We start from the raw sequence: 137,696 nt of genomic DNA on the forward strand, positions 1-137,696 counted from the left end.
ACACGTTCCAGCTTTGGCACCAGACAGACCTGAGTTTTAATTCAGTTCTGCCACTTCTATCTGTGTGACCTCAGGCAAGTCTCTGAGCCTGTTTCCACATCTATAAAATGGGGATAGTCATACCTACCTTGACAGACTTTTGAGATGAAATGAACTCTTAACAAATAGCTGTTGGACCGTTAGCTCAATACATAATAGTAGTTGTGGCTACTGTCGGTCGTCATGGGAAGAGCCCTCTGAGGCTTTGTCCCCCGCCTTCCCCTCCTCTCTCCCCTCCCACCCCTGGCCAGCACTTGCACGGTGCCTCCTCAGAACAGGCAGAGAATCCCCTGCCCCCACTGCTCTCAGAAAGGAGCTCCCAGCGGCCTTCCGCTGGGTCTCTGCAGAACCCCAGGCCCTGGACACTGGGAATAATGAGGCGGAGGGAGGGAGGAGTTGGGAGGGGGTCGCCAAACCCTGCAGCAGGGAGACCATCCATCCCTGAATAAACAGGCTGTCACCCCTCTCCCTCCCACCCAGTCTCCTTTAAATAACCTAGATCTGTTGCCCAGTTGTCTCCAAGCAACACCACTCAGGCTCCCAAGGATGTCTCACTCTGACAGAGCCTTTTATGCAGATGCTGCAGGGGAGGTGGGGGCGGGGCAGGGGTCGAGGGAGCTGCAGAGGCCTTCATGTGGCAAGCTCCCTGGTCCCCGGGGACCGGTGGGCAGGGGGGCAGTGCTTTATGACCAGAAACATTCCAAGAGAGGTGGGGGGGGGGGGTGGGGGTGGAGCTAGGCTTACAGGGAAGGTCCCAGACTTCCTTGGAACACACAGGAGCCAGCCAAGTGACTTGGAAAGATTGCTGGCCCAGGCTCAGCCAGACTCACTGGCCCACTGGTCTTTCTATCCCACGTCATCCACCCTCTCTGAACTTCAAAGAACCTCGGTGCTAGCAGATGGCCTCAATGAGGAAAGGGACACTCAGACGCTCTGACAGTTTCCATCCAAATGACAAGCACACAGACTGTTGGCCTCAGCGATTCCATTTCTAAGAAATAAGCCTAGACACATACTTGCACACGCACAACGTGACAAATGCACAGGATGATTCCTGGTTTCCAGCGGTGAAAGATGGGATCGATAGTGTGATTTATCAGATCCACAGTTCCAGGCGCAGGGCTCCCAAACCCCTAGGAATTTCCAAGGTGCTGAGAGCAACAGTGGTGCCTTTTGCTATGTTAATGAGGTGACTTTTGTGTGGGGATCCTTGCTGAGAGGAGCCAAACCGGTGGTTAGAGGATTGGAATGTTCAGTCCCACCCCCTGATTTCCAGGGAGGGGAGCGGGGCTGGAGGTGGAATCAATAGCCAATGATTGACTTAGTTAATCCTGAGTAGGTAATGAAGCTTCCATAAACCCAAAAACAACAGCTGGTTTCAGAGCTTCTATGTTGGGAAAGCAGAAAGCTTCCACCAAGCCGGCCCCAAGCTCCTGCATGCTGGACCTCGCCCTGCGTGTCTCTCCATCTGGCTGTGGGTTCCTGTATAAATCGGTAATCTAGAGCAAATGGGTTTTCCTGGCTTCTGTGAGCAGTTCCAGCAAATTCATCGAACCTCTGATTTGTAGCTGGCCGGCCAGTCAGAAGCACAGGCAACAACCTGGGCTTGCGACTGGCATGTAAAGTGGAGGGTGGTCGTGAGGGACTGAGCCTGTGGAATCTGACTCTGTCTCTGGGAGGTGGTAGTGGTGTGTCTACATGGAGTTGAGTTTTCGGACACCCTCCTGGTATTGAGACTTGTTCATTGGTGTGAGGAAGTCTCCACACACAGGCTGGAATTGGGGCTGGGAACTCGTTTTCTTTTTCCTTTTTTTTCAACTACAGTTTACATTCAATATTATTTTGTATTGGTTTCAGGTGTACAGAATCGTGGTTAGACAATCGTACACTTTAAAAAGTGTTCCGGATATTTCCAGTACCCACCTGCTGCCACACATAATTACTACAATGTTATTGACTATACCCCCTATGCTGTACTGTACATCCCCATGACTATTGTGAAACTGCCAAGCTGTACTTCTTAATCCCTTCCCCCCTTTTACCCAACCCCCAATCTCCCTTCCCTCTGGCAACCACCAGTCGGATCTCTGTGTCTATGAGTCTGTTTCAATTTTGTTTGTTCATTTATTTTGTTCTTTAGATTCCACATATAAGTGAGATCACATGGTATTTGTCTTTCTCTGACTAACTTATTTCACAGAGCTTAATACCCTCTAGGTCCATCCATGCTGTCCCAAATAGTAAGATTTCATTCTTTTTATGGCCAAATGGACAGCTTTTTTTTTATCCATTTCTCTATTGATGGGCAGTTGGGTTGCTTCCATAGCTTGGCTATTGTAAATAATGCTGCAATGGACATAGGGGTGCATATATTCTTTTGAATTAGTGTTTTGGGTTTCTTTGGGTAAATACCCAGAAGTGGCATCGCTGGGTCATGAGGCAGTTCCATTTTTCGTTTTTTGAGGAACCTCCATACTGTTTTCCTTAGTGGCTGCACCAGTCTGCATTCCCACCAACAGTGCATGAGGGCAGGGACCGTTTTCAATTGGCAACAACTGAAAGATCTGTCAGTGGAGAGATGGTTGGCCAGGTAAGCTATGAAAACACCCAGAAACTAGAAATACCTTGCGGCTATTTTACAACACGAGGCAGAGGTAAGTGGGCTGATGGAAAATGAACTGGAGAGCTGGACAGGGACAACGACTGTCAGGGCAGCGCCATCCTCTGGTCTCTAGGGAAATGGATTAGCGATGGACTCTTGTCCAGGGACACCCAACAATCGAGGGGCGCACAGAGAAACAGGGAGGGAGCATGGAAACACAGTGTCCTGGGGTAAAAGTCATCAGTAGAGCTAGATTAGCCATACGATAGCACCGAGGTCCAGCAGCAACACTATACAAAAAAAAGTATCATCATTTTTTTAAATGAGGATATGTACAATATGTACAAGTGTTTCTCAAACACACTCCATGGTGTTTATAAGAAAAAAGAAATGAGATGAAGGCAAAATAAAACAAAGAGAAAAACACTAGAGAAAGGCCTCTCTTATATTGATGATGATGATGAGGAGGATGTGCTATGGATTAAGGAAAATTATTTACTCAGCTCTGCAGCTGAGGAAAGAAGGGAGGGAGGGAGAAGAGGAGCCGGGAGAGGAGATTGCAGGACAGAGTCTCTAAACTTCTCCCCCTTTAGGAGCTGTGAAAGGGGGTATCTATGTATTTTACACACACACCACAGTGACTGTCTCTGAAGGACAGGAAGAAACCAGGAACGTTAGTTGTCTCCAGGGAGCGGGGTGGCTGGAGCTCAGGCAGAGGGAAACTTTTCCCTGTGTCCCTTCTTGCGCGTTTGAATTTGTTCCCGGTGGATGTGTTATCTAATTTTTAGTAATGAACTTGTGTACACATGGCCAGTCTCTAGAAGGCCACGGAAGACACTGGGAAGAGGACCGGGGAGGGAAGCCGGCTTGCTTCCCACTCACGATCCTTCTGCACAGTGGGATTTGTTACCCTGGGCATCTGTGGCACATTCTATCCGCCCAGGGACAGGAGCTCACGCCCAAGGGAGACTTCCCTGAGGAACTGCTGGGTGTTAGGATGTCCTTACTCCTCCCAACGTGGACCTGACATCCACTTCCCGTCACTCTCCTCAGTCCCCAGCTGGCCCTGTTCCCCCAACCAGGGGGACCACCTGGGTACCTGTATGTATGTACCGCTCCCTTTCAAATATTTGAGAAGTGCCATCTCATACCCCACCCCCAGGCCTCTCCAGCTCAATATCCCCAGGGCTTTCAAAGGCCTGTGGGAACCTCCAGGACCAACAGAGGCCTTCACTATTATCCTGCCAGCAGACACCCCGGGGGTCCTCTTCCCAAGGGGGTCAAGAAGAGAATGAAGGCCTTTTTTCTCTCCTCACTCAGCACCCCGCCTACCCCCCAGGAAGCTGGTCCCTTGGCTCTGACTTCACACCTAGCTGACATTTGACAATTAGAAAGCTATAGACAAGTCTCCTAGGACCTGGCCCCCGCCCCCACTCACCTCCAAGCCTGTCACCCCCTCTACTTCAAATCTCTGAAGGGGGTTCAGCAAGCTGGTGCTGACAGGAGACAGTGAAGCGTTGAAAATGCCCACTGTTTTGTAGGGAGACAGGGAGAGGCCAGGGTGGGGGTGTCAGGAAGGAAGCATACCCCTGTGCAGGGGATCAGAAAGGCCCAAAGGGTCTTGGAGGTGAGCATGCTAATTCTCCTGCTCAGGGGCCCTGGTTTTGAGACAGGCCAGGACAAGTGGAATAGGGAAACTGAGGCAGGCAGCTGACCAAACTGGCAGAGCAATTTACAGCAGATGCAGAAGGCCACCTCCCTAGAGAACATCTAGGCGTCAGTTGTATTTCAGCTCCAGGCCCAGAAAGAACAGCAGCAAAACCAGGTGGGCGACACCAGGACCAGCTGCATGACTAAGGAAGCCTGGCCCTGGCACCAGCCAATCGGTGGAGACCACAGCCCTGGAGGAGCACACCTGGAAACGGGTGAATATTCTGCTGAAACCCTCCCCTGAGACCTCCCCTAAGATAGAGCCTCAAGACAAAGGGCCAGCGAGTGCTTTCTCTCTGGGGAGCAGCCCCTGCCATTCCCTTTCCTCTCTTCTTCCCCCATAGACAGGCCTGCGTCTCTTAAACCCTAAAGGACCTCACAAGACTTGCAACCAGGGGAGCAGTGGGCAGCGGCAGGTTGTTGCAGGCTAGTCCCCTGAACCTGTCCCCAGGGCCCCCCTTTCTCTGCCTTCCCAGAGAGCTAGGGCAGCCCAGCCTAGGCTCTCCTGTGGCTTCTACGCTAAGCCCCTTCTTGTTCCACTGTCCCCAGCTTTCATAAGCGTTCCCTCATAGTCACCTGGACCCGTCTTGTGGAAGTTTTCCTGCATGAAGTCAAGAACCCACACACAGCCCTGACTGGTTTGGCTCAGTGGATAGAGCGTCGGCCTGCGGACTGAAGGGTCCCAGGTTCGATTCCGGTCAAGGGCATGTACCTTGGTTGCAGGCACATCCCCAGTAGGGGGTGTGCAGGAGGCAGCTGATCGATGTTTCTCTCTCATGGATGTTTCTAACTCTCTATCCCTCTCCCTTCTTCTCTGTAAAAAAATCAATAAAATATATATGAAAAAAAAATAAAAAGAACCCACACACAGCCAGCCGCCCAGGGCCAGGTCCCCTCACCGGGAGCAGATTCTCCTTTTCTCACCGCTGTTCCACATTCTCCCACCTCCTCCCACAGGTCCCTCAGGGAAGCTATCTCCCATGCCCCTCCCCACACCACTATTCAAAAAGCCTCCACAGTTAGTGTTTTCTGAGTTTCATCTGGGAAAGAGGAAGAACTGGAGATGGGTGGTGGTGAGGGCTGCACAACAATGTGAATGTGTTCAATGCCACTGACTGTAAATTGAAAAGTGGTTAAAATGGTCAGTTTTATGTTATGTATAGTTTACATAACATTAAAAAAATAAGACAACCCACAGAATGGAGAAAATAATTGCCCCTTCACACACACACACACACACACACACACACACACACACACAACAAGCCACCCCAAGAAGCCCCAGGTGCGCCAAGGTCCAGTTCTGAGTACAAGACCAGTGTGTGGGAGTAATACCCACACAGCCCCTGGGTATTACTGGCAGCAGCCCTGGAGCAAGAGGTACCTGTCAGGCCAACGGAGGCCAGGAGACCCCTAGTTCCAACCCCAACTGAGAAGGTCAGAGCTAGAAGGTCCCAGAGGCACAGAGAGGCAGCGTCTGGCCCAAGGTTACAGAGCCAGTTAACCACGAAGCTGGGGCTTCAGGCGCAGGGAACTGACCAACCCTGAACTGCCCCCAGAGGAGAAACAGGCCAGTTGGGGGGCTGGCAGGGGTTCGAAACAACTGTTCCTCCCTGCTGCATCCCAGCCTGCCGGGGACCCCTCAAGTGTCTCATTCCCCACAGGTTCTGCCCTTTGCAGCCCTGGCACGTGGAGCCTTCACCCGTCCCCGGGGCAGCATGTCACGGTGGGGTTGGGCTTTAGAACCAGACAGGCCTGTCTGAGTCCTGACTCCGCCTCCATAAATGTGTTTCTTAGACGAGGCCCCTCATCTGTAAAAAGGCCATAATAATAACTAAGTTGTGGGATTCTTTTGAGGATTATAGCAAATGACATAGTACCCATGGAGGGCCTGAAATGCAATAGGTGCTCAAAAGTATTCTCTCTTCTTTTCCTTCTGCCTCGCACAGTGTCGCCCCTCAGTCCCTGATGGCCTGGGTAACCGGGGGGTAAGTCCATTCCCTTCTCTGGGCCTGTTTCCCCACTGGATAAATTAAAGGATAGAGCTAGCTGACCCTCCACCAGCATACATGACATAGAAGTGTATATGTACTTCGTGAGGCGGGATATAGGCCATGTTCTGCTTGATTGAGAACAGCCAACAACTTGGAGATAACTCAAATGTCCACCAAGAGAAGAGTGGACAAAGAAATTGTGGTGTGGTGCCACAATGGAACACATCCCGGCAACTAAAATACGTGAACTACTGATATAGGCAAGGCCATGGATAAATATCACAGACTGATCGGTGGGAAAAGCCAGACACAAATCAGAACATAGGATAAGAATCCATCATTTGGATGAAGTCCTAGGACAGGCCAAACTAGCCTGTGATGATCAAGGTCACAGGAGTGGTCACCCCTGGGTGAGGGAACCTGCTGGGGTGCTGGGGATGGTCTATATCTTAATCTGGGTAGAGTTACTTGGACATATACACTGAGTGGCCATATTATTATGATCTCTGAACACATAATAATATGGCCACTCAGTATATATATATATATAGTGGCCTGGTGCATGAATTCGTGCATGGGTGGGGTCTGGCCAGCCTGGCCAGGGGGAGGGGACATGGGTTGTTGGCCAGCCTGCCTGCTGGTCAAACTCCTGGTCGAGGGGACAATTTGCATATTAGCCTTTTATTATATAGGATATACACTGAGTGGCCAGATTATTATGCGTTCAGAGATCGTAATAATCTGGCCACTCAGTGTACGTATCTTTGAGAATTCATCAAGTTGTGACCTTAAAATTCGTGCACTTTACTGTATGTATCAGCATCCCCTTCACCCACTATGTTCCAGCCTAACTCCTTTCAGTTCTTCCAACTGGCCAACTGGGGTCCCTCCTCAGCATCCTTGCTCTTGCTGGTCCCTCTTCCTAGAACGTTCTTCCTCTACATCTTCCTTCCTTTGAGGTTTGTGCTCAAATGTCACCTCTTTGGAGAGGCCTTCCTGGCCATCCCCATATGACACAGCCACCCCTTCTCGCTATTGCATCACCCTGTGATAATTCTCAGCACAGCACTCATCAGTATCTGATGTTGTCCTTGCTCGGTTTGCTTGTCCGTTTATTGTCTTTCTCCCCTACTGGGATGTCAGCTCGTGAAAGCAGGAACGTGTCTATCTGGGTTGAAATCTTGGCTGCACCTAGAGCTATGACTGACATACAGTAGGTAGCAAATAATATATTTGTGGATGAATAAGCCATCTCTAGAGCAGATGAGATTATGTCTCAAACTTTACTCTCTTGAAGGTGGTGAGAGGGAACTCCCTTTTATTTATTCATTCACCCCATAAACAGGCAAGGCCTACTATGTGCTGAGCACAACCTTGAGAGGTTCACCGTGGGCAGAGGAGAAAGGCTCATGCCAGATTTTTCTAGTAGAGTGTGAGGAATAGGCAAAAGGGGCATGTGCCAAGGCTAGGGGAACACCCAGAAGTGAGTGGCTGGCTCAGCCTCCCAGTTCCTAGGGCAGGGAGATTGCATTTGGCTCTGGGTGTGGCCACAACCCCAAGCCAGCTGAATGTCTGGGCAGCAGAAGGCCCTGGGCCTTGGCAGGAAGCCACCCCCTTCTAAAAAGCCAGAGAGCTCAGCCAAGAGCAACCACTGTTCCTGCCTGCAGGCCTGGTCACCTGCTGCCATGGAAACCTGTCCTGCCAAGCCAGTGGCACCGAGTGCAGGAAACGCAGCGCCAGGAAGGGGACAGGGCCTGTGCCAGACTCCCCTGTCCTGGTGAGAGAGGCACCTTGCCTGCCTGAGCTGCAGCTGAGTGAGTGTGTGTTGTTCCTGCAGTTTTTCTCTGGGTGTGCATGTGCACACCACGCTCAAGCCAGGCAACAGTGGGTGTCTCTCCCACCTCTGGGGTTGAGGGTTCCAGAGGGTTAAGAATTGTTCAATAACAGAAGCTGTCACTCACTGACCACTTACTACACGCCAGGTACGATTCTAAATACTTTTCATGTATTTCCTCATTCCAGTCTCATAACAACCCTAGTAGGCAGGCACTGCTCTCACCTTTACAGAGGAGAACAATGAGGCACAGTTGGTTAAGTCACTTGCCCAAAGCCTCACAACTAGTAAGCAATAGCGCCAGGGGCTCCAAAGCCTCGACGCTAACCAGGAGAAGGGCAGCCTCTCCCCAGAACGGAGTCATTTCATTTTCCCACTAGTTAGTCAGTTCTGAACTCTGAACAGGCACCAAGGAAAAAGAAATGGATTAGATCCGGTCTCTGGTTTCAAGTGGCCACTAGCCCCTGCAGGCAATGCTGGTAAAAATAACCATGATGCGGAACCACACGTTTCAACCGAGAGAAGTACAGTCGGCCCAGTGGGACAGGGAGGCAAAGAGGCCAGCCTGGCCCCGCCCTGCCCTTTGGATCTCCAACTGGGGCTCTGGGATGGAGGTGGGAGCTGTCCTGGGCTCTGAGGATTGATGAAGTTCTGCCCTGGGGGGCCACCTGCTGGACAGATGTAGGAGGACAGCTCTTCCTACAGCAGGTATTTCCTGGGTGCCCCCTCGGCTCTAAGCAAGGGCAGGGATGCAGAGAGCAACACAGGAGGTAAATGCTAACCCCAGCAGCCCCGTTGCCCTTACAGTCTGGTGGAGGAGGCAGACATGAACCAATAGCTCACAAGTAAAGGTGTAACCATGGCTGAGGATCCGGGCTCTGAAGGAAAAATACTGGGTGCTCTGAGGGTGTGTGAAAGCAGGTCATCTTTAGACGGGGTGGTGCGGGGGACTCCTCTCCAAGGAGGTCAGACTTAAGTGAAGATTAAAGGCTGAACAGGCGTTTGCCAGGCAGAGTGGGAGAAAGGGCATGCCAGGCAGAGGGGATGGTGAGGACAAAGGCCGTGAGTGGAAACAAGCTCACCAAGTCTCAGGACCGGAAAGAAGGCTGCTGTACCTGGACGGCACTGAGGCCAGGCCAGGGCTTCCGGAGCCTGTACTCAACCCTAAAGGCCATGGAGGCTCTGAGGCCTTTATTGGGGGAAGTGCTGCCGGCCCATCTAGGGCAGCAGCTCCTGTGGGAGCGGACATGGGGAGGGGAGCAAGGTGGAGGCAGGAAGACCAGCAGGGAGACCACTGTAGTTGTCCAGGTGAGACAATGGTGGCTGGGAACCCAGGAGATGGAGAGGAGCAGATGCGTTCCAGAGAACAACTTTGGAAGCAGAATCAACAAGGCAAGTACTGGATTGGATGTTGGGGTGCTGGGGGGAAGAAGAAATCAGGACGTCAGGTTGGTGTAACTGGGCAGAGGGAGGAGCTTGCGTGAAGTGGGAGCACTGAGCGAGGAACACATAAAGAGCTCAGTCTGGGGGCGGGAGGAGCTCAAGATGTCCAAGAGGGAGCACAAGGAGATGCACGGGGGGCGGGGGGGGTGTAAGGGGGTGGGGGGGTGTCCTGCAGATGACCCTGAACTATAACTTCATCCCCAGGATCCGAGGAATGGTCTTGGGTAGAGAAAGGCAGGCACCCTTTTGAAGCCTCCGGTGGTGAGACCTTCCCGGAGAAGCACTCAGTGGGAGGGGGAAGGGAGGGAAAGATGACAGAGCAGGAGTGGGGCACAGGGGAGGGGGGAGGAGGCTGAGAGAACAGAGCACAGAGCAGGAGCTGCCAGGGAGGTTGGGGGGGTAGTTTGGTGGCTCAGAAGCCAAGAGGTAGGGGAGCGTTTAAACTGTGTCAAAAGCTGCTGTGAGGTCAATTAGGGCTAGAACCAACTTGGCAACTTGGAGTGTCCCACAACCCAAGCTGGGACAGGTCCACGGTGAGTTGGGGTGGGAGGGACTGTTGGCGGTGGAGTGACTGGGAGTCAGGGAGTGTGGGGAGGCATCGCCATGGGCAATTTGGCTGCGAGAAGATGCTGCAGCCTGAAGGGGGTGGGGGGGATTGCCATATAGACAGGTATCAGGGCACAGTGGTGTGCCTTGATGGGGACAGGGGACATGGGGAGGGATGGGAAACACGGGCAGGGCTATGGGACCTGTCAGCTTTCCAGAGCCTCTTTCTTCTGTTCCTTCCACTTTCACCCTGGTTTCTGCAGTCAACCCTGTAATAACATTCTCATGAGGGAAACTGAGCCCCAGAGAGGGGCGGAGGTCACACAAGAGCTCTGCCCAAGCTGTCTCCTTCCATGGCAGGCAAAGGGCGGGGGTGTGTGCCAGGCTGTTTGGAGTCTCCAGAAGCCAAGAATGCTGCTGAGGTCATGTGGGCCCCTTGACCTGGTCTGGATGCCCTTCTCTCCCTGCCAGGCCTACCCAGCCAGGCCCCCTGCGTTCCCCCACCTGCACCTACCCTAGGCTGTGGTGGGGCACAGCAGGCAGGCCAGGTCCTCAGGACCTGAGCCTCATTGGGGAGCAGGGCTTTTATTTTTTAAAAATACATTTTTATTGATTTCAGAAAGGAAGGAAGAGGGAGAGAGAGATAGAAACATCAATGACGAGAGAGAATCATTGATCGGCTGCCTCCTGCACGCCTCCCACTGGGGATTGAGCCTGCAACCCGGGCATGTGCCCTTGACGGGCATCGAACCTGGGACCCTTCACTCCACAGGCAGATGCTCTATCCACCGAGCCAAACCGGCCAGGGCGGGACAGGGCTTTGAAAGGAAAGAATACACAAATACAAATACTAGTAGGAATTCGGGCTGGGGCCTTGGAAGTGTCTGAACCGAACCCCATGCTTCATTAGCTGTGGTTGCCATGGCATCGCCCCTGGGTGCCCACCTGTAGAGCTGCGAGCAGGGTGTGAGATAACTGTGGGAAGTGTCTATGGCCCCTCTGTCTCTGGGTGCGCTCCGACACACTGGCAGGCCCTTGTAGACTGGGCTCCCTGGGGTGTGGAGAAAGGAACTCTGCTCTCCCTGAGCCCAGGGCCCTGGGTATACAAAGCACCTTTGAGGACAAACAGGCGGCAGTGGGTGTGTGACCCACCCCAGAGCCAGCCGGGCACCAACGCGGGGGGGAGGGGGGGAAAGGTGTCCTGCAGGTGGCCTTGAACTATAACTTCATCCTCCATCCCCCACAGTCCACACAGACCGCACTTGCCACCCCTCCCCACCAACAGCAGGAGAATTAGGTTATTGGACAGAGGCCCAGAGGAGACAGGATAGAAAGGAGGGGACACATCCAGCTGACCCCAGAGCCCTGACCACCCGACCCAGGCGGGGACTCACCCTTGTTGTGCCCGGGTTCGCGTCCGGGACCAGTGGCGGGACCGCTGGGCCAGGGAGCTGCCCGCGGGGCTGCGCCCAGGATGTGCGCGGCGGACACGTCGGACACCCCCACAGTGCGCTCAGGCGGGCGGGGGAGGAGGCGACCCGCCGCGCTGGATCTGGGGCCACGCCCCCGCGGCCTCCCGGGGACACTCACCGCCTCTCCCAGCCCGGTCCTCTCCGCCCCGGTCCTCCCCGCCCGGGGACACTCACCGCCTCTCCCAGCCCGGTCCTCTCCGCCCCGGTCCTCTCCGCCCGGGTCCTCCCCGCCCGGGGACACTCACCGCCTCTCCCAGCCCGGTCCTCTCCGCCCCGGTCCTCTCCGCCCGGGTCCTCCCCGCCCGGGGACACTCACCGCCTCTCCCAGCCCGGTCCTCTCCGCCCCGGTCCTCCCTGCCCGGGTCCTCTCCGCCGCAGTCTGTTCTGCCGGCTGGCGGAGTCGCCTGGTCGCGGTCCGCGCTTTCCCACGGGGGCGGGCGCCTGGGCCTGGCCAGGGCCCTGCGCAATAGCCAGGAGAGCTCACACCTCCCAGCAGACGGCCTCCCGCCACTCTGCAAGCCTCCCCATCGTGCGGCTGGGCCGGCGAAGTGCCGGGAGTGGCAGGCGGGACTGGGCACCGTCCCCCCCGCACCCTCCCCCCATCCAGTTAAGATCCTTCTCCACAGACGAGAAAGCCAAGCCAAGGGCAGGCTGAAGGGCACGACTTTGACTCCAAGTCCAGTGCTCCTTTCCTTTGCCTCGGCCACCTGCAAGGTGACAACCAACCTTCCTGAGGCAAGCAAGCTCTGGGATCAGAAAAGTACCCTTTCGCCTCATTGTTAACACCTGTTGTACCAGGGCCCTGAGCGCAGGGTCCAGAGGAGACTTCTGCCCCCTGAAGCTCATAGGAGGTGGGTCATGGGACAGGATGCAAGAGCCCTGAGAGGGGGGCCGATTGGGTTGATTGGGCTGGAGAAATCCAGGCTGGCTTCCTGCCCAACCCCCACCCCCAACCACAAGCCTAACTGGTACTGACTTAAACCAACACCCTCCCCCTCTCTGCCCTGGGGGAGTTTCCTCAGCGGGGCTCCCCGACAGAACTCCCCCTCTAAATCTGTCCTTCTCAGGGCAGCTCACGACCGGAGGCAGGTACAGCAGAAAAAGGGTCATGTGATCTTAGATCTTACTGTGGGACAGGAACGGGGTTCTGAGGGATGCAGTCCACAGGGAGGACAGAAAAGGGGAGCGGAGGGAGGGGGTGGGAGTGGGGAGGGCAAGGGTGCTGGCAGCCAGGTGTAGGCCGGGAAGGGGGTTGGGCTGGGGTCTCCCCTGAGAGGGAAGTTAATGTGGTCAAGACTGAAGCTGGGGGTGCATAGCCTCCTTCAGACCTCACAGCCCTTGTCCTCTGGCAGAGGGGGTTGTCAGAGGGGTGTCAGTTGTCAGGGGGAGGTGATTGGGGCAAGAGATGGGGGAAGGATGATTGATGTGTGCCCTGGCCGGTGTGGCTCAGTTGGTTGAGCGTAATCCTATGCATGGAGAGGTCTCGGGTTTATTTTTTTTTATTTTTTTTTATTTTTTTTTAAATTTCTTTATTGATTAAGGTGTCACATATTTGTCCTCATCCCCCCATTCCCATCCCACACCCCGCCCCACGGATGCCCCAACCCCCTGTTGAACTTAACCGTTGGATAGGCTCATATGGAGAGGTCTCGGGTTTAATTCCTGGTCAGGGCACATATCCCGGGTGGCTGCGGGCTTGACTTGCTGGCTTGATCCCCAGTTGGGGACTATGTGGACAGCCAATCCATATATCTCTCTCATCCATGTTTCTCTCTCTCTCTCTCTCTTCATCTGCCGTTCTCTCTTTCTAAAATCAATAAAAACAGCTCTAGCCGATTTTGCTCAGTGGACAGAGCATCAGCCTGCAGACCAAAGGGCCCTGGGTTCGATTCCAGTCAAGGGCATGTACCTTGGTTGCAGGCTCCTTTCCGGCCCAGGCCCTGGTCAGGGCTCATGCAGGAGGCAACCAATTGATGTATTTCTCTCACATCGATGTTTCTCTCTGTCTTTCCCTCTCTCTTCCACTCTCCCTAAAAATCAATGGAAAAATATCCTTGTGTGAGGATTAACGCTCCCCCCACCCCCCAATCAATAAAAACATATTTTCTAAAATAAAATAAAATACTTTCAAAAAGAGTGATTGGTATATGGGGGATGGATGTGAAAACCATAGGATATGGGGACGAGGGGGGGGGGCGACTTGTGATTTTATAACATCTCGAATCACGAGGACATTATCTCAGCATTGGGTTCCCCAGTCCCTGTTCCCAAAGATGTGAGCATGGTAAGTGGGAAAACAGGTACATGCTACTTCCTGAACCTGGAGGTTGCCCTCATACCAGAGTCTGAAGAGAAGACCAGATTCCCTGGGGTCTTCTTAACTGTTGTCCCTTCCTGAATGATGGGGTGGAGAAGGAGGGTTGGAGTCAAAAGAGACCTGGGCCCCAATTCTAGCTCAGCTGCTTAATACCAGCTTGACCCTGGGCATAGTATTTATGCAGTTCAAGCCTCAGTTTTCTCATCAGTAAAATGGGAACAATTATACCTATAGAATACAATGTGAAAGGAGCTCCTTGGAGTGATGCATGAGGCAAGTGTCCAAAGCACTCGGCATTATGCCTGGCGTAAAATTGGTATCAGCTGGCCTCCAACATGTTTTTCCATCTATGAAATGGACACACATTTGGCACAGCCCCCACCTCACCCCTAATTCCCATGTGTCCGTAGGTTTTCTTAGTAGCCATAGAATGAAAGGCTCTGAGGGTAGGTGTTGGGTGGGAATGTATTCAAGCAGCTCCCATTGAATTATCTGCTCCCTGAAGACTCTTCCTGCCCCATTGGGTCTCTGGTTAATCATATTAGCTCTGCAGGGCTTCCTGCATACCCACCAGGTATGTGCATCTCTCCCACCCCCCACCCAGCTGCCTTTGAAGTCTGGGGCCCTTTGATGTGAGTGGGGGGGTGAACCAGCCTGGGCTCCTGCCAACCCTACCAGTCAGTGGCTAACAGGGCACAGGGCTTGAGGAGTTTGGAGATATAAGCCCCACCCCCCCTGCCTGAGTCAGACTCCCAGGGCCTCAGCATTGCTGTTAACTGACCGTATGACCCTGAGCGAGTCACCAGCCTCTCGGTGACACCTCATCTAGAAGCCAACAGAAGCACCTACCTCATGGGTTTGTGGAAAGCCAGAGAGAGAAAAACAAAAAGAGAACAGACGCCCTGGAAGGGCAGGGACTTTGGGGTCCCCCTCCAGGCAACCCGAATCTATAGACCTCTAAGACTTGGGTGTCTCAGAGGTCTTAGTGCACTTTTAAGTAGAAGTATATTCTGTTAAGTTTGCTTCTGTCTCACAAGAATAAATGCTACGAGCTTACAAAGAACATCAAAGTTTAATTATCTAAATTTCTTGAATGCTTACTAGCTTTATGAATTTTGAATAATTTTTATATCTTGATAAGCTTATTCTATTTACATTCATTTTTACAACTTGACACCTAACAACTGTCCCAGGCTCAGCTGGGTCATCAAACTCCAGCTCAATTTCAGCGTCGGTGACTCTCAGTGGAGAAAGATGGGAGGCAAGAGGTGGGGGACAGGGGTGGCTGGCTGGGCTGTGGGAATCTCTGCGAACGAAGCTTCTGGGGTGGGAGGAGGGGGCATCCTCCTGGTGGTCTCTTTGTTTGTTTCCCAGGCCAGGCTGAGCTGTCACCTCCTGACCCTGTGGGAAGCACAAGTAGGGCCTGGGCTCCACCCGGCAGGAGCCGAGCAGGCCGTCTGACCGCAGGAGCTGGAGAGGGCATGAGACTCAGTCAGACCGGGCCCTACCAGCTGTCCCATCTAGGCCAGCCACTCTCTCCAAGGCGATGCCCGCCCTGCTCAGGTCACACAGCCCCGGCAAGGATCAGGAGAGAGAAGGGAGGTGACAGGGTGGCATAAGCAAAGTGCACAGAAGGCTCAATGACATGAATCGTGTTCATAAGTAGCCAGGAGCACTTGGAAAACATTCTCTGTTGATGTCACAACACCAGCATGCCAACACAGGTGTACTGAGCTCTTATTAAGCGCCTACTATGTACCCATGTGCCCAGAAGAGTGAAGTGGAGAACTTGAAAATGCGGGAAGCTGGTGGCTTGCAGGGTCTACATCCTTTTGGTGGCCACCGGATCAAGAAGTTTGTCTTTGCCCTCTTACCTCTGTGGCTCCCCACCTCTCCCCCCACCCAGACTCCCTAGTCCAGGGACAGGGTTAAATGTATTTATTCATTCAACAAATATGTGCTGCGTACATGTATCAAAAACTGTGCTAAGCACCGGGGTTCAGGGTAAACGGGCAGACAGAGAATCTGGCTTACAGCCCAGTGCTGGGGAAGGGGAACAGACAAAGAATAAACAAATATACTAAACAAAACAAGTTCACATCCGACTGTGGGAGTGCCGTGGTGATGGGACGGAGTGCAGGCATCAGTGTAGCTGGGGAAGTGGGGACAGGCGTCTCTGTGCAGGGAGGTGAGAAATGACTGTGTTGGGACATGGGAGTATCAGTCTGGGCTCCAAAGGCAGAATGACTTAGGGTCCATCACAGTTTTGCCACTTGCTAGGAGTTCCATCTTGGGCAAGCTGATTAACCCCTCGAGCCTCAGTTTCCTCGCCTGTAAAATGGGAGTAAATATACAATCTGCTTCGTAGGTTGGATAGGAGGGTTACATTAGATAAAGCAAGCACATTATGGTAAGCACTTACTAAGTAATAGATTATTTCTGTTTCATCCAGCCTGGGCCAGGTACCCACAATCCATGGGCCTAGTCCCCGTGGAGAAGGACAACAGGGTGGACCCAACCCAAACACTCCCCAGTCTGGGTTTCCAAACAGTCCAGAGTATCGTTCTCTCACAGGTAGCAGGGCCTCAAACGCATTTGTCTTTAGGGCCAGGCACAGGGGCACAATAAGTTACGGAGTGGTGGGGACACTTGAGAGAACAGACCCTGCCTAAAGGAACAGCTGCTACTCAGCGATAGGGACCGTTTGCCATGTAGAAATGAGGGCCTAGACCTCTCCATTTCTCAAATGATAAGGGGGGAACTATTTTATGCAAAATCTTAAGCATTTTCAGTATTGGCAACTTAACTATAAACTTTTCAAAGTACTGCTGGGGGCATGGTTTTGCAGCCTCCATTCACCAAGGCCAGCACTCGGAGCCCAGGGGCTCAAGGACCTCCACCGATCCACAAAGGATGGCGGGACCAGAGCCTGGATGGGGAGGGGAGAAGCGGGAGGGAGATCACGTGAGGAAGCTTCATGGGAGAGGAGACCCTTGAGCTGGATTGTGTGAATGAAGAGGGGGCAAAATCATTCTGGGCAGAGGAAGAACAACTTTGAACTTTGGGGAAGGGTAGGTGTCTCCATGGGGCTCGAGTGCATTTGGGGGACAAGGGGATTGGGGGCGGGGGGGTTGTAGATCACAGAGAGCGTGTGCCCAGCCTAGCCAGTACCTCTCAGCTCTGAGTGTCCGCCTCCCTGACTCACAGCAAGCGATGGTCAGTAATGAACCAGGGGCTTGGACGTTGGAGAGGAACAGGTCAGGAATACTCCCTGCCGCTGGGGAGCTGCAGTCTGATGGTGGCCACTGAAGACAGTTTGGGCAAATACTCTGCCAAGCTTTATTTAAAACGGGGCTCTACCAAATCGCTGAGTGATAGGTGTGCAGAAGAGACGACTTTTAAGCTGTGTCTGGATAGGCGAGTAGGGGTTTCCCCGAGGGATAAAGTGGACCCGGCAGGAGGCTGCATGCAGAAGAAGCGTGTGAAATGAGCAGGTGTGTTGGGAACCTGCTTCAGGAATATGCAGCTCATTCAATCACTTGGCAAACACTTGAGTTCCTGTGTGCCAGGGGCTGTGCTAGGCACTGGAGGGCACAATAAAGCAGATGCTCTCTACCCTCACAGTGTATGCTATTTCATTTCTCCGTACCTCAGTTTCCCCATCTCTGAAATGCTTTACAAAGTGCTTCAGATAGCTTTATTGAGGGGTGAATAGAATCACGTGGCTAACATATTTGTGAAGACAGCCCGTGTCACACTGGCATATAGGAAATGCTCATTAAATATTTGCAGGACTGCCCTAGCTGGTTTGGCTGGGTGGATAGAGGGTCAGCCTGCAGACTGAAGGGTCCCAGGTTCGATTCCGGTCAAGGGCACATGCCTGGGTTGCGGGCTTGATCTCCAGTAGGGGATGTGCAGGAGGCAACTGATCAATGATTCTCTCTCATCATTGGTGTTTCTGTCTCTCTCTCCCTCTCCCTTCTTCTCTGAAATCAATAAAAATATATTTTTAAATAAATAAATAAATCCCCTATGTGTTTAATAAATAAATAAATAAATATAAATAAATAAATAAATATTTGCGGGACTGAAATGCCTTCTTGCCTTGACTCCCTGATAATCTAGCTCTTGGAGTTAACCTGTCATAGATGCAATAGACAGGCAGGTTCATTCAGTGAATGAATACACACACTTATTACTTACAGCGTGCCTGTCAAGTAGATACTATTCTTTATCTCCGCTTCACAGTGGGGGAAGCAGAGGCTTCAAGATGCTAAGAGGCTGGTCTCATATGCCCAGGCAGCAATAGAGAAGGCTCCAGGTTCTGCTTCCTGGCGGCCTGACCTCAGAGGCCCAGCACTTAAGCATACCGCACATTGTTGCTCATGTCAAGAGAGGGTCTGGATGGCCTGATGGGACGCATTTGAGAACTCGGAGGGACTTTGCCCTCCGCCCTCCAGCCAGCTGGGATGGCCCTCAGGGTTATCTCCCAGGTCAGGGAACCTGTGGGTCAGTCTGTCTGGGGCAGGGGAAGTGAGAAGGCGTCATTCCCTTCCTGGGAGGAAGGCACTTCTGGTCCTTCTTGTAGGAAACGCATCCTGGATGAGTAAATGCGTCAAAAAATTAGAAGGATGACTGTTAGCCTCTGTCCTGAGGAGGTGACAGAGACCCGGGTTCTTCCAGGAGAGAGTTCAGAGATGGATGAGCTTCGACAGAGTTACTCTTGCTGGTCAAAGAGTAATTCCAGACCTCACTCAACATGGCTCTGGGCCAATACACATCAGAATGAGCTCTGTCTGCAGCTCCTGGACCCTGGGGAAGGCAAGGCTGTTACTTGAGAGTTGTTGTTTCTTTAAGTCCTAGTACAAAGCACATGTCTTCCTCCCATCTGCGGGGAAGGTATAGGGCTAAAAGCACAGGTTTGGTTAACAAGCGGTCCTTCCCTTCTCATACTGGCTGTTTCCTGTTGTAAATTTGTGACCTTGAACAAGTTACCCTGGTTCCCTCTGAACCTCTATTACTCATCTCTGAAGTGGGGACAATGATAAAATCCATGCAATGATTAGTAAAGTGTCTATTGCATTAGGGGCTCAATAAATATTAACTCTTGTTCTCTGATGGGTCAAAAAAAAATTGTTGATTGTCAGATTGTCCAGCTTTTTCTAGTGAGGATAAGAGTGATAATTTACAAGCTCTTTCAGAGTTGAAAATGGAAGTCCAATGTGTGTTTAGGGATTCTATATATATTCTAATATGTTTGCTTTATTTCTGTGTATATTAAAATATTTTCTCTCAATAAGGTAGTAACTATTGTGATTAGCATTTATTTTAGCTGAAACATTTATTGAGCATCTACTATATGCTACATAGTGCAAAGGACACAGGATGAATAAAGCTTTATCCTTAATTTCAAGAATCTTCTGGTCCAGTATGGGAAGTAGATATATCATCCTTTTCCTTCCTTCCCCAATCTTGGTGGTAAACTGCTCTGTGCTGATGTCCCTGTTTAAACAGGGACCACCTGGATTCTAGGACATGAGGGGATTTGTGAGATCTGGGTTTTGGGGAGGCTGACTCCTATACCTCTGTCTTGCTATGCGCCCCTCCTCTGTGTTGTCATTCTTGGTTCCCATATCCTTGTCAGGGGCTCCCACAGCACTAACCACAATCCATCATGGTTTCTTATTAATATATTCATAACCTGGGTTAGGTTGCCTTCTGCCTCTGAGGAGGGGTCTGATGCAGAGGGCTGGGGCTGACAGCACCCAGCCAGCAAGCCTCCAGGCTGGAGAAGTTGGGTGACAACCACACTAATATCCAAATGCACAAAGCTTTACAAATACACCAGGTTTTGGAGCTTGCAAAGCATTTTAGGATTTGTTTCATTTACTCTCCATGAAAGGCGGTATCCCCAGTCATGCTTTACACACGAGGAGAGGTGGTTTCCAAACCACAACTAGAACCCCAGCCCACCCAGGTTCTCAAAGTTGTCTGATAGGAATCACAGGGGTGCCCGGACAGTGTGGCTCAATGGTTGACGTTGACCTTTGAATCAGGAAGTTCGATTCCCCATGAGGGCACAGGCCTTGGGGGGTCGTGCAGGAGGCAGCCGATCCATGATTCTCTCTCATCATTGATGTTTCTATCTCTCTATCTCTCCCTCTTCCTCTCTAAAATCAATAAAAGTGTATTTTAAAAAATTATTACAGGAGTGCTTGTTAAAATGCAGAAAAAGCCCTCTCTTCAAATTGTAATTCAATTCTGAAGGTCTGGACTGGGCCTCAGGAATCAATCGTTGGACAAACACTCCTGGTGATACTTTTCTTCAGGCAAGTCCAGACACAGTGCCGCTCATTGACTTCTTCACTTAGCCAAGGTTTATTGGGTTCCAGCTGTGGTCCGCTCTGTGGGGAGAGCACCGTGAACAGGCCGGTCCCCAGGCTTAAGGAGCTAGCTGTCGGCTGGCTGAGCAGATTGTCCAGGCCCATGGTCTGCGCAGGTCTGCAACCCAGGTCTGCCCCAGGCCAGGTCCCTTCCTGCTGGGTGGGGCTGGCGTCCGCCCCACACAGGGCTGGAGCCTGCTGGGCCTCCTTCCACTGTCTAACACTCGCGCAGGGCTGAGCCTGTGGTTCTGGCAGCAACCTGTGAAAGAAACCAAGGTGTGTGTGGCACATGGTGTTTCAGTAAATGCTAACCAACTGCTAATGCGCTTGTTGGCTAGAAAAGGACATGGGGGCGGGGGGGGGGGGGGCCCTCCTGTGTGGAGGAAAGCAGTTCAAACCTGACTTGGGGCAGGGATTTACGTTTCTTGAAAGATAATTGCAGCGGGGATCTGATTTAGCACCTGGAAGGGAGGCCAGGCAAGGATCTCGCTTGAGCTGATCAGGAAAGCAGGGCCCCGAGAGCCAGAAGTGAGAGGTGCCGAGCGAAAACCCAGGTCTCCTGAGGGACCTGCCGGGGCAGACAGCGACTGCAGGCCTGGACACCACCTTTCTCCCGAGGTCCCCCCGCGCTGTGTGCCTGTGAAGGGGAGAGCCTGATGCCACCACAGACACTGAGGGGGCCGGGATCCTTTTTCCGATGGAGAAGCCCGGTCTTCATGCTGGCGGCTCCTGCCCTCCGTCTTTCCCAGGAGAGCACTTACATATTTGAAGCAGAACCCCGTGGGCCTTGGTCTGGAGCTCACTTTCTTTGTTCCAGCGACTCTGAGAACCCAGTAGTTCACCCCCGCCTGACCCTCCACATGGGCCCCGCCAGATAAGGCCGGGGTGCTCCCAGAGTCCATCTGGACAGCGTCCGGGAAGGCTGCTGGGCCAGGCTGGGCTGAACATCACAGCCCCTGTGGGTCCACCGCCATTCCCTACCTGCTCCTTGCTGAGCCAGACGTAACATCTGGAGGCTGGAGGGGCAGGAAAGGGCAGGGATCCCAGGTGAGTGGAGCACCGAAGCCACAACTCTGACCTGGGAGTTTGCAGGCCACAAGCCTGCTCTGTCTGGGGAATAACACCTAGAGCGCCAGGGTGCCCAGACCTGGCAAACTAGATGGTCCATGGACCTTTGGGGTCCTCCTGGGGCTTGGTGGGCCTCCTCCCTACCAGGCTCAGGCCCCGCCCTCCCGAGTAGGGGCTCTCTCTGGGGGACACCCCCCAGGGTGTGTGTGGGGGGCGTGTATAAGATCTTAAAGCTTCCGAAACCGGTTTGGCTCAATGGATAGAGCGTCGGTCTGCGGACTGAAAGGTCCCAGGTTCGATTCCGGTCAAGGGCATGTACATTGGCTGCGGGCACATCCCTGGTAGGGGGTGTGCAGGAGGCAGCTGGTCGATGATCGATGATTCTCTCTCATCGATGTTTCTAGCTCTCTATCCCTCTCCCTTCCTCTCTGTAAAAAAAAAAAAAAAAAAAAAAAAAAAAAAAAGATCTTAAAGCTTCCCCCAGGGAGGGTAGGGCGGGGCTGGGCGGCTAGGAAGACCCAGGATATAAGGGCCAGGCTCCGCTTCCCGGCCCGGCCAGCCCACCATGCACGCCCACCGGCTCCCCTTCGTCCTCCTGCACGTCTGGAGGGCCCTGCTCCTGGCCGGCGCCGCCTCGGTAGCCTCGGTGCCCCTCCACACGCGGGGGCAGCCCTCGTCGCCGTCCCCTCTGGCGTATATGCTGAGCCTGTACCGCGACCCGCCCCAGGCGGACATCATCCGCAGTCTGCAGGCGCAAGGTAGGCTGCCCCCCATCCGGGGAGGAGATTGGGGTGGGGCTGCGGCCGCGAGCCGAGGACGCCGCGGTTGGGGACGTCCCCGAGTCGTGGGTCTGGGCCTGGGGGTGTCTCGACGTCTGCACTGGCTGGGGCGCAGGGTTGGCGGGTGGCGCTCGGGGTGGGTCCCCCACAGAGACCTCTGGGTCCCGGGTCTTGGTTTATGTGGGTCCAGCGGGGCACCGTCAGGGGGAGCCTGCTTGCGCCACTTCGCATCTGTGGTGTTAATCCCTTTTGCACTCGGATGTCGAGTGTGACTCGACACGGTTAGCATTAGAATAAAGGAATCGAGAAAAAAGCAAGCGAGTGCAAAGGGTTTAAACATCACCTCTGGCGCCCCGGTTGGCGCACCTGTCGCCGAGGAATGGAGTGTTTCCCCGACAAGTGAGTGGTGAGGGCTGGACGACAAAGCACGCGGACACCGCTTAGCACAAAACCAGGAATAGCAATAAATGGTCCTTAGTTTTGCTGCAATTGTGTTGTCTCGTCGAACTTTTTTTCTTTTCGAGAGCGAGGCTGAATAGGGACCGGTCCGGCGCTGAGAGTCTCGGGACGGGGGCAGGCTTCCAAACGGGTCTCAAACACGTAGCCTCCGGCATTAGGACCCAGAGGTCTGGGGTTAGAGATGGGACACCCCAAGTCGAGAAGCGAGGCACGTTTGGGTACTCCAGGCCAGGCTGGGGAGGTGTCCGTATCCCGCGTAACTCGGGTTCAGAGCGTAGATTTGGAGGGGAGAGGGAGAGGGGGAGGGGGGCGTCGGTGACTGGCCATGGGGGCCTGGGAGTTTCTCCCTCCTGGACCGTTCAGCGTGGACTGGGACTGGGCGCGGCGGGGGGCGGAGGAGCAGGTGGGTGTGGAGCAGAGGGAGCCCTTCCCGCGGGGTCCCCTCACCCCGCGCAATCCACATCCTGGCGCCTGGAGTGTGCGGGGACTCTCGCCGCCCCGCGCCTCCCGCCGCCGGCCCTCCCGCCGCCGGCCGGGGCTAGACGGCCCTCCCGGGGCCGCCGCGAAATCCACATCCGACAATCTGATCTGACGGGCCACCCGCTGGCCCCTTGCGGCCCCTGGCCTGCCCCGTCTCGGGTCAGACAGCTGGTGACCCTCTCCGGAAGGGTCATCTGGGGACCAGCCAGACTAGGGACACCCGGGGAGCAGGACAATTTGAAAGTTACCGAGTGCTCGGCTCCTCCCCAGGACACTGCGGGGTTTGGGGGTGGGGCGGGTTGCACTTTTCCAGGTCCCCTTTTCCCGAAGTTTGGGCGTTTGTTCGTCTGGGGGTCTGGAGAACTGAGCTTTTGCCCCTCAAACCCCGCCTCCCGATTCCCAATGTGTCCCTGGCACCTGAGTTGATTTCCCCAGTTTCCTCTTTTGTAAAGCAGGGAGCTGGCTTTCTTTCCGCCTCATTTGTGTGTGTATGGTAAAATATACATAACAAAAATGGACCAGTTTACCCGCTTTTAAGTGTACAGTGGCATTAAGTGCATCCCCATTGTTGTGAATCGCTTCATTTTTAAAAGCTGTGTGAACTGCCTGTCTGGAGGGAGACTGAGGAGAAGGGATTGTCCGAAACCCGCCCTTTTCTTTCCTGGGTTTATTTGTTAGCTGCACCAGGATGGCTGACGTGGGTGTCCGTGGGAGTCTTACCAAATAGGCTTTGCATCTGTGTGTCACTGATTTAAAGGAGACAGTGTTTATAAAACACTTGGCATGAGGGCAGCCCAAATTGCATTTATTACATAAGTGGGAGATATAGTTTTGTTTTTTTTTCTGAGAAAAGCATTCTTAACTTTTTTCTTTACATTTTGTTTGTTTGTTTATTGTTAATTGTCACCCCAGGATATTTTCCTCCTGGTTTTTAGAGAGAGTGGAACATCAATGTGAGAGAGACACATCGATTGGTTACCTGCACGTGCGCCCCACCCAGGGCCGGGGATTGAGCCTGCAACCGAGGTACATGCCCTTGACCTCCATCAAACCCTTCAGTGCACAGGCCGCACTCTATCCACGGAGCCAAACCGGCCAGGGCGCATTCTTAGCTTTCATCAGGCATCCACGACCCCCAAAAGAGTAGACACCCCTATTCTAAGATGAACCAGAGCCAGACCTAAGGGAACCTTCCAGCGCTGTGTCCCAGGGAGCCCTTGGCTGGCGGTGGGGTTGTGGAGTCTCAGGCTCCTCCTGCGGGAAGGAGTCATTTCCTGCCCTCCCTCCGTACACACCGCCCCTCCCGGTGACAGACGACTTCGTTCCCGGTCCAGGTCCCTCTCTACCTTCATTTTAACTGTGGACCTGGGCAAAGGCGGTGGATGACAGCCAGTGTCTGTCTATATTGCACTTGGGTGGCTGTGCCAGATAAAGACTTGACATTAACTCAGTAATCACAACATCCCGGTGGGTACTGTCACCACTTCCCTTTTACAAAGAGGGGAAACTGAGGCCCAGAGAAGGCCTCAAATAGTAACCTTCCCAATGTTAAATAGCAAATGGCAGGATTTGAACCATCACTGGAGAAATCTGGGCCCCTGCTCTTAACCTCCGAGGTAGAAAGCCTTCCCGTAAAGGCCATTTGTAGATACTTGAGATAATAGTTAACTCCTGGTGCTTGTGGCCTGGAGTTGCTACATGCCCCACCTCGTCCCCAGGTGGCCAGGCGGTGCTCCAATGGGCAGCGGGTACTGTCAGCCTCCTCCCCACACCTCTGAGGAGAGTTGCTAGTCAAGGGCCGGTTATTGCCCCCTGCGGGTGCTAATGAGGAGGGAAGTGGGAATAAAGTGAAACGGAGCCACTAGGGGTGGTCTGGGAGAAGCTGCCTGAGGGTGAGCCATGGAATTGTCCCTTCTAATGCCTGCTGGATTTCCCAGAGAAATTCACTCACTGTCTGACCCAGCCTACTCTGTGAGACAATAAAATAAATAAACTGTTGCCCTAGCTGGTTTGGCTCAGTGGATAGAGTATCGGCCTGTGGACTAAAGGGTCACTGGTTCAGTTCTGGTCAAGGGCACATGCCTGGGTTTCGGGCCGATCCCCAGTTGGGGGCGTGCAGGAGGCAGCCGATCAATGATTCTCTCTCATCATTGATGTTTCTAGCTCTCTCTCCCTCTCTCTTCCTCTCTGAAATCAATAAAAATATATTAATAAATTAATTAATAAATAAATAAACTGTTATGTGGTCTGCCCAGAAGGACCTCAATCGGATCATCACTACCTCCCGGATCTATGCACAAAAGGGTTTTTACTTGTAATGAATAACCCTTGATTTTTATTTAGCAATAAACCCTCAAATGTCTTAATTTTCCTGGGTCTGATAATGCAGAGGTGGGTAAGGCATTCCTATTGCAAAGAAGAAACTGGGCTGGAAGAAGTTAAAGGTCACTTTTTGGGACCTGAAAATTTATAAACCCATTGCCATTCCGAGACATCAGACCAAATTAGTTCAGGACTAAAATAAATGGAATGTGCTTCCGTTCCTTTTCATCCGCTTTGGGCTTAGTTGTCGTGGGTGGGTGGGATAGGGCTGCGTGTGCTGGCCGTGCCTGCCCTGGGCCTGTGGGTGAACAGGAGGGGGCGGTTTGAGGGGGGCAGGAGAGAGTGAGTGCCCCCTGCAGGTAGAGAGGTGAAACCGCTGGGTGGAAAGTGCAAGGTCAGCGCAAAGTCAAGCTTAGAATGCCTTGAGAAGCCTATTTGTAAGGTTGCCAAAACTTCCCGAAGTTTCTGCCTCCATCTTGAGGAACTGGCCAGGAAGAGGGCAGCCAGTCTTTGGTTTCTGCTGCCTGTGCCTCCCTGAGAGCTCCGAGCCTTTCCATGGTATGCACACCAACCTCGTGGTGCCTGGGCGACAGGCCGCCCTTTCCAGCGAGAAAACGGGGCCTGGGGAGTGACTTGCTCCAGGGTCACTGGGTGAGTTGGAAGCCCAGGGTTTAGGTCAGAAAGCTCAGGGTTTAGATCTAAAGCTCAGCCTTAGGTTGTGTGTGTGTGTGTGTGTGTGTGTGTGTGTGTAGAGGCGAGTGGAAACTGACTCACCCAATTTTTACCATTTGTTCTCTGGCTTTGGAGTGTCTTGAGGGGGAGTGGCAGAGTAGTGACTTGGAGTTGGGGCTTTTCAGTTAGGCAAACCCAGGTTTATTCTTGGGTCTGCCACTTTCCTAGAATGACACCTTGGGCAGATAATGTAACTTCTCTGAGTCTCAGTTTTCCTCGTCTCTAAAATGGGTTCAATAACATGCCCATCGCACGGGGTCAAGGTGAGGATTGAGAGAAGTGATTCGCATGAGGTGAGAGCTTAGACGGGAGCTACGGCTGTTACGCTGACGGAGACTGCGGAGGCCCCCACTTACGCCACCTCCTTCCTGTTTTCCCCGCTCAGATGTGGAGGTGGATGGGCAGAACTGGACCTTTGCTTTTGACTTCTCCTTCCTGAGCCAAAAGGAGGACCTGGAGTGGGCTGAGCTCCGGCTGCAGCTGGCCAGCCCAGTGGACCTTGCCCCCGGCGTCCCACTCTCCATCGAGATTTTCCACCAGCCGAAGCTGGAGGCAGATCGGGACCCCGCCGGCTGCCCAGAACGTCTCCGGATGGAACTGTTTACCGTTTCTCTGTCCCAGGTTACCTTTTCCTCTGGCAGCATGGTCCTGGAGGTGACCGGGCCACTCTCCACGTGGCTGGAGCACCCTGGGAAGCTGGGGGAGCAGAAGTCCAGTTTGGCCGGAGAATGCCGGCCGCGGCCTCCCACGCCGGCCGCCGCCAATGTGCTCCTCCTGCTCTACTCCAACCTCCCTCCCGAGCAGAGGAGGCTGGGTGGCTCCACCTTGCTGTGGGAGGCGGAGAGCTCCTGGCGGGCCCAGGAGGGACAGCTCTTCCAGGAAAGGGGCAGGAGGCACCCGAGACATCACTTGCCGGACAGAAGCCAGTTGTGTCGGAAGGTCAAGTTCCAGGTGGACTTCAACCTGATTGGATGGGGCGCCTGGATCATCTACCCCAAGCAGTACAATGCCTATCGCTGTGAGGGCGAGTGTCCCAACCCTGTCGGGGAGGAGTTCCATCCCACCAACCACGCATACATCCAGGTGTGATGCCAGGGCATGGGGGGAGGAGGGCAGGCGGTCTGTGGGGAAGTGGCTGTGCTGCCAGATCCGGGGTACAAGGCTCCAATGCTGCTATTAAATGGCTGTGTTCATTCATCCCTGCACAGTTATTCAAGCACCTACCGTGTGCCAGGTCCTAAGGATATGGAGAGGATCAACCTCAACATCCTCAGAAAGCCTACGTGGATGGAGTCGTGCCCCCTTGCGTAGCCTTGTACACATTGCTTTCCTAGGACTTTTCCCTGGTCTTTCATAAAATTAGGGGTGGAGGGTACACACTAGAGGGTTTCAACTCCTCCCCAACCTTGACATTCTAGGAAAGGAAGTTCAGAATCTGGGGTTTGGGGATAGAGAAGCTTGGGTTTGATTCCTACTTATTAGCTGTGTAATATTGATCAAGTTGCTTCCTCTCTCTGAGTCTCAGTTTTCCCACCTGTAAAATGGGAATATTTTATAGGGGTGTTATAGTTAAATGAGATGATATGTATACTGCATGTATAGTAGTTGACAGATAATAGGCATGTTTGATGTTGTGTTATCATTACTAGAAGTCTGTGATTCACTGATGAAATGGGGGCCACATTTATGGGGCCATGGTTGAGATAATAATATCCCAGCCACTGTAGTTTTCTGCCTAAAATAGGAATTGGGTACCCATTTTGCAGAAGTTAGATAAGGCCATAGGCTACCTACCACCAGTGTCATTAATCAGCCCAAGTTCTAGAAGGTGGTGGAGGGAGAGGAGTGGCAGGAGAATGAGATGGAGAGACTAAGAACAGAGGCTATTCTTGGCTGGGTTGGAACGTGGTCCCATACACCAAAAGGTTGTGGGTTCAATTCCGGTCAAGGCACATACCCAGGTTTCGGGTTCTATCCTCCGTCAGGGCCACTTCACCTCTCTCTATAAATCAGGTGAGGATTTTAAAAAAAGAACAGAGGCTAATATAATGACCCTGACATTTAGGTAGCCCTGCCCTGCTCTCAAAGATCGTAGTGTGTTTCTATTTACTCCAAGAAGCCTAGCCTGAGAATCTCTTGCCCTAGGGCAGCGGTCGCCAACCTTTCGGACCTCACGGACCACCCACCAGTGGTCCGCAGACCACCGGTTGGCAACCACTGCCCTAGAGTGCATCCTCCATGCCAACCCTCAGGCAGGGTTCAGAGGCTCTGGGGAGCATGTGAGCTGAGCTCATGCAAGGGAGGCACTGGTGGGGGCCAGCCCCAGAGGACCTATCCCTGGCAGAGGCCCTCACGAGCCTCTCCCACCTGCAGCAAGACCAGAGGGAACCATAGAGACCCAGGTAGTCCCAGCTGCCAACTCTGACCTGAGAAGATGTTGCTGGACCACAGGGACAGGGCCCAGTTCCAGAATGCCAGGGGGTTGTTACCTTTTCTCCCTTTGACTGTGTTTGCCCTTCTCTGGGCAACACAGCAAATCCCACAAGAATTTCCACATGACTCTCTTCTGCCTCATATTTTTGGAACTAAACCAGGAGTTTCTTGGAATATTTTATAAACTGGTATTCACTCTAGACTATAATAATAGGAGAACATATAAGTTGGCTACTGTTCTACCCAGATACAGCTTTTGGAATCTTCTCTTTAAAAGATGCTTTAAAAAAAAAGCAGAAGTGATTTTAGAAGTTAGAGTCGATGAGGTATTGGCATGCTGATTCCTTTATGAAAACAATTTTCTTCTATTTTTGCACCCAGTCACTGATCTAGACTCTCGGTATCTTTTTCACACTTTACCCAGAAATGACCTATTCTGACCTGAGTGTCGAATTGACCCCTCTCCTCCCTTCCAGAGTCTGCTGAAACGGTACCAGCCCCACCGCGTCCCTTCCACCTGCTGTGCCCCAGTGAAGACCAGGCCATTGAGCATGCTGTATGTGGACAATGGCAGAGTCCTTCTAGACCATCATAAAGACATGATCGTGGAAGAGTGTGGGTGCCTTTGAGGTCCTGGAGGGGCGCTGGATGTGCCTGTTCCCCGGAAGGCTGGGAGGCTCCTGGAAGACATGACCATCCGATCCAATGGGAAGAAATAAAGGGAAGGCTGCACTGTCCGCCAGGCGTGAGGAGGGGGCTGTCCACGCTGCAAACGCAGGCCCTCGAGTCTGGCTAAACAGAGGCCGTCAGGAGAGGGAGGGGGAGCCTGTGAAGCAGCCTTGCTGGGCTTTCTCTTTACTGGACAGACAGTGGCGAGTGAAAGCACTAATGAAGAGACCTTACCTGCCCTTTTAAACCTGTGCACTCCCGGAAATCGTATGCAAAAGTTGGGGCATATATGCATTTTTGAGGTGGGACAAGGTTGTCTATAACTTTTATGTATTCTTGAAAGTGGTCTTTGCCACCCCCACCCCCAAGATTAAGCATCCCTGAGTTCAATTAAAAAGTCAATTGGCTCCGGTTGCCTCAGGCTGGGGGAGGGGCCCACATCTTTCCGGCTGGCCAGTAGCAATCTGTTGGCCTTGTCCGGGCTTCCTGAAGTGGATCTCTGCTAATGAGTTGTACAATCATAAAGCCACTGTATAGTCCTTCTAGGCCCGCTGGTGCCTTTGAAGGGAGAGGCAGGACTCGTCCCAGAGAACTGGCCACTTTGGACTACAGCAGCTGGGGCCCTCAGACACCCCCCGAGTCTATTAAAGCTGGTGACAGTTCACCTCCGTCTCTTAATGCGTGCTATTAATGAGGCCCTGAGCTTTCTATCCATAGGGTGAAGGCCCTGCCCAGGGTGGCAGATTTGGGTTATGGTCACAGCTCAGCCACTGAGAAGCTGTTGTGACCCTTGTCCCTCAAGTGAGTAATTCACTACTCAGCCTCATCCTGTGACACGAAAGCAGGTGGATCCTAATGCATTCCTGTGAAATGTCTGTTGGAAGGCTCAGAAGAGCCACAAGCTGTAAGTTAGGCTTTATCCTATCTCCCTACAAAGGCTGCTAAGCCAGGCCCTGCCATCCCGTTATCTATCCTTTATCAGCTTTTGCTGCCCAGGGTTCTAAGATTGCCTTAATTTCAGGTTTCTCATAGCAGCACAGCAAAAGGAACATAGCTTTCTCATAGGGAACTCTCCCACCAAACACAAGTCTTTTTGCCTTCTGGATGAAAAGACCCCAAAGGCAGCAATTCTGCATTTCTCTTTTTTTTTTAGGTTTTTTTTTTTAATTTCTTTATTGATTAAGGTATCACATATTTGTCCTCGTCCCCCCATTCCCATCCCACCCCCCTCCCCACACATGCCCCCACCCCTCTGTTGTCCTTAACCGCCGGTTAGGCTCATATGCCTGCACACAAGTCCTTTGGTTGATCTCCCCCTTTACCCCCACCCTTCCCTACCCTCCCTCTGCATTTCTCTTATCAGCACTGTCAAAACGGGGGAAATATCTGTATTTGTTAATCCTCAACCTGGGACATTTTCCCATTGATTTTTTAGAGAAGGAGAGGGAGAGACAGAGAGGGAAACATCCATGTGAGAGACACATCTATCGGTTCCCTCTGGCATGCACCTTGGGGCGGGATCCAGCCTGCAACTGAGGTACGTGCCCTTGAACGGGAACTGAACCCACGACCCTTCAGTCCAAGAGCAGATGTTGTATCCACTGAGCCAAACTGGCTAGGATAAGCTATATATTTTTTTGTTTGGCAGGGCAAGGGGCCATTTTGTTGGGAATGTGAGTGCACCGTCTGTCTGTCCCTGCCTCACCGAGAAGCCCAAGTCTTTGGGAAGTGATCCCAATCATGTGAGGACTCTTGCTGAGTTGACATGCAGCCTTGGTTGAGTCAAGGTAGTAATCCTGGCTCAGGCAGGGTTGGCTAGGCTAGAGCCAGGCCTGGGGCTGAGAAACCTCAATGCCCTGACTCAGCGGCAAAGCTGACCCAGCTGCTCATTTCCTGGAGTGGGAACAGACCTGCCCTACCCACAATTCAGGATCACAATGGGATTCTGCATCTGGTTCCTGGGAGGGCCTTGTGAGGTCAGCTTTTGTCCCATTCTCTTTCCTAAATGAGACCCCAGAGAGGCCTAGTGGCCTGACCACACAGTTAGGAGTGGCAGGACCCAGACCTGAGCTTTGGTCTCGAGCCCCAGGGGCACCGCCCTTAACAGCAGAGGTCTTTGCTCCCCTAGCTTTGGAACCAGAATTCTACTTCCACCACCAAACTGAATTTCTTGGGAGAGAAAACCCCATCCCAGGACTTTAGAGCATCTTTACTAAGTAGGTGCCCAATAGTTCTACGGCTGCGGCCAAGAAAGCAGGTCACGCTATTTGTGGCTACAGCTTGTGGGAGTGTCTCCTTAGCAGCTGTGACTCAGAGAACAAACCTCACTGAGGACAAGGCATTGCCTCATATCAAGCAGAAGACGCAGGCACAAACGAGTGAAGCTACCTTCTGCTGACCCCTGCTGAAAGCTCGGTTTGGTGTCAGCAGCAGGGACATCCTGCTGTCTGACCAGACGTATTTAGGGCCGAGCCTAGCAACACAGCTCCATGGTTGACCCTGTGTGCTGGTGAACGCTTTGTAAGTTGGAGGACATCCTACCTCTTGATAACCGAGTCCTGTCCTAACCTGGGGGGCAGGAAGGGGCTTTTATAGAACAGTCAGGGGTACCTCACCTTGCTCTGAAGGCAAAGGCCTACTTCTGTTTCTAGAGCAGTGCCAAGTCAGGAGGTGAGTGGGGAAAATCAGATGCACCATTCTCCTTGGCTGGGGAAGGGGGCAGGCCCGCCAGTAAGTAGGGGTGGAGAAAGGACCAAGAGAAGCAGGAACACAGGCGTGATTCACATAGCACCATAGTCAGGAGTTTATCTCCATCTTCTAAAGCCTCTTTTATTAGCAGCAAAACCCTTACCCCTATACCCAGAGTTGCCTTTGAGGTTAATATCCTACTTGCCTTTGGAGCAGAGTCAAGTATGTATGAAAGTGCCTTCACAATTATTTGGCCCCATCTTCCCTTAAAGCGTCTTTAGTCCTGGCCATTCCCAAACTTGCTTACTCGGGAGCCGACTGAGCTCTGGTGTCAGGCCAACTGAGCTGTGCTTGAGTGCTTTACTGAACTCGATGTTCAAGGCACTGGGCTAGTGCTTCCTTTCCCACCTTACCTGAGCCTCACAACCACCTACGAAAGATGACCGGATCCCTACTTTACAGAAGGAAACCAGGGCTGACACTCCTATCGGCAGGAATGCGGCTACTATGCGGCAGAGCTGGAATCTGGCCTCTGACTCCACAGCCTGAGCTAACCCTCTAGGCCAGCGGTCGCCAGCCTTTCGGACCTCACGGACCACTGGCTGGCGACCGCTGCTCCAGGCTGTTCGGAGGGGAACACATCTCAAGTCGTTTTGTTCAGCGGACTTCACTGCATCTGAAGCATGAGAGAATACTTGTTCTCAATCCTAATACTGAGCCTCACTGGATTAATAATAGCAAGGAATCCAGTGCTATGCAGCACAGCCTGGTCTATTTTAAGACATCAGATATGATGGATTCCTAACGAGTGCGGAGAGGCAGGCAGCCCTCTTCAGCGAGAGCTGTTTGGGCTTCCTCGAGGTTGGCACCTAGTTTTCTCGTACATCCGGCCCCAGCACGTACCCCTGCGCCTCCAAGCGCTGCAGGAGGGGACCCATCACCGCCTTGCACACACAGGGCCAGATGGACAGGCAGCGCTCCCTCAGTGGGAGAACGGACACATGGAGTGGCCAACTGCCGCTGCCCATCTCCCTCATCAGCCAGACTCCCAGAATGTGAAACCAACAGGATTTCACCTGAAGATTTAAAAAACAGAACACCAAGTTGATATCCAAGATCTTTATTGATTTAACTGTAACAGCAACCATTGGTGAGAATTTATTTTTTTCACTAATTTCCAAACACCTGCTGGTTTGAAAGGACAGACAAAAAAACAAAACCCCAAAAAACCCAAACCCAAAACAACTGATCACAGAATCACACAGGACTGCCTCAGGACTACACGGTGCCCTCCGCTATCCATCCATGACAGTGAAATGGATGAGGGGTCAGGGTCAGCCACATCAAGGGGGATGAAGGGAAGATCAAAGGAAGAACTGGCAGTCTCTGCTTTTCCATTCAGAATGGATGGAATTGGGCCACTCGTGTCGCTAAGACAGGGAAGGGCATTTTTTAATGTCTAAAATATTTTAAGGATGCTTAAAATGGACACCGAATACGGAGTGTCCACCGGGCTCTCTAAGCCACCTTCTCTAAGGTTTACCCTGGGTAGCACAGGGTCTCCTCACCCAGGTGGAGGGAGATGGGCTCCCTCTGCAGGTGAAGGAAAGGCACTGGCTCACAGTACTCAGTGATTTGGACACGCAGCAGGAGCAGGGTGGCTCACGCGGACAACTCGCCCCTTACCTCTACAGTGTTCCTCCCCCTCTCCTGGTTTCAAGTAAAAATTACCCTTGGCTGGGGCTTTGCCTTTTTCTTTTTTTCTTTTTAAAGATTAAGATGGAGAGAAAGGGATGGCAATGAGCAAGTATGGCTATTCTGTGCTAGATTCATGGAATTCTCCAAGTTTGAAGTGTCCAGGAATTCTGGTTTTAAGCACCGACAAGAGTTCCCTTTGCAAATTTCAGCATGGCTATATGATTATCAAGCATTGCAGCATCTCTCAGCCGGCCTCCCACTCGTAGAAAGGTGGCAGTTAAGAGTTTAAATACTCCCAAAAATGTCTTTTTATCTTCATAATAGTTTCCATCAGCATCTACAGTATGGTCTGCAGGCAGAGGTTAGGCAAAGAGAAACCACAGACCATGTGAACAAGACCTTGAAAGACCTCCTAAATCTAAGCTTTCCCAAAAGGAATAAACTTCCAGAACCAGCACTAAGAAATGTACGTTCCAGAAGCTAAGAAAGGTGACGTGAATGATTGTTTGAAAAAATAGGGATGTACCAATCATCCTTAGTCTTCAGTAAAAAAGTTTCTATGAGCTTGCCGCAAGGAAACTCCAATACTCAACTGGAAAATGATTACTAGAACAGGAAATGCCCCTGGGGTATAAGCATTCTATAGAATTGCCTCCAAATCTGTTTTCATCTTTTATCAAAAGCTGAAAGGTAAAGAACTTTGGGGCGGGGGGAGTATGTGTGATAACTGCACCCCCTTCTAGTCCAGACAGAAACTGCCCTCCCAGAGAAACGATGCCCTTTTAAAACAAACACTACTCCCCGCCCAGAGGTCACAGGTGAGTGATTGAGTTTCGCAGATTTATCAGTAGCTGCCGGTATGCATGTAGCCCAGAAACATGCCAAGAAGGGAAAGTTCTGACCCAAATAAAGGCATTGGGCCTCCTCTTTAAAGAGATATACAAAGGGCCGAGGGCCCTGGCTCAGCAGCTGAGATGCTTGATATCCCATTGAGGAGCCAAGACGGGCAAATAGAAAAAGGTTGTTTCTGGGATATTACTGCCAAGATGATGAGCCCCTTGCACCAGTGGCCGTGATTCAAAGCATATGCTCAATGCCTACTGGCGAATGATGGACTCTGGGGATGAAACCCACACGAACCTAGCGGGCTGCATTCTAACGGAAATGTTTGAACTGGGAAGGTAAGTTCTGAGAGTCCCAAAGAGCTGATAAATAAAACACCATCTAGGCTGACTCCACCTTAAAATCAGAAGGAATAGCATAATAAATTTGAAGGTGCTTTAAAGATGAGTTCCTTACTTTGGGAAGAAATAGCTGTTTCTTAGAGCTGCCTCAGTAGCAATGCTTTTCTTCAAGTCTACACTAAAGCAAGCAGGGCTACAGGTAAGAAAATGTTGGTAAGAGGCAGAGTGTATATCCATATGAGAATATGCATCTTCGAGATGCCTGAAACCTCTAAAACTTGGTCAGGCATGGGTGCCACAAACACACAGCAGACATTCACTAAGAATGCGTTGAACTGACAAACCTCACCCAAGTTTCTCACAAGAGTGAAGACAAGACTGATTCTCTTTAAAAAACCATTTCCATCAAGAGGCCCAGGACTAAGTGGGCACATGAGTTAACCTGTAATACTGAACTAAAGGACAATCAAGCACCGACATTTCTAATTCCCAGATGTTCCCTACTTTGACAAGTAGCTCCTTGGGTGACACCTGACCCAGGTGTTTCAGCTGGTGCAGCTAAAGACTCTGGTGGGCCTGGTTCAGATGCCATCATCTATTTCACCCTGAATGTGAACTCTAAAGCAAGCCGGGCTACAGATAAGAAAATGCTGGTAGGAGGCAGAGTGCAAATCCATACAAGATGAGTTCTTATATTACTTTTCTTCAGCTCAGTAATCCAACAATTACTTCACATTTGCTCTCTTTGCTAGAAACCCTAACTCCGATTGTCAGCTTTAGTGGATCAGCTACACAGGCCCAATTAATTCCCTTTGTCAATTCCTGGCTAGGGGGGGACAGCAAGTGAGTGGTATTGAATTTTAGGGACACCAAGCATAGGACTTGCAAAGTAGCATCTTTGGGCTGCTGTTAGCCAGGCAAGTGTATACGGATTATGCTCTCCTGGGAGCTGCCATTTCCTGCCACCCCTCTCCAAACTAGCAGGTAGCTTTCAGGAAATAGTCTGTCTTCTATCCCGGTTTGGTGATAGCACATCTTAGAAAAACGGTTTTCAGTAGCAACGTATCTCTCAATATATCATCTAGTTTAAACCTAACCCCATTCCCCTTGGCCTGGTTTCATCCTGTTAGGGGTGAGGTGGTTTAAAGATATACCCACAAATTCTTTGATACTGCTCTGTACAGTAGGTAGGGGTCTAATTCTCCCCTTGAGTGCAGGCTGGGCTTAGTGGCTTGTTTCTAAGGAACAGAATAAGAAGTGAAGGTGTGTGCTTTCAGACTGTCATAAAAGGCACTGCAAATTCCTCCCTGTCCCCTCTTCCCCCAGATCACTCACTCGGGGAAGCCAGCTGCCATGGTGTGTGGACACTCACAATATTCTACACAGAGACTCACATGTGGAGAAACTGAGGCATCCTGCCAACAACCAGAGAGAGAGCTCAGAAGTAGATTCTCCAGCCCCAGATGACTGCAGACCCTGCCAACATCTTGAACTGCAACTTTCTAAGACCCTGTGCCAGAACCATGATGCTAAGCTGTTTCCAAATTCCTCACCTATAGAAACGGACAGATGTTTGCCTTTTTAAGATTTTGAGTTTGGGGAGTTACACAGCAATAGATGAGAGAAATGGAAGGACAGAACGCTTGGCTTGGAAGCCTAATACCCAGAAGCGAGTTTCTCTACTCTGTGCTCCTGAGAATGCGGTAAGTATTTAAACAGAATGAGGAAGTGGCGAGCTAAGGAAACCACACTGTAAAAGAACGGAGAACCACGAGGATGCATGTCTCCTGCAGGAATCTGGAGGAAGAGGTCATCTGTCATTAAGATAGACTGTCTTCAGAAGTACAGAAGACGGTTTTCTCTTAAAAGAAAAATACAAACGATCACTAAGATTTTAACCGTTTCACTCAAATGGTACCCTAAGGGTGTTCCCTCCCCAAGGAAAAGTCAGGATAGATGGTTCATTCAGGGATTTATCTCTTCTGAGTTTCCTTTCAAACATCCAGAAGTAAACCACCTATTGGATTCTGGCTTGCCCTGAAAACGATTCTGAGGCTTGGCACAAAGGCGTCATCTGTTGGAATTTGATCTGTTGCCTTGTGAAATCATCTTTAAAATATCAATGAGTGAAGTCAGAGTACTTCTAGTGGCGGTGGACTGCAGGAAAGAAGTTCGCCAAGCAGTAAGGAAGTCCTTGCAGAGGAGGCTAAGGGACTGGGCCGCGGTTGTACTGGACAGCGGACACTCCCAGGAATACTAGAAGCACGGCTTCTGATTAGGGGGCCACGTGCAGAGCTCCCCCAAGTTGTCAGATAAAGGGGAAAATCGTATCTTGATACTACTCAAGCTGGCATGTTTTAATTCCATCCCCACTGCTCAGAGAGACAGCTGAGGTTTCCGTGCAACAATAAAGATCAGGAAGGGGATACTCCTCTGCTCACTGACAGGCCGGCCAGCTGTAGTTGGAGTCGGATTCCATAAGACGCCAAGGCCAGGCTATGAAGAATGACAGCTTCACTCCTAAAGAATCATGCTCCAGGGACAAAGAGGTCCTAAGCAAGCTTCTTAAGCAAATTACAGCGTAACTTGAGATTTTCCAAGAGAATGTAAAGCGAAATCTGGAGTTTAATTAAAATCAGAACAGGGATACAGTAAACAAACAAACAATACTTTTCTGATCACCAGTTTCTGAGACTGAAAGCATCTCCAAAATTTTGGAGGTCCAGCGTATTCCTGAGAGTCATCAACCATCACAAAAGGTTTCACTTTTTGAACTATTCACATTTTATAGCAGAAAACAGAACAGAGTTCCTCAGACATCCTCCCTCTTTTGTCTAAGATGTATTTGCACACAGGGTCTTTTCATAGTTCAAAAGAAAAACCAACAGCTTTCTTTCTTAGCCAACTGGCCTGTTCCTCTCACCCTGGGTTGTGATCTCAATGGATGATTCAGGGCACCAAATCCAACCAGAAATTCCCAGGACATCAGAGGCGACTGGTCTTTCTATGAGGGGACAGAGGCATTAGTCTTTCTAAGAGGGACTGAGTCACTCTCCTGGGATTACTGTGCCAGTCAATAGTCAGGGGGGTGGCTAGGAATTGGGGGGAATGACAGAGCAAAGGGTAAGGGAAAAGAAGGGAGGCTTTTATGAACAACCCACAAGGCAGAATGGTCCAGCTTTACCACCCACCCACTACAAACGCCAAGCATGCACACCCAAAACTAGGAGGAGAAGGAAAGAGCTCATAAGGGACTGCAGGAGACAAAGGATGGTGACATGGAACAGCGGACTCGCCTACAGACATTTCTCACCTTCCTAACACTGGAAGATGTGATTAAAAAGTTGCTGTTCAGAATTTACTGAAAACATATCTAAAAATAGGTCTGTAGTCATCTTAAAAAATAAAAGGTCACTCCTCAGATGAGTGACAGATATTATCAGATACCAACACTTGAGGTATCTTTGATGTATATTTGAAACATGGCCTGGCAGAGAAAAAGGAAGGAGAGAGAAAGAGAGAGGGGGGAGAGAAGGGGGGGGAGGGGCGGGGGGATTCAGAGTACAAGGGGAAAGCAAGAAAACGGGGAGGAACACATTTTGAAGCCCATGCTTATCTATCTCAGCAGCCAAATAAAGCAGGTCCACAAAGGAAAAACATTCAGTTTTTCTAAGGGCATTCCGGAAGTCATCTTTAAACTAAAAATATAAAAAACTGCAGTCTGCGATAATATTACAATGCTCATTGGATTAAAAAAAAACAATGACAACTGAGACTAGTTACTCCAATGGGCCTAGGCTCTTCCAAAATCATGCTTAAGTACTATGATCAGGCCTTATTCAAAGTGCTCTATCTCTGAAGTCATTTGGATGCTCAGAGTACAACAGGACTGCAGCAACATGATGCAAGCAGGGAGGAATAGAAGGGGAGGAAAGAACAGCTGGTTACTGACGCCCCCTCTCATGTAGAGAGTTTAAAAATGTTTGCACACATGTGCTAAGTAAAGGAATGGAAAGATAAACTATTATACCAAAGACAGAAGGCATTCCTCGCAGAGGATGGAGGGGAAGCAGACCTCAGAACAGTGTCACAGGTAGTGCTACCAGAGCTGTACAACCTGTGCTGGCCCCAGGGACAAACACCTTCAGGGACAAGAGCGAGCAGCTCTTTTCTTGTTTATTTCCCTCTGGTTTTGAAGACCCCAAACCAGACTCTTGTAGCACTGAACCATGGGTGGAAGACAGGGAGGAGACACAGGATAAGAACATGAACAATGCTGAACCCAGCAAACCTCTGTAACACTTCCCCAGACTTCCCTGGAAGCCGGCAATTGTTGGTAGGTTGATATCTGATTTGGGATTTTTTTTTTTTTAATTGGAGGGAGAGGGGGGTGTATCTCAATACAAAAATGACTAAGGAAGCAAGAATTCAACTGTTTTCCTTTGTGGGCTGCTTAGTTCTACAGAAATACGCCATGGGCCTTCAATCTAATCTGTCTAAGTGGGAAGGGGGACAGGAAACAGGAAGAGGAAATAGTCAGATGAAGCTCATCTTCGCATCATTTGGCACCCAGAGGAAGAGGAGGGGCGCTGCAATGGGGACTGCTGGTACTGCTTCGGGGTTTTCATTGTTGATCCTATTGGCCAAATCAGGTATACACACAGGTATCGGCGTTGCTGCCGTTCTTCTGATCCTTGCAGGACAGTTAGATGTCCATCTCAAACTGAGCATCATCCCCTAGTTAGAATGAAAAAGATAAAAAGTCTTATACAAAAAGGAAAAGCACAACAGCTTTCATTGCCATTCCCTCTGCACGAGGGTAAAGAATTAATTCAAACTGTCCCATTCTCTGCTGCCTTAACACAATTGTTCTGCTTTGCTTTGGCTGGTCTTTCCAATCGTGGGGGAGAAAGGAAGAATGGCCATCAAATCACCAACTGGAAGGAACATTTGCAAAAAGGATGGAAGTGAAAACCTTCCCAGTGTCCCTTTATCCACAGGTTGACCAAACAGGAATTCCTGGGGTGCTTCTTGCCATCTATCACAGCAGCACACTCTTCTGGAAGTTTTGAACTTTGGCCCCGCTTTGAATCGACACTTTGTCCATTAAAAACTCATTTGGAATTTGAGGGGGCAGAATGCTGGCTTATGTACAGGGGTCACGGAGTGCAACCTGAGGTGGACGTCAGGAGCTGGCTGTTTCCACCTCCCTCTTCTGCTTCCAGAGACAGCAAGGACTCATTATGTGTGTATGTAGGGGCTGTTTATTTAAATATTATAGGCAGTCCTAGAAAACAGGGAGGAAAAACATATTGCTTTCCCCCACAAGCGAGAAATGGAGGCTATTAACCAGTTAACTGCCACAATATTTTGAATTTAACTAAAAAAGGTCCGCCGCTTGCATCTAGAGACGCTTATGGTATACAAATGGCTAAACAGGTTTGTTTTTTTGTGTTTTCCCTAGTCGCATAAAGCCCAAGTTCCCTGATCTTTCTTTTCCCTCTGCATCCACTAGATGAAATTTGATGATTATTTGGAACTTAGGGTTTCCATAACATTTCAATTAACTTTGGTGAGGGTTGTGGGGAGGGAGAACTTAGAGACATATAATTAATTGACCATTAGTTATAATTGAAGCATCAACATTTTCCAACCCACAGCTGACATTCAGATTTCTAGAATCACCCTCTTGGACCCCAATACCAGCATTCTCTTACCAACTGCGTGCTTTCTGTCATGATTGTTCAGGTTGTTCAAATTGTTTACTTCTACTTTGGAGTCTTCGATTAAGGTGCCAGGGCTGGTGACTCCTGGGATATTGGGCAGATGGCAGGGTGGGGTCTGAGCCATGGGAGAATTTCGACGATCCAACAGAAACTTTCGATCATAAATGATTCGGGTTCCTGGAAAACATGGTTGGACAGAGTTTGAAACAAATTAAGGGGTTATCAACATATAATACTACCCAAGAATTTATTTTAAATCCCATCTAATTCTAACCCTTAAGGATTTTACAATTCAAGCAAAAAGGGTTAGCTCGAACTTCCCAGGTCTCTCTGTTATCTCTCCAACTGGGGAAATTCCCTATTTATCCTTCAAGCTTCAGTTCCAACATCACTTCCTTTACAAAGCTTACTTCAATTTTACTGGTCCATTTATTTATGCATTCATTTCATTGGTTGCTTCTTGTATGTGCCCTAACTACAGATTGAACCTGCAACTTTGGCGTATCAGGACGATGCTATAACCAACTGAGCTACGCAGCCAGGGCCTTTTTTTTTTTTTTTTTAGATATTCTTTCCCCCCCATCTTACTCAATACACATGACCTATTACAGGACTCTTGTTTAATCTATTTGTGCCTCTCAAGACTGTTAATTCCTTATGCCAGGGCCATGACTTATTTATATCTGACCTAATCATCATGTAGCTCTTCAAAAAGTTTTAAATAAAGTTATAAAGTATGTGAAAAAATAACCAATAGATGGCCACCTTTAAGTTAAAGGCACTGAGACAGACATTTTTTCCAGACAGAACTATAGTACAGAAGCTGAAACCGACAAACCAGTCTGCTTACCAGTAAGTGCTACCAGAATATTTTATAATAGTTCTGAAGAGTGCACTCTACCTGATAAACAGGTAAGAAAACCTGCTGCTGTCCATTGACAAGTGCCTAACGTTGACTTAATGTAGTGGATGCCTGAGCTCTGCTGCTGATTCTAAGACTACAGCAAGCTCAGGAGGAAAGATGTGGTGACCTTGAGTGAAGTCTGTTGAATGGGTAAGATGGAAAGGGGAGGGCAGCCCAGCACACTAGCCATCCCTGCCCAAGTAACAAAGGGTATAGTCATGTGGAGGTATCTTGCTCAATACTAGGCTTAAAGGTTTAGGCATCCAGTTAAAGGCAATTTTATATAATAAAAGCCTAATATGCAAATCAACCGAACAACGGAACGATTGGTGGAACGACCGGTCGCTATGACGCGCACTGACCACCAGGGGGCAGACACTCAACGCAGGAGCTGCCCCCAGCCTGCAGGCCAGCCAAGGTGGGTGCCAAAGGGGGCCCCAATTGCCCCACTGGTTGCCCCACAGATCAGCCCTGATTGCTGGCCAGTCCTAGGGACCCCACCCATGCACGAATTTTGTGCATCAGGCCTCTAGTCTATATATATATAAAAGCCTAAGCTACCGTTGCGACGGAACGACCAGTTGACCAGTCGCTATGATGTGCACTGACCACCAGGGGGAGCTCAATGCAGGAGCCGCCCCCCGGTGGTCAGTGCGCTCCCATAGCCAACCTCCCACAGCCAGCCAATCTCCCCCGGTCCCTCCCGCCAGCCGGCAAACCTCTTGCGGTCCCTCCCCTCATCCCTCCTGCCCCTTCTGGCAGGTCCCAGCTGGCAGCCAGCAGGAGACCCCAGCTGGCAGCCGGCAGGCCCCGGCCAGCCCGGTCCTGATAGGGACTGGGCGAGACAGCCCCGATAGGCCCTGATCACCGGCCGGGACTAGGGACCCCCACCCATGCATGAATTTCATGCACCAGGCCTCTAGTATTATATAAAAGTAAAACTATGCCAAGTCACTCAGTTTAAAGAGGTAGAATGTAAAAACTACAAAAAGCAGAATGTAAATGCTTTTAGATTCCCAAGTAAAAAGAAAGAATACTGTCATCCTATCCTACATAATAAAAGCCCAGCGACCAAACAGCAGAACGACCAGAACAACCGGTTGACCAGTCGCTATGACGCGCACTGACCACCAGGGGGAAGACGCCCAATGCAGGAGCTGCCCCCTGGTGGCCAGTGCACTCCCACAGTGGGAGCACCGCTTGGCTGACTGGGATGAGCGGTGTTCCCACAGCGGGCCAATCCCCGCAGGCCACACCCCCCACCAATGTACGAATCCCATGCACCGGGCCTCTAGTATTATAATAAGGAGAGTCTGATTCAGGCAGATTTCCTCAAATAACATGTGACAAGCTATATCCTGGGAAATGGAAGAACAAATATACAGCTAACCAATCTACTTGAAACATAAGGAAGCAAGTGGGGAAAAAAAGCAAGGTATTTACTGCAAGAGGAATAAAAACTCTGGAGTTTTCCCAGAAAAGAAAATAAATAAATATTTAATCTAAATAAGTAACACCAACTTTAAATAGTTGGGAAATGAATTACAAACTCATTAATTTCCTTGGGATTAATAGCTGCGATAGTACCATGACACTGTTATGCCAATGCTAGTAAATAATTTCCTTTTGACTAGATGGAAAAGAGTCAAACTATGTGAGGAAGTGAGTGGCCAATAGAGACTCTACCCTCCACCCCCACTATCCTTGCTGTAACAATCAAAATTAAGCACTAAACATACTATCTTCTCAATAATACTACAAATCAGTCACCTTTATGGCTTTCAAACGAACTCCAAAGGATATCAACTTTCTTTTTTATTGTCTAGTTCTGTTGCAACTATACTGCACACACAATCATATTTATAGTTTATAAAAAGGGGGGGGAAAAATCTGGCTCTCAGCCTCTCCATAATAAACTACTAAGAAAAATACTGTGCCATACTTGGAACCTACTAAGACAGCATTTTTGAAGATATCTGTATCAAAATCTTCTGGGATTCTTGTTTAAAAAACATTCCAACTGAATTCAAATCCTTGGGATTAGAACTTGGAAATCAATAATTTTTTTTCAAGTTCCCCAATCATTCACGAGTTCATTAAAGTTAAGAACCCAACATCATTCTCCTTCCAAAACCCTGGTGACAGTGCTTTAAGAACAGAGCTAACCAGAGGCACAATCTGAACTGACCCTATGGTCTCCTGACTCCCAGTCCAACTCTCTTTCCGGTCTACCTCACAGGCACTATGATCTTCAAGAGCGGGAGTGAGTTGCCTAAAGTGAAAGGGATGGAAGGGTATTCCTTAATATAAATAACAGGCAAACAGCACATGGTATGGCAAGAAGTTTATACCAATCATTTGCCCTAAAGCACTGCTTTTCATGACAGGATGAGGGGAAGTGGTGGAGGCAGTTTTTTGGTTTTTTTTCCTAGTTTGGCAAGGCCTGATTACTTATACATTTTATAAATTATTTAATCTTTGTACTTCTTCTAACATTAGAGAAATGTACCATTTTTAAAATTATATGAATAGGGCCCAGCCGATGTGGCTCAGTGGTTGAATGTTGACCTACAAACCTGGAGGTCATGGCTCGATTCCTGGTCAGGGCACATGCCCAGGTTTAGGGTTTGGTCCCAGATCATACCAGAGGCAGCCAATTGATGTTTTTCTCTAACTCTCCCTCTCCCTTCTTCTCTCTCTAAAAATCAATAAAGACATTAAAAATAAAAATTATACTAACAACTCAAAAAGGCATCTGGATATTATGAGTCATTTTGGATAGCAGAAAACAGTTCAACTTTCAAAAAGTGAATTAATTTTAGTTATTTTGGATGAAAATTTTTCTATATGGATTTAAAACATTTTACTATCTTAAACAGAAAATCCAACCCTTTCTTGATGAATCAGGGTCATTATTATGAAAACTAGAGGCCCAATGCACGAAATTCGTGCAAAAGTAGACCTTTCTTCCCCTGGCTGCCGGCACCAGCTTCCCTCTGGCACCCGGACCCGGGCTGGCTTCCCTCCGGCCACCCACAGGCACCTGCGACAGGCTTTACTGCAGCCCTGGCTTCATCCAGAAGGACGTCCAGAATGATGCCCAGTCTAATTAGCATATTACTCTTTTATTATTATAGATCATTTTTTATATTATGTTGTATCCTAGGAAGTCTCAGCATTTATTCAATTGAAGCTCTTTATTTTCCTTACACTACGACTGCCAAGGTTGTACTTAGGCCCCTCCCTCTATAGTTTGTCTCCTCCCCCACTCTTAGGCTAAGAACTTTGCCTTTCCCCCATGTCTTAGTCAGCGTGGGCTGCCATAACAAAATACCATAGAAGGCATAGCTTAAACAGAAACTTATTCTCTTACAGTTCTTGGGCAATCCAAGATTAAGGTGCCAGCATGACAGAGGTACTAATCCCACCATGAGGGCCCTCATGGCCTATTCTAATAACCTTTCAAAAGCCCCATTTCCAAATATTGTCACAATTTGGGTTAGGGCTTCAACATTTGAACATCTGAAAGGGTGTGTGTGGCAAGATTCTACCTATAATGCACCCTTCACCCATTCAAACTTGAAGCTTCTAATCTGTTGGGTTTGAAAATCGGTGATGTGCTTGAGAGAACGTTATACTATATAATAATCCTATATAATAAAGAGGTAATATGCAAATTGAATGTCACTCCAACACACAAGATGGCTGCCCCCATGTGGTCACAAGATGGCCACCACAAGATAGCCGGCAGGGGAGGGCAGTTGGGGGAGACCAGCCCTGCAGGGGAAGGCAGTTGGAGGGGACCAGGCTGGCAGGGGAGGGCAGTTAAGAGGCGACCAGGCTGGCAAGGGAGGGCAGTTGGGGGAACCAGGCCAGCAGGGGAGGGCAGTTGAAGGAGGGGGGGGGAGCAGGCCTCCAGGGGAGGAAAGTTAGGGGCAACCAGGCCGGCAGGGGAGGGCAGTTAGGGGCAATCGGGCTGGCAGGAGAGGGCAGTTAGGCATCGATCAGGCTGCAGGGGAGCAGTTGGGGGGTGATCAGGCTGGCAGGCAGAAGCGGTTAGGGGCAATCAGGCAGGCAAGCAGTCGAGCGGTTGTGAGCCAACAGTCCTGGATTGTAACAGGTACATCCCTCGAGGGGTCCCAGATTGGAGAGGGTGCAGGCTGGGCTGAGGAACACACACCCCCCCCCCCCCCCACCGCCGTGCACGAATTTCGTGCACTGGACCTCTAGTGTAAAATAAGAGCAAATAGGCGGAGAGGGGGCCTGATAGCTTTCCAATGAACAAAGGGAAGGAAATTTAGTGGATGGACTTGGCATATCTGTTGTGTCACCCCCACTTTTTTTGTCACTACTAAGTTTCAGAGAGGTTTCACTTTGAAATGTTCTTACCAACATTAAATTTGCAAGTCAGAACAAGATTACTCTCACTTCTGCAATACACCAAGCGCAGAAACTGGAGATGAGGTGTTAGAAAAAAGCACAGGATAAAAGTAAGCTTTCTATTTCTAAATTACCTATTAGCAATAACATATGCATTAAAAACTATAATTGAATCAACTAGGAAATAAGTAATAGAGATTCTACTTATATGTGTGAGGTATAAGAGAAACTTTGAAGAACTTCTATGACTGCATCGGTGATAAGATACATTTTTTACAACTTTGTCAATATATGTCACATATAATTCATTCAAAGTTTTAGTACATCTACAGAATTGTGCAACCATCACCACAATCAATTTTCAAACAGTGTCATCATCCTCAAAAGATAACCCACACATATTTAGCAGTCCCTTCCCATTTTCTTCCAACCTCCTCCAGTCCTAGGAACTGTTTTCTGTCTCTATAGATTTGCCTTTTCTGGACATTTCATATCAATGGAATCATATGTGGTCTTTTTATGACTGCCTCTTCCACTTGCATAATATTATCACAGTTCATCCATGCTTAGCATTTATCAGTATTTTATTTTTTATTGCCAAATAACATTCTATTTTAGGTATATATCATTTTATCATTTAATTAGTTGATGGATATCTGAGTTGCTTTCATTCTGAATAATGCTCCTACAAACATTCATGTACAAGTTTTGTGTGGACATAGAATGTGGTCAACTGAGAGGGGAGGAGAAATGAGGTAGAAAGTAATGAAAGTGTCCTAGATTCCTCATCTTTCATTGGGAATCAATGGTATTATCTAATGTTCAGAAATCAAGAAATTGTGGTATAAAGCAACAGTGGTAACCAATAAAAGCACTATAAACAGAAACTATTAAAAGCAGTTGTCTACTGACATTCTACTTTGCATTTTATGCACTTCTCTTCAGTTTGATTTTTCTTTTTTCTATTTTGTTTTTAAAATGTGCATGTATTGCCTGGCTGCCCGGCTGGCATGGCTCAGTGGTTGAACATTGACCTATAAACCAGGAGGTCATGGTTCCATTCCTGGTCACGGGCACATGCCTGGGTTGTAGGCTCGATCCCCAGTGTAGGGTGTGCAGTGGGCAGCCAATCAATGATTCTCTCTCATCACTGATGTTTCTATCTCTCTCTCTCCCTTCCTCTCTGAAATCAATAAAAATATCTCTATATATAAAAGCCTAAGCGATTGCTCAATTGGTAGCTATGACGCGCACTGACCACCAGGGGGCCGATGCTCAACGCATAGGCATAGAAACATGGAACAGACTGATGAATCTCAGAGGGAAAGGGAGAGGAGGGAGGGTGGGAAGAGATTAACCAAAGATCTTATATGCATACTAGAGGCCCGGGTCCCTCAGCCTGGCCTGCAAGGACCAGGCCGAAACCAGCAGTCCCACATCCCCCAAGGGGTCCCAGATTGCAAGAGGGTGCAGGCCAGGCCAAGGGACCCCACTGGTGCACGAATCCGTGCACTGGGCCTCTAGTATTTAAATAAAATAAAATAAAATGTGCATGTATTACTTTAGTTTTCAAGTCTGGATTTCAGAACAAACAGAAACTTTTAGATCTAGGGTTAGCACTAGATATTTATAAATTTTCTTTATCCCTTGGTGACCAGATATTAGGATAAATCTAGTATCTTGAGCCAGCATGTTCGTGATGCTGACATTACAAGCAAATACGACAGTAATACCAAGTCCCTTTGATGGAGAGTAGAAAAAAAGCTTCTCTACCTATTGATCTAAAAACTAGTGAATTTTCAAATGGCACAGAACAAAAAGGCCAATGAATGAGGCCCAAAATTATGCTTGCCAAGATGGTTAATACAGAAACAAGGTCATTCCAGTCTAAGGGCCTCTTCCAAGGCCAAGTGGCTTAGTTTAAGTGATAATCCAAGCATTAAGCTATGTACCTAAGAAATTGTGTAACTTGAAATAAAACCACCTAGAGAATGTCCACTGTAACATGGCTGACAAGGCAGCAGTTAACTCTACTTTCCGAGTGTTCCCATCATAAATTCTGTTTAACTAAGGCTGCTTCCAGAATCAGAATTAAGCACACACTCATGCAAATAGAGAGCTCAGAACAGAAATATAAGTTGCCCAAATTGCATAACTTAAATGAGATGGTGACAAAACCCTCCAAGAAGGCTGAGATGGACCTACACCCTCATACCAAGTGCCCCAAGCAAGAAGGGAGTGTGTGGAGTCAAAGAGGGCCTCCCTCAGGGGACAGTCTCCATTGAAGAAGAAAATCTTTCCCAGAAAACCCTGGCCAACTTCCCCCTACATCTCATTTGGCCAGAACTGGGTAAGATGCCCACTAAAATGAAAACTGGGGAAGCTATAGATTTATCATGGTGTACATCCTGGGGCCTACACACTGCCATTAAAAAAATGAGGACATCTGGGGTAGCATAGAAGATGGAATACTATTAGATTAGAAACCAATTGTGTTTAATATTTACTTAAATTAAATAACTACTAATTTAACCAAAATGGGTTAAAATTTCAATTAGGAGGTTGGGAGGTAGAAGTATATATATTGGGAGAAGGGTGTATCCTCCTCTTCCAAAGTAGGAAATTAACTGTTAAAAAAAAAAAACAAAACAAAAAAACCTGAGACATAGCATTAAGTCCTGTTATTCAGAAATCAAGAGTAAACACTAGAAGAAACAGCTAATAATTTAAAATGGTTTCTCTGGGGAGTGGAAATGGAGATTAGAGGAGATGGGGCATGATGCTGCTTTATGTTATTAGTCTAATAATACTATCCTTTTCAAGCCTTACTTTCATAGGTATAAAAAATAAACGTAAAATAAAAATAAAAGGGTAAAAGCATGAATTTTGAAGACATTATGCTAACTCAAACAAGTCAGTCACAAAAGGACAATTATTAAATGACTATTTATATAAGTTACAAAGAGTAGTCAAATTCATAGAAACAGGTAACAGAATCGTGGTTGCCAAGAGCTGAGAGTGAGTGGATAATGGGAAGTTATTATTTAATGGGTATGAAGTTTCCATTTGGGAAGATGAAAAAGTCCTGGAGTTGTATGGTGGAGATTACTGCAAAACAATGAGAATATACTCAATGCCATGAAATTGTACACTTAAAAATGGTTAAAATGGTAAATTTTGTTATGTATATTTCAACACTATAAAAAATAAACTTGATTTCAGACTTCTAGCTTCCAAATATGAAAATAAATTTCCGCTGTTTAAAGCCTACCCCTCTGCCCCACAAAAAAATTTAAGATCAAGAGACAGTGTAAACAACAAAAACCCTACAAGGAATTGAAGAAAACAAACAAACAAACAAAAAAGGTGACCCCAAAGTACTTGTAAATATACTACTAAACATACACACAACAGACTGGCACTGCTAAGGCAGCAAAGGCCACGAGGAAGGAAGGTATCCTTCAAAACTAGAAAATGAATTAAAAAGAAACAAAGCACTTGTCAATTAACCTTAGTATTCCATCAGGAATTCTCGACAATTCTCCATCTATGCCTCATGTAAGGGCCTGCCAAGAGATCAGAAATAAAGATGAGCAAGCAGCAAAGTGCTTCTAACGAAAGGAATTCAGCCTCCCCCAACCCCCAATAAGGGAAAATAAGAAGTGAAAATACAGAAAGGACTTATAAAGAAAGTTGTTTTCTCTGCTTTTTATTCCTTCAACTTGGGAGGGTGATAAAAGCCTGTGTTTGACTGATTAAAGCACATTCCTGAACGAACTTCAGTTTTAAACATCTGTTCTTCATGGAGGCTCTGGAGGAAAAAGACTCTTACTAGTAAAAGCTCTATGCCAGATAAAGCAGAGGAAACTAAAAGCTGCCTAATTCAGTATCCTCCAGGGAGGCTGATGGTGGCCAGCCCATGTTCAGTGTGTGCAACCATGAAATTCCTAACGTGCTAATAAAACCAAGAAAGGGACAATTTTCACATCAACAAAAGGAACAATGGGAGACTCAGGATCTAATAACTTAGTGTATGACCAAAATTACTGTGGCAAATGGAAAGCATCCATGGTTTCTGTAAAGCCAATCCTACCGTCTTTTGACTAACTCCAAGTCTCAATAATGTCCGGGAGCAAAGATTTCGAAGATATTAAGGTCAAAGGATGGCTCCCTGCCCAATCACTTAGGGCACTGCCATAACAGAACACACACCTAGGCTGAGAGGAAAGCTGACAATGACTGTGCTCCTATTCAGAAGGTCCAGTGTTGTTAAAAGAGGCCTTAGAGAGCATCTGCATGCAGGAAGCCTGTTATTTTACAGGTGAAGAAACTAATATCCAGAGAAGTTAAAAGTATTTGTGGAGATCACAGTGACACAGGAGTTTGGAAATCAACATAAATAAGTGAGGTCCTCTAAGCAAGTATGGTTCTCTTGAGTCTTGGCTGCAAAAAATGAATGGAAACAAATGATCTTTTAAGCTAGTACCAGGTCCAAAATGGTGTATGAACCACAAATTAATTTTAAATGTAATCTGATTTTAAGTTTATCTAGCTTTGACCATCAGAAAACCTGGGTCAAAATGAAGTATATCGAATATGTCCACTTCTGTTTAGGCTTGAACATTCATCTTGAAATAAATTTTCTCTACAAAAAATGCCAGGCCCTTAACTGCAGGAAATGCTGGTTGGGATCCAACTGCAATCTGGATCCATTCTTTGGACTAGATTTCACAGATGTTGTGGCTCAGCCTGTCTGTAATGCTAATAACTAATGAAGGATCACTGCTATTGGTATGGGGAAAGTACTCAGATTCAAATCTGGCTTTCACTCCAACAATTTGCTCTCCTCCCAAGTTCACTTGCCTTAGGCACTTCTTATTAAAAATAAAAAAAAACGGGCCCGGCCAGTGTGGCTCAGTGGTTGAACATCAACCTATGAACCAGGAGGTCACAGGTTCGATTTCTGTCAGGGCACATGCATGGGTTGCAGGCTCAATCCCCAGGTAGGGGTTGTGCTGGAGGCAGCCAAACATTGATTATCTCTCATCTTTGATGTTTCTCAATCTACCTCTTCCCCCTTTCTCTGTGAAATCAACAAAACCATATATTTTAAAAAATTGAAAATGGTGCCCTAGCCAGTTTGGCTCAGAGGATAAAGCGTTGGCCTGGGGACTGAAGGGTGCTGGGTTCGATTCCCGGTCAGGGCACATGCCTGGGTTGCAGGCTTGAACCCCAGTGGGGGGGGTGTGGGAGACAGTCGATCAATGATTCTCTTTCATTATTGTTGTTTCTCTCTCTCTCTCCCTCTCCATTCCTATCTGAACGCAATAAAAATATTTGAAAAAAATTTGAAAATGGTAACCTAGGCTTCACCTAGTCAATTAAGTTGAATGACTGAAAGTCTCGACTGACTTTTGTCCTACTACAAATGGAGCAACCAAAGTCTTTTAATTTGTTCTTCTGAAGTCTTGAAAAGGTTCTGCCATTTACCAAGAAACTATTCTCCTGCTCAGGCTCCCTTTCTCCCCAATCAGCAGAACTAGCTTTCCCCACGTTAACTTTACCCTGTCTGATATGCAAACCTTTAGCAGGAATTAAGCCTACAGTGTCTGTAAACCATGCAAGACCCCCTACTATAAAATTGTCCCTAAGACTCCAGTCCTCAAAGTCTTTGCTAAATAACCCCTGGGAGAGCTAGCTTACAGATTCGTCCCTTTTCATCCTTTCTATTAGACAATTCCACCTTGCACAGGTCTGTCCTGCACGCTGCAACACCAACTTGTAAGAGCCCTGTCTTCTCTTGCCAGAATACACCTGGCTTACAGCACTGCCGAGTACCTTCAGGATGAGGACTTGCTTACTGCCTTCTGCAGGCTCAGAATTCAGTTTCTCATCAGCAAAACTGCACCCAACATAAAAAAATAAAGTACATCTTCTTTAATATATCCTTTGGCTGCTGATGAATATGAGACTAAAGCTGACTCTCCCATGGAGTGGCAACACATGTTAAATTGTGTTACTCTGAGATCAGTAAATGCCATCTTCCTTGAATACAAGGCAAAATGATTGACACCTTTCATTATGTTTTCCATGCACTTCTCACATGTAATAATGAAAGCCCTTTTGTTAATTAACGAAAGCTAGAGAGCCAAAGAGTACATTTGTTTGTTCAGAAGTTTTTGGCCTAGAATAAACTCAGCCCAAGGTCACTGAATTAGAAATTTTACAACAGTCAGAAACTGCCCTTCCTTCCCCATATCTACACACTGAACTCTATTCATCTCTACTAAGAAACCAGATTAAAACTCAGGACTCCCACAAAGTACTCTTATTTTATTAACTATCTGAACAGATTCTTTCCCCTTCTTTCTGCCTTCTCCTTGGTTTACTGACCCTTCCAATGGCCTTCAGGTAATTCTGGCCCAGTGAACCAATAACAACTCTGGCAGAGAAAGAGTCAAGGCATGAACAAGATTTCAGGCCATCATAGTTAGTTCCCCTCTGGTGCTCTTGTTATGGCAACAGCACATTTTTCCACAGCTGATGAGGCTGTTATGCAGGGAAAAAAAGGCAGAAAAGCTAAAAGAGGTATCTATATTTCTGCTCATTCCCCAGAGCACAAGTCTCCCTGAAGGAGACAGTTCAGAATTTACAAAAGGAGTAAGGTAGCAGAAAAAATCGCATTAGCTAGCATTCCAGAGGTAGAAAAGTCTCTTTAAATGTCTGAAAACTTCCTTTTTCAGCAAAATAAGCATCTTATGATGGCAGGAGGAGAAAACTGGGATAGGGATAGGACACTAAATTTGAGGCTACTCACTGCCATTAATTCGCAGTATGGCACTCACTAACAAGTTACTTAATTTCTCAGGGCCTCAGTTTCTCTCAGCTAACCAGTGTTGTGAGAGTGAAGCCAAATAATAACTTTACCTTCCACTGAGGCTAGAAGTAGCTTCTCAAAAAACCAAAATAAAATAAAATCCAAGGGCATTTTTTCTTGCTTTTAATTTATTCAACAAAAATTTTTCTCTTCCCTAATAATGAAAAAGCAACATGAGAAATCTAAGAGATTACAGCAAGTGTGTTTTCACCCACCTCTCATTTCTCAAACCGAAGGAAGGCAATTCTGAGAAACCTTTTTAAGGGTAGGCTATATCCTCTGATCCGCAATGAATAAAGAACTCAAGAGGGGAGAGATGGAGATAGTTAAGTTCACTATGTTGTGAAAGTCCCTGCCCAGTCTGATCATGTAGGGCATTCAACACATCAACTGTTATCCTGGAATGCTCTGACATGTATATGTCTCCAAGTCTGAGACAGGAAATGCTAATCCCCTTCCTTCCCAGTAAACAGATTTCCAGGACAAGCCTACTGACTCCAATTTTTCTAAATGTTTTCAAGTCTGAAATATGTGTTAGCACTTAACGCTATACAAGTATTTAGTTCTAGAACTAAAAACCATTTCCATCCTCGATACCCACCAAGGTTTCTAAGACCATACAGCCCTGGCCAGTGTGGCTCAGTTGGTTGGAGCAGTGTCTTGGGCACGGAAGGGCCACGGGTTCCATTCAGGTCAGGGCACACCCAGGATGGCGTAAGGGAGGTAGCGGATCGATGTAAAACACTGCCTGTCTCTCTCACTCTTTCCCTTCCCCTCTCTAAAATCAACAAAAACATATCCTTGGATGAGGATTAAAAAAATATATTTTAAAACCATTCAGAGCAAGGATTGCATTTCCTACCTTTGTCTGTAGTCCTCCTTTGTGCAAAGCACTGCACTGGGCCTACAAAACTCACTTCCAAGATACCTATCCACATTAATTCAGGAATTCAGGTGCTGGAGGAGACCAAAAAACAACAAACTGTTTACCCTGGTTCTGGGAAATAAAATTAATTATATGGGGGGGGGGGGGGGTAAGGAGACAGAGGAATGTAACAAGACAAATGAACAAACCATGAGGGCAGAGAATTTCCAAAGGGGAAATTAAATCAATGAGTATTAAACATCTCAACTGCACTGCGTTAACTGCTATAAAATAGTGACTAAATCCAATCACAACAGTGCTATATCCTCTAAACACATTATGTAAGTCTTTGTGTTAAAAATCCAAAGATCATGATGTGTTCTACCATAAATACAGACTTAATATAATAGATGAGCTAACATGACAAGTATTTAAATCTGGAAAACAAACAACAACTGTGTGTGCAGAGACTATCTGGAGGCAGGTTCAGTGATATTTGAGAAAGTGTGTTGGGTCAATCCAATCAGTATTCTTGGCAGAATCTTCCCAAGCATTTTAGAAACTAATCCAAACTACCAGACTGGATTCTATCTTTAAAGCAAAGCCTAAAGACCAGGCCCTTATTTTAAAAGCATGGTAGCCTGGCTCTTTGAAATATGCCAAAAGGGTGACCCTCTGTGCCTCTTCCCTCAGGGGAATAATGATTACTATATTATCAGTGATTTTTCCACCGGTGTGCCACAAGAATTTTAAAAACATGCCATATCTGACTAGTCAGGGGCCCTGACCTCTTTTCCCTTAGACTGTCAAATAAAAAAATGACAACAGCCAACACAACTGCCATCCGGTGTGCAGGAATCAAAATTACATCTATTTTTTGTCAGATGCGCAAAAAATACTTTTTGGTATGCTGTAGATTTTAGTAATTAGGTTATGTGTGCCATGAGCTGAAAAGAGATGAAAAAAATCAATGCTATAAAGCTAAAAGTTTAATTCCTTCCCCCAAACAAATAACAGTTGAGTTGCAATTATTACATTATATCTTCTGAACGGCTGGAAGCAGAGGCATTTACTGACCACAAAGCATTCTCTAAGTTATAAATTCCTTTCCATCACCTCAGAAAACAATATCCATTCCTTAATAGCTGTCAGTTCAAGTTTAAGACGACACTATTTGGAACAGATTCTGCGCTGCAGAAAATCTTTCACAATTAAAAAGCAAGGTCTCAACATGTTCAGGGGCTGGCCTTAAAGAGATCAGGTGAGGAGGGAGGTTTCTCCAACGAAGTAAGCCACCTCACTAAGAAACTCCGTTTTGCAGTTAAAACATTCCTTAAACTCAGCTGTCCACGCATGAACTTCTCTGGCCAGGTCATTTTAAAGTCTTCCAAGCCAGCCACCCCTCCTCCTAGAGCCTGGCTAGATTCCTCTGTAGAACTCTCTCCCAGATTTTTATCCCTTGTTGGCAAGGATGTCTTCTTACTCTAAGGTCCCTTCTATTGTGCAACGCATTGAATTCAGGGATCGCCGAGGCCTAACCGAGCGGGTTTGGGTGTAGTTCAGCGGGTGAGCCCAGCCTGCGGGAACGACCCAGCAATCCTGGAGACTGCAGGGGCTGCCAGCACAGTCCCAACCCTCTGGTGACCGGGCGCCCCGTCACCAAAAGAAGGCAAAGTTCCGAAGTTAAAAATGAAGCACCATTCCCTTCAGTGAGGTCCCTCAAGATCTCTTTCCAGTCTCCTCCCTTTGGAGAACAGCCCAGTCTGGGGACACAACCTTTGAGCTCCCTTTTCCCCTGACCAATTCACCTCTACCCCAGTGTTCTTCCTTGTCAACAGTTCCTGGTCGTATTTTGAAAAGCAATGCCCAGGAACCTTCCTCTGCACTGCCCCTTCCTCGAAATCAAGCAATCCCACTGGCCAGGGCGCCCCCTCAATAATGGCCTCTTCCATCTACCTCCAAGCCCGCCGCTGCCCAAACCCTACCCCCTTACGGCTGCCAGCGCCCTACCACCCCCACCTCCTTTCCCTTGGCTATTACTTGAGCATTACTTGATCATCACTCTGTCCTCCAGCCTGGGCCTCCCCCCGCCCGTGGGGCCTCGTCCGCAAAGTAAACAATGCTGTCAAAGCAGGATAAGCTGGGCGAGGCTTCCAAACCCCGCATTCCAGCCTGCTCCTGGTGCTCTAAAAGCAGCAAAACAAGTCGTCGCGGGGTCCCAGGAGCGAATTCCTCTTCCCAACTTCCTTTCTTTAAAAGGCCTAGCAGACAGCTCCAAAATCAAGTATTAGTGTGCACAAATGCACAACACGCAAGAGGAAGAGGCAATGCGGAATGAGTGCAAGGCCAAGTGCAGACGAATTTGCCCGGGAGGAGTCGGAGAAGGGGGAGAAAACTAGGTCGAGTGCCACGAAGCGGGAACAAGGGCTTTTTTTTTTTTTTTTTGCAAAGAAGGGCCACGTTTCCAGAGTGGGCGCGCGCTCAATCGAGCTGCGAGCGCGAGAGAACGCGAAGTTAAGGTTCCCAAAAGCAGTCCCACGGGGCTTTGGGGGAGCTGGGCAGGTTGGGTCGGGCCAGTTGGCCCAAGCCAGCGGCCCAGCGTGGACACGCCCTGAGTTAAAGGGCCGTGGCGGGAGGCTGGGGAGACAGGGCGGAGGTAGCTGGCTGCAGGCTCGGGGAGCTGTGGGCCGGAGGGTGCCCGGGTCGGGGGGTCGCTCACCTCCCGGTGTGGTGGAGAAGAGCGTCCCCCCGGGCGTGGTGCAATAGTCATGAGGTAGCTGCGCGGCGTCGCTGATGGGCACGGTGCGGGTGGGGATGGCACGGCTCTGGCTGGGCTGGTGGCCGCTGCCGGCGGACGAGGACATGGCTCTGGGCGCGGGATCTCGGCTTTGTGCGGCGGGAGAGCAGGCGGGCGGCGGCGGCGGCAGCGGCGGCGGCGGCGGCGGCGGCTGGGGGCTCGGGCTCCTCCGGCAGCCCTGGCGCGCGGAAGGGCAGGCGGGGCTCGGCGCGCTCCGCTCGCTCCTCTCAGGCTTCCTCTCGTTCCCTCGTCCCGCTCCGCTCCCGCCGCCGCCCTCTCAGCCGCCGCCGCCGCCGCCGCCTGGTTCTCCGGCCTCCGCCAGCAGCCTCAGCAGCAGGAGCAGCGGCAGCAGCGGCGACGACGACCGGAAGCGGGTGAAGGCGGGAGCCAGAGGGAGTTCGGGGAAGCGATTCTTCCGGAAGTGAGGTTGACGTGGGCGGGACCTCGGCGACAAGGGGGCGGGGCCGGGCCGGGCCACTTTCCGCCGCCAAGGGCCGGAGGTGTGCGGGATGGGACGTGCGCGAAGTGTTTGTGAGCCCCGCGAAGGTAGGCACGGAAAACGTTACTGGTTCCTTTGTTTTAATTGTCAGTTAGCACTGCTTTCCTTGAGCTGACTTCTGATTCCTAACCATCTAAACAAAGTGTAGTTTCACTTTTAATTGCTCAACAATAAATGCAGGCAGGCAATGTGTGCATGATATATTAAAGAACAAATCAGAGCAGAAAGGTTTATGGTATCACGGTAGCCCAGTTTCCAAATTCCCCTTTCCAGGGGGAACCACTGGTACCAGTTTATTGTGTGTCCTTCTAGAGACAGTCTCTGTATACACACATAATGCAACAAATAAACATGAAAAAAGAGATGAATAACTACCCATGTTACAAGGATGACTATTGAGTTAGAGGTTAAGAAACTGAAGCACAGAGGCCCTGTTGGTTAGAGCATTTTCCCCATACCGCAAGGTTGTGGGTTTTATCCACCATCAGGGCCCATTCAAGAACCAGCCAATGAATGCATAAATAAGTGGAACAACAAATCGATGTTTCTCTCTCTCCCTTCCTCTCTCTATAAAATCGATTAAAAAAACAGGCCGGCTCAGTGGTTAAGCATCAACCTATGAACCAGGAGGTCACAGATTGGATTCCTTGTCAGGGCATATGCACAGGTTGTGGGCTCGATCCCTAGTGTGGGGCGTGCAGGAGATAGCCGATCTATGATTGTCTGTCATCATTGATGTTTCTATCTCTCTCTCCTTCTTACCTCCTCTCTGTGTATACACACACACACACACACACACACACACACACACACAACACTGAAGCACAAGGTGCCTGAAAAATCTAGATCTGGAACCCTATTCTTTCCTCCAAGGAAAAATACTGTTTGGTCTCAAAATTTGCATTCTTAAATATTATTAAGGATCCCAAAGAGCTTTTGTTTGAATAGATTATATCTATTGATAATTCCTATATTAAAATTAAAACTGAGAATTTAAAAGTGTTCTTTAGTTCATAAAATGTCATTACATGTTAAGGTATTTTTATTTTTAAATTTACATTTCCCCCCAAAATTAGTGAAAAAAAGTGGCATTGTTTTACATTTTTGCAAACATTTTAATGTCTGCGTAGTAGAAGACAGCTGGAGTCTCACATCTGTTTCTGCATTCAATTTGTTGTGATGTTTTGATTCAAGTATATGAAGAATACCCAGATTCATACAGATATGCAATTGACAAAAGGTACCCTCTCAGGTTCCTAGACTGGGTCTCAGTCCCCGACCCCCCTGAACACACTTTGAAAACCACTGCTCTAGGCAGCATTGCCTCTGCCCGCAATGTGCCCAAGATGGAATTAAAATGATAATCATGGGCACCGTCAACATAGTTATTTTCCCATTTTATGAATGAGGAAAGTGAGGCTGAGATATAAGTGTTTAGCCCAAGTAAAACTGCTACTGCTTCACTACTGAGAAAGCCAAGCCAACCATGTGATTGGACTGTTGGAACTTTCAGTCCCACACCCCTGATCACCGGAGGACAAGGGGCTGGCGATTGAGATCAGTCGCCAATGGCCAATGATTTAATCAATATTGCCTTTGTTACGAAGCCTGCACTAAAACCAAAAAGGACTGCGGCAGGAAGAGTTGGAGAGCTTCCTGGTTGAGGAACACCTGGGGATTTGGAGCGAGTGCCACACAGAGCAGTGAGAGCTCTGCACCCTTACCCATATCTTCCCCATGCATCTCTTCCATCTGGCGGTCCTGAGTTGTATCTTTTTATAATAAACTGGTAATCTAGTAAGTGGAATGTTTTCTAAGTTCTGTGAGTTGCTCTAGCAAATTAATCAAACCCAAGGAGGGAGTAGTTGGAATCTTCGATCTATAGCACAGGTGACAACTTGGACTTGCGATTGGCATCTGAAGTCGGGTTGGGGGGGTGGCTGTCTTGCAGGACTGAATCTATAACCTGTGGGACCTGACACTATCTCCAGGTAGTTAGTGTCAGAATTGACTTGAATTGTAGGACACCCAGCTGGTGTTGGAGACTTGCTTAGTGGTGAGGGGAAAAAACCCACACTTTGGGAGAAGATTCTTCTCTCTGAATGTCTTGGGGGACTGGGAAGCTGCCGATATAATTGTAACCTCACAGACACAGTACCCCTAGATCCATAACTGATGTGCTGCTAGGATTGAACATGTAAATTATACCACATTTGGGCAGCCCTTTCTTGGAACTTTTAATATTTATTAGTATAACTTGATTTTTTTTTAATGGAAGTGCCTGAGTGTCTTTAAACCAGGTGTGCTCTTCCTGTAGTCCAGTGATGGCGAACCTATGACACACGTGTCAGCACTGACACGCGTAGCCATTTCTGATGACACGCGGCCGCATGCCGAGGATGAAACATTTGCTGCTCCTGAGGATGAAACATTTGCGACTAGAGTCTTGGAGTTAGTTTTTTCCTCAAAGTGACACACTACCCGAGTTATGCTCAGTTTTTTGGCGAAGTTTGACACACCAAGCTCAAAAGGTTGCCCATCACTGCTATAGTCTGTTATTCCACTAGTTAGCCACCCTGGCTTCCCAAAACTCATTCCTTCTAACTCCACTGCAGTCACCTCGTGGTTCTGTCTTTCCCAGGGGCAGAAGAAGATTGCTCCCCACCCTCGATAATGAGGCCACCCACACTAGATCTCTATCATCATAAGGATAATAGCCCCTAGATCTCTATCGTCATAAACATAATAGCCCCTTACTTTTGGATAACACTTTCCCACTTTACAAAGCATTTTCAGACCATTATCTCACTTAAACTGAGCCACGGCCTATAATGGAGGCAAGCCGCTTATTATTCTTATCTACATTCTACAGATTAGGAAACTGAGTCTCAAAGAGGTTATGACTTCTCTGATCTGAGGTCATACAGCCAGGACCCATGGAGCTGGGACTAGTGCTCAAGCTTCTGGCTGGCCATCCTATGCACTTTCTCCTGTACCTGCTGGCCTCCTGCATTATAAAGAGGGGAAGATGCTCATGGGCACTAACTCTTTGTCATCACCTGTGCTGAACTCCCTGGGAGGTGAGCAGCATCCATTTCCTGAGCTTCTGGAACATAAGAGACAGAACAGGTTCAAAAGGTGATGATAATTGTAGATAACATCTAGGCATCCAGGCTGAGTCAGGTGCTGTACTAGGCCTTCGAGAGATCTTATCTCTAGTGCTCCTAACCGCCATAAAAGGGTAGGTGTTATTATGCCTATTTACAGATGAGGAAATAGCTTCAGAGGAGCTAGCTTGCCAAAGGTCACATGCTGTATCTCTAGAAATTCTCTAGCCTCTCACTGTGGTTGGAAGCAGTCTGCTGTGCCCAGGCTTTGACAGCAGACATGCCTTGGTTCATATGCCAGCTCCCACCTGCCTGCTGTATGACCATGTTCTCGCATCGGAAAAATAAAGAGGGGGGACCTCTCATTCACAGAGTGCTCTCCTGAGGACCAAATGCCAGGCCCAGCCGAGGTCTGGCTGATGGGAACGGGGGTTAGGCACCAATGAGATCCAAGAAGGGGCCAGGAGCTGAGAGGCGGGGAGAAGCGGGGCAGGTAGGAAAGCAGCATGAATGGCAGAGGGGACCATGCTTCAGTCTCAGTGTGTCCTCATTTGGAAGTCTTGTCAGGGGATGCCATCAAAAGCCCAGAGCTGTAGATTTCAGAAAATGAGGTATTATTTCTTCAAAGTTACTTAGGCATCATAAAGTCCTCCAGTAAAGCCAGTTTATTATTTGCCTGTTTACTACAATCCAACACTTAGTTCCTGTCTCTCTCTCTCTCTCTCTCTCTCTCTCTCTCTCTCTCTCTCTCTCTCTCTCTCTCTCTCTCCATCCCAACATTTAGTAGAAGATTCTTCATGGGTACAGCCCTCCCTCTATTACCTGTGGCCTGCAAGGTGAAAGTGGGCAGTAAGCTTAAGGCCGTACCAAGCCCGGTAGCATGTGCCTGTTTTTATAGTTTGAGCTCCAACCAGAAAGAGCACTGTCATCCAAACACTGAATGGTGCCAGCAACAGCCCAGAGGCAAGGTACAGGTATACAGAGCTTGGGAGCCAAGAGCCGGAACTCACCAAGTTGAGTTGCTCTGTCCCCCGGAGCTTCTGCTCTCTCTTGGGTGGAGTTTTCAGTGGAAATTCTGTCTGATGACTGGGTGGGCCCAAGAGGTTCAGAGTAGAAAACTCTGATTGCCTTTGATCTGATTCTCCATGTAGGCTCTGGACTTGCTACCTGGCTTTCATCTCTCCATCAACTAATTCATTCGGAAATACTTACTCAGCTCCTGCTATGACCCTGGCTCTAGATTAAGGCGTGAACAAGGGCAGACCTTGTGAAGCTCCCACCTGGCCATGGGACTCACCTGCCTTGGTGACAGCCCCTGGCACCCAGTTCTTTGGCTGGATTTGGATGGGGTTATTCGTTCATCCACACTGCATAGGCCCAGAAGCCCTGGGGCAGCAATGGCTGGCTGTGTGTATTGGATTGCATCACCACCCTCTCTTCCATGGCTTCCCATTACTCTTCGAATCTTGAATAAGTCCCTCCCTGGTCTGGCCTCATCTCCTACCTTTCTTCCTCTCACTTTTAGTGTTCCTATTTCTCCAATGGACCATGTGCCCTCCCATCCCAGGGCCTTTGCACTTGCTAGTCCCCTTGCTTGGTTCTCTGTGGTGACCAGACATTAAGGTGACCCCATGATCTTCACTTCCTGGTGTTCACATCCTTGAGTGGGGGTGGGGCCTGTGGCTTGCTTCTAATAGAATATGGCAGAGGTGACAGACTGTCTGTCACTCCTGTGATTACGTTAAGTTATGTAAGACTCCATCGTGCTAGCAGACTCACTCTAGTCTCCCCTCCATTGTTGGCTTTGAAAAAGCAAGCTGCCGTGAGTCCTACAGTTACAAGGAAATGAATTCTGTCAGCAACCCGGGGGAGCCTGGAGGTGGCCCCTCCCGCAGTCCCGCAGTCAGGCCTCCATGGGAAAATGCAGCCTTGATTACAGCCTGGACTCGGGACCCACAGAAACTGCAGATGATAAATGTATTGTTTTTAGGCACTAAGTTTGTCGTTAAAAAAACAAAGCTGTCAATTTGTTACTGTTTTCTGTATGCAGCATAGAAAACTACTGTGTTTCCTAATATCTACCTAATCGACTCTTACTCGTCCCCCGTCATTCCCATCCAACTCAGACGGACTTTCTCAGGGCAGCCTTCCCTACCCTCTCTGCCAAGGCTCCATCTCCTTGTTGGAGGCGCTCATACCATTGTGTACCGCACTTCCACACGACCTGAACCATTATAGTTATGATTATTTAATTAATATCGCCTCTCCACTAGACTGTAAGTGCCATGAGAGCAGCTATTGTGTCCTCTGCTTCTCTCCAGGGGCTGGCACAGTACCTGTTGAGTAAATAAATGATTTGGCAGGACATTCAGCGTCAGGAGGAGTGCGGGAAGACACGGGCTAGATTGCTCAGTGGTTAGAGGCTTCAGTGACTTGGGGGAGAGTGCGTATTATATTCCTAAAAACCCACTTTTATGGTGACATATCTGAACAACTGAAGCTAAAAGTGTATTTGGGGGTGTCCTTGATGGGAATTATATGTGTCCATACAGTTGTCACACTGGGACACCCTAGGACTTGGCATGAGTGTGTTTCTTTTGGAAACTCCAGGCTCCTTCCTCCTTCCAGAACTTTTTGTATTTTGACCACCAGGCAACTCTCTTAACAATATTCTTCCTATGAGTTTCCACCTTCCTAGTCAGAGGAGGGAAGTGCAGGGGTGGGTAGGGAAGGGTGTGGTTAGGTGGAGGGAGCTCCAGCTTGGCAGTTTCAATAAGGCCCACAAAATGCCAAATAACTGCCCCAGCGAAAGACAGAAAGGTGAGTACATGGGTGCTATGTACTGAATCATATCCACCCCCCCCCCCCATTCATATGTTGAAACCCTAACCCTCAATGCAATTGTATGTGAAGATAGGGCTTTTAAGTATGTAATTAAGGTTAAAAGAAGTTATAAGGGTGGGGCCCTAATCGAATAGGGCTGTTGCCTTTATAAGAAGAGGAAGAGATAGATACCAGAGCGCTCTCTTCAGCATGTGAGGACACAGTGAGAAGGTGGCCATCTGCAAGCCAGGAAGAGAGACCGCACCAGAAACCCAATCACCTAGCACCTTCATCTTGAACTTCCCAGCCTCCAGAACTGCAAGAAATAAATTTCGGTTGTTGCAGCCTCCAGTCTATGGTATTTTGTTACGGCCACCTGAGCAGATTAAGACATGGGGTGATCCAGAAGGCTCCATTGTATGTTATAACAAGGTTGAGGGGCTACAGAGTTTAGGCCTGTGTTCTCCTGTATCCAACTGTGTCCCCTAACATTTTGGCATCAGAGTTTAAACATACTCAAGTCTCTACATCAAGCATGTCAAACTCGTGGCTGGCGGGCCACATGACAAACAAGGCATGTGGCCCTCCGGCCGTGAGTTTGACATGCTTGCTCTACATCTTCAACCATCCCTCCCTAGGTCCTAAGGCCCTTCCGAGGTCTGGCCATGTTTACCTCCTTTGTTCCAGCGACACTTCCTGAAGGAGTTGTCTATACTTGCTGATCACTCATTACCATTCATTTACTCCTCGGTCACTTCAGTTTGGCCTCCATAGCACAGGAGCTGCTTTGATGTCCCATCCAGTGCACACGTTTTGGTCCTCATCTGACTGTTCTCTTTTTCTCTACCCTTTCTAATCCTTCGCATTGATCTCTTCTGTGTTTCTTCGTCCCTCCCTGCCCTCTCGCTTGCTTGCTCAGATAAAGCAAGCTGCCATGCTGAAGGAAGCTCTGTGGAAAGACCACATGGCAAAGACCTGAGGGAGGCCTCCTGCCGACGGCTTGTGAGGACTTGAGGTCTTTGTCCAGCAGCTCAGGAGAACTCCCTCCTGAACTAAGACGTGAACTAGGAAGAGGGTTCTACGCCTTGAGAGACTGTGAGAGAGTCAGAGCCAGAGGACCCCGCTAAGCCACACCCAGGTCCCTGACCCATATAAACCATCTATACTAATAAAAGGGTAATATGCTAATTAGACCGGATGTCTTCCGGACGACTTTCCGGACATCCTTCCTGACAAAGCTGGGCCCAGGCGCCTGTGCCGGGCCTGGGCTAAAGCTGCCTGTGGTCCCAGGCGCCTGTGCCTGCAGCCGGTCCAGGCAAAGCCAGCTCAGGTCCCAGGTGCCTGTGGCCGACCGGAGGAGGGAAGCCTGGGTCCCAGGTTGCAGGGGCCAAGGCCGAGGTGGTTAGGGGCGATCAGGCCTGCAGGGGAGCAGTTAGGAGCAATCAGGCAGGCAGGCAGAGGTGGTTAGGGGCAATCAGGCATGCAGGCAGGTGAGCAGTTAGGAGCCAGTAGTCCCGGATTGCGAGAGGGATGTCCAACTGCGGTTTACAGGGATCAGGCCTAAACCGGCAGTCGGACATCCCCCGAGGGGTCCTGGATTGGAGAGGGTGCAGGCCGGGCTGAGGGACACCCCCGCCCCATGCACAAATGTCGTGCACCGGGCCTCTAGTGGTACAATAAATGTTTTTTAGCCACTAAGTTTTGGGTAATTTCTTATGCAGCCATAGATAACTAGTATAGTCACTAAATTGATTTCTCAACCTGCTAACAGGTAATGACTTGTAAATTGAATAACACTGATCTAGTTTTAGATGCAAGTACTGTGCTGGGCATCAAAGGGAGATTCAAGGATGAATAAGACCTGCTCATTGTCTTCAAAGAGCTTTTAGTGTCTTTTGAGGATCTAAACATTTAATAGGCTGCATGTATTTCTAGGACAGGGTGTTCCACTTGTTCAAAGACAGTAGAAGGAAATGAGAGGTTCCCTCAGGCAGAGATACACAATGTGGTGAGCACTGAGATATGTTGATTGGGGAGTCCTTAAGGGGAAAACAGGCTTCACAGGAAGACCCAAAGGGATTTCCACATCCACAAAGGCTTGGAAGAGAGAGGATGAGCCCATGAAGAAGAACTCTGCTCAGGGGAAATATCAAAGAGGCCACAATTGTATCTTATTTCCACTGTGGTTAGAGCCTGAGAATTACTCAGTAGATCATGGGGGGGGGGGGGAGGGGGGGAGTGTGTGGGATGACAAGGGCTGTTGTGAGGATTAAATGAGTAAATATGTGTAAAATGCTCACAACAGTGTCTAATGCATACCAAGTTACTGTGTGTTCTTATTGTCCTCTGGTCCAGGCCCCAGCCATGTTCACGAACAACTTTCAGATCCCTAAACCCAATAGTCCCCTCCGTCCTTCCCCTCCTCACCGCCCACAACAGCCCTTGATATTGATCCTAGTAATTGTTAGATGGGAAGTGGTCCCATCAGGGCTCTCAGTCATCTAAGTTGAGCTGTTCTCTCTGCCCACAGGATAGTGTCCTTTCCACAAGTGCCCTGGGGATTTATTTTTCTCAGCAAGGGGTAGATCCTCCAGGAAACAGCCAAACAAGTTTGTCATTGCACAAGCGGTTTCCTGGTTTGCAAGGCTTTCGGGCCTCAGCGGGCTGTGTGCAAACCCTGGCAAACATCTGAGCCTCTTTCTGTTCATAGGTGAAGGGTATGTGGCTTCCAGCTCAGGTGACCAGGTTTGGACCAGGGCCTTAAAGGGCCCAGACCTCCAAAGATGCTCTGGATTTCTTCCTAGGATTTCTTCCTTGGGCCAGCTGAGAAGCCTTAGTGTGGCTTCCCCTTGCACAGTTCTATCTTTCTGAGCCCTTCCTTTGTTATTCTGAAACTGAAGGTGGCAATGGGTATTTTGCAAGAGATAAAATTTTGCCAATTGATTGTGTTCAATGACATCTGTGAACATCATGATTGAAAACCTTAGAACTGCCAATAAATATTTACTGAGCACCCACTAGGTATTGTGGGAATATTTATTGAGCAGTGAGACAGATTGCAAAACCAGCTGCAATTCTCTGTCCATCCTTATATCCATGTTTGTTGCAATGTGACTTTGCTGCTCTTGCCATCAGAACATGGAGTCTATTTCCCCACCCTTTTACCTGGGTTGAACTTGTGACTTGGGTTAGCCCAGTGGTTCTCAATGTGGGGCACATGCCCCACAGGGGGGCAATTTAATTTTTAAGGGGGGGCAATTCGAGAATGAGTTAACAGTGAATTTTTTGCATTTCTTACGGTTCTAGGAGCTTCCTATACAGTATATAAGTATATATTGTGACATATTTATGCATTTCAGTTCTCTATTATATGTTTTGAAACTATTTGCTGTTATTTCATATTATTATTTTAAAAATAATTTCTTAGTGATTTCTTCCTCAGTACTTCAACTGTCCTTTTGTTATTTTTCTCTTTCATGGATGCCACCTTTTTTGGAAGCTTGTTTAGACCAAGTGAATGGCCTTTTAGGCTTCCACCACGTGAATAGTTCACTTTTTGAATAATAAGAATTATATGTCACAGGGGAGGGGGACATCAGGATTTTAGAGATGCTTAGATGGGGCATGGCCAAAAAAGGTTGGGAACCACTGGTTTAGCCAATACAATTATGGCAGTGATGTAGTGCCAGTTTTTAGCCTAGACCTTGAGAGACCTGGCCTGATTCCGCTCTTGCTCTTAGAACCCCAAAGCTCCATATGACCAGTCTGGGCTAGCCTGCTGGTGGATGAGAGCCATGTGGCCCAGTTACCTCAGTCAACAGCTAGCCACTCCCAGAAGCACAGGCCTCTGGCTGCCTAGCCACTGACCCTAGGTGCATGTGGGAGTCCAGCTGAGGCCAGAACAATTGCCCAGCTGAACCCAAACTAACATGCTGGCCCATAAAATCATGAACTAAGTAGTTACTGTTTTAAGCCACTTGTAAGTTTTGGGGTGTTTTATTATGCAGGAAAAGAAAGTGCTGACTGGTACAAGCACTTACCATGTGCCAGACTCTTGTCTGTTTGAAATCAGGCAGAGCCAGTTCAGAGATGGCATAATAACTGGCAAGATGCAGGAAGTGCTCTGTAGAAGCAAACACACTAGCAATGGAAGAAGTGGCATTTGAACTGGAGAGGAGTCTTGTCCACGTGGAGTTGGAGGGGCCAGAGATACAGTGATGACGAGGCTGGGGAAAGGCTTCCATAGTCTTCCTGGGAAGGAGTCAGCAAACTTGGCTGCTCAGGCATCCTCGTGAGTGGTAACCCTTGAGGGCAGGGTCTGTGTCTGATTCATCTCGAGATGCCCCAAGACACAGGGCCTTGACTGCACTAGGCATTCAGTTTTGAAAGGCTTTCTTTGGAGAGTTTTCTAATTCCCTTCCCTGTATTCCTACTCACCCAATTGTATTCGTTTTCTAGGGTTGTTGTAATAAATTGCCACAAGCTGGCTGGCTTAACACAAGAGAAATGTATTCCCTCACAGTTCTGGAGGCTAGCAGGCAAAATCAAGGTGTTGGCAGAGTTAATTCCTTTTTAGATGCGCTGAGGTAGAATCTGTTCCTTGCCTCTTCCTAGTAGGTGGTCTTTGCCCACAATCCTTAGGGTTCCTTGGTTTGTAGAGAAGCATCACTCCAATCTCTGCCTCCATTGTCATATGATGTATCTATGTCTGTCTGTGTGTCTCTTTTCTTCTTTTAAGAGCACCAGTCACTGCCTACACCAGTATTATATCTGCAACTAGAGGACCGGTACACGACATTCATGTACTCTTGGGCCTAAGCTGGCAGGCAGACATCCCTCTTGCAGTCAGGGTCTCTTGCAGTCCGCAGTCTGGGACCCCTTGCTCCTTACTGCCCACCTGCAGTGGAGGCGGGAGAGGCTCCCACCATCGCCACTGCGCTTGCCAGCCGTGACCCCGGCTTCTGGCTGAGCAGCACTCCCCCTGTGGGAGCACACTGACCACCAGGGGGCAGCTCCTGCGTTGAGCATCTGCCCCCTGGTGGTCAGTGCATGTCATACCAACCAGTCGTTCTGCCTTTCCGTTGATTTGCATATTAGGGTTTTATTATATAGGATGACCCTATGTCCAAATAAGGTAACATGTACTGGGAGTTAAGATTTCAACCTATCTTTTTTGGGGAGACACAATTTAACCCATAACATTCATCAAGACCCAGGGGAACGTGTGTTCCTTATTTGACTGCCGCAGTCCCCAGAGACAGAATTAAATGTTCTTTCTTTATGATTCCCACATTTTTTTTTTTTTTGATTTTTTTTACAGAGAGGAAGGGAGAGATAGAGAGTTAGAAACATCGATGAGAGAGAAACATCGATCAGCTGCCTCCTGCACACCTCCTACTGGGGATGTGCCCACAACCCAGGTACATGCCCTTGACCGGAATCGAACCTGGGACCTTTCAGTCCGCAGGCCGATGCTCTATCCACTGAGCCAAACCGGTCAGGGCTGATTCCCACACATTTAATACATGTTTGTGTTTAGTAGAGCATTTGACTCGCTGATCCTCCTCACTAGCTGAATAAGGGTCCGCATTTCTTTCATCTTCCCCAGAGAGCCTGGGGGAGGGTGAGTCCTCCATAAATGAAGACCTGTGAAGCAGCTGCCCTGCCCTGAGCTGTCATGCTGAGCACCCCAACCTCAACAGTTCGTGTATTAATTCTCACAGTGACCCTGTGACGTATTTGCATATTTTAATTCCCATTTTATAGAGGAGAACGAGAGAGGTGAAGTACCTTGGCGTAGCGTAGCTAGAATTGTTGTCTCCAAAAACCTGAACGGGCGCCGGAAGGTCTCACATGAAAAGTTTCCTATTTCCCATCTTCACGTTTCTCCAAGTACCTGGATCTGGTTATTTCCGCTCCGTTCCCGGGAGAAACAAATCTGGAGCCCCAGTCCTACGTTCCTGTCTACCCCCCGCCCTCCCAAGCGCTTTCCCTCCAGCAGCCGCACACAAAGCGGACCCAGCCACGAGAGCGCGCGGGCTACCCTTCCGCGCGCGCCGCTCCTGGGCGCGGCGAGAGGACCGCGCGCTGCCGGGTTGCGCGCGGCCCGGGCCGCTGCCTGCTCCCGCCCCGCAGCCTGACCCGGCGCAGCGATTGGCCGGGCGGCCGAGCGCTCAGAGCCCGGGTCCCCACGCCCCGCCCTGCCGGCTCCCGCCGGCCGCTGTTGTGTGGGGCGCCGCCGGCGGCCGAGGGAGCGTGACTGCGCTGCGCAGGGCGCTAGGAGGCATTGTCGCCGTAAGTGCAGCAGAAAGCGGCCCGGACAGGGGCCCCACGCTTCGTGCCCCGCGAAGTAAACGTAGTCTGAGGCTAAGCTCTGGAGGGGCTGGGGGAGAGAGGGAGAGAAGTGTCCCCGTTTCTGCAGCGTGCCCTCCCCTCCCCCAGGTCACCCGGTGCAAAGAGCAGCGGTGCGCCAGCTGCGGCTTAGGCAGTGCCGGGGGCCCGGCGCCACGCCGGCCCATCATTGCAGACTGCGGCTGGACTGGGGCTGGCTTGGGAGAGACGGCGCAGCGGTGCCCGGGGACAGGGAGCTCGGGGAAGCGGGCCTCCTTTCCCCGCGGGAGGCGGCCCTGCTGGGAGAAGCTGTCGTGTACTTCGTCCCTGAAGTGACACTTGCGGGGTTTGCTTCCGCTCTGGGGAGCTGCAGACGGGTAGCGCAGAGAGTGCCTCTTGGCCTCCGGAAGGCGCGGGAGTCCCCAGCCCTCTGTGGTCGCCACGTTTTTTCCTCTGCCTGCTTTATTCTCCCTAGTCCCCGCCTGCCGGGAGAGCTGAGGGCTGGCAACGAGGAGCCATTGGCTGCGGGCGCCGGGGGGTGGGGTAGACGGGCGAGGCGGGCCCCTTTCGCCAGACACGGGGGACCCTGGCCTGGCCATCTCGCTCGGTCCTGGGAGGCACAGCCCGAGGATGCTTAGATGCCCATAGGGAAGTACGCGCGGACCCTGCGGACCCCGTGGCTCAAAAAACCAGGCGCCAGCCGGTCCTGCGCACGCCCCAGCAGGCTCCTTTCCCTTGGGTGGAAAACTGGGTCAGCTCTGCCCTGGCCTCGAGTGGGCCTTCTAGGCTCCTTGGGTCCGATCCAGCCCGCCGGCTCTCCCCTCCGCATCGGCTCCCCCGTTGGCGTGGTCCAGGAGACCCGCTGGAGCCAACGGTGGGGGAGCTTGCACACATGGTTCCGGAGGCTCGGGTTGCCCTTCCGAGCGGCGCCAGGCTCTAAAGTTCCCTGGTGACCACACCAGTAACTAAATATAGGAGCAGCTGGTGTGGACGGGGTGTCGCGGCAGCTCCTTTGCTCAGATCTTGGGGCTCCAGATAAGGTAGAGTTCTCACTGGTGAGGGCGGGAGCTGTGGCAGGGGGGCTACTGTCAGGGTTTGAGCAAAAATCCGCCCTCTCCCAGCCTCCTAGCCAGGTGAAATGAGGTTACAGGTACAGGAGGGCTGTGTTGCCAGTTCTCTTAAAGCGGGTCATCTATTTTTTTCTGGCATTCAGTTATTATATCCTAACGTACTGTACCTGTTTAATACCTATTGGTAATGCCTTGTGTGTGAGAAGTGCTTAGCAGTTTGCAAAAGCTTTTCTCAAAAGCTATTATGTCGTTTACTGCTCAAAACAACCCAGGGAGGGAGACGACATATCCGTTTTACAAACAGGACTGCTCACAACACAGAATTTTCCAGAACTTCGGTTGGTTTAGGCTGCTCTCCTCAAAAAAAACTCTCCACAGCTCCCTGCAGAGAAACAGGATCTACAGAAGGGCCTCCAACCCCCTCCACCGGTGTCTGGGGACAGACTGGCTGTCTGTCCCGCTCTTTCTCATCATGTTGGGCACCTCTTCTCAGCCCCTGATCTGTTCCCTCCTCCTATCCGTGCCATGTACCTTCATGGCCGAGGGCACTCACACTCCTTGGGCCTGGGGTCATTGTGCTACTCGCGTCTGGCTCATTCTGCTTCTTGTCACGGAGTCTCTGATACTGGTTGGGAAGCTCATTCTGGCCCATGCCCTGTTCTGTACCTTTACTCCCCAAGGGTAGCTGTAGTCCTTGGAGGAGATGCTCAGGAGCTGTCCGTTGGATTTAACTATTTCCTGGGACTGTGATGCACGCTCTGAGGAAAGGGGAGTTGGGGCTGTGTGGAGAGGGTTGTGTTGCTGGGACAGCAGCAATGTGAGTATGAGTTTGTCCCCAGTGTCTAAGGGTCTCCAGGATTTGGAGTGCTTTCCTTGAAATTTTCTAAGACTGCTCTTTACTGCCTGGCCAGCAGTCATCAGATTTGGGTACCCAAGTCCAGACCAGACCCATGTGGGTTAGTGGTCCCTGTTTCTCCCCTTTGGGACACTTTCTGCTACCAGCGCTTGTCAGGTTAACCAGATGCCTCAAGGAGTCCACAACTTGGGCCTGAAGAATTGGGTTCTGGGTCCAGAAGGACTGCCTTGCATACTAATTGTTCCCACTGGCCAGTGTGATTTTTTTTGTGTGTGTGTGTATGTGTGGGACTACATGAGATTGGGCAGCCAGAATAGTGCTGACATGCTGGTTTTGATTCACTCGAATAGTTTATATAGACAGGGTCCCCACATTCCTAGAGGTGGCCCTGCCTAGGGGGATTTGCACTCCATCACTTACATGTGACTCAAGACAGTTTTTCATTTTCCTCAAAAACAGTTTAAAACAAAAGAAGAGGAGCAGCTTTATTTGTTCCTGCCCAGTCCTCCTTTCTCTCTGGGCTCCTGTCACATGCTAAATAAATAATAATAATTATTATTATTATTTTTTTGTCAAAGAGGCCCTGTGTTAGGTTGGGGCTGAAACGAAGTTGGACAACCTTGCAGGAGCCCTTTAGGGGACACACTCTAGACTCCTGTCATCCTAAGTTAATTCTACCCTCATTTTGGAGCCCTCTTACTCCATCTTGGGTCCTATACTCAAGTGGCCCTGCCACCCTCCCATCTCACAGCCCTGCCTGTGCCAAAGAGGGGACAGACCTTTGTCATCTGACCTGGGAGAGAGATTGTCAGCTGAATTTTATGAAGGAATTCTCCCTTGGAGGGAGGGTAGTTTTAGGTGAAGGGAGGGTGGTTTCCTAGCCAGTTAGCCAGGTTGATGATTTTAGGCAACAGGAACCTCTTGGGGGGCGAGGGCACATCTGCTGTACCCAGAGCATCCTCCGGAATGTAAGGGGCCCCTCCTCCTGGTGACGTGCTCTGACTCACTGACTTTACAGGTTGCTCCTGATCCTGCGTGGAGGTCCGTTCTCTGACCCTTACTAAAGGGTGTCTGAGCCTGCCAGCAGGGGTGAGGTTTTTCATCGGACTAGTTTTCATCCAGGGGTTCTATGGCCTAAGGCACCACCGCCCTCTCCTACCTGGTGGCAGCTAGAAGAATTGCAGGCATAGTGTCAAAGTAATCAGCCTAGAGCAGGGTCGCCAACCAGAGGTCCGTGAGGTCCGAAAGGTTGGCGAACGCTGGCCTGGAGGATCCCAGTAGGGTTAGCACAGACTCTGCGCGGATTGGAGATTTCCCTTCTCTTTCTCCTCTGCTGAGAAGCCAGGATTGCCTCTGTGATGTTTCTTAGAAAACTCTACCTCATCAGAATCACAATTCAGAGCTATTTCCTCTTCATTTTACACCCACTACCTAGTAGATGCTCCATACATGTTTGTGATTATTGATGATCATAGAGATGGGGAGAGGAGGGAGCATGGTATTGGAGGAAGACTGGCTTAGGAGTTAGAAGAACCAGGTTTTTTGTTTTCATCTATCTGATTCACCAACCCTTTTGGGCCCTCTGGTGTGACTCCGGGTTAGGGGGATGGCCTTAAAGGTAGCCTGGTGACGGTGTCGGGTCTAGTTTGCAATAGTCATCACTATTCCCTCCTGTCCTACCAGGCTCAGCTGGTGCAAGGTCCTCATCTGGCACTGTTAGGCATTTGAATGTATGACCCTTCTCAATTAGACAGTGTCTTAGATTTATTATAAGAGTCCGTTGATTTGTATTTAAAATTCAAATGATAGTTGTTGATCATCATCATCATCACCATTGGGGGATACTAAATGGGCATCTGTTTTCAGTATGTGGTGTAAAGTGCAGGCGAAAGCACAGTATAGATTTGCTTCCTGCTCTAAGCTGCCTGGTAAACAACTCAGCTGGCTTGTGCTAGGGCATTAAGTGCTTCTGAAACTCAGAAGGAGAGAACACTGAGGGCTGGGGCAATCAGGGAACACTTCCTGGAGGTGGAGAGATGAAAATTCTACTCATTCCTTAAAGATGAGTTCCACTGAGTTGTTTGTTCAGAGTCACATGGGTATGCAACTGGGATTAGATGCTGACATCATGTCTGCATGTGTATTGTCTTACCCTCTCAATTAGCATTTATTGAGTAACTATGTGTCCTGGCTCTGGGCTAGAAAGGTATATATATATATATATAGTTGTTGTTCAATCTTTGTATGAACCCAGTGAGGTTATTACTAGATCTCTTCAGATGAAGAAACTAGACTCGGAGTAGTTTAAGACACTTCCCCAAGACTTCTCAACTAATAAATAACAGTTAGGCATTAGGCCTGTCTTCAACAAAACAGTCTTTTGCCACTGCACCGTATGTTTCATCCCTTCAGTGTCGGCCTCCTTGGTGAGATGCATGTACGTGCTGAACTCACCACTAACTCTCCCCTAAGCACATGGGTGGGCTTGGCCAACCCCCAGCTTGGCCTTGGCTGCCCTGCCTGTCCAGCTGAGCACATAGGGACTTTTTATTGGGCTGTTAGCAGGTCTGAGCTCAACCCTCACCCCCCTTTTCTCTGCCCTTTACATTCTCCTGCCTTTGACCCTCAGATTGAGTATATTAGAGCTCCTTGAGCTATGTGCAAAGCTGGGATTGGGATCTGGGGACAAGGGAGGGCATTGACCTTGGCCTCAGGTTCATTCTGGGTGGGGTGCTGCCACTGGTGATGTGGGTGACTTGTAAAGAAGGGAGCACAGAAGGTGGAGCTGGGCTGAGCTGATTATTGCCATTTAGTCACTTCGACCTTGGTCAGGACATTTAGTCCCTCTTTATGCCTCTGTTTCCTTCTCTGTAATAAACAGGGAGTTAGCAACGTTTTTAGTGTTCCTTAGGTCTTTAACACCTTGTAATTTTTATTATCATTTTTATCTTCACCCTTCTTTAAGCCTCTTCTCTCTAGTGATCCAATTTCCTTTCTCTCATTTCCCTACCCCACCCCCGTTTTCCCTTGGGGTCTTGCAGATAAATTCAACATCAGGCTGATAACCAGGTCTGCGGGCCAAATGGGTACTCCATACTGGTACTTGGAGAGGGAATTCTTAGAGACCCGCCCACCTGCCAGATTCTGAGTTCTGACTAAGCCAGGCTGTGTTTTATTTGCCTTCTTGTTCCCACTCCCCCAGCATACAGGAGGAGAGGAGCTGGAGGAGTTGCTCTGGAGGGTCTTGGACTGGGCACCAGCTCACAGGCTGTGAGGTGGAGGGACAAGTGTCTCTCTTCCTTGCAGTTGGCTGTGCCCCGCCTCCTCCTTACTGCCCCGCCTGTTAAAGTGAGTCACAGGCCAGCGCACACCTGAGTCCTCACTCCCGCCTGGCCACTGGTTCAGGCTCTGGCCCTGTGTCTGGTGTGGTCACACGTGTCGATCCTCCCAGGAAACTGGTAGGACCAGGCTGCCCCCACCCTCTGATGGGCAGATCAGCTGCTTTGAAGGCCAAGCTGGATGTGGCCTGGGCTCTGGGCCCCTCAGGAGGAGGTGAGTGGCCTGGAGCTCTCCCTGCAGTCTTCCAGCAGCCCAGGTCCCTGGCCAGCGGGCAGGGGACTCACGTCCCTGTGTCTTCCCCAGGTGCAGGCCCCCTTGTGAGCAGCAGACCGGCCTGGTGGCTGGCAGCGGGACACCCGAGTCTGCATGCTGAGGAAGATGGGTGAGGCGGTGGCCAGAGTTGCGAGGAAGGTCAACGAGACGGTGGAGAGTGACTCTGACACCCTGGGTGAGTGAGGGCATGGCTTTCCAACCACAGGGCGCCCTGGAAGTGGTTTGTGAAGTCAGTTTGGAAATGAAATAGAAAGAGAAGATGAAAGAGGCCATAGCAGTGTGCGCCCCTCGTCACGAGGAGCAGTTTCTTGGAACGTTACTAGCCGTTGTGTTTAGTTTGTGCGTATACTGGGTCCCTGCGTACGACTTGCTATGGGTCATAGAGAGATTTGAAAAACACTGAGTGAGGGGTCCACCCGCCAGGAGCCTGCCTGCCTGCTCTGGGACTGCGGGTGACTGAGTGTGTGTGTGCCCTTGGGCCAGGTGACAGTCGCTGGCCCTGCCGAGTCGCCCCATGTCCCAGGCCTGTGCTGGTGCTTGAGTGTTGCCTTACTGGCTTTTCACAACCTCCCTGTGACGGATGACCCCTGCCAGGCGTGACTGGCGGTGGTCTTTGGGTGAGGAGGAGACGAAGAGTCAAAGGCATAGGGGGCTTTCTTAGGTCACCCAGCTGGGAGGTCCCCCGTTCACTCCACTGTTTTACCTGAACTGTGTCATATATTTTTTGCTTTGAACTGGTCACAGCATAAATAAATATCTGCTGAATTGACTCTCTTGCCATGTGCAAGGATGGGCAGGGGAGATAGATATAGATGTGTATGTGTGTGTGTGTGTGTGTGTGTGTGTGTGTGTGTGTGTGTGTGTGTGTCTGTCTGTCTCATTCACTGGAATGTAAGTGCCACCTTGGAGCCATAGGTGTGCTGTGGGAACCCAGAGGAGAGGAGCACCGTCCTGCCTTGTGGGTGGCCATGCAGGTGGACAGGTTGGGATTTAAGTCGGGTCTTTGGTACACAGAGAGGAATTTCACAGGCAGGTAGGGATGTGTGTCTGTGCATGTGTGTGTCTGTCTCACAAAGGAGCACTTCCATGGAGGCGATAGCCTGAGCCAAGAAACAAAGACTGGAAAGGTAGAGCGTGTATTCAAGTAGCTGTTGGTCAGAGTGTATCTGGAATGTAAGCTTCTGGGCCAGGGGTGGTAGCCCAAGAAGCGGAGGGATACTCAGCCTTCAAGATGAGGTTGGTCGTCGCCTCTTCCAGGAAGCCCTCAATCCTACCCTGTCCACCCCTTGCTCCCTTCCTCCTCCTCTGTAACACCCATCCAGTGTCCCTAGAGGGTAGTGATCCTGTGGTCTCCCCTCCAAGAGCCAGCACAGTGTCAGGCACTTGGTGAGCACGTGGAGGTGTTTGCTGACTTGAACTAAGGTAAGAGGAGCATCTCCTCTGTCAGCAAACAAACTGGAAGACTGTCGCTGGTTTTGGGGGGGAGCCTTCAGCTGGTGAGTGAAGGAGTTCTGGAAGCCGGTGCTGGTCACTAATACGGTTGTACTCACCCCAGTGCTCAAGGCTCTTCATCACTGACGTGGTGGTCGAGAGCCAGGCTTTGGGTCACTCAGGCCTGGATTTGAATCCCCACTCTGCCACCTACCAGCCTGCTACCTCAGCAGTTACTTAACCTCTCTGGGCCTTGGCGTCTTCATCTGAAAAATGGGGGTGTAATTGTGTCTTCCTCATCATGGTGATTAGGAGTTATTGTAATGTCTGTAAGGTGCTTGGCATGTAGGTAGCTCGATAAATGGCAGCTATTATTTTTCATCCCCAAGGGCTGGAGATAGAGGCCTAAGTCACGCCAACCCCCCCCCCCCCCCCCCAACACACCTCCTCGAGGTGTCAGCCAGCCAGGTCTTGTCTGGGTGTCTGCATTGATTGCCTCTGAATGGGGAGCTCAGTGCAAATCAACAAATCTCTGCAGTGAATGACCTGCCCCTACTTTAAAATGTCATGGGGAGAGGGACACACCTGCGGCTCACTCTCCTCCAGATGTGTGAAGGGGGTAAGGTGGAGGAGGAGTAGAGGCGGGGGAGCGGAATTCTGACCTCCGGGGAGGTGCTGTTTGAGAGAGGATTTCCTTAGGCAGCAGTAAGGAGGCAGGTGCCCTAGGCAGAGGCAGGGCTGCACCATAGCTGGGGAGAGGCCACTGCAGAGCTGTCTCTGTGGCATGAGGGATGGCACCCCGCAGGTGGAGAGCCTGGAAGGCCATGTTGAGTCTAGGAGTCTGGATTTCAGTGTCTCTGGAGCAGAGATTGCAAACTCGGGTGCCTCTGCAGGCCACGTGGGGATTTCTGTGAACTGAAGGTTGGGCGTCTGCCTGGGGTGAAGTGTGCGGGGTGACCAGGGTAGGGAGGGCTGTGACCAGCTCTTCTGCACTGCCCAGGGCCATGCCCACTGAGGAACCCAAGCGAGGCGTCTGGCTGCCCTGCCAGACCACTGCAGTATCTGGGATTGGAACCCTGCCTGTCTGGCACCAGAGCCAGTGCCCTGTCCCTACCATGCTGTTCTGCGGTTGGGGCAGATGGTTGGGGATGACCAGGGTCATGAGCACAGTGAAGCTATAGGCAACTTGGGGAAGGAATTAAACCCTAAGCCATAGCCGTTGGCTGGAGGTTGTGGCCGGAGCTCGAGACTTTCATGTGTAGTGGAGGTGATGGGGTCTTTAAAGTTAGGGCTGGATGATAGGGGCCTTTTTACCTCTGTGGTGCCAAGAGAAGAAGCAAAATATCAGACGAGGCCACTGTGGGCACCTCTAGTCCTGACCCTGTGGCAAATGAAACTCATCAGCCCATACAATCGGAGGGCTCTGGGGCTTAAATAGTCAGCACCTACTGAGTACTTGCTGTGTGCAGGGTGCTGGGGCTCTGCAGGGATATTTGCAATAGAGCCCTGGGCCTCGGTGAGACGAGACTGCCTAGCTATGTTGGACAGACCACAGGTGGCCCTCGTTCGGGGTGGAAGATGCTGGGTGTTGAAGTCGTGCAGGATATAGTTCTCATGCAAAACAGCAAACAGTCTGAAACAGCCTAAACAAACAGCACCACAACATTGCTTAAATAAATTTGGTTACAGTTGTGCAATGCAATTTATGTTGCCATTAACAGTGGTGCGTAACATTTCATCATGTGCTTGAATGAAGACTGGAAAATTCTCATGTATAACGTGAACTGGAAAAAGAAAAAAAAACAAGGATCTCAAACTCTGTGTAGTAAGATGCCCACTCTGTTAAATGTGTGTATGTACACAGAAAAAAAGTGGAAGGGTATAAAACAAGCTGCAAATGTATGTTAGAAAAAGCTCTGCGTTTTGTGAGTGTTCTGTGATGAGCATATTACCCTTATCAGCAGAGAAGAATACGTTTTAAGGAAAGGACCGCCTGCCACTACAGAATGTGGAAGGAAGTACAACACTTCCTTCCTAACAGAGGAGAGTGACCCCAGGAGTGGAATGGGCCCCCCCTCCGCCCCTCCCCGTGCAGGCCTGGTGGGATGGAGCAGCCACAGGCGTCTCACTGTAGAGACTGGGCCGGGAAGGGCTCAGTTACAGGCCGGCTCTCACCTTACTCACCATGGTTCGCAGCACTAGTGGGTGTGCCTTCCCAGCCAGGCCTGCTCCTCCTGTAACCAGAGCTTTGGATCCCAGCCCTTGTCGCCGCCGCTTCAGGCCTCCTGATCCCCTGAGAAGTGGGCTTCTTTCCACCTGGCCCCGGGTCTGCCCCTCAGCTCGAATTGAACTGCTTCTGTCCAGCCCCTCCCCGCCTCCCCGCCAGCCTCATCTTGTAGACTCTTCCAACCAGCTGGCAAAGAGTCGAGGACTCTGCACCTTTCCTGAGCCTGGCCCTCCTCTCTGGCCACCCCCTGTCTCCCAGAGTCACAGAGAGACCTTTCTCTTAGTAAAGGTCTCATGCCTGTCTGGGCTTCCCTGGGTCCTCGTACCCCCGAGGGGTCTGACTGACCTTACCCTTCCCTCCCTGGCCAGTGGACTGGCAGGCCAGGCCGCTCTGCACCTGACTCATGTGCAGGGGAGAGGCTGCCAGGTCTGCTGTGTGCTTTGGGGGTGACTTAAAAAATGATCATTACTGCAGAGTGCGATTTGGAAAAGCCTGGGAGGTGCAGGCAGGGCGGGCACAGCTGGTTGGGATAGAGGCAGCTGCAGAGATGGGAGGGAGGAAGGACCGCTGTGGGCTGGGGGGGAAAGGAGCCGGCACTTCTCTGGGGCCTGCTGCTGCGTGTCAGGTGTTGTGACGAGCTCAGATGTTGGATGTGTCAGTCCATCTCTTCTACAGTCTTCTGCAGGCCCTGGCCGGGGAGCTCAGTTGGTTAGCATGTTGTCCCAATACACCAAGGTTGAGGGGGGGTCCCCCCCTTAGGGTACATACAGGAAGCAACCAATGAAGTGGAACAACAAATCAATCAATCTCTTCCTCTATCTCTAAAATCAATAAATTAAAAATAAATTATAATCTTTTGTACTTTCTGACTCTGAGGATTCATGTCTGTGTTTATTTCTAGCAAATGCTGAGCCATTAGCTCTTGGCATGTTGCTCTCCCATCCCTTGAGCCTCTTTTGCCTAGAATTCCTCTTGGGCTTTCCCATTCGGTGCCTCCATCACTGTGTGTTCTCTCTTCTCCTCTCTTCTCCTCTCTTCTTCTCTTCTCTCTTCTCTCTCCTCTCTCCTCTCTTCTCTCTTCTCTCTTCTCTCTTCTCTCTTCTCTCTCTCTCTCCCCAGATCATTGGAGGTACTTTATCAGTTTGGACTCACTCATTCTTCAGTCTTCACAATAACCCTGTGGCTCAGGTAATAACATCCCCATTTTACAGATAGAGAAGCTAAAAGCATGAAACGTTTTTTTCTCCACTGTTTCTACTAGTAAGTGTTTTTGTTTTGTAGCATGAGAGCATTTGACTTCTCTTTTATGAATGGTGCTTTTGGTGTAGTATGTAGAAATCTAAACCGAGGTCACAGAGATTTCCTTCTAGCCGAATCATCTGGGTGTCAGCTAATCGCGCAGCTAATCCACGGACCCCACTTTAAACGTGGAATCTCAGAGGGTGAGCCTGGTGATCTCCATGTTGACACAAAACCTAAAAGATTCTTCCCTGCCTTGAATTTTGAGAAGCACTGGCTTACTGCTAGTTATAAATTGGAACTTCCTTTCTTGGTGGGGGCACTGGTCAAGGAGGGGTATTGTCTGGGCAGGTATCTGTATGTGTGTGTGTGTGTGTGCGTGTGTGCACACGCACATGTCTAAAAAAAGAGAGAAATGAATATGAACATGGATATGATCTATCCCCAGGGAACTCAGCAGCAGGCTGGAGCTGTGAGAAAAATCAAGTGGGATACCAAGGCTAGTGAGAGAAGGGGCATGTTGCCTTCTTTCCTGCCCCCCACCCACCCTCACTTTAGCCAAGTACTTGTCTCCTTTTGTATGTGCCAGCAGAGGGCGCCCCGTCACCAGCCAACTGGGACTGGGACTTGACCAGGGGGCTGACAAGGGCTTCCAGAGGCTGCCCAGCTCACATCCTGTACTTACATTCCTGCCTGGCCCCCACAGGGACCTGATTTTGCAGCCCCTTTCCTAAACAAGGAGGCACTTAATATATACTCAGCAAAGTGAAACGATACCTTTCCTGGGGTCAGACACTGTTTTTCAACACACACATTGGGCACCTGCTGTGTGTGTCCCAGTGGAGGACGCCAGGGCCCAGGGGGGCCCATCCTGGAAGGGGACGCACATGCACAGGACACACACGCACGCACACACACACACAGACACACACACAGACACACACACACACACACACACACACACACACACACACACAGACACACACACACACAGACACACACACACACACACTCACTCATACTCCCCCCACACTCCACCCCCACACCCGCCCGAGGGAGGTGGGCAGCCAGGAGCCTGGTGCTGGTAGGCGCGAGGGACATACGTTTTGCCGTAGTGTCTCCCGGCCTGGGAGTTCTGAGGGTCAGCCAGGCACAGTCCAGCTCTGCAGGCACAGAGGACGAAATAGGCTCTCCCAGAGCAGCCCTTAGCCAGGCCAGGGCTGCCCGTCTGTTCACCTCTCACTGGGGAAGCAGGCTGGGGTTGGCCCGCAGGGGAGCGGAACGGCCGTGCCCACTGCAGAGCCCTGCTGCTCTCCCAGCTCTGCTTCCTGCACAGGTGATGTGAGGGGAGTGACTAGAAGCCACGGCCTAAAACTCCATCTCTCAATGTGGTCTCTCTGGACTGGGGGTGTCCTCTTCTCTAGCAATTCTAGAGTAACCCAGTCTACCCCCAGCAGAGCCCCATCACTATAGCTTTAGTGCCAGGCGGGAGGAAGCCTGGCCTCCCACTGTTTACCCTTTGGGCCTCATCTTTGTGCACGACTTACATTTAATACCTATTGTTTTTTTAAGTAAAAGTGCATGTTTTTAAAAGTATTCCTTCAAGTGCAAATGCGTGGGCTGGAACCATAAAACAAAATTTCTCTCTCTCTACCCCAAGAGCTGCCTTCAGTACTAAGCTATTCTTGTTCCCTCCATGGCCCCCTCTGTACCTGAGGCTTGGGGTCCAGACAGATGCCCACTGAGCCCCATGCTGACCTGGGCACAGAGGCAGTGCCAGACCACAGCATGGTGTGAGAGGTTTGCAGGAACCCCCACCCAGCCCTCTCCTCATCTGCCCGAACGGGGGGCTCAGTCCCACCACCTGCACACGGCCCTTTGTGTCCACCCCGCTGGGGCCAGTTCAGAAGCAGCTGGTCTCCACAGACGCCCTGGGTAGGGCTGGCACCAGTCACTCACCTCTGAATTGAGAAGGGCACCCCGGCCCTGCATTTCTGTGCCACGGGCTGCCAGTGCTGTGCCAGCCTGGCTCCAGTGAAGCCCCTGGCTCTGAAAGATTCTTTTCCACACTGGTTATTGGCCTCAGTATACCCTTACCCCTCACCCCTGACCAGGTCTCACCACCACCCCCGTCTTTGCTCTGGCACATCCTGCAGATGCAGGACCTCCTGATCCCCCCTCAGTATTACCAACCACCTCTGCCACCACGGCCAGTGCCCATAGCTACTCTCTCTAAACCCTAACGGCCTGAAAGCGTCCATGTCTAGAGCCACCTGGGCGAATGGGCTGCCCACTCGGTACCCTGGTTCGACAGATGAGAAGGCTGAGCCACAGAAATGCGAGGTGACTGCCAAGGTCACCCCGTAAATCCTCCACAGAGCTGAGACTCAAGCCCAGCCCTCCTGAGTCCAGGTCAGGGCTCCTCCCGCCACCCCATCGTCCTTCCTGACAGTGGGTCCAGGGGCGCCCTGGGCGCCTGCCACTTGCCAGCTTTCCTAGCCCCCAGTACCCCAAGCTGCGAGCACACGGGCAGCTTTTCCAGGAGCGTGCACACAGTGGGCGTGGCCTTAGAGAAGCAGGTGCACGCAGGTACCGGGGATGGACTGGGAGTGTCCATGGAGCGCTGCTGTGCAGCCCTGGATGTCCACAGGCAGTGATGCGGATTGACATTGTGGATGGATAGCTGGTGCCTTGAGGCTTTTTCAGGACTGTTTATAACTGTGGTGGGAGAAGACCTCCAAGCTCCAGGTCTCTCTGTTAGGGGTCCTGGAATCCCCTCCTAGAACTTTGGAAGCTCCAACAGCCATGAGCCTCACCTGCCCCCATTGCAGCACCACTGTGGACCTCAGACCTCGGACGGAGCAGGGGAGGATAAGAGTGGGGGCAACCGCAAGCACAGCCAAGCTGCTCCTTGGGCTCCTGCTCACGGCAGCGCTGCCCTACAAGCGCCGGCGCTCAGAATGCTGGATGAGTGGACAAATTCCCTCCGTCTGTGGGCCAGTCACTCAGCCTTCTCTCTTTCGTTCTCCCTGCTTGTCATTCTTCTGTCTGGAAATCTCCCCAGCTGTGAGAACTGCTCCAACCCTGCGGGGTCTCCAAGGAAGCCAGCAGGTGGTGGAGTTCCCTGTACAGTAGGGAGACTGAGCCCTAGATGACACAGTGACTCGTGGCGGTGACACAGCCCTGGGACAGGCCCCTTGGGAGGGAGCTGATGACATGGGATGCAAAGTACCTGCAGAACATAGAATGCACTAAATAAGGAGAGTTCCCCTTCTAATGTCCTCAGTGGTTTAGCTCAGTGCTAAGGGGGTCACATGGAACAGGTGGCCTTTCAGCTGAGCCTTAAGGGATAGAGCAGGTTTCGGGGTGCAGGTGTAGGACAGGAGTGAGGGGAAGGCATTTTAGGTGAGGGTGTCTGAGCAAAGGCTTGATGATACAAAAGTGCTTGTGACAGCCCTAAGAGGGCTGTGACACGGAAGAGTAAAGGCAGCCGAGGCGGGAGGGAGGCAGAGGCTGGCTTCAGATCTCAAAGAGCCTTGAGTGTTACCTTAAGTCGTTTTTACAGTGAAGCCCTATCTTGCACAGGGGCTAGGTCCTAAAGAGAGCCTAAGAAAGGAAATTCATCTGGAATCCAAATGACCCATGAATAACAATGAGCTCACGCCTCTTTAATGCCCACCTGTGCTAAGCTGTCCCAATTGCTTTACCCAGGTCTCGTCCAGACCTCATCCCAACCCTGTGATCTAATCACCGCTCAGACTATGAGGTGGCTGCTGCATTATCCTCACTGTCCAGAGGAGGAAACGGAGGCACAGAACGGCTGAGCGACTTCCCCAAGGGAGGGATTTGAACCCAGGCTCTCAGTGTCACTGACAGCATGGGACGACGCAGAGCCATGTGGGGAAGTGTGCACTCTCCAACACTGGCGTCACCCTCAGCGTCTGAAGCAGCATTTCAGGAAGTTAGATGGGGGCTGAGCGGCCTCTGCTGAACTTGATCTGGGCTGCAGTGGGGAGCCCCTGGCAGTTTCTGAGCGGGGAATGGCACGAGTCAGGTGGGCTTAGGAGGGTCCCCGCGGAACACAGCGTAGATGTGAGACCAGAGGGGAAACCAGGCAAGAGGTACCTTCCATGTGCCAGGCCTATGTTGATGTGGCTTTGTTCTGAGTGGGGCCAGTGGGAGGAGACATGCCAGGAAGGCGGGGCTGTGAGGGGGGTGGGCAGCTGATTTCTTGGGGGCATACTGTTTGAAACCTGGTCATGATGTAACAGAAATAAGGAAATCTGGGCCTTTTTGGGTGCATATGGGGATTCTGATGAGTCCCTGAGGGACCCCTGAGGAAGCACAGAATAAGGGGGCTGGAAGGATAGGCGCAGCCAAACTCTTAAGTGGAGATTTCTGCAGAAGTGCTGCTGGCCCCAGAGAGGCCCTGTCTGGCTCAGCCCCCACCCTAAATCTGGGGTCCCTGACAGCCCCAATGCACCCTTCACCCCTCCCTCCAGCACAGACTCCCAGCTGCCTGGCTGCCCTACGTGTCACTGGTACTTGAGGCAAGGACCGGGGCAACCCTCAGAAAAGGTGGTCAGGGAGGGCTTCTCAGGGAAACGGCATTTAACTGAGACAAGAATAAAGAGAAGGAGCAGGGCATGGAACCATCTGGGCAGAGGACAGCCCAGGCAAAAGTCCCAGCAAGTACAGGGCCTAATGGGACCCCTGCCAGAGCTCAGTGATTACTTCTCTCCTTCTGTCCCCTTCTCATCCTCGGTGGGAAGCACACAGGGCAAAACGACTTCTCGTGAGTGCATAAACCTAAAGCCCCTCCACAGGCGTGGACCAGCCAGCACTCAGTCGGTGGAGTTGCCGTCATTGCTGTCACCCTTGTCATCCACCAGGGCCAAGTCACCACAGTTGGTGGGAGGCCTAGTGCTTCTATGCCAGTGGTTCTCACCCAGGCTGGTGTTGTCAGCGCTGGAGGCCTTGTTCCCACACAGCCGCCTGGGCCCCACCCAGAGCTTCTGATTCCGGAGGTGGGGGTGGGGCCTGAGAGTGTGCATTTCTAATACATTCTGGAGGGACGCTGATGCTGTGGGTCTAGGGGCCCCACTTTGAGAACCACTGAGTTGGACCAGCCCTTGCTACTGAGAGTGGTCCTTGTGGCTGCCTGGGAGAGATACAGGATCTCAGGCCCCATCGCAGCCCTGCGGCATCACAGTGCTCACCTGGAAGGATCCCAAGGTGATTGTTTCTGGGAAATTTGGGAAATATGGGCTAAATGACCTCCAGGCTCCTTCTAACCCCGAGATTTCATGAAGAAAGGCATTTGTGAAAAAAGACATTCTGGGCGGGACGAGGTCACGTGGCCACAGATTCCGGCCACAGATTCCTCCCACAGCCCTGGGAGCCTTGCTTCTTGGCCCAAAGTGCCTGCCAGCCCGAGTCCCTGGCACTTTCTTTCTATGACTTGGTTGACAGGAGCTCCATGACCCTCTCCGCTTCCCCCTTCTGGGCCCCGTCACCAGGCCCACCTCTCGGCAGGGGCTGAGCAGGGGCCAGAGTTCTGCATTTCTAAGAAACAACCCCAGCTTGGCCCAGCCCTCCTGACTTCCGGCAGAATGCTCTGTTTATTTGCGGATTTTTCTTTACTTGCCCTGGTTCTACCCACCAGTTACTTTTCATCAGGCGTTCATTAGAATTAACACGATAACCTTTAATGAAGGGCCTATGTGTTGAATCAAAAGCTTCTTTATTAGTACAGTGTACTCTCTTAATTAGAGGTTTGGGGAGATGCAGTATGGCCATCTTGCAATCCTATCTAATAATAGAGTAACATGTAAATTACCATCACTCCGCTACGCCCACGATTGGGCAGCGGGAGGCTGGGGGGCGGGACTCGGGGTGGCCTATCCGGCCATTGAGAGGCACGGATCCGCTGCCACTGAGGGGGGCTACCCTGCTGTTGAGAGGCGCAGGGGGCGGGACTCCCGCCCCCTGTGCCTCTCAACGGCCAGATCCGCGGCCGCTGAGGGGGCCTGCCGCGGACACCCAGCTGCGCCTCTCAACGGCAGGGTAGCCAGGTGTCTGCGGCAGCCCCCCTCAGCGGCCGTTGGCAGGGTAGCCCCCCTCAGCGGCCACGGACCATCAAAAGTGGGGGAGCTGGGTGCCTGTCTGCTCCGGCACCAGGCCTTTCAGAAGCCTCCGCCGAGCCGGAGGCTTCTGAAAGGCCTGGTGCACCAGCGGACAGGCACCCAGCTCCACAGCAAAAAGCGAAAGCATGTAGGGGACCCTACACGTGCATGATTCAATCATGCACTGGGCCTCTAGTAATAATTATAATTATGAGGATGATTATGCCTTGTGTTTATTACAGAACCTTCCCCAAGCATCTCTGTTATCTACTGCAGCTCAGGTATCAACATCTGGGAGCACTGGGGGAAGAAGGTGTGCTTGAGTCCAGCTGCTGTCCAGATGTTGGCGTTGCCCCAGACCGCTCATGCTACCCCAAGTAGCATGAAATTATTCCAGCACCAGAGTCAACTTGTCTGAGGACTCTCTGAGCAAGGTGGAGGCTCCAGGAAATTGGTGGAGAAGGCAGGGCTCAAAGGTCAAGTCCAGGAGGGATGAAAGTCCTCTGGGCCTTGGCTCATGCCCTGCCCACACCTGGGTTGCCTTCCCTCTCTCCCCTCTGACCCTAGTCATCTCTCATTCATCAGCGTCCTGAGTGACGCTGGGTGACCAAGCGTCCTGAGTTTTCTGGGACTGAGGAGGTATCCCCCAGGATGCAGGACTTTCAGTGCTAAAATTGGGAACATCCTGGATAAACTGGGACAAATTGGTCACCCTCCTTGGAATCTTTGCATTCAGATCCTTAGTACTCCACCATCTTACCAAAATGACCTTGGACAATTGACCTATCAACACGGGCCTCATTCTCCTCCTGTGAAGGTAACTCATGGTTCTTATGGGAATTTAATGAGTTTATATATGAAAAGTGTCTAGTACTGTGCCTGGCACATAGTGAATACTCAGTGATGTTGGCTGTAGTTGTTTTATTGGGTTGAGTGAGACCTTTGAGATGACCTGGCCTCCATCCGCTCTGTGGTGACCCTGCTTGGTTACACCCCATGGTGCAGCACTCACGGCCTCACACAGGAGCCTTTGTGACTGGTGACCTAGTCCCTGTCCCGTCAGCTCTGAGGACCCATAGAGGAAGGGACCCTCTTCTTGAAGACATCTCACAGCTCCTTCAGGGTGACTCACCTGTCTCCAGCCTGGGTCTTCTCTTTCCTGGGCAGGGTGCCCCCTCAGTGGGACCTGGTCCCCAGCCTCATCCTGACTGTATCCTCTGGAAGCAGTGCTATCTGCCCCTGTAGGCCCCAGGGCTCAGCATTGAACTTGGCTCAGGGGGCTTTTCTGCCCTGTAAACAGGTATTGTGGATAGAGATGGTACCCATCCTCTGAATTAGACCTGGAGAGACATTTCCTGAGAACAAAAGGTGACTGGCTCATCAAGGAAGCTGAGGGGCCTCTTTCCCCAAAATCACAGGCTCTGGACTGGAAAGGCTTGTAGAAGTCTGAAGCCAAGGCCCTGGTACCCCATTGAAGGGCTCAGCATAAACCCCCCTTTCTCTGGCTCAGCCTAGAGACAGGCACCTGGGCGTGTTCTTCACTCAAGGGGCCGGATAGCAGGATGGCAGGACCCCTGGCTTCCTGACCAGCCTAATCTGCATTCAAGTCTTGCTCCCTTCCTTTTATCTGAATGACCTTGACCAAGTCACTGAGTTGCACTTTCCTCGAGTGTTCAGAGGGGGTAATTTTCACAGCCTAGCACATATGAAATAGTAACTGTTACTCTTTATGGTTATTACTGTTCCAACCCCCCCAGGGAATGGACATGAAGCAGTTTTCTTCTTGTGCACAGATGGGAAGATGACTGGGCAAGGCTGAGATTTGTTCCAGCATGTCTGGAGACTTGGCTGTCCATATTCTTGTCCCAGGGATCATGGAGAACCATTCCCAAGAGCCTCTCAGCAGTGATTGGAGTCCACGTGCTGAGTTAGCGCGGGATATGTTTGCAGGAATCCTTGGGGGCCTTTGCCATCAATGGAAGCCAGACTGTTCTGAGTAGGAACTTTGTGGTGCACCCCTCCCCCCACATCTACACCGGCCTTGGGTAGGCAGTTCTGAGGTTAAAGGATGGAGGGAATAGATGGAGTCCCCAGTAACAAAAGAAAATCATAGAGAAGTCACAGGACACAGTGTGGAACAGTGCCTGGCACACAGTAGGGTCTTGGTTCCTCTTTCACAATCTGCTGCTTGCCTTACTATTATTATTTTTAAAGCATCCAAGTATGATTGTTGTTTGTTTGTTTTTTGCATTCAGTTATCCTAACTGTATAAAATTATTTTATACAGTTAGGTTTGTTGATCTGTTCCTTTGTGATTCTTTTATAGCTCCTAGATATAGAAAGTCATCCTCACATAAGAGGTTGTATAAATGTTAAATTCTGTTTTGCTTTGTATTTTTTGCTTTGATTTAAAAAATATTTAGAGTGTAATTTGATATAGAGTATGTTTTGATTTTTAGGTTATTGAGAGTCGCTCTTTTTTTGTTTTCCCAAAATTGTTAATTGGTTGGCTATTCTAACATCAGTTATTAATCCTTTCCTGATTTTTTTGTGAGGCCTCCTTTAGCATTTATTAAATTATGACATATTATTTATGGACCAAATGGGCTATCCATTTTATTTCTATGATCTATTTTCCCTATGACCCTCTTTTGAAATAATTGTAGCCTTGCAATATTGGTTACCATCCATCTTTTTTTCTTATAGAGTCATGCTTGCTCATTCCCCCAGTTGAAATTTAAAACCATTTCATAAGTTAAAAAACCAAAAAACATTTTGGGATTTGAGTAGGAATTACATTAAACAATCTATAAATCAGTTTCTTTAAAAATCAACATTATTTCAATATTTTGACTTGTTATCAATGAACATGTTATAGCTTCACACACAAATCAATTTTTAAAAACATTTTTTGTGAGCTGTTCTTCTTAATATTACTCAGATCCATTTTTTCATTATTACCATCACTGTATATTTTATATTATTGTTGCTGTTCAGAATAGGATCCTTAAAAACTATATTTTTATTGCTGGCATATAGGATATCATTGAGTTTTGCATGTTTATTTGGATCAGCCACTTTGCTGAAGTCTGTTTCATGTGCGTTGTCAGATGACTTTGGGTGTCTGGGTTACACAGTCATTGCAAATACACATAATAATAATCTTGTCTGTTTCCAGTGTTTACTAGTATGTTTTCTATTTCTTTGGACAGAACTCCTAAGACCATGTTAAGGGAGGCTGGTGGTGGCAGGCATCCTTTCTGGCTCTTTGTTTTAAAGGGACAGCTTCTGATGTTTCCCTTGGTGTTGCTCCTAGCTTGGAGATCTGCCGCTTCCACCCAATGGACTGATAGGATTTACAGCCACCACAACCATCCCTTTGAGCCATTTGTGCTCTGGCACCAAGCACTCGGGACTCGTTGTTTGGGAGGGTTTGTTCTTTCTAGAATCCCCAGCCTACCTCACACTTGGAGCCCGCAGAGCTGGTCCAGGTCCAGCCCTGATCTCTACTGAAAGCCTGGCTTCCTGGGATTGGGTCCCCGCTGCAGACTTCGCAGCCTCTTCTGCCATCCTCCCCTGCTGATATAGGAGCTGGTGGTTATGGCAGCAGGGCTGCGCTCACTTAGCACAGCCTGGACCAGAGGAGGCAGGAAGACGCTTCTTCGCAGATGCCCTACAGAGGACCCCTGTGGACCCTCAGTCATCTGGACTTCTGTCTTTACCCCTCGTGCCCCCTTCCTTTTCTCACCAACTCAGGGAGGTCACCAATGCCCTGCCCTGCTCCAAGCCTGCTAGACCTCTGCTGGCACCGTGCTCTGTGGTCTTTCCAATCCAGTGGGAAAGCAGAGAGAAAAAGGGGTCAGTACAATACAGGCTGAAGAGGTTTCGTTCGCACACTACGAGACCAAGAGGCTGGAGCATCTCACTGCAGTGAGAGGGCTTCTTGAAGGAGGTGACACGAGCTGGTCTTGGAGCAGGAGTAGAAATTCTGTGAGGCAGATGAGGGAGAAGGGCTTCTATTCCGACTGTTCCTATAGGCTTCGCATTATGGTTGCTGTTCACAAGCGGATCTTTATAAACTTCCTTTTCTTGCTGGTATATAGGGATGTTACTGATTTCTGTGCATTTAATTTGGAACAATCTTCAAAGGCTCAGGGGCCTGGGGGAAGCCTGGCCTCTTTGGGAAAAAGACAAGAGTTTGCTGAGAGGGAGATGGGGCAGTGTTTTCTGAGTTGGTGAGTGAGTGTCCTGGGGTGCAGGGGTTAGGAGGGGGTCACCAGTAATGGGGGCACTTGGGGAAGGAGAAACAACATCTGTAGCATTACCTCTGCATTCCTGCCCGGCAGGTTGTGAGTACATTTAGTACTTTGTATCACATTTACTTTTCCTGACAGCCTTGCTAGGGGATAATGATACCCCCCATTGTACAGATGAAGAAACTGAGGCCCAGGGCACTTACATGACTTAGATGAACCTCATCTCTTAGCCTTCATACTTTCAGTGTCTCCCTGCTGCCATATATATAAAACAGTTTTATTGACATATAATTCATATACCCTACAATTTAGCCATTTAAAGTATACAGTTTAGTGGTTTTAGTATATTCATAGATTTGTGCAGCTATCACCACAGTCAAATTTTAGAACATTTGCTTACCTTCACCAAAGAAACCTTCACCACTTCATCTCCATCTCACAATCCTCCGATGCCCCCAGCCTTATGTAACCAGTAATCTACTTTCTGCCTCTATATATTTGGCTATTCTAGACATTTCATATAAATGGTCTCATATAGTATATGGTCCTTTGTGACTGGCTTATTTCACTTAGCATAATGTTTTCAAGGTCCTTTGGTATTGTAGCATATATTGGTACTTCATTTCTTTTTATTGCTAAACTTATTCCTTTTTATGGAGATACCACATTTTGCTTATCCATTCAGCAGTTGTTGGACTTCTGGGCTGTTTCTATGTTTTGGCTGTTATGGAAAACTAGAGGCCTGATGCCTGAAAATTCATGCACTGGAGGGGTCGGGGCGGGGGGGCGGTCCCTCAGCCCGGCCTATCCCTTCTCATAGTCTGGGAGCCCTCAGGGGTGGGAGGCAACCCAGAGATCAGGGGAAGGTGACGCCCCCATCACATCTCTGCTGCTGCCACTGCCAGCAGTGCAAGCCTCGGCCAGCCCTGGTTACCTGAGCCTCGGGCTGGCCCTGGGCGTCTGGGCAGCCACCATCTGAGGCTTGCCTGTGCCTCCGGCCGGCCCTGGGCGGCTGGGGGGCTAAGGGGACTAGGGGACTCCAGAGGCAGGCGCGAGGCACGGCCGGACCCGCCTGGGAGCGGGCCTGGCCATGCTGTGTGCCTGATGCCCTGGTGAGGCTGAGGGGACTGGGCACCGTCATCTTGTGGCTGTGGGCTCCGCCATCTTTGTGAGGACATGACGGTCAATTAGCATATTCCCTCTTTATCCTTAGATGGGATAGGATGCGGCTATGCGCATCCACATGTGGTGTGTTTTTGTGTGGACACCTGGTTCCATTTCTCTCGGATGTACACTACAAGTGGAATTGCTGGCCATAGGTAATTCTTGAACTGCCAACAACCCTGCACACAGCTTCCTTGCTGCCTCTTGTACAGGCTTTCTTACCGTCAGAGTGACAGGACTGGGAAGGTCACTGTCTGTGTGAATTGCCTGTTTTCAAAGAAGTAGACTGTTACCAAGTACTCACAAGACTGCAGCTTCACTGCGGAGTCTTTGATGATTCCTTAGGGACTTGTGGACTTGGCAGGGCCTCAAGGGCATTGCCACGAATGCTGGTCATCGCTGCGCTGGCAGAACCCTGCCTTCCACATCCTGGCTAGTAGGCTGTGGTAATGGAGAGAGTGTGAGGTAGGGACAAGTGGGATTAAGGGTGATGAAGGCTCCTAGAAGAGAGAGAGCAGGGTTTCAAGCCTGGCATAGGGGAGACAGGTGGGAGAGCAAGGAGGCTGGGAGGGTGGACCGGGTCGGGTCCACATGGTTTGGGGCAAGTCCTCGGGCAGCTGTGGCTGCTGACTCTGGTCTGTCTCTGTTCTTTGGCTGCAGATCTGGCCGAGTGCAAGCTGGTTTCTTTCCCCATCGGCATCTACAAGGTCTTGCGGAATGTCACCGACCAGATCCACCTCATCACGCTGGCCAACAACGAGCTCAAGTCCCTCACCAGCAAGTTCATGACCACGTTCTGTCAGCTTCAAGGTAGGCCCTGGTCAGCTCAGCTCAGGGGGGCATGGCCAGCCCTCGTCCTCAAGCTCTGACACTCTTGGGAGGGTGACAAGGGCCAGCCCCGTCAGCTGGACCTGGGAAGTCATTGCCAGGGGGAGGCTTTGCGGATGGACCTGTGTCCTTCCCGAAGCTTGGAAACCTCTGTCACGTCTGCCTAGCTGGCTGTGAATCAGATTGGTAATGGTCGAGGTGTGGGTCCTGGAGTGATTCTCTTATTCTGAGCAGACCAGCGGGGTATTTGGGGTCTTGAGGCCCAGACGTATTTCTTGGTAGACTTGAACAGGCCCCCTTCTGGTCCCCCAATCTGGCATTGTTCTCCTGTGCTGCTCTCTCAGTTCAGGAGTGACAGATTCCAGAATGTTGGTGTTTCCTCTGCTGGGCACACACAGAGCAAGTGGATGGGGGGCTTGGCAGGGAGATGGGCAGGAGGCCAGCAGGTGGGTGTTATTGATTCTTTTGAAGTGGCTCCTCCGGAGGGACAGCAGCGTGCAGGTGCCACTGCAGTGCTTGTCCCCCTCTCCACAGAGCAGTCCCTCCATCCTTCTGCAAGAGTCCCGGGCCACTCAGCCGGCCTGGGATGGAGCTGCGACCTGGGCACGTGGCATGTGCTTTCAAAGTGGTGGAGCGGGAGAGCTGGGGAGAGCACAAGAGGCATGACCCTCCTGCCTTCTAGAATTCTCTATGCTAGAAGCATGGGAAGGGTCTAAGAGCCTGTGGAGAGAAACAAGTTTGTAAAATGGAAACGGGGGAACAGAGGGACTCGAGCAAGCCTATCTCATACAGCTGATTTTAGACTTCCCAGGGAAACCACAGGAGGGAGCCACAGGCAGGACCTGGAAAGACCCACCGAGGTGCAGACTCAAGGGCAAGAAAGTGAGATTGGTCTGTGCAGTCGTTTCTGAGTGAAGCTCACAGGGCTCATATCCTAATATGTAAAGAGCCAGGGTCCATCATGACCTAAACGTCCGGACGGATGACCGAACACCAGGCTAGGATCCCAGCCAGCGTGGCGGAAGTCGGTCCTGGGTCCTGGCGATGTGGAGGAAGTCGGTCCTGGGTCCCAGTCGGCGTGGCAGAAGTCAGTCCTGGGTCCTGGCGGCCCACGGCGGGAGTCGGTCCTGGGTCCCGGCCGCCCATGGTGTGGCGGCGGGAGGGAGCTGTGGGCCCCAGCTGTGGGAACGGAGCCATGCTGCCATTGGACTGGCCTCTGGGTCCCTCCCTGCACCCGCAGGCTCCGGGGAACCAGAGCCATGCTGCCATTGGACTGGCCTCTGGGTCCCTCCCTGCACCCGCAGGCTCCGGGGAACCAGAGCCATGCTGCGATGGGACTGGACCCTACCCGATGGACCCGGATTGTGAGAGTATGCAGGCTGGGCTGAGAGACCTCCCCAAGTGCATGAATTTTCGTGCACTGGGCCTCTAGTTTTTACATAAAATAAAAGCGATCAAACACTAGATTTAGCCTGAGGGCCACTGGTTGGGAGAATCCCCCATAAATATTAGAGCTATTTCTGAACCCCTCATTTCAGGGATGAAGAAGGAAGGTCAGGGAGAGAAGGGACGTGCCTGGGGTCTCAGAGCAGTACACCCTGGTTGCCCACCTCGCAGGCCAGGTGCCTCTCCAGGACACCTGCATGAGCTCACGGGTCCTCCAGAGCTGTATCCAGCCCATTGGAATGGGATGTTTGCTTTCCAGAGGGAGATGGAATGATGGACCATGGATGGTGGGGGTGGGTGAGCCCCTGGAGGGGCAGTCAGGCAGGGGGGCTTCCTTTGGGTGAGAGGAGTTCATTTGTACTTTTTCCTTCATTCACCCTGCCCTGCACTCCTGCTGCATCCCAGACCTGCGGGAGGCTCAGAACAAAGGCCACGAGAGCAGGTCTCCCACTGAAGGAGCCCAGGGTCGCGGAACAGACTCACCAACAACACTGAGTGCTGTGACACTAGTGTGGACAAAACACGGGGGCTGCCGGGCCGAGGAACAAAATCTTCCCGAGAGCAGCAGGGCAGTGGGCTGGGTGTGGAAGCAAGGATTTGACATTCAGCAGCGCCTTGCGGGATGAGTACCAGGCCCTCTCAGGGAGACCACGACGGGTGTCAGAGAAAAGTGCTTAGAGCCCCATGCAGTCGTGCCTCGGCCCTGGAAATATAGTCATTACAGTACCCCTTGGGTCAGAAGTCTGTTGAAGGGTACAGTTTGAACTCCCTCCTGTGCTGGCTGCGGCTCCTGATGCCCCCACACGCCTTGGATTACCAAGGATGGCCGTGTGCCCAGCAGGAAGGGGCTGGAGCTGAGGACCAACCTGGCTCCCACAGAGAGCTCTGAGTCCCAGCCTTTGTCGTAGCTTCTCTTTCAAATACGAAAACCCTCACATCTTATGTGTGAAGAGGAGGCTTGAATAAGATTTTCTGGGCTCCTCACAGCCTGCCAGTGTCCTGACCAAGGAGGGGCTGCTTGGGTGTTGAGGAGAGAGCCATCTGTGAACTCCCTGCCTGCCGAGTTGTCTCCTGTGGGCACCCTGGGGATTGTCTGCTAGGCTCATGGCCCCTCAGAGCAAAGTCTTACTATTTATTCATTTGCTTGTTTGCAGTTATTAGCCTGCTTGTTTATTTGTTTATCTTTGTATCTGCTTGTTTATTTATCCTTGCCCGTTGATATATTTTTTTTTTTAGAGAGAGAGTGGAAGGGAGGGAGGGAGAGCGAGAGCGAGAGAGAGAGAGAGAGAAAGAGAGAGAGAGAGAGAGAGAGAAACATCAACGTGAAAGAGGCACATTGATTGGTTGCCTACCGCATGTGCCCTGACTGGGGTTTGGAGATCGAATCTGCTACCCAGGTATGTGCCCTTGACCAGGAATCAAACTGGTGACTCTTCGGTACACAGGCCAATGCTCTATCCACTGAGCAACACCAGCCAGGGCAGAGCAAGGTCATCCTTAAATGATTCCATCCCCTTTATGTCCTTCACCCATTTTATGACAAGAAAACGCAAGAAAGACCTGGGAAGGACAGTGGCAGAAATGGAAAAGTTGAGTTTTAGAGAGAGTGAAGGAGGGAGCGGGGAGAGAGGGAGAGACATCGATATGAGAGAGAAACATCCACTGGTTGCCTCCTGCACACGGCCCGACCGGGAATCAAACCCACAACCCGGGAATGTGCTCTGACCAGGAATCGAAGCTGCCACCTTTTGGTGGAGGGGTGGAAAGCTTTACAGAGGAAGAAGGGAAGGCTTCGGGTGTGCCCTGATTGGAGGCCATTGGCCTGGGGATTCTGGAGGCAGGCCTGCTAGCCGTGGGGCATCCTGTGTGATGGGTTAGGGCAGTGATGGCGAACCTATGACACGCATGTCAGCACTGACACGCGTAGCCATTTCTGATGACACGCAGCCGCATGCTGAGGATGAAACATTTGCGACTAGAGTCTTGGAGTTAGTTTTTTCCTCAAAGTGACACACTACCCGAGTTATGCTCAGTTTTTTGGCGAAGTTTGACACACCAAGCTCAAAAGGTTGCCCATCACTGGGTTAGGGTGTGTATTTGGCTTTCTCTGCTTGGTGCTAAGTTGGAAGTGGGGACAAAGGTTAGGGAAACTGTCAGCAATCAAGCCATTGGGTCCAGTTGTTAGAGAGGGCATTGTTTGGTTCCTAGGATTGTTGCTAGGGAGAGCAGTCTGACTTCCCAGGAGTCTGACTTACGCAGACAGCTTCCTGAGCCGTCACTGTTAGGATGGGTTGGTTTCCTGGGCAGGTTGTGGGTCAGAGTTCTGTTCCTATAGTTGGTCTGGCCATTGCCTGTGTGTATATTCCGTTTCTCACAGCCTGTCTTTCAGTGTACTTCAGCAGTTCCTCACGGGCGCCTGTTCTACGCCCGGCTGTGGGCGTGAACCGGTGAGGAATAGCAGGAGAGCCCACATGCACTGGGTGCATGCTGCGGGTTTTACATATGTTATCTCATCCAGCCCTCATAGCACCCGATATTTGAGAAGGCTAAGAAAACTGAGACCTAGGTTCGCTTGCTGGGACCCAGCCCTGGACCCAGCCCCAGACTGGGGCGCAGCTTCACCATGGAGGAGGCAGACCGAATCCTCATCCGTTCCCTGCGCCAGGCCGGCGCGGCAGTTCCTCCGGAAGTGCAGACCCTGCGAGCCTTCACCCCTGAGCTGGTTGTAGAGGCCGTTGTCTGCTGCCTGCGTGTGATCAGTCCTGCTGTGGGCTCCGGCCTCAGCCCCCTGCTGCCTCTCGCCATGTCTGCCCGTTTCCACCGGGCCATGAGCCTGGCTCAGGCCTGCACGGACTTGGGCTATCCTCTAGAGCTTGGCTATCAGAACTTCCTCTACCCCAGTGAGCCTGACCTCCGGGACCTGCTTCTCTTCTTGGCTGAGCGTCTACCTGCCGATGCCTCCAAGGACGCAGACCAGCCTGCAGGTGACTCAGCGATCCTTCTCCGGGCCATCGGGAGCCGAATCCGGGACCAGCTGGCCCTGCCCTGGGTTCCACCCCGTCTTCGCACTCCTAAGCTGCAGCACCTCCAGGGCTCGGCCCCCCAGAATCCTTTCCATGCCAGTAAGCTGGTCGTGCCTGAATTGAGTTCCACAGGAGAGTCCCGGGAGTTCCAGGCAAGTTCCCTGCTCCTACCAGCCCCCACGCAGGTGCCTCGGCCTGCTGGGAGGGTGGCCTCGCTCCTCGAATGCCATGCCATCCAGCTCTGCCAGCACACAGCCCGGGACCACCCTGGGGACAAGGACTGGGCCCACCGGGCATCCTGCCTCCCGACACAGGAGGATAGGCGGGCTCAGCTGCAGCGGCTGCAGAAGCACCTGGCTGAGCATCTGCGTCAGACCTGGGGCCATCTGGGGCCCCCCCCACAAACCCAAGACTTGGGAGAGCTGCTGCAGGCCTGGGGTGCTGGGACCACGACTGGTGCGCCCAAGGGCTCCCGCTTCACACATTCAGAGAAGTTCACCTTCCATCTGGAGCCCGAGGCCCAGGTGGCCCAGTCAGATGTGCCAGCCACCTCCTGGTGGCCTGAACCAGACACGTGGGCAGCTCAAGAGCAGGAGCTGGAGGCTCTTCGGGAGCTGCTGAATGGAGTGAACCATAACATTGAAGAGGTTGAAGCCAACATGAAGACTCTGGGAATCAGCCTTGTGCAGATGGAGACCTGGTGTCGGCAGATGGAGCTCAGCACAGCCGAGAGGGAGCAGGCCCTGCACCTGAAGCGCCAGGCGGTGCAGCTGCTGCCAGACGGGGCTGCCAACCTTGCCAAGCTACAGCTCGTGGTAGAGAGTAGTGCCCAGCGGGTCGTCCATTTGGCGGGCCAGTGGGAAAAGCACCGGGCCCCGCTCCTTGCTGAGTACCGCCACCTCCAAAAGCTCCAGGTTTGCAGAGAGCTGGAATCCTCTCGACGGCTGGCAGAGATCCAGGAGCTGCACCGGAGTGCTCGGGCCGCTGCTGAGGAGGCCCGCAGGAAGGAGGAGATCTATAAGCAGCTGGTGTCCGAGCTGGAGACCCTGCCCAGAGATGTGTCCCGGCTGGCCTATACCCAGCGCATCCTGGAGATTGTGGGTAACATCCAGAAGCAGAAGGAAGAGATCACTAAGACCTTGTCTGACACAAAGCAGCTTCAGAAGGAAATCCACTCCCTGTCTGGGAAGCTGGACCGGACATTTGTGGTGACTGATGAGCTTGTGTTCAAGGATGCCAAGAAGGATGATGCCGTGCGGAAGGCCTACAAGTACCTAGCTGCCTTGCATGAGAACTGCAGCCAGCTCCTCCAGACCATCGAGGACGTGGGTACCCTCCTGCGGGAGGTCCGAGACCTGGAGGAGCTGATTGAGACTGAGATGAGCAAGAAGACCCTCAGCAACCTGGAGAAGATCCAAGAGGACTACTGGGCCCTTTGCCAGGAGAATGCAGGCCTCCAGGGGCAGGTCCAGGAGACCTGAGGGGCCCCCGCAGAGGTCTCCCCCACCCCCGGCCTCAGCAGGGATTTGAAGTGTTGGAGGCGATGGCCAAGCACTTGCCCTAGCTGTTCCCTGTGCTTGCTGTCCAGTCCTCCCTGCTGGGGTGACTCCTGTCCATCTGACCCCAATCCTTATCTGGGGTGAACGGCCAGAGACTGGGAGCTTGGCTGAAGTTTACTGGGGGTTGGGGCCTTGGATCCCAAATAAATGAGGGACTCTGTCAAAAAGAAAGAAAACTGAGACCTCGACCTGGTCCTTGAGGAGCTCCTGGTCTCTCAGAGGCGTCGGGTGTGTAAGCAGACAGCCACCTTATTGTGTGAGGGGTGACACAGCAGACGGTTGCTCAGCCCCATGTTCTTCCCCCACTTCCTGCTTTGCTTCCGCCCACTGCGTTACTTTTCTCTAGCTGCTGGCACTTAGCAGATGGGAGGGGAGAGAAGGGGTACAGGCCTGGGAAGGCGAGGTAGACAGTGAAGCTTTGCCGCAGGCAGTTGGGCTCTGACGTCTTGATTTTAGTCTGGGATCAGGCAGATCTGCTCTGATGGGTTCCCTCAGCACAGCCCGCCACTGCAATAGCAGGTCTAGGAGAGTCCATCTCACTGAGTTATCCACAGGGCAGCTGCCAGTTGCCGAGGACCAAGAGTCCCTACCTGATGCTGAGGCAGTGATAAGGCTGTGACCTTCTGCATTGGTTTTTGCTGTCAGCCCACAAGGGCATCTGGGGCTACCTGGCTGAGCTCAGTGGGGAAAAGGCCAAGCTGTTCGTGACCCCTGCTTGTGTGCTTGCAGACAGGGGCTCAGCCCTCTCTCGCAGAGAATTAGAAGAACCCAAGTGCCATAGCCCTCAGCATACTTCGGATAGAATCCCAGAGATAGGACTACCAAGGCCAGCGGGCGAGAGTGTTTTAAGAGAGCACGGTGTACACCATGAAGTAGTCATCGAGCACGACCTGACCCTGAGCCCGGGGCCCGCCAGGTGAAGAGCAGCCTTGTCTGTGGTCAGGCTGAACCAGGACCCACCAGATGAGAGGCTGGTTGTTGGGTGTGGAAAGCACAGACACCAAGTTCGAGTCCAGTTCTGGAGTGTGACGTCTTCCACTTCCCTGTAGATCCGTGCTCCGTGCTGACCTTGGCTCTCGGACCCTCGGCTGCAGATAGGCGCAGCCTTTGGGGAGCCCCAGCAGGAGAGCAGAGGGAGAGTGGATAGAAAGGTCAGTGCATTTATTCTCCTGGCCACCTCCCTGTGAGGTCCTCCTCGGGCTAGCTGTGCCCCTTGTCCGGAGGTCACTTTTCTCAAGGCAGCTTCAACATGACTCTCTCTTTCCGGGTGGTGACAGCTCCCTGCTCATACCCCTGGGTTACTGCATGATCCCTTGAAATTCCACTACAGCCTCGCACAGCTTTGGAAATACTTTTTGTTGCAAATAAACTCTCCTTGAGTTAATTTGAGTGTGCCAGCTCTTTCCAGTGGGGGCCCTGACTGATGCTCTCTGCAACTTAGTAGCTGCATCCCCAGCGCTGTCCAGTGCCGTACCTGGCACAGAGTCGTGGGCGTTACCCACTGAGCAGGTGAATGAATGACTTCCTACCATGTGGTCAGCAGAATAATGACCCTCCCAAAGATATCCACATCCCAGTTCTTGGAACCTGTGACTATGTTACCTTTCATGGCAAGAGAGACTTTGCAGATGTGATTAAGTTAAGGCCTAGAGACCAGGTGATACCCTGGGTTGAGTGAGTGGGTCCAGTGTCATCACAGGGTCCTTAGAAGGAGGCAGGAGGGCCAGAGTCAGAGAAGTCGATGTCCCAGCTGCAACAGAGACTGGATGATGTGGTTCCAAACCTCCAGAGGCTGGAGATGTCAAGGAACAGATTCTTCGCTAGACCCTCCAAAAGGCACACAGCTCTGCTGACAATGTCTCCCTTTACAGATGAGGAAACTGAGGCAGAGAGCGTGTAAGTAACTTGCACGAGGTCACAGTGAAAAAGAAGGGGTTGGGACTGCGGGTCCAGATCCACAGAGCTCCTTTATAACTACTAATAGGATTAGAGAATATGCAACTTGCCTTTTTTGTTTGTTTGTTAATCCTTACCTGAGGATATTTTTCCATTGATTTTTAGAGAGAGTGGAAGGGAGGGGGAGAGAGAGAGAGAGAGAGAGAGAGAGAGAGAGAGAGAGAGAGAGAGAGAAACATCAATGTCAGTAAGACATATTGATTGGTTGCTTTCTGCATGCGCCCCAACCCGGACCGGGCATTGAGCCTGCAACCGAGGTACGTGCCCTTGAGCAGAATCAAACCCAGGACCCTTCAGTCCGAGGGCCAATGCTCTAGCCACTGAGCCAAACCAGCCAGGTCATTACCTGCCTTTCTTACTTAGCAGTACGTTTTAGAAATTGGTCCGTGTTGGACAGTGACAACTGCCTTACTCTTTTCACGGGGGCAGAATGGTCAGCACGGCATTTTAGTTTGTTGCAGACCCAGTTAGAACAGTTTTCTCACCACTTCCCTCTGTCCACCTGAGGAGAGGGTGTGGCTTTTGGAAACTCCCCTCCTGTCTCCTTGCCCCTGTGTCCCCCGGGGGCAGCAGCCGACTTTGTGTGGAGCATGAGCCGTTTGAAGGACGCTTTTTGCCACAGCTCACTGGCTGACCCTGCCCTGCACCCGGGCCCTTGCAGGCAGCAACACAATTGCTTATCGATGTGGGTGTGGCACCCAAGGCCCTGACTGATCCTCGGTGGATAGGTATTTTTGGAGTTGGCGCATCCCCTTGCTGCCTGGCTCCATAGTTACGGCCGGCCAGCCTCATCAGTTCCTTAAGGAATCAGTCGGCCTCCTTTCTCCTCTGGGGTCAGTCTGAGGCTTCCGAGTCAGCCTTGGCAGTTGTTCAAGATAAGGAGGATGCGGAAGTAATATCAAGAACTTGGGGAAGGGGAGGTCCATTTAACAGACACCCGAAACCACAGTTTAAAGAGATAGTAAATAAGGGACTATCGTGAGGGGCTGCTCTCAGGTTGGGGGCGGTGTTGGGAGAGGCTGGAGTAGGGTCTTCTCCCAGAGACGCTGTCGATCTGGAAGCCCAGGCTGTTTGGCTCTGAACCTTGGTGTAAGAGAGCAGGAAGAAACATCTGGAGGCCCCTCATGCCACCCCCTGGGACCAGAGCTCCTCAGCCCTCTCTCCAAGAGAGAAGGTAGCAAGACCCTGGGCATTGTTGTGACCCCAACAATGAAAAAGAATGTGTTGTGCCCCCAGGGGTGAGAAGCAAAGCTAGATGTGGCTGTAACCATGTTGAGTTGGCAGCTCAGCACATCAGCCCATCAGGTGGCTGGGCTATTGGCCACATTTTTGTTCTTTCTCTGAAATGGGAACAACAGAGAAAACCTCAGGTACCTAGGTTGAGGTGACATTAAGTCCCAGGAGTTAGTTAAGACTGGGACTTTGACAGCGATGGGGGCATCTCTCCCAGGGAACCTACCTTTTTTGCCTTTCCCTGGTGAGGGGGCCTGCAAGCAGTTCCATGGTCTGCTTTCCCCTCAAAACCTACCAGGTTTATCATGAACAAGTCTGCACTCATAAGTTTGGTTTTTTTTTTAAATATATTTTTATTGATTTTTTGCAGAGAGGAAGAGAGGGGGATAGAGAGTTAGAAACATCATCGATCAGCTGCCTCTTGCACACCCCCTACTGGGGAGTGCCCGCAACCAAGGCACATGCCCCTGACGGGAATCGAACCTGGGACCCTTGAGTCCCCAGGCCGACGCTCTATCCATGGAGCCAAACCGGTTTTGGCACTCATAAGTTTTTGACAACTTAGAAATGGACCAGTTCCTTAAAAACCACAAACTACCAAAACTCAAGCAAGATGAAATATCCAATCTGAATAGCCCTATAACCATCAAATAAATTGAATTCATAACTACAATGACCCTAAAAAGAGAAATCTCTAGGCGCAGATGATTTTACTGGAGAAGTCTAGCAAACTCTTAAACAAGAATTAACATCAGTTTTACATAGTCTCTTCCATAAAATAGAGGATACACTTTCCCACCCATGCTACACAGCCAGTATTGCTTTTATTTCAAATCCAGATATGAACAAGACAAAAATAAAATGAAAACTGCAGACCACTATCTCACATTAAGACACAAAAATTCTCAGCAAAATATTAACAATCAAACCCAGCAGCGTATGAAACAAATTATATGCCATGACCAAGTGGTAATTATCCATTTTTTCAGATGTGCAAGGCTGGCTCAACATTTGAAAATCAGCCAGTTACCTATCATATATATTGACAGAGAAAAAGCATTTGACAAACTCCAACACCCATTTATGATTAAAAAAACAAAAACAACTCTTGACAAACTAGGAACACAGGAGAAGTACCTCAATTTGGTAAAGAACATCTATAAAAATCCCACAGCTAACATCAGACTTGATGATGAAATGCTTTACCTGTAAAATTGGGGACAGGCAAAGATGTCTGTCCTCATTTTGAAAGTTCTAACCACTGCAATAAGATAAGAAAAACAATTAAGGCATATAGATGGGAAATGAAGAAATAAAACTCTATTTGTGATGTAATTGTCTACATAGAAAACCCCAAGGAATCTACAAAACAAACAAAACAACCCTCCTAACTCAGCAAGTTCCTAGGATATAAGATCAACATAAATTCTTAGACAAGGTCATGCACACATCCTCGAAATGGCTTTTCTCCCTGAGATAAATCCATGATCTTCCCAAGGTCGCTGAGGCCTTGCATAACTTGGTTCCAGCCTCATTTCTACCACTTTCCCCCTCTCTCCCCTCTGATTGAGTTAATGATGGACTCTGTGAAAGCAAACACTGCAGGGGAAGGGGACAGAAATGATGGGAGAAGATCCTACGTTAGATAGGATGACATTTAAGCAAAGACACGAAGTGATGTAGCAGAGCATTCTAGAAAGAGGGAACTACAGGGGCCAAGACCCCAAGGCAGCAGCATGCTCGGAGTGTTTGAGGAAACGCCGTCTGGCAAAGGCAAGTTTGGGAAGCACTGGACTTGGTGTTCTCCAGCATCCCTTCCAACACTGACCTTGGAACGGTGACCTGGACAGGGATGTCTTCTGGGTTAAGGCGTGGCTGTCTAAGGACCTGGCTGCTGGAGGGGTTCTGGGTTTGTGTGGCTCTGCTGATGAGCCTTGTGTTCAGGATGTCCTTGAAAGGGGCATGAGAGGCAGGCAGGTCCCCTGCATTGTCTGTTTTCCTCTTGGCATCACTTATCAAGTATTTGCTGAGTACAGGGAACAAAGATGAATCAGATACAGCCCCCATCAGATGAAATGCAGCATGGCGGAGCTGGGTGCCTGCCGTGGGGCTGACACTCAGGTGGATGGTCCGGAGGGCCCTCAGGCAGGGCTCTGTTCGAACTGGGGAACCCTGGAACTGGCTGTTGGGACCTCAGAGCCCTTTATCTCCCACAACCCCGGCTGCATCGTGGAGGATGCAGAGGGACAAGTGGGCTGACTACATAACTGGTTGGCCCAGAGCAAAATGAAAATGTAGGACCCTGTTCACAGCAGGAGAAAGTACTGTTAAAGGAACATGAAAAGCCTTTTATTTATTTTCCCTCTGTGGCCGCTCTCTTAGTGTGTCATGGTGATTTTCATGTGCTATTTAATGCCCTTCCAAGTCAGGAAAATATTGAAACTTTAAATCATTAGTATGAATTTTACCGTTCTTTATATTGTACAATGCCAGTTTTAAATGCAAATGTCAGAGCATTTGACTCGTATGGGATCATAAAATTATGCCGTTCGGATTTCGTGGCTTGTTTCCAGAGGGTCCTCAAGTGGCCAGAAGGAAACTCCAGCCGGACTCAGGAAGGATGGGAGGAGGAAGACAGGAAGTGCGGATGCTCACAAGTGCCTGCGGTACCCCCAGCTCCCCACAATGAAGGCACACGTGCATGTACCCTCGGGCCTGGCAGTTCACACCACATACAAAACCACCCCACTTCACCCTGGCCAGGGGTAGGACCGCCTCAGGATATGCTCAGTACCTGAGGCCAGGGTGAGCGAGAGGTTTCCTCCTGCCAAGACTCGGCCTCCAGCTGCCGCACAGCGGACACTTTGGTGCTGCCCGCCCCGGGGCAAGGAGTACCAGGGGGACAGCTGCCAACGTGCTCTACCCCAACACACCATGGGCACGTGTGCCGACTGACCCTCCCTGTGCCCAGGCCCCTTCCAGGGATAGAGGGCTGCAACAGTTGCAGGATAGGGGTGAAGAGGGGGAGCCCAGCATGTCCTTGGGGCCTGGGGGCAAGAGAGCTGGCTGCCAAGAACCCATCCTGGGGAGCTGGTGGGAGTCAGGACCTGGTGTATGAGCTGATACTCCATGACCTCGCTCTACTTATAAAACACAGATTCTGCCGAAACCGGTTTGGCTCAGTGGATAGAGCGTCGGCCTTCGGACTGAAGGGTCCCAGGTTCGATTCCGGTCAAGGGCATGTACATTGGTTGCAGGCACATTCCCGGTGGGGGGTGTGCAGGAGGCAGCTGGTCGATGTTTCTCTCTCATCGATGTTTCTAGCTCTCTATCCCTCTCCCTTCCTCTCTGTAAAAAATGAATAAAAATATATTAAAAAAACAAAAAAAAAACCCCCACAGATTCAAGGATAAAATTATTAAGACTTTGTTAGTCCACGCAGACCCAGGGAAAAGCCCCGAGACTGGAGATCTACCTTCGTAAGCAGAAGGCCAGGAAAGACCAAAGAAGGAGGCTGGCCACTCCAGTCTGGTAATTAACAGAGTTTATTAAGGAAAACTTACCTACGAGGCATGTCTTAGGCGGCTGCAAGACTGAATGGATCCCAAAGAATTCTGGGGAGTAAAGCAGGGGAACAGTCACAGGTACTATTCATGAATGCTGCCAGGTACGGGGAATTGCTGCACAGGCTGGACCAGGTCACCAGCACATAACAGGAGGCAAGGGACAGATGCTGATTTACGTCAGAGTGAACATCAGTTACGATGAGACATTCCCCGGCGGCGGGGGGAGGGTTGCAGAAAGCAACTGCTGTTCTGGCCCGGGTCCGGCCTGCACAGAGTGGTCACGCCTTGGAACAGCCTCTCGCCACAGACTTCCACGGCGGCAGCACAGAACTTTCCGCCAAAGTGCCAGGCCCTTGTGAGCCTGGGGCCCTGTGTGACTGTGCTGGTCACGGGCCCATGACGCCAGCCTCGGGGAGAAGAGCTGAGGTCGTTCTTCAGGTCACTTGGCATTTCTGAGCCTCATTTCCTTTTTGCCTGACAAGGTGGGAAGGCTCACCTGTCAGTTAGCAAAGGAGCGACTCTATAAGGTCACTTGGGGACGGAGCCTGGGAAGCCAGCAGAACCCCAGGCCCTTGTGGGTGCTCTCATGGCGGTTCTGCTGCTCTGTCTCCCCCATTCTCCTGCTGTCCACTGGCTTCCTCTGCTTCCTTAGGTTCCTCCCTGATGTTTACTGAGCACCTACTGTGTGCCAGACATTGTGCCAAGCACTTTGCAGACACGCAGTCTTCACAGCAGCCCTATGCTGTGTTGATAACAATAGCACGTATGAATGCGTACCCTGTACTGGGCACCGAGCCAAGTGCTTTTCCCGTGTTAACAGATGTAACCCTCCAGCAGCCCGATGAGACAGGTACTGCTAGTCCCTTTCTACAGGGGAGGAAGCAGACCTAATGCGGTTAGATAACGGAGTGAACAAGTTGTAGGTGGCACGGTTGGGTGTGAACTCGGGCAGTGGGGGCCCAGGTGCAGCACATTTAGGCCCTGCGTTATGCCACCTCCCTTACCTCATGCCGTGGCTCTGGGTTTCTCACCCCTGCTCCTTGCCCCGGTCCCTGTGGACACTCAGCTTCTCTGTAGAACACGGCGCTTCAGCTTCAGCCTCCACCACCCCAGCCAGCCTTGGGCAGGTCCCAGCAGGGGGCTCCCACCAGCCCCGCTCACCTCCTCACCCTGGTCCCTGCGGGTTGCTGGTCAGCTTTTGGAGTAGCTGCTCTAGGAGCGTGAGCCCATCCATCCTCGTCTGGTCAGCTGCGGGAGTGAGGAGCCCCGGGCTGCCCATCCTGTCCTATCCCATCCAGGCCTGGAGTGGAGGCCTCGGTCTGAGGGAAGAGCCAGCGTGTCCTGACCACCCTCTAGGCTTTGGAATGTCGGGAGAGCCTTCCATTCCAAAGCCAAAAGCAGGGAGCCCAGCTGGAAATGACCCCGCCCGGCGGTGGGAGTTACCCCTCCTCTTGCAGAAACAAACATGAAATGGACACCCTTAGTACCCTTTGGGCCTGGGGCGTCCTTGCTGCCTTCCTGGCCTGGGCAGCTGGCAGCGGCTCTAGGCTGCTTTCCATCTCACCCTCCGTTCTCTTCCTCCCCGACATGGCAGAGCTCCGCCTGGAAGGGAACTTCCTGCACCGCCTCCCCAACGAGGTCAGTGCCCTGCAGCACCTCAAGGCCATCGACCTGTCTCGGAACCAGTTCCACGACTTCCCTGAGCAGCTCACCACCCTGCCAGCGCTGGAGACCATCAATCTGGAGGAGAACGAGATTGTGGGTGAGTGGACACCGCCTCTGCCCCCTACCCCCGTCAGCACCGCCTTCCTCCAACTCCCTTTCCTGAGTGAAGCTCACAGGCTCAAGGGGCACCAGGCGTGGGGCTGTGGAGTCACGTTTTCAGAGACCGGAGCGCAGCGCTGGGCTTTCTGGCCTGAGATGGCTGAGCACAGGGCACTGAACCCGCGAAGGGAACCATCATGAGGCCTTGCCGCCTGCCAGGGGCCGGGTGGGGCACTTGCTGTCACCTGACAGGTAGAAGGCCTCAGCATTCCCCACGGAGAGGCCTGCACTAGCTGGGCCACCTTTGGGCCACAAGCTGTCCCCCTGGCAGCTCTCTGCCATCCGAGGCTGCCCCTAAGACCCGTCAGCTCGGGACTTCTATACATTTACTCCTCCGAGTCCAGGCCTGGCTCGCCCTCCCTGGTCCCCACAGTGCACTCTTCACCATTAGTACACAGGGGCCACTAGGAAACGTTTGGAACACCCTCTCTGCCGTCCCCCAGTCCAATGCTGCCTGTCCCTGTCCCTGTCTCTGTCCAGAGTGCTGGAGAGCAGCCCCCATGCTCGGAATCTCAGAGCTCAGCCTTGCAAGGACCTTTTCAGGGTATAAGGCACTTAGGAACACAGACTCGGGTCTGGACATGGATTTAGGCTTTGGGGAAATGTTCCTTCATTCACCAGCTGCCATTTTTTTATTGCGCAGCTTGCTCTGTGCCAGGCACTGTGCTGGAGACAGAGATGGACAAAGTGTCCTCCCGTTCTCATGGGGCTTGTGTCAAGGTCAGTCACATCCGCTGATACTCAGTGAGCATTGAACTGTGCTCTTGTTTAAACCTCCCCGTAACTTTATGAGGCAGATACTGTTACTCTCCCCAGGTGAGGAAACTGAGGCACGGGGAAGTTCGGTAACTTGGCCAAGGTCATGGCACCTGGGCATGGCACAAGGTCATGCCAACTCAAGCAGTCTTGCTTCAGAACCCCAGCTACTCAGGACAGTGCTTTGCATAAGGAGAGAATCTGTTTGCACATAGCTATAGAGAGCTAGAAAGCCACAAGCCACATAACTGGTTGGAAGGAAACTTTCTCGGGGTGGAGGGGACAGCGCATGCTAGTGAGGCAGGACCTCCTAGGCCAGGTAGGCATTCAGCCCTGCTCCTGACAGCTCACCTCCTGCACCAGAGCAGGGGGGCAGCACCCCGGATGCAAGTACTGGAAGATCGGAGGTGCTCGAACTGGATGTACATTCACATCGTTCGGGGAGATTTACAAAAACCCTGTGCCAAGACCACAGCCCCTGCCAATTCAATCAGAATCTCTGACGGTGGGTTTGGGGCTTGATGGTTTTTGAAACTCCCTAGAATCTAGGGAGATGATCATATAGGGCAGGGGTCCTCAAACTACGGCCCGCGGACCACATGCGGCCCGCCGAGGACATTTATCTGGCCCGCCGGGTGTTTTTGCCGCCGCTGCCTGTCCTGCTTAGCAGCCGACTCGTCCTGGGCCCACAGTGCGCATGTGTGGAATGTGCGCCGCACTCTCCGACTCCCCTCCAGCGGTCTGAGGGACAGTGAACTGGCCCCCTGTTTAAAAAGTTTGAGGACCCCTGGTCTAGGGCCTAGATGATTCTAGTGTGCAGATGAGATGGAACCACCAAGTTGGGTCAGAACCTCCCACCAACAATCCCATTCTATCCCTGAAGAAGCTGTAACCTCCCTTTTCCTCCTCCTCCCAATGACTGTCTGGTGTGTGTGTGTGTGTGTGTGTGTGTGTGTGTGTGTGTGTGTCTACATCAGGAGAGCTCACAGTTGGCCCGGAGCGGGCCTACTTCGTGTAGGAAAGATGTCACAACGTGAATCCAGGTGGGTTTGAGAGTATGTTTATGAAAGCTGGGGACACACAGTGAGACGGAGGAAGGACTTAGGATAGAAGAACAACAGAGGAGCCCTAGCCAGTCTGGCTCAGTGGATAGAGCTTCAGCTCTCAGACTGAAGGGTCGCCAGTTCGATTCTGGTCAAGGGCATGTACCTCGGTTGCAGGTTCAATCCCCAGCCCCTGTTGGGGTGCGTGCAGGAGGCAACCAATTGATGTGTCTCTCTCACATCAATGTGTCTCTCTGTCTTCCCCCTCCCTCCCACTCTCTCTAAAAATCAATGGAAAAAATCAATGGAAAAAATATCCTCAGGTGAGAATTAACAAAGAGAGAGAGAGAGAGAAAGAGAGAGAGAGAGAGAGAGAGAGAGAGAAACAATAGGGGAGAGCCTATCAGTGATGGCGAACCTGACACGCGTGTCAGCACTGACACACGTAGCCATTTCTGATGACACGCGGCCGCATGCCGAGGATGAAACATTTGTGCTCCTGAGGATGAAACATTTGCGACTAGAGTCTTGGAGTTAGTTTTTTCCTCAAAGTGACACACTACCCGAATTATGCTCAGTTTTTTGGCGAAGTTTGACACACCAAGCTCAAAAGGTTGCCCATCACTGGCCTAAGTGGTGCTCTGCTCTGGCTCTCTGGAGGCATATTAGACAGAAGTGAGCCACGGCGGGGCTGCTGTTAGCTCACTGGGAAGTCAGAGAAAAGGAGGGCCTTGGAGACAGGATCAGGGCGTGAGCCTGGGTTGAGCTGCCACTGCCCACTGCTCCCTGGGTTGCAACTCTCTTGGGGACCCTTAGAGTTTAGGAAGAAATAAAATGTTCATGTCCAGGAAGGAGCATGGGCGTGCCCTAGAGTGAGCCTGCACCGAGTCTTTGTCTTCAGGGATTTTCATCTTTTATTTTTCTGCTGGCGAGAATCTTAGGGGAGGGTTACAGCAGAATATTCATCAGCTTTCCAGGTGCGTTTTTAATATGCTGATGCATCAAAATGAGCGCATAGGGGAGTTTGGATTATGCTTTGGTCTGTTTTACTGTTATCGTAGGTCTGTCTGGCTTTAACGTGGTTTTTGCTATTTGTTCCCCAACTTCATCTGTCCTTGGGTTTAGCTGGCACACATGGCGTTAACTGGGTCTTTGTTCTCCGTTTTCCCAGGCCAGGCTGATTTAAGCTATGCGTTCCCTGGTCAGGGAGGAGGGCATGAACCATTTGCTCTCCAGTGTCCTTGGTTGGGAAGATAAGGTCTCGGGATTCACAAGCCGGCTGCAAGCTGCCCAAACGGTTTGGCCTTGTTTCATTTTCTTGTCTCAGTTTCCCCATTCGCTTGCCCGGGAATTTTCCTAGCGTCTTACTGTCCTGCCACATGTGGATTTACCTCCCTCCCCCAGGGTTCCTCTTTCCACTGACCCCTGGGCCCAGGGCCCACAAATCCCCTCGCCTGGCTGTCCTGCAGCACAGCCTGCTCACCTCCATCTTCAGAAGGAGCTTTATCAGTAAGTCACAGGCAGTGGGAGCAGAGCCACAGTACGTGGGCTGGTTCCCAAAGGAGCCATTTATGCCCAAGAACCCTGTGTGCGTGGAGAGGAGCTGGCCTGCGCTCCAGCACCGTGTCCTCGGGAGCCTGCAGTCCTGCCGGGTGGGCGGCAGCGTGGCTCACCAGTGGGGAGCTGCAGGCACTCGCTCAGGTTCAGTGACCTCGCCTTCAACTCATTTTGTTTCCCCAAATCCGGTTTCTCTGGCAGGGCCCTCCCTAACTCATTCCCACCTGGTGGTTATTTGGGAGCTATTCTTTTTTTTTTTTTTTTAGAGAGAGAATTTTTTTAAAATATATTTTTATTGATTTCAGAGAAGAAGGGAGAGAGAAATAGAAACATCAATAATGAGAGAGAATTATTGATCGGCTGCCTCCCGCACACCCCGTCCTGGGGATCGAGCCCACAACCTGGGCATGTGCCCTTGAACGGAATCAAGCCCAGGACCCTTCAGTCCGCAGGCCGACGCTCTATCCACTGAGCCAAACCAGCCAGGGCTAGGAGCTTTTCTTCTTACTTTCCCACTTGTAAGGGAGGTCATCTTTCTCAGACAGTGATCTTAAATGAGCAGAAAGAGTGGTAAAGTTGGGATCGGCTCCTACTGGCTACCAGTAAATCTAGGACAAATTGAGCACCAAGATAATTAAATACAATAATGAATTGTAAGAAACAGGTGTCCATCTTGGTAATAAATGGGTAGATGGGAGAGAAGGGAAGGCCCTTGCCTAGAGTCATGCTGAGGGGCTGCTGGAGTTGGAAAATCACAGTTTTGTAACCAACATGCAGAGCAGAGCAGGCAGGAATCCGCCGTGGATGTTGACCCTAGGGGCAGCGGGTGCTGAATGCGGGTGAGGAGCAGGATATCCGCGTGCTCCTAAAGGGTGTCTCCACATTTTGTTTCTCCATTCATCTGCTGGGGGCACTTGGCTACTGTGAATAGTGCTGCTGTGTACATTTGTGACTGCGTATTTGAGGACCTGTTTGCAGTTCTCTCAGTTCTACCCAGGAGTGGAATTGCTGGGATAAATGGAAGTCCGATGTTCAACTTTGTTTTTAGGATGCTTTTCTGCATGTGGTTGTGGTGCCCTGGGGGGCCCTGATGGCCCCTCATGCAGGGCTGGGCGCCAGGAGCTGAGCCCGTGTGCGGTGGGTGATGGAGAGCTGCTCCCACCGCGTGTCAGCGTCTTCCTGTTCCATCATCTTTCTTGGCCCCGGCCCCCTAATCTGTCCCTCTCTCCCCAACAGATGTGCCCGTGGAGAAGCTAGCCGCCATGCCTGCCTTGCGCAGCATCAACCTCCGCTTCAACCCGCTGAACGCCGAGGTGCGCGTCATCGCCCCGCCACTCATCAAGTTTGACATGCTCATGTCTCCAGAGGGCACGCGGGCCCCCCCGCCTTAGGCCTCCCTCCTCATGCCCACCCAGAAGGGACAGAAGCCACTTGGCCTGGCACCCTGAGGGGAGGGAGCCCCAAGGGCCCGTGGGAGGCCAAGCTTGGAGGGCTGGGGATGGGTGGGCCCAACAGCGCGTGGGAGGGGGTGCAGCGGTCCAGGATAGATAGCTTAGAGCTGTAGAGGGTCCTGGAATGCCCAGAGGAGGAGGCGAGGTGGGGGCTAGAGCCAGGACTCTAGGCATTCATAGCCTCTGTGCAAACTTGGGCAGGCCCCCACCCTCTCTCAGACTTATAATTTCGGGAAAGGGCTAGTGGCAGTGGGTCTCTGCCTCCTTGGGCTCCTTGGAGGCCTTTTGGGGAACACACGCCTCCAAGTCTTCGAATCCTCGGTATCTTCTGAGCTCGCAGCTGAGCATCCCTGAGCATTTCCTGGGCCCCTGTGGGTTGAGGCCTTGCTTCTAGTGCTGAGAGCCAGTCGCTGCCCTGAGACGAACAGAAGACAACCTGCATTTATTTATTGCTTCCTGAGAACCAACCCTTCTCCGTGCCCCATCCTGAGTCCTGTGGATCCCTGGATCAGCAGGAGCCTGAACCGGAAGTTGTGGGAAAGCTGCAGAGAGTGTGCGGACGCTGCTGACAATGTTTACATAGGAGCCCCAGGGCCATCAGGCAGGGGAACTGGGGAGCAGATCAAGTTGTCTCCATCCTTCCACATGATTAAGAAATTGCTGGAGTGACCAGCTGTGCCTGGCACCACCCCTTGAGCTACGGAGAGTGTCCCAGAGAGAAAGAAAGCCATTGGCTGCCTTGTCATTGGTTCACCTGGAGGCAGGCGGCACTATGGACCATTGGATTGTAGCCAGCCAGCCCCTGGTCACCACTCAAAGCCCTGATAACCTCGTCATTTCTAGGCTCTGGACCTGGAGCCTGGCCAGGCATTAGGGTGACCTGCCATCCATGTTTGCTCGGGGCTTTCAGTGCTCACACGGGGACAGGACCGGCACACAGGGACAACCCGTGGCTCCACCAGGTGAGGCCTGGGACAATACCTGTGGTGTGGAGAACCCCTGACCTCTTGATCCTGCAGGTATCTACCTCCCACCTTCTCATCTGTGGAGCAAGCAGATCAGAGCCCACCTGGTCTGGACTTTTGTCGGAGTCTGTGGGAGATGCCTGAGTCCCCAGGACTTGGGGCAAACCAGGCCACCCAAATCCTACTTCCGTGGGCCAGTGGCCACCCTGCCACACTCAGAGCACTGACCCTTTCTCAGAATGATCCCATTCCCTTTCTCATCCCCTTCCCTTCCCCAGCCCGGAGGCTGCCCTGCCCAGGCCTCCTGTCTCTTGGCAAGAAGCTGACAGGTAGGGAGATTGTAGGCCTGTCACCAAGCACTCGAGGACTCAGCGTCCCAGGAGATGCCTGTTCACTCTGCTCATCTCCCAGGCCTGGTGGGTCAAGCTCTGGGAAAAGGGTTTTCAGGGCAAGGAGGCCAGATAAGATCTCCAGGGCTACGAGTTCAGCCGGGGACAAGTGAGGGCTGCAGTCTAGCCCAGCCTGGCTGGGCCCCACTCACCGTGTCCTGGAGTGGGGTTTCTCCTTGTTGAAGAAGGGGTGCATTTGCCTGATATGCAAAAAGGCAGTGTATGGCCAGAGCCTGCACCTCAGTGTGGTCTGCATCAGCACCTGCATCAGCACCTAGAGACAAGGATCCCAGGCCCAATCCCAGACCCCTGGGATCACAGCCTGCACTGCAGATGCCCAGGGATTCCTACAAGCACTTTACTGTTTAAGAAGCATGGCCTGGGGATGGCCTGGGAGTGAAAGGTGGAATTTCTCAACTTTCCCCCAACACCAAGTCTGTGCCCATCCCCCTCCCTAAAGCAGCCCTTCACTCCCACCCGGGGCCTCTTAGATCTTTTCAGTCTGTGTGGCCCTCCCATGAAGGGAGTGACCTGGAGTTCCCAGGAGATGAGGGTTGGATCTGCCCGGCCCTCTGGCCTCCCTTTCTGGTTCACCCCGAATGCCAAGCTGCTCCTTCCCCAGGTCCTCATCTCAGGCCTTTCAGAGGGGCTGTTTCTGGAAGCTGCATCCTACTCTGCTTGGAGCGCGTGCCCTGGCCTCTCTGGGAAAGCTGGGCAGCGGAGAAGCCCCAGATCAGAGCACAGTGTGAGCCCTTAGCTTCAGTCTGCAATAAAGAATGCATTGGTTTCACCTGCCTGGTTGGTGTTTGATTCATTCTCACCGCACAGGCCCCGAAGCCTGGGTGTCAAACCTGCCCACCCGAGAAGAGGAGGGGCTGCCCTTCTGGGTGAAAGCCAGACCGAGGTGATGCCTAGTAGAGTCACAGCGGGACGCATGCCCCAAAGCTGTGCTGCTGCAGAGCAGCTAATCAGCCCTGGGGAGACCCGTATACCTGGGGAGACCCATATACCTGGGGAGACCCATATACCTGGGGACGGATAAAGGAACCCGTTGTCCCCCAATTTTTCCCTTACCGATGCCAGAAATTACACCCTTAGCAATTCATTCCTCAGGGTCCATGTTCTCAGCGGGGTCTGGACCAGCAGCACTGACACCAGCGAGCTGGTAAGACATGCGAAGTCCCAGCCCAGATCCCCAGAGCAGACAGGCGGGCCCAGCGCTCCAGGGGCAAGTTAGAAAGCGCTCCTGGGTTCAAGGTTCAATCAGGTTTTTTCTAAATCTGAAAGGCCAACCTTTCAGAGTTTGCCTGCAGTTTTAGGCCAGACACTCCATTATTTTCATTTAACAGACACGTAACGCAGGGGTACCTGGAGTGTCTGAGTGCGTTAGAATCACTCATTTAATCCCTTTAACAATCCTTCCAGCTCTGTGAGTGGACACACCCCTCCCCCTCTCTGGCCCCGTTTCCTGCCTGAGGAGTGAAGGGGATGCACAGGGACAGCCTGGCCAAGGTCGGCCATTAGCCGGCTGCCCCCAGAGAGCTGCCCACTTTCCTCCAGAGGCTTCAACACCTTCCCAAAGACGTGTTCTTCCTAACACTGTGGAGGCGGACCCGAACTCCACCCTGAGCTAGGAGCCCTCACCATCGCACGCCCCCGCCCCACCCCTGGCCAGAGCTGCAGCTCCTCAGCGTGCCCCAGCCCCCGAGAAAGAAACGCCTCGGGTTCTCTAACGCAGGGGTGGGGAACCTTCTTTCTGCCAAGGGCCATGTGGATATTTATGGCATCGTTCTCGGGCCATACAACATGATCAACTTAAAACTTGGCCTGCTATACTTGGTCAAACAGTTAATTAACTCAGCCCTAATGCTTTGGCAGGGCCAGACCAAATGATTTGGAGGGCCAGATGTTCCCACCCCTGCTCTAGAGGAAAAGGTGAACTGTCAGAGTGAGAACGTTCTGGCCCAAACCTCTCCCATTGTACAGAGGGTTGGAGTGACCTGAAGACATGCAGGGAGCTCCTGGCAGAGCCCACACAAATGCCCAGGCTTCCTGGCTCCTGCTCCAAGGCCCTCGGTGAGTCTCCGTGATTGGAGCTTATCTGCTTAGGCTCCTGGCCTCTCCTTGACCTGCTGCCCTACTTGTTCCCTGGGTGTGTCGGCCATTAGAACCCTCCCCTGCCGTTTAGAAGTGCAGATAACAGCACTGATCGCCTTCCTTGGGGAGAGCTCTGATGACCATTTCAAGGCACCTTGCAGGCAGTGTTCTGCAGAGGCTGGCTGAGGAAGGGAGGGGCACCGCCTCGCTCCCAGGCAGGGGCTCTACCCTGGTCTAGACCTCAGCCTCCCTGCAGCCCCCTGGCCTCGCTCTTCAAGGGGACAGCCCCGCCTCTCCTTCCCCTCCATCAACAAAGAAATGCTGAGAACTCTGCTGGGCATCTGCTTTGCAGAGACCATAGTGCCACCAGGCTGAGGGGCCCTTACATTTCCCTGTGGCTTCTGAGCCTTTTCTAAATGGTGGCTATGCCGGTGGCCTTCCTCACCTTGCATGCGTTTCCAGCCAGGGAGAGAGAGGCTGGGTCTCCCCTCCAAGAGGCTTGGCTTCCCCACCACCAGCTCCATGCCAGTCCTTCTCTCGGGCACCTGCCACTCTCCCGGGCATCTCAGAACACAGTCCCAACTCTGCTTAGAGAGGCGTTCAAGTAAAAGGCCTCGTGCATCCCTAGGCCACAGCTTTGGGGCGGGGGGCGGGGGATGGAGAGCAGTTCCCCTAAAGGTAAGGGGCCAGGCCAAGGGCTTGCGGGAATGGGCAGAGTAGGAAGCCCCGGAGGACACGGAAAGGGTGGGGCTCCTCGGCAAGGACAGGGATTGCTCTGTGCCCTGGGTGACAGCACCCATTGTGTCTCAGATGCCCCCAGAAGGCCAAGAACCTCGAGGACAGAGTCAGGTGGAGGCAGGCAGGGCCTTTCCACAAGGAGTCCAGAGGAGTGTCCCCTCTTCCCCGCTGTCCAGCTGTGCAATGTTGGGTGAGGCTTACCCTCAGCGGCTTCACTACCGAACTGGAGCAGTGGTTTCCTATTTGTCTGAAAGGCTCCGGATCTGAGATTCAGGACGGGGAAGGGCCCGGCCTCCAGTTCCTCCAGTTCAGGTGAACTTGGAAGAAGGTTTGACCTGAAACAGCATTACGGAGCCTCGGGTCTCCTGGGAACCCTGTTGGGGGAAGGAGGGGAGTGAGAGGAGGCACGTTAAAATACCTGCATGGGAAGATCTTTACCCAAGCTATATGTTTGGCCTTTATCCATAACTTTGGGGTAAGAAAGGGCATTGTATTATTGGAACTTAACTTTTAATCCTCACTGCAGCCTTGAGGGGATGACTGTAAATCCCACTGTACAGATGGGGAAACACGGTTAGAAGGCTTAAGTGACTCACCCTGCATCACACAGATAATAAATGGTGGAGGAAGGATTCATACCCAGGTCTCTCTCTCCATGGCACTGCCCTGCCTGCCCCTCAAAGCTTGGACCCACTGAGTTTGTTTTGTATGGTGCCCCATGTAGCTGGTTCCGATGGTAGAAGAAATTTGTCTGTAGTAGAGGAGGCAGAAGAAAGAAAGAGTGGCTCTGTGATCCAGAACTCTTCAAATTAAAAATGTGGGAAGTGGGGGAATTTGGGCCACAAGCTTAAGTTAATGCCCAAGAATAATGTGGCTGCTAAAGAAAAAAGAGAGGGGGAAGGAAAGAGGAAGTGAGACTATCTTATTCAAAGCCTAGTACCCAAATAAATATAGCTCATATCTGTTGTGCACCTACTATGTGCCAGGTACTTTTGTAAGTGTGTTACTTCATGGTAGGTGCTGTTATTATCCCTATGTTGTAGAAGAGAGGAAACTGAGGCGCAAAGAGGTTATTTATATAACTTGCTCATCATCACACACGCAGTAAATGGCAGTGCTGGGCTGTACAGACTTTACAGCAGTGCCCTGAACTCTGCAGTGGTTCAGGGGGCTTGATATGACCTGTCACCGTTCTGGGTCCTGACTGTCAGAAGGACTTTAGAAGAACCGTGAGTACTTCCACAAGAAGGTGGGCTCAATACAATAATAATATGAGTAACTAACCTTTACTGAGCATTTACTGTGTGCCAGACACTATTCCAAGTGCTGGACATAGAGTAACTCTTTAATCTTCACAAACAATTCTGGGAGGCAGGTACTATTGTCGTCCCCGGTTTACAGATGAAATGGAGGCAAGTCACAAGAAAAAAGCCCGAAGAAACGCAGTGTCTGACCTTCAGAAGGGCAGGTTTGAGAGGGCACCCTCCCTCCGGCTCTCTGAAGGGCTGTCCTGGCGTAAGGGAGAGTGGTTTGAGGGCAGGAGTACCCACTGCTGGGCATTAGGATTAGGGTTAGGGTTAGGGTTAGACTTGGTGACCCTAACCCAGGCCAGGCTTAGACTCGGTGACCTCTAAGGCCCTTCTAGCTCTGTGACTCTGCCAGGCACTCAGGGCAGAGGAGGAGCTGGAAGGAGAAGGAGACTAGGAAGGGGCCTGATGTCCCTGTTTCCCCAGGGTCCCCTGAAATAGCCCCCTGACCCGCAGTGAAGGAAAGAATGGTCCACTCACCCTTTCATCTGCCTGGAACCTGAGACCTCAACCCATGTGATAAACGTCTGTGGTGGTGGCTGTTGGGTGCCTGACGGGCGGAATGGTAGGAGGAAGTTGGTTCCCATCTAGCTTAAGGCACCGTTTGTTGAACACCTATGTGCTGAACGGAAACTGACATCATGTCCTCTACACCTCTCAAAACCACTTAACTAGCACAAGCCCAAGGATAAGCATCTGGTGAGCGCCTGGGCGGGTCAGTTCCAGAGTCAGAGGTCAGCTACCCAACGTTGTCCCCACTCTCCTCACAGAGCTCAGAGCTGATGGGGCGCCCCAGCTCCCTCCCTTAGCCCTCCTGTGTGTGCACATCGCCTCTCATCCCCTTCTCAGGAGGGCCTGGGGGCCTGGACACCAGGCTGGGTGATGGTGAGGGAGGGTGGGGGAGGGGGAGGAGAAGGGGGTGAAGTAGGGTGGGGGGTGTCAGGCTGGGGGGTGATGATAAAGAGTGGGATCTGGAGCTGGGATGTGGGCATGAGAGGGGTGTACAGTTATTGGAAGTCGCTGCCAGGACTTCCCACTTTAGTGCTGTGATTGTCTCTACTGAAGAAGCCCCATCACTTGGCTGGGTGAGGTGGGCAGGGGGTACTACAGTGGGCACAGGTGTGCAGGGTGTCATGGCAAGGATGCCCAGCGGGCCCCCTCCCTCCCCAGCGATGGCAGGTGGCCGAGCCCTGCGAGCAGAAGCGCTGGGCGGGAGCCCTCAGCCCTGGCCCCTGGCAGGCTGAGTCCGTCTGTGAGTGGAATGACACCGGCAAAGGGCTGGGGCTGTGAGCACACGCTCCCTGCCCACCTCCGTCTCCAGGACCCCACTCAGTGCAGGGGAGCAGACCCCGGGGAGCCAGCTCCGGGATACCTGTCAGCTGGGAGCCCCCCACCCTTCCACCTCCCTCCACTGGAGGCTGGCCACACAAGCAAATATGCGGAAGAATCTGGAAGATTGGTAGGATGTGTAAAAAGAGTGTTAGCAAAGCACCAAGCCCCAGTGACTGGGAGCTGGGGAAACGGGCTGAGACAGAGTCTCTGTAAGGAGACCAAGAAGGAGTCTGCTCGGGGCTCGGGGTGTGTGGTGTAACCTTCACTCACAAAGGCAGGCAGGGCAGAGCACAGGCCATGTTACTTCCAATGCTGGAATAAAGGGCTTAAGGCGGAAATGGAAACCCAAAATAAGAGATAAGAAGGCGCCAAGCTACGAACAACTGCAGCCCAGATAAATGCATGTCAGGGACCTGGACGCGTGCGCAGATGTAATCATGGCCTGAAAGGAAACGACAGAGAATGAAGTGCCAGAAAACTGAAGGTGGGAAAATGTCCTGGTTTCCAAAAAGGATGGGAAGATAGCTTTTTTAAAAAAAACCTCTGAGCTCCTAAGATGAATATTGACCTCTATTTTTTTTTAATTTTTTATTGATTAAGGTGTCACATATTTGTCTGTATTGACCTCTATTAAAGTTCCAGGATAAATGATCAAACACGGAGGAGACAATAAAGCAATCACGCATCTCAGCATTTCCTCAGAGGACATCCTGTGACTTGCAAAGGAATGAACGAGAGCATTTCAGCACAGTGCGAAACTGGAAACCATCTAGATGTCCACAAATCAAGTAAATCAAAGATCACACACACCTCCAACCGCATCCTATGCAGACATTAAGAACTGTGTCTAGGATTTTATTTACTGGTATGAAAATATGTTCACTGCCTACTGTGAGCAATCAGAAAGAGCAGGTTTTAGAACACATGTCGTATGATCCCCTTTAGGCAACATTACATGGGCTTATTATTGTTTATGTAGGTAAAATACATGCGGGGAGATAGTCACTGACATCTGTGTTGGATTCTCCTGCTTCTGAAAGCATACCCTAAGACCAGGACGTGGGTACAAGGAGTTGATTGGGGTGGTCATGCGTGGAAGCAGAAGTCAGGAGAGTGAGATGGGAGAGGGAAAAGGAAAGAAACCGGGGCATTACTGAGCTGGGTTAGCTGTGGGCAACTAGGGATTCTACCCCTCTGGGGACCCTCTGAGAAAAACGCAGCCGAGATTTGCCCCAGGAGGTGGGGAGCTGACTGCTGTTTGCCCCTCGCCATTGGTTGAGGGTTGCCCCTCTCCTGCTCTGTTAGGTGATTCCTGTTCATGGCTTCAAGGAAAGCAAAGCAGAGAGCACCCTGGGTGCAGGCGTGACGGCAGGCGTGACGGCAGGCTACCTGCACAGGAACTTTCCCCCCCTTAGAACCTTTGGGCTGAGAAGCCTCACAAATGCATTGGCCACGGGGACTGTTTTAGAATGAGCACATCATTTTATAATACGCACATCTTTTTTTATAAAAGTAAAATTTCTCAAAAAGAGAGAAAAGATTGTAGTGTTCAATAGAAGGTAGTAGAGTGCTCACTAACAGCAAATCATGCCACACCGACTGCATTTCCTCTTTCAAACTGGGTTTCTGAGAGGTGGAAAGATGACTTAGGGCAGTGGTCGGCAAACTCATTAGTCAACAGAACCAAATATCAACTCTACAACAATTGAAATTTCGTTTGAGAGCCAAATTTTTTAAACTTAAACTTCTTCTAATGCCATTTCTTCAAAATAGACTCTCCCAGGCCGTGGTATTTTGTGGAAGAGCCACACTCAAGGGGCCAAAGAGCTGCATGTGGCTCGAGAGCCGCAGTTTGCCGACCATGGACTTAGGAAATTTCAGCAGGACACTACAGGGACCTTCCACGAAAGCCCTGTGAACTGCAGGGGAGATGTAGAAAGGGGCCTGGAGGACTGGCAACAGGCTTTCCTTATGAGCTTCAATGGCCCAGCCAGGCGTGGCTCAGTGGTTGAGCATCGACCTATGAACCAGGAAGTTGCAGTTTGATTCCCAGTCAGGGCACATGCCCAGGTTGTGGGCTCAGTCCCCAGTATGGGGCTTGCAGGAGGCAGGTGATCCGTGATTCTCTCTCATCATTGATGTTTCTATCTCTCTCTCCCTCTCCCTTCCTCTCTGAAATCAATAAATATATATATTTTAAAAAGGCTTGAATGAAGCATAGAGGTCCCTCGGGCTCTGATCTTGATATGACATTAAATAACTTCAAAGGAAAATAAAAGTCATGTTTATCAAATCTGTGCAAAAGCCGTTACACCCACTTGGCAACAGATTGAAGATGTGGGGTTATCTCAACATGCCGGAATGCTGGATTGAAACCAAGAAAATGAAATGTAAGTGTAAGTGAAATGCGAAATCCTGGATTTAGATCCAAAAAATTAGTTTCCTACATTTCTAATGGGAGAGATCTGGTTTGTATTCCTTTTTTAAAAATATATATATTTTATTGATTTTTTACAGAGAGAAAGGGAGAAGAATAGAGAGTCAGAAACATCGATCAGCTGCCTCCCGCACACCCCCCACCGGGGACGTGCCCGCAACCAAGGCACACGCCCCCGACCGGAATCAAACCCGGGACCCCTCAGTCTGCAGGCCGATGCTCCATCCACTGAGCCAAACCGGTTTCAGCATGGCTTGTATTCTTGAGGAAAATCATTGGGAGAATTAAAATGGGCTGACAGTGAGATGGGCCTGGACCCCTCTCACTAAAGAGCACCTGGGGTGCAAATTGACCAAACCTCTGCTACACTTGGCGCTCGCTGAACACTGTTCATCTCTGACAATCTGATTGATGCAAAGTTGCCCCGATGCTCTTTTAAAATTGTATTTTTGAAATTACATGAAGTTGAACTTGTTTTGTGTGCCCTTTAGCCTTTCTGTTTTCCACCTTGTGCTCTCAGCAGCCCCTATGCTGTGTTCTTCAGCAGGTCCCTGTGCCCCTGGGCCCAGGCTGTATTCACCCAGGAGGCTCTCGACAAGTGGGTGTTGAATGGTGAACCCAGGTCTCCAGTGTGGTACCAGGACAGGCAGGCAGGTGGCGATAACGATGAAGTTATTAATGTGAAGGCAGTGAACTCTGGGAGATACCTAGACTGACTATGCTCAGGGCATTCATTTTGGTGGTATTTCCTCTCTCACACAGGAGGCATTGCAGGAAGGCCCAGACCAAGAGTATTATAAAAATACTAGAGGCCTGATGCACGAAGATTCGTGCAAGAATAGGCCTTCCTTCCCTGGCTGCCGGCATCACCTTTGCTCCGGCCCAGAGCTGCCTTTCTGCCTTCTTACCAGCCCGGAGCCACCTTTCTGCCTTCCCACACTGCCCAGAGGCCTGGAGCTGCTGGGGTAGTGCGGAACACCCCTGGCTGCTCAGCGCCTGTGTATGCAAATCAACCTGCCATCTTTGTTAGGTTAATTTGCATACCCACTCCTGATTGGCTGGTGGGAATCGTGGAGGTATGGTCAATTTGCATGTTTCCCGTTTATTAGTGTAGATTATCTTCATAACCATTGTGTAGTTTAGTAGTCAGTACTGCTGCTCATGGCCTAACCCTAATAAGGGTCATGCACCCAGCATTCTCCAAGTTTTCGCACACTATCTCATTGGCTCCTCACCACAACCCCTTTTCAGTAAGTTGGGACGTTTCTTCATTTTATCAGTGAGGACTCTGGTTCCCAGAGAGGTGACCTGAGCTACCCGAGGTTGCAGCCAGGAAGTGTGTTTCCATTTTAAAGATGAGAACTCGGAGTTCCTACAGAGATGAGGTTGTCTTAGTCTGCTCAGGCTGCTATCGGAGAATAGCACAGACTGGGTGGCTAATGAATAACAGAAACTTACTGCGCGCAGTTCTGGAGGCTGGGAAGTCCAAGATCAAGGCACCAACAGAGTGGGTGAGGGCCCTCTTCATGGTTTACTGTCTTTGTTCTGACACAGAAGGGACGAGGGAGCTCTCAGGGCTCTTTACAGGGCACCAGTCCCATTCATGAGAGCTCTGCCCTCAGGACCGAATTACCTCCCAAAGGCCCCACCTCCAAGTACACCACATTGGGGATTAGGTTTCAACAAATGAATTTTGAGGGACACAAACATTCAATCTGTCACCTGGAGTCACCAGGGAGAAGGCAGAGAGGAGGGCTGGGACTTCCCAGTCTGTGTGCACTCACTGCCTGCAGGGGCTCTGGTTTAAGTCCTTTAGTTCTGTGACTCTCAAACTGGACCATGTATTGGAATCATCTGGAAGATGCGTTAAAACAGAGACATCTGGGTTTCCGATTCCCCAGATGAGGGGCGAGGCCCAAGGATTTCCATTTATGACAAGTTCCAGGTGATGCTGTTGGTCAGGGATGCACACTGAAACCAGTGCACCCCCCCACCCCCGCCCATCCCAGCTTCAGCTTTCAGTGGCCTGGGGCTTGGTCTCTGAGACCATCAAAGAGCCGTAGAGGTGAACATTATTACTAGTACATCCTGAGACCTCCAGGAAGCTGCCCCAGGAGGGGAAGGGCTTAATTGGGTTCGGGGATGAAATTTTCACAGGCTGTAATGTATCCACAAAGGCACCAGGCAGATGCTAGAAAGACAAGTCAAGGGTGTTAATGAAGTCTCCGGCAGCTGGCATGGAGCCTAGGTTGGGGGGAGCCCTGCCTACCTGCACTCCATCTCACCCCAGCCCAGGGGAGTTGCCAGGAATAGGAAGTTTTTCCTCCTCAAGAAGGGATCCGTCTACAATGCCTTGAGCCTTCCAGCCCCGTTGAGCCACCACATGACCACAGCTGCATGAGTGATCCCGAGAGAGACCTGCAGAAGGACCACCCAGATTGCCAAGCCACACTGCTGCACCACTAAATTTTGGAATGGTTTGCCACATGATAATAGATAACAGAAACAGAAATCTTATTATTTTCTAAAATTTATGCTACAATCAGGGAATTTAGAATGCTGGATACTGGATAATCCTATATAATAAAAGGCTAATATGCAAATCAACCAAACAGTGGAACCACCAGTCGCTATGACACACACTGACCACCAGGAGGCAGATGCTCCACAGCAGCACTAAGGATGTCCGAATGAGGGTGCAGGCCAGGCTGAGGGACCGCCCCCTCCCCCTCTGAGTGCATGATTTTTGTGCACTGGGCCCCTACTTGATAATATTATGACATACTGTAATTGTTAATTTTGTTAGGTGTGATAAAGATACTGTGGTTATGGGTGTGTTGGTCCTATTTTTCAGAGATACAAGCTGAAATATTTATGGATGAAAAGAAGCCATGTGATGATTCACTTCAAAATAATGCAGGGAGGTGGGAGCATGGTGGAATAAGATTGGCCTTGAGTTGGTAATTGTTGAAAGTGAATGATTTATGCATGGGGTTTCTTTGTACTCTTCTTTCTTGTAATGTTCATTAAACTACAGACTCTTGAATATGTTCACTATAACATTCTCTTTTGTACATGTTTGACATTTTCCATATGAAAATAAAGATGTTTGGGAGCAATCAGACGCCCCTGGAAGGGGCTACGCAAGGGAGTGTTATCTCCTCCCCTCACTGTGCATGGAAGCTTCCAGCTTCTTCACCTCTACCAGCAGGCCCGCTGTCCCCCTCCAGAGTGCCCCTGAGGCACCTGCTGGTCCCTGCAGCCCTGATTGTGCCAGCTCATTGGGCCCACTCCCCCTCAGGGTCTCTCTGTTCTCTAGGTCCCAGGCCTCCAGTGGGCCGCTAGTGGCTGAGCTCTGGATGCGACAGAAGAGTCCCCGAAGGCTCTTCATCCCCCGGGTCAGGCCACATTCAGTCCCAGAGGAAGGCAGCAGGAGAGCTTCTGAGACAACATCATGAATCACTACATCTAATGACTTTCCAGCAGAGCGGTGGCTGGACACTGAGCCATTCCCTGAATGTGGCTGAGAAACACACCCTGGAGCCTGGGACTGATTCAGAGACACACAGAGCAGGGCCAACTCTGCTGCATGGTCCTGTGCCACCTGAGCAAGCCATGGAACCCCTCTGATCCCAGTTCTCCATTTCAAACGGGGCTAATGCCTCCTCCGTTTGCCTCCTGTGGTAGTGGGAGGGTGGGGTTAAAGAAAAGATATGGAAGGGCTTTGTTAAATGCTGTGCAAATGAAGCAGCTGATCACCACACCGGGAGAAGGTGAGGGTGGGTGGTGGCCTTGGTTTTAGATGGCCTTCTGGTGAATTTAATTTAATTTAATTTCTCCCTTCCTCTACTGCCTTCTTCCTTTTCCCAACTAAAGTTCCATGGAGGAGGTAGTGAGGAAGGGCATCAAAGATTCTGAGGGTGTAACAGTCAGGGTCCCAGAAGAAAACAGGCGTTGCACTCAGAGAGGGTTTAACTGAAGAGCGTTTAACAGGGAGACTTTACAGGGGGAAGTGGAGCAGGAGAACCAGCAAGGGATGGCGAAGTAGCCCTGGACTGGCAATCACAGGAAGCTGTCGGTGCAGAAGGGAACAGTGTCACTGTGGCCCCGCAAGAGCTGGAGTCGTGGAAGATGAATCACCTAACAGAAGTGCCCTTAAAGACAGCCTCACAGGCAGTAGTGGGCCAGGCAGGGAGGGAGTTGGGAGATCAATACTCTGACCTCTCTTCTCCAGGCCTTCAGTCTCCTGGAGCCTCCCATTGGCTGATCAGCAATCAGAGGGCAAGGAACCTGGGTGATGTAGTCCTTACAGGTTAGCCTCTGGGGCAGAGAGCAGGGCTGGGAAAGGTGGAGCGTAGATGGGGCAGAGGGGAATTGTTTGCAAATGGGGAACAGCCGAAGACATCAGGAAACAGAGGAAAATCCAGGTGGGATGTGTGAGGTCAGGGTTTGAGTGGCTGTGGGTTGAAAGGCTTGGATCCAGTTAGAAGTGGAGTTGAGCACATGACTGGGGTCCCCAGGGCATGGTCAGGGTTTGGAGCACAGAAGGTTCTCACCCGTGGCGAGAAGCCAGTCATCTCTTCTTTGCCGAGGAGCCTGACCCATGGGCTCCTTTGCTCCTAGTGGAGCCCTCTCAGCCTCCCAACAGCAGCTGGCCCCTGCCGGAATGGGACTCATGCTGAGGCCACCCCGGCTGCAAACCTCACCTTCTCTTCTTACTACCAAAACTCCTCACCAGGGCCGGCCTCGGCACGGTGGGCAATGCCCTGGTCTGCTTCATCGTGCTCAAGGACCGGCACACGAGCATCGTGACCAACATGTTCATCCTCCGCCTGGCCGCCAGCGACCTGGCTGCCTGCCCACCGCCCTGTGGACAGCCTCATCACTGGTGAGTGGAGGCCTTGGAGGCAGAGGGCGTGCCCTCCCCTGAAATCATCGCTCGCCTGCTCTCTAGGCCAGGATGCGGTTGTCTCAGTTCTCAAGACAGTCATGTGGCTGAGGGATTAAACTAGAATAATAGATACAATGAATTGATCTTTTCTTTTTGCAGGCATTGTGTGGCTTATTCTCCCTGCATTATCTTAATTAATCCTCACAACAATCCAGTGAAGTATGCATTGTTATCATCTCCATTTTCTCGGCGAGGAAGCTGATGCTTGGAGGGATTAAGGGGCAGGTCTGTAGTTGCACAGCTAAGTGCCAAGTGTCCCATTCCCACGCCCATATTTCTAACAACTACAGCATTCAGTCTTACTCTCCCAGGTGGTTCCCATGGGCAGAACCAGAACCACTGGGAAGAAGTGGCAAGGAGGCAGATTTCTTCTGAATAAAGACCTAAAAACCCACTTATTTGAGCTGTTCTCCAATAAAAGACACCCCTGTCACTGGGAGTGTCTAAGTAGGCGCTGGCTGACCATTTAGCAGAACTAGACCTCCTGGCCACTAAATTCCTGCCTGTTCATCTGCAAGTGTCAGAAAGATCCCACCATCACCCACCCTCTCCCCCGTGTCTGAATAAGGCTCCACAGACCGTGGGACTCTGGACTTCCAGGGCTGTGGAGACCCCTGGAGGTCCCAGCCGGCAGGTGCTGAGCTCAGAGCCCCACTCCCAGTGACTTACCTGGCTTGGGGCAGGGGAGTCACAGTCCTAGTTTCTATAGGTTCTAGAACCCAGCAAAGTGGAGCCAGGCAGTCAGCTTCCCCTCAGGTGTGCTGGCTCTAACAGGACCTTGACTCACTGCTGAATCCCAGGTTCTTTGAGGGCTGCTGGACATAAACTGTGCTTCATCTTTCTTCCCAACCCACCAAGACACACACACATGCATGCACACACACAGGCACACACATACAGGCTCACACATACAGGCACACACATACAGGCACACACACACACCGGTCAACAATGATATGAAGAGATCACTGGTTGGTTAAGGTGGTTTTGCCAGTCCTTTTCACATGCCTAAAATTTTAAAATTGTTTGAATAGATAACGCATCTACATGGTTCAATAGTCAAAATCCCCCACAGGCATCTGGTTGAAAACCTCCTTTCCACCCTGTCCCCTCTTGGAAGACAGCATGTCCGTTTCTTGTGTCTCTTTTTTTTTTTTTTTTTAATATATTTTATTGATTTTTTACAGAGAGGAAGAGAGAGGGATAGAGAGCCAGAAACATCGATGAGAGAGAAACATCGATCAGCTGCCTCCTGCACACCCCCCACCGGGGATGTGCCCGCAACCAAGGCACATGCCCTTGACCGGAATCGAACCTGGGACCCTTGAGTCCGCAGGCCGACGCTCTATCCACTGAGCCAAACCGGTTTTGGCTCTTGTGTCTCTTTCCAAAAGTATTTTATACAAGTGCAAGCAAATTCGGGAAATGCTAACTTGGCAGTCACTTCTTCACCGTTACCTGTTCTCTGCTTAAAAACATAGCATGTATATTGTAAATAGGATTCATTAAAATTAATTCACATGAAGTTATTCTATGTTAACAAATTAAAGCTTTTTAAAATTCTTTTTACAGCTGCTTAGAATCCCATTGTGTGGGTGTGCTGGAGAGAAGCAAAAAGCAAGGCTGGCCCGTGCTCGGGATGCTTCGTGTCCATGTCCTGGAGCCCCTCACGTGTTGCTGAAGCCATTCCCCTTGACCCCTTCCGAGGAGAACATGGACGCCCCTCCTGCCTGCTCTGTGCAGGTGTCTTAGCTGGTGTCCAGGGTCGGTCACTTCTCCCCAAAGTCCTACAACAGGACTTCATGCCCGAGCAGCTGCGGAATGTGCCCTGAAGAGCCTGCATCAGGTACTCTGGGTTTCGCCCTCTGTGTCTGAGCCCTGTGTGTGTGGGGGGGGGGGGGGGGGGGGGGGGGGGGGCGGCGGGGGCAGGTAAGGATTGGGGGGCTCTGTCTTCCCTCCTCTCCTCATAGGGGACCCACCACCATCACCCAGGCCCAGGCAAGAAGCTAGGGTGTGACAGGCAGCTAGCTGCAAGGCCACGGAGGTGTGGGCTTGTTTACTCATGGACAGGAGGGAGGGAAGGCACAGTGCCCCGTTCTGCCTCTGGAAACACATCTCACCGGAGCTGCAAGCACAAGGCCTTCCCAAGGCCTTTTCCCCGTTCCCTCCTGGGAAGGCCGGAAGAAGTTGGCAAACTGAAGCTGGTGTGCCCTTTGGGGCCTCCTAGAGGACCAACGCTAAGTCCCTCCCAACATGGATAACTGGTACCCTAAAAAGGGTTTGGGACCAGGAGGTTCCTTGTATATCCCAACTCTCACCCAACATGCCTGCATCACTTTGGAGAAATGAGGCTTCTCTTTAAGAGATGGAAGGAAATGGGATTGCCCCGGTGATCCTTGCATGGCCCCCATAACCTGCAGCTAACTGGACATTTCCCCTCATTGCTATAGAAAACAAAGCGTGGCCCGGGATATGTGGCTCAGCAGTTGAACATCGACCCAGGAGGTCACAGTTCAATTTCCGGTTGGGACACATGCCCGGGTTGCCAGCTCAATCCCCAGTAGGGGGTGTGTAGGAGGCAGCCAATCTCTCTCTCTCTCATCATTGATGTTTCTGTCGCTACCTCTCCCTTCCTCTCTGAAATCAATAAAAAATATTTTAAATAATAATAATAATAAAACACAGTGTGACTAGAATTTTAGTGAATAAAAAAGAAACATTTCCAGGAAAGAGAACTGGACTCTGAGACTTCGATTGTTTCCTTAATCTACACACAATGACTTAACCTTGTTTATTCCAGATGTAGGGGCAGAAGAAAATTCCTAAACAATTATGTAATCTTCACAAGCAAGTCCCCAGACACTGTCTCGTTTGATTCACACAAATGGGGCAGAAGGAGATATTGTTGTTCCATTTCATAAACAAAGTAACTGACGCTCAAAGGGGCCAAGGCCACAGCCCACAGAGGGGCAGGGTTTGGATTAGAATTTGTCTTCTGGTGGTTTCTTTCTACGCTGCATCCTGCCTCTCAAGGAGGTGGATTCCTCAAGGGGATAGCGGGGAGGAAAGCTGGAAATTCCCACAACGCTTTCTGCCGAGGTGAACCAGGATGCTGTGGAACCAGAATCCCCACCCTCAAGCTCTTGGCCTGGGAAATGAATCTATTGTGTCGACTCTTTCAATGTCCGGCCTGCTCCTCTCTGGGTACATCTCCAAAGCCACGTGTCGAGCAGGGTGCCAAGATAGTGAGGCCCTTCAGGACCCCGCCTGGTCCAGGTGTCTGGGGATGACAGGTGAGGGTCCAGGAGGGGGGGTGCCATCCGGCCCCTCATTAGCTGGTGCATGTTTGGTGCTGTATCAATGTTACGTGTCATAGGCCAGAGAGCTCCTGGCTCTTTACTGTGAATAACTCTGACTCCAGGCTCTAAAAATAGGCCAGAGAACCGGCCATCTCAAACCCGAACGCTTGTCCCGTGGGTGGAGTCTGTCCAGAGACCCTGTCTGGTCACTCTTGTGGCGTGTGTCTCCCCTTTAGCATGGCCTCCCCAGCCACAGACGCACAGCCCCTACAGCAGGGGGAGGCCAGGGCGCTCACCCAAGCCAACCTTTCCATCGAGGCCCCTTTGTTTTATTTCCCCCCAAAGACGCCATGCTTTGAAAGATAGTGCCCGCCAAGAAAACGGCACTAGGTCATCACTGATGTATTTTTGCTGTTACTTCTATTTTTATTTTTTTTAAATCGATCAGAGGCCATGCCTGCCCATTTAGAGATTTGATCTGAATGGCCACAGGTGTGATTTAATGCTTTTATAACGGGATGAGACCTGTGGAGTGTTCGGCTTTTTGTGCATGCTCTAAAATATACACAACATAAATGTTACCATTGTTCAGGGGCATTAAGTGCCTTCGCATTGTTGTGCAACCATCACCACTGTTTCCAGAACGTTTTAAAGCACCCCCGACTGCAACTCTGTACCCATTTCAACAGCTCCCCATTCCTCCCAGCCCCTGGCACCACCACTCTGCTTCCGTCTCTATGAATTTGACTCTTCTAGGCACTTCATACAAAAGGAGCCGTACGGCGTCCGACCTCTGTCACTTAGCGTAACGTCTTCAAGGTTTACCCACGTTGTAGCATGGATCAGTACTTTGCTCCTGTTCAAGGCTGACTATATTCCGTTGTATCTGTTATACTCTAAGAAACGGACCTCTGCGATCCATCTCCAGCATGGTCGGCTTCCGATGGAATTTACTGAATGTCCCCAGGGCAAACAGAATGTAGGGAGCAGGGAAGAGGAACAAAGAACTGCACACCGGGCCAACAAGGTGGAGACCCCCAGGCATCTGCCTCAGCCAGGCAGGGGAGGTGGAGGCAGCTAGAAAGGCCTCAGCCAATTTTTTTAGTGGCCCAATGGGAGACAGCAAGACCTGGGCCACGTATGAGGAAACAGGTGGCCTCATAGTACTCAGCCAATGAGGGACCGGAGGAGGGACTAACTAGATGGGCTATGGTCCCTGCCCCACGGGTGTACCTGTGCAATGGACGCTCTCTCTCTCTCTCTCTCTCTCTCTCTCTCTCTCTCTCTCTCTCTCTCTCTCGGCATTGTGTATCCACTTGGAGGAGGCGGTTTGAAAGGCATGAGCAGAGCAGGAACAACGGGCCAGGTGCAGAGGGTCACCAGGGGGTAGAGCCTCCGGTGCCTAGCAACAGGCAAAACTACAAACCCTCTCACAGCCATTCCCTTAGGCATTGATCCCTGGAGATGACAGCTAGGCCTCCGGTGTGTCTCAGCTCCAGGCCCAGGAAAGCAGCGAAACCAGGCCGAGTGGGAGCGCCGCCATGGCTGACAGCAGCACCAGCGGCAATGGCCAACGACCCCCTCCCCTGGCGCCAAGCAATCCGTGGAGGCCTTCTTTTGCTGTAACTTCTTTCCTGAGCCCATTTCTTCTACCACTCACTTCTTCTCCCTCTGTGACTTTATAAATAAACTTTCTCTTATGATTTGAGTTTTGGCTCGGAATCCTTCTCTCAGCCAGAACTCAAGCGCTGAGGTTTGCTGAAGCGAGGCTAGCGCCTGGCGCCATCTTCCCCCACTGCTAACACAGTCATCTGTCAATGGGCTCCTGGACGGTGTCCACCTTTTGACTATTATGAATAATGTGTAGAGTTTTAAGATGCTGGAGTTCTAAGTCCCTGAAAATAGTGCCTGTGTGAACCCTGAGGACCGAGACCCCCGGTTGGGAGCTGAACTGGGATTTCTCCCAACTTAGCACTTATGGGTGACAACGCAGAGTCTCTGAGGATTGTCTCCCTGCCCACGCCCAGCCCAGCTGCTCTGATTCCCACGCTGGGCTTTCCTTCTTAACTAAAGTGGCTGGAAAATTATGTTCTCTCCACAGGATGAAATTTTGTGAAGCTCTTTTTGTAAGTATCGCTTTATTACCCTCAGCAGAATCCTGTGTCCTAATGCCTGGGCCTTGTTAGGGGCTTTGTCCCGCTCCCCAAGGTATGCAAGGGCAAGCAAAGCGGATTTCTCCGTCCATGCCATCCTCCGCCTTCGGGCTGGTCAGGTCTCCTAAGGTGCCTGCCCTCTCAGGGGTGGAAAGTGAGGAGATGATGCAGGAAAAGGACCAGACCTGTTGACACGGAGTACCCCCACCCCAGAGGGGATCCTGGAGGGACTCCGGGCCCTGTCCTGCCATGTGCAGTTTGAGAGGTCCTGCTAATCGTGGGTCTCCACTGATGAATGGCCTCCTGACTTCATCAAGACCACGCAACACTCAACAGACCAACGCGAGCTGGAGGCGGGCGGCCAGGCCTGGACCCCACAAACCACAACTGCCCAGCCCTATGCTAAGGACTTTCTCTTGGGGCCTGGAGGACGCATGAGTTGATTTGGGTTGGAATAGAGGGTGGAGTTGGCAAAGTTGGGTGAGAGCCCCCCAATCATTAGTCTACTGTGTATTCATCCAAAAATCAAGGTGAGAGCCAAACCGAGAACTGGACGGACAAAGCATGGCTATTAAGCTCTGTACCTTTTTGCATCCATTTCCTCAGCTCACCCCTCAGAAATGCCACTGAGGAAAGATAGATGAGGGGGTGAACCAAATGGGTTCATTACAAGCAAACAATATTGACTCAACAATAGATTCCTTGTTGAACAACCCAATTATTTATGTTTATGGAGTTTTATTGTTGTTGTTTTCTCTCTCTCTCCACAAAAGCACTAGAATCACTGTGGAAATTTTACAAAATTTACATAAGCCAAGAAACAAAAATAAAAAGCACCCAAATCCTACCACAAGAGATAAGTATAGAGTCATTCTTTTTTTTTTTTAATTTCTTTATTGATTAAGGTGTCACATATTTGTCCTCATCCCCCCATTCCCATCCCCCACCCCTCCCCATGGATGCCCCCACCCCCCTATTGTCCTTAACCATTGGTTAGGCTCATATGCATGCACACAAGTCCTTTGGTTGATCTCTCCCCCCACCCTCACCCTCCCCTTCCCTCCCTCTGAGGCCCGACAGTCCGATCGATGCCTCCTTGTTTCTGGGTCTGTTCTTGTTCATCAGTCTATGTTGTTCATCATTTCCCCTAGATGAGTGAGATCATGTGTTACTAGAAATATACTTATAAGAACCAAATGTGAGACGAGCAATAATAGCTATGCTGACAGGCAAATGAATCAGTCTGTAGTGAGTTTCTTTCTGGACCAACAGTTCTTTTGAGACCCAATTTCAATGTCCACCAGTTCCTTATGTGTACATGTCGGCACTGACTTTTCAGCTCTGGATGGTGGACAAATGGTGGTAATGCAGGTCCGACTCCCTCTGGTTTGGTCTTGCCCGGACCCAAGGGCACGGCTTCACCTGGACTCAGGGGCGCGCGGCCTCACCCGGACCTGGGACCCAGCATCACCCGGGCCCCGGGGCGCGTGGCCTCACCCGGACCCAGGGGCGTGGCCTCACCCGGACCCGGGACCCAGCCTTACCCGGACCCAGGGGTGCACGGCCTCACCCGGACCCGGGATCCAGCTTCACCCGGACTCAGGGGCACGTGGCCTCTCTCGGACCCAGGGGCGCAGCCTCACCCAGATCCGGGACATAGAGTCATTCTTTATGCATATCTATCTATATATTTAAAATGTTTGTAACAGCTTTATTAAGGCATAATTTGTGTATAATAAAATTCACCCATCCTAGTGTATGTTTTGATAAGTCTTAGCTATTGGATACAATTTGTAACCACTATCACACTCAAGATATTTCTAGCACCCATCCCCCCACCCCCAAATTCCCTGTGACAATTTGTAGTCACCCCTGTTCCCCCACTCCTGGTACCTGATAACTTCCCATCTGACTTCGGAATGTCATGTACATAGAACCATGCAGTGCGTCTGTCTTCTTTCACTGAGCTCGATGTTTGTGAGATTCATCCATGTTACGGCATGTGTTGGTTTGTTCCTTTTTATTGCTGAGTAGCATTCCATTGTGTGGATATATTGTATTGTGTTTGTTCATTCATTAGTTGATAGCCATTTGGGTTGTTACTAGTGTTTATAAATTTCTGAATTACAAATAATGCTGCTATGAGCATATAAAAGCACACACACACACACACATATATATATGTTCAGTTTTTTTGGACAAATACCTTGATGTGGGTTTACTCGCTGTATGGTAGTGTATAGTTTAACTGTAAGAAACTGCTAAAGTGTTTTCCAAAGTTGTTGCACCATTTTTCGTTCCCATCAGCAGTGTATGAAAGTTCCTGTTGTTCTTGCCAACTTAGTAGTATCAGTCCTTAAAAAATTTTCCTGATCACTAGTGATGTTGTGCATATTTTCATATGCTTATTGGTTATTCTATATTTTGTGTTGTAAAGTGTTATCAAATCTGTCTTAAAATTATGATTATATTGTAGACAGTTTTGTACAAAAAAATGCCCTAAATCTAAGAGGAACTTGTTACTAATAGATAAATGATTTTAAACCCATCAAGAATGGGTTTAAGCACCCTCACCGGTGTGTTTCAGTGGTTAAAGCATCCACCTGCACACCAAAGGGTTGTACCTGGGCAGCAGGTTTGATCCCGGGCCCCAGTCAGGTTGCAAGCTGGAGGCAACCAATCAATGTGTCTCTCTCACATCAATGTTTCTCTTGCTCTCTCTCCTTCTCCTCCCCTCCCTTCCACTCTCTCTAAAAAAAAATCAATGGGAAAAAAATATCCTTGACTGAGGGAGGATAAACAAACAAACAAACAAACAAACAAAAAAGAATGGGTCTTCCCTAGCTGCTTTGGCTCAGTTGATAGAGCGTTGGCCTGCGGACTGAAGGGTCCCAGGTTTGATTTCGATCAAGGGCATGTACCTTGGTTGTGGGCACATCCCCAGTAGGGGGTGTGCAGGAGGCAGCTGATCAATGTTTCTCTCTCATCGATGTTTCTAACTCTCTATCCCTCTCCCTTCCTCTCTGTAAAAATCAATAAAATATATATTTTTAAAAAGAATGCGTTTAAGGTAAGATTAGCAGATAGAATGTGATAGATGTGGGAGGATATTTTGATAGGTAGTTAGGAATGGCCCCTCTGAGGAGATGGCATTTGCGTTCAGGTATGAATGAAGTGGAAGAGGGAGCCACGTGGATTGCTGAGAAAAGAACAACCCAGAGAAAACATCATGTGCAAAGGCCATAACTTAGGAGGGGGACCGATGAGAAAGGAATTAACGCATATCAATATGGTACTGAATTTCAATAATTATGATTCTGGCCAACTCAAAACATTTACTGAGTTCCTGTTAAAAGCCAGGCATAATTCTAAGAGCTTTGTTGTTTATTTCTTACCATGGATCATAAGCCCCATGAGGACAGGGGCTACATCTCTTTCACTCACCTTTGTGCACTGGGATCTAGGACAATGCCCGGTACATAGGAGGCACTCAATAAATGTCTGTAGAATAAATGAAGTAATGAAATAAGCAGGTATTTATTACTATTCCCATATATTATAGGTGGAAAACCAAGGCTCAAAGGCGTTAGGTAACGTATTGAAGGTCATATACCTGGAGATGCTGAAGCTGAGACTCAAACCTCAGTTCATCTGACTAGGAAGCCAGGTTCCTGCCTCTCCCTGAAGCTGCTATGGATTCCCCTTCCCCTTTGGGGAAACTGAGGTTCAGAATAAAAGAACAAGGTTTGATGGAGGTCCCCTTTAGTCCTAAAAATAAGACCAGACGGCCACAGGCTCCAGACTGCTGTTTTGGCCTCAAGACCACATTTCCATCCCATTTAGTGGTTTCCAAAGATTTGGGATGGAAAGAATACCATCTCAAAGTAAAAGGTGTAAATTTAGTTTGGTCCAACACTGCACCAAGCCTTCAAGGCAGGCCCGGGGTGAAAGGGAGCCTTTGGGCCCCTCTGCATGTGGTCACTGATGGGGTGAAGGCTGCGAACTGGCTGTGGTGTCCTGCCTTGAGGTGTGTTCTCTTGCTACTTACAATGCCCAGGCCTTTGAGTCCTGTCACCAACAAATGCTGCTGTTGTCATGTGCAAGCAAACAAGTTAATGTGGGTGGAAAAACCCAAGCTTAGTGATTTGGGCAAATTAATTTGTCTGTCACATGGCCAGTGGTGGTGTTAAATCACTCTCTGTTTGAGGAGTAACCATTCCCCACCCTGGTCTGTCTCCCTCTCTGCCGGGAGGTTAGGACAGCCAAAGCCACGCTCTTTCAGTGACTGAGCAGCCTATATTTATGTTGTTGTTTTTTCCATTGTTGACACTATTACAGATGTTCCCTATTTCCCCCCTTTGCCCATCTCCACCCAGCACCTGCCGCCCCCTTCCCTGGCCTTCACCACACTGTTGTCTGTGGCCATAGGCAATGCCTATATGTTCTTTGGCTAATCTTTTCACCTTCTTTTATCTGGTCCCTCCACCCACCCTTCCCCTCTGAGTCTGTCAGTCTGTTCCATGTATCCATGCCTCTGTTTCTATTTGACCGCCCCCAAGGAAGAGCATTTTGCATAGTGTATTTTGTTCATTCACAGTGTTTGCTATCTGGCGGTTTTTGTTTTTTTTTAAATATATGTTTTTATTGATTTTTTACAGAGTGGAAGGGAGAGGGATAGAGAATTAGAAACATGGATGAGAGGGAATATCAATCAGCTGCCTCCTGCACACCCCCTACTGGGGATGTGCCAGCATCCAAGGTACATGCCCTTGACCGGAATCGAACCTGGGACCCTTGAGTCCACAGGCCGACGCTCTATCCACTGAGCCAAACCAGTTAGGGCTATCTGGAGGTTTTTTGAAGCCACCTCTAATGATCATAATCACTCCCCCTGCCCCTTTATTATCCTCTAGTCCTTGTCTTTGGAAAATGATTCTGTTATCTAGGCTATAAATTATGGAAAATAAACTAATTGTAAAAGAACTTAGCGTTTACTTTTCACTTTCTGTCATATTAGTAATTCTCCCCCTTTTGCATCTTTACTCTAAATGAACAGTTTCCTGGCAAAACAGCCATCTTCCTCCAAAAAGGTAGACGGTAGACTGTGTTACCACCGACATAACTGCAGTATTCCCATTTACAGATGGGGAAATGAGTTGCAGGGAAGTCACGGCATTTCCTTGACATCCCAAAGCTCATAAGTAGTGAAATCAACACAAAATTTCAGGCTTTGTGGGTTGCAGTCCAGTGTTCTTGACACTAAACCAAATTACCTACTTGGTTAGCTTCCCCCTTTTAAATGTGACAGGGCAGACAAAACTTACTTCTGGCATGTGTCCGCTCAACAAACTTAGTGTTGAGTCTAAGAACATGGGGGAACTCCCACAGTCCAGTGAGCAGAGATAAAAATCATCATGTGGAATAGTACTTTCTTGACGAGGTATCATGGTTGACCAAATAACCAACGGAACAGCCTGAGGGGTGCCAGAAAAGTGTTCCCATAAAAACTTGAAATGTCTTAAAGACTGAGCTAGAGACAACCAGGTAAAGAGGAGGGTTTGGAACAGGGACGTGAGCAACAGGTAGGGAGTGAGTTGGAGGGAAATGGGACTGGAGACCAGCGAGTTAGGAGTCCTTTGTGGGAATCCAGGTGAGAAATCCCAGGATTGGCTAATGCTGTAGAGATGAAGAAGAGGCAATAAGTGCAAGAGGTGTTTGAAAGATCCATGCACTTTTACCTGGTAAATGGTAGCTTGTGGGAGGATTGGTCATTATCTAGGATGCTTTTAGTTGCCATTAACAAAATCTGACTCAGAATAGCTTAACGTAAAGGGATAGGTTGGTTCATAGAACACTAAGTGCGAAGGATGGGTTGATCCAGTGGCTCAACAATGTCATCAAGTACCCAGGTTGTCTCTATTCCTCTGCTCTGCCATCTACAATGCAAACTTCATCCTCAGGTTGGCTTTCCTCATGGTACAGAATACAGCTATCAGCAATCAGAGCTACAAGCTTTTTTGTTTACATTAGGGGAGAGAGAGAGAGAGAGAGAGAGAGAGAGAGAGAGAATATCTCTTTCCATGAGTTTCTCCTAAGAGAACAAAGTAACTTCTCAGAATGAGTCAGCAAACTCATTGGCTCAAATTGGGTCAGGTATCTATTTTTGAACCAAACCTTGTGGCTAGGGCAGTGGTCGGCAAACTCATTAGTCAACAGAGCCAAATATCAACAGTACAACGATTGAAATTTCTTTTGAGAGCCAAATTTTTTAAACTTAAACTTCTTCTAACGCCACTTCTTCAAAATAGACTCGCCCAGGCCGTGGTATTTTGTGGAAGAGCCACACTCAAGGGGCCAAAGAGCCGCATGTGGCTTGCGAGCCGCAGTTTGCCGACCACGGGGCTAGGGAAATCCCATGTTTTTCAATGGGGTTCTGGAACAGTTAATGGGCTGAGATTTCAATGACTGATTTAGACTAATCAAGACCCACACCTGGAACTAGAGTCCATCTGCAATCAAATTAATCTGGGGGAGGGGGTAAAGACTGCTGGGAAGTTGTATCCATTAGAATGTTTTTCAGCTGCAAGAAACAGAATACTCCGAATCAGACTGGTTTAAATACAACAACAAAGTCACGTGAGATAAC

The 137,696-nt window shown here is 50.6% G+C and overlaps 4 protein-coding genes across 6 annotated transcripts; 3 read left to right on the forward strand and 1 right to left on the reverse strand.

Annotated features, from left to right (window-relative positions):
- The first annotated feature begins 21,973 nt into the window (after window positions 1–21,973).
- NODAL (nodal growth differentiation factor) lies at window positions 21,974–29,242 on the forward strand. The gene is made up of 3 exons (XM_008145421.2): window positions 21,974–22,166; window positions 26,566–27,263; window positions 29,090–29,242. The coding sequence occupies exons 1-3, from the start codon at window positions 21,974–21,976 to the stop codon at window positions 29,240–29,242; spliced, it is 1,044 nt and encodes a 347-aa protein (XP_008143643.2).
- A 3,832-nt stretch (window positions 29,243–33,074) lies between these two features.
- Window positions 33,075–56,797, reverse strand: EIF4EBP2 (eukaryotic translation initiation factor 4E binding protein 2). Its single transcript, XM_008145422.3, has 3 exons — window positions 56,324–56,797; window positions 40,570–40,755; window positions 33,075–39,589 (listed from the first exon to the last, which is right to left on the reverse strand). Exons 1-3 carry the CDS (start codon window positions 56,466–56,468, stop codon window positions 39,558–39,560), a joined length of 363 nt encoding a protein of 120 aa, XP_008143644.1. The 5' UTR covers window positions 56,469–56,797; the 3' UTR covers window positions 33,075–39,557.
- Window positions 56,798–56,891: 94 nt separating this feature from the next.
- Window positions 56,892–113,526, forward strand: LRRC20 (leucine rich repeat containing 20). 3 transcript variants are annotated; one of them, XM_028151403.2, is made up of 5 exons: window positions 56,892–56,947; window positions 74,729–74,873; window positions 91,801–91,950; window positions 106,346–106,513; window positions 111,168–113,526. In XM_028151403.2, the coding sequence occupies exons 2-5, from the start codon at window positions 74,792–74,794 to the stop codon at window positions 111,320–111,322; spliced, it is 555 nt and encodes a 184-aa protein (XP_028007204.1). In that variant the 5' UTR covers window positions 56,892–56,947; window positions 74,729–74,791; the 3' UTR covers window positions 111,323–113,526. The 3 variants fall into 3 exon arrangements, with proteins under 3 accessions (XP_028007204.1, XP_008143645.1, XP_054584987.1); XM_008145423.3 differs by lacking the exon at window positions 56,892–56,947 and adding an exon at window positions 69,062–69,124; XM_054729012.1 differs by lacking the exon at window positions 56,892–56,947 and adding an exon at window positions 74,576–74,638.
- Window positions 96,038–106,409, forward strand: LOC103289562 (coiled-coil domain-containing protein 22-like). Its single transcript, XM_054729011.1, has 2 exons — window positions 96,038–99,147; window positions 106,346–106,409. Exon 1 carries the CDS (start codon window positions 96,038–96,040, stop codon window positions 97,916–97,918), a length of 1,881 nt encoding a protein of 626 aa, XP_054584986.1. The 3' UTR covers window positions 97,919–99,147; window positions 106,346–106,409.
- Window positions 113,527–137,696: the final 24,170 nt, after the last annotated feature.

This window comes from Eptesicus fuscus, chromosome 17 (assembly GCF_027574615.1).
Source record: "Eptesicus fuscus isolate TK198812 chromosome 17, DD_ASM_mEF_20220401, whole genome shotgun sequence".
NCBI classification, from domain to species: Eukaryota; Metazoa; Chordata; class Mammalia; order Chiroptera; family Vespertilionidae; genus Eptesicus; species Eptesicus fuscus.

Bases quoted from the DNA above. Each gene is read 5' to 3' on its own strand.
- EIF4EBP2 (XM_008145422.3), bottom strand. From the start codon at position 56,468: ATGTCCTCGTCCGCCGGCAGCGGCCACCAGCCCAGCCAGAGCCGTGCC. The intron at 40,756-56,323 runs GTGAGCGACCCC...CATGTTTTCCAG, and splicing joins CTTCTCCACCACACCGGGAG to GAACCCGAATCATTTATGAT. The intron at 39,590-40,569 runs GTAAGAGAATGC...CATTCTAACTAG, and splicing joins TGACAGAAAGCACGCAGTTG to GGGATGATGCTCAGTTTGAG.
- LOC103289562 (XM_054729011.1), top strand. From the start codon at position 96,038: ATGGAGGAGGCAGACCGAATCCTCATCCGTTCCCTGCGCCAGGCCGGC.
- LRRC20 (XM_028151403.2), top strand. From the start codon at position 74,792: ATGCTGAGGAAGATGGGTGAGGCGGTGGCCAGAGTTGCGAGGAAGGTC. The intron at 91,951-106,345 runs GTAGGCCCTGGT...CCGACATGGCAG, and splicing joins CACGTTCTGTCAGCTTCAAG to AGCTCCGCCTGGAAGGGAAC. The intron at 106,514-111,167 runs GTGAGTGGACAC...TCTCCCCAACAG, and splicing joins GGAGGAGAACGAGATTGTGG to ATGTGCCCGTGGAGAAGCTA.
- NODAL (XM_008145421.2), top strand. From the start codon at position 21,974: ATGCACGCCCACCGGCTCCCCTTCGTCCTCCTGCACGTCTGGAGGGCC. The intron at 22,167-26,565 runs GTAGGCTGCCCC...TTCCCCGCTCAG, and splicing joins CCGCAGTCTGCAGGCGCAAG to ATGTGGAGGTGGATGGGCAG. The intron at 27,264-29,089 runs GTGTGATGCCAG...CCTCCCTTCCAG, and splicing joins CCAACCACGCATACATCCAG to AGTCTGCTGAAACGGTACCA.